The sequence below is a fragment of the Sorex fumeus genome, unplaced genomic scaffold, assembly GCF_029834395.1.
Source record: "Sorex fumeus unplaced genomic scaffold, SorFum_2.1 ptg000058l, whole genome shotgun sequence".
NCBI lineage: Eukaryota > Metazoa > Chordata > Mammalia > Eulipotyphla > Soricidae > Sorex > Sorex fumeus.
Genome location: NW_026606115.1, coordinates 18,118,648 through 18,262,826, shown reverse-complemented (window position 1 = coordinate 18,262,826; position 144,179 = coordinate 18,118,648). Strand labels below are relative to the sequence as shown.

At 45.6% G+C, this 144,179-nt stretch overlaps 2 protein-coding genes across 9 annotated transcripts; one reads left to right on the top strand and one right to left on the bottom strand.

The window, feature by feature from the left end:
* Positions 1-52,796: 52,796 nt before the first annotated feature.
* Positions 52,797-124,142, bottom strand: TSC22D3 (TSC22 domain family member 3). Of its 8 annotated transcripts, none has more exons than XM_056125739.1 (4): positions 124,046-124,142; positions 122,080-122,514; positions 55,488-55,539; positions 52,797-54,343 (listed from the first exon to the last, which is right to left on the bottom strand). In XM_056125739.1, the coding sequence occupies exons 1-4, from the start codon at positions 124,078-124,080 to the stop codon at positions 54,113-54,115; spliced, it is 753 nt and encodes a 250-aa protein (XP_055981714.1). In that variant the 5' UTR covers positions 124,081-124,142; the 3' UTR covers positions 52,797-54,112. The 8 variants fall into 8 exon arrangements, with proteins under 8 accessions (XP_055981714.1, XP_055981713.1, XP_055981715.1 ...); XM_056125738.1 differs by lacking the exon at positions 124,046-124,142 and adding an exon at positions 123,527-123,548; XM_056125740.1 differs by lacking the exon at positions 124,046-124,142 and adding an exon at positions 122,788-122,921.
* A 10,664-nt stretch (positions 124,143-134,806) lies between these two features.
* LOC130034131 (histone H3.1-like) lies at positions 134,807-135,130 on the top strand. The gene has a single exon (XM_056125687.1). It carries the CDS (start codon positions 134,807-134,809, stop codon positions 135,128-135,130), a length of 324 nt encoding a protein of 107 aa, XP_055981662.1.
* Positions 135,131-144,179: the final 9,049 nt, after the last annotated feature.

Genomic DNA, 144,179 nt, shown 5'->3' with positions numbered 1-144,179 from the left:
CTCTATTGCTACTCAGGAGACATGTAAGGCAGGGGAATATGAACCAGGGTGGGCTCCATGCAAAGCAATCTTATCTCCTAAATAATCTCTCTGGCTCTTTGGAAAATCTCTAAATTGAAACATACAGCTCTGTTTGAAGTACTGCTATTTATTCAGCCACTGATTAAGCTGATTGAATTGGGCATGAACTCCACATTACTTTTTTTAAAATCACCCTGAGATACAGTTACAAAGCTTTTATGTTCGAGATTCAGCTGTGCAATGATCAAACTCCATCCCTCTACCAGTGCACACTTTCCACCACCAATGTCCCCAGTATATAACCCCCCCCATCCCAGTCCTCACCCTGCCTCCATGGCGGGAAATTTCCCCAATACTCTCTTTCAACTTTTGGGCATTATATTTTGCTTGAATTTTCCCACCACCATTGAACACTGCCTGCCAGGGGCAGATGCTAGATCATTTATTGTCCACTGCTCACTTTGAATATCTTGGGTGCTGCGGCCACACTCTTCTGGAATCCTAGATTGTAAACGGTTGGCCATACAGAGACATTTCTGTAGGGCACTGATCTATTCAATTGGGCATCTCTCGACCAGGGCTGTTGATAGCCAGGCCAATGAGCGGGCAGGGAGGCGGGGAAGGACAGATTAGCACCTCTGCTGCTATGCAGCATGGAGATTTAATATCCATGTATACCTGGACCTTACTTGTGGAAGCTCTTGGTCACTGGGATTCCATCTGGAGTAGGCAGGGAGAGTATACCTGCTCCATCTGGGGTGTCCTAATGAAATTGGCTCGGTATGGGGCCCAGAGAGATCTCCAGCTCTGTGAAGTCTTCTAGGACTTGTTAGCAAACATTTCTTGAGTGCCCATTCTGAACCATGATCTGTTTCCTGTAAGGTTACAAAACCCTATGTCCTCAGGAATAGGTGGTCTATCTATGGCAGTCTGGTGTCTATGATTACATATAAGGCAGTATAATAGTCACATGGATGAGGTGAACAGTATTAACTGAGATGAAAATAATAAGCAGAATTTGGAAAATGGGACATTGTCGACATCATAGTATACTTGGGCGAGGGTGAGAATATTCCAGGTGGAGAAGCTGCAGACTTGAAGATAAGAGTGTGCTGTGTATAGCAAACCATAGGAAGCTGAAGAGCAAATAAAGGGACCTCAAACAGTAATTCAAATAGTGAGGTGTTTGAATGGTGTATGGTGGGGAGCTATTGGAGGATTTCTTTCTTTCAGTCTTACTGAGCATGAGACGTTGTGTAAGTTTAAGATGTACGGCATGATTTTATACAAGTATGTATTATGCAATGTTTACCACAATAAAGTTAGTTAGTACATCCATTACCATCTCATTCACAGGGGTTAAGTTAGGCAGAATTCTGTATTAAAAGAAATTACCAAAGCCAAAGACAAAAGACTGCATATTGTATGATTCCATTTATTTGAAATGCCCAGAAAAGGAAAATCCACAGGGACAGAAAGTAGATTACTGGTTGTTTGAGGCTGGGGATGGGAATGTGGAGTGACTGTTAATGGGCACAAGGGACCTATCTGGGGTGATGGAAAGGTTCTAAAATTGGATTGTGGTAATGGGTATAAGACTCTGTGAATGCACAAAAATCATCACCTAAAGCAGGTGAATATTATGGCATGTCAACTATATACCTCAACAAAGCTGGTGAGAAATAACAGATGATCAGTCTGGTCCCAGTGTGGAAAATGGATCAGAATGAGGCAATCCTGGGTGTGGAAAGAGAAGTGAAGAAACTTTTAGAAAGATTAAGGCAAGAGTCAATGAGCTGTAGCTCTGAGACAGAGGCCAAGGGACTGGGGAGGAGGAGTTGGAGTCAGCAGACATCTAAGAGGTTGCCTCAATGAGGTTGGAGACATAGATTGCCTGAAGGGGTGTGTGTGAGAGAGAGAGAGAGAGAGAGAGTGAGAAGCAGAAGGGTGACAGACACACCCTGGGTTCTGGCTGAAAAAGAGAGGTTTGCATCAGCAAACTTCACAGCACTGAGGACATGGGCTGGCACTGGGTATAGGTTTTGGAGATTAACACATGATAGAATCAATGAATGAAGGAATGAGTGAAGGACATACCCATATTACCCTCCCTTTCTGTGGCACCCTCTCACGCCATGGCTAAGCCTTCTTTCCAAGTGGTGTCTGTTTGGGGGCATGAAGCAGCCTGGGGAATCTGCTGTTCCTGGATTCACCACTGGAAAACCTATATTTTATCGCTTCCAGTTCTGATACAGTCTGGGAGGGCAAGAGATCGCTCATTTGGGACCGGGGGAAAGGGTATGGAAAAAAGACATTAGGAAGAGCCATCACAGCCCTGATGATTCTTGTCACTGGCCTCACATCTCTTCTCTTACACCAGTAACCCCCACCCTCACCTACACTCTGCTGCTCATCCACCCACAGTGCCCTCCTCCTGTCAGTGATGTGACCCAAGTCCTCAGCATCCACTGGAATCCTAGGCTTTCCCTGGAAATTTCCAGTGCATCAGTCACCTGCTTGACCACTGGATCCCTGGTCCTCTGAGCATTCTCTTTGTTTCACTTGCTTCAAAATGACACAGAGTAGGAGGTTTTCAAACACAAGGATGGCTGGAACTCATGCCTGACCCACTCCCTCAGCAACTATGGGGCTGGGTAGGAGGAAGGAAAAGGTTTTGCCTCTTTCAGAAGTTTCTTGAGTGGTCCTAATGATATGGAGCTGCTGTGGCAAAAGTGTGAGAATACAGGCTAGAGAGACAGCATGGGGGTTAGTGCTTGCTTTGCACATAGTGGATCCCAGTTCTATCCCTGGCACCACATCCAGTTCCCTGAGCACTGCCATGACTGACCCACAGTACAGAGCCAGGAATAGCTCCCAGCACTACCAGGTGTGGCCCCTGCCCCCAAATAAGACCAGCTAGAGTGGATTCAGAGTGCTTGTGGACCTGCTACCCCCACAGGCAGCCCCTGAGGGACCCAGAGCCCTCCCCAACATGCTCTCCCCGATGAGGGCATCCTTTCCCTGGCGCTCATCTTTCCGTCAGGAAATGCACTTCTGCTCTACTGCTAATCGGATTACTCTCTCTTGCTCAACCTTCTGCCCCTCCCTTTCCCCCACTATATTTCCACAGGACAATCAGCACTCAAAGGCTCTTTCCTCTGTCCTCTCAAGCACTCAGCACAGGCTGACGGCTGATGTGCAAAATCGGGTGTTTACTTGTGAGCTCTAGGAAAACTCAGAGCAAGTCTTGGCGGAGTGATACCTTTAGATTAACAACAGCTAGAACAAGGCCAGGCATCCAGCAGGTGTCCAATAAATGCTCAGGGAAATCTGATCACTAGTGAAAGTAACAAACATCAGGAATAAAGAGAACCATAGTTTTTTACAAATGGGTTTTAGGAATAATCACAACTTGGATCCTTCAAAGGACAGATTTGTCTGCTTAGCTGGCCTGACAGTGAGGTTAGTACAGCGCAGAGGCTGGGACACAGTGGTCAGGCTAAGTAACTGCATGGCTGGCACTGTGTGCTGCCCAGGCTGCCAGGCAACCACATTCAACCAACCAATTTTTAGTAAGTTCCTGCTATGTGCCAAGTTCCAGAGAGAGAAATGGGTGGCTAGAGCAAATAAGGTACCTGCCCTCACAAAGTTTACAGGTTATCGGAGGGGAGCGACATTCAATAGTTCCAGAAAGAGTGGGATCTGATGCATCTCTCTAGCTCATGACTCTTCTGAAAATCTCTAAAATTGTAAGAGATCAGTAAGCAGTCCCAAAAGATGCCTTCATGAACTTGGGGAGATGAGTGAAATGCTCAGGGAACAGAACTCTGTGGGAGGCCAAGTGGGCAGCAGACGATCCAGGCCTTCTATCTTTGTAGGCCTTCCCCCCCCCCCCCCCAAAGGCATATACCTCCTTCACTGGAGCTTGGAACAGATTTCCAGCCAGCAAAGTGAGTTCAAGTCTGGAGGTGACGTACCAGGGCAGCAGGACTCATAACTCAATTCAGATTACTCTCCCCCGTTCCCTAAAATAATAATAACAGAAATAATTAAAGTTGTGCAAGCGCCTGTGTATAACCGAATGAGGCTGGCTGGGGGGAGGTGTTAAGAGGCGGGAATCTTGCAGGGGAATTTCCCTAAGCAAATTTTTGGAGGCTGGGGTCCCATCCCTGACACTAGATGAGAGCTACCCAGAGCCTAGTACTGGGAGTAGGCACTGAACATCACTAGGTGTGGCTCAGGATTAGGAAGGTCTGGACCCCTTTCAATCCACCTTCCCAAAAGGCACACCAGTGGTTTAGGAAGCAAGACACAGCCCAAGGCACAAACCTGCCTTGAGCCAAGATCTTAAGAGCAACCAGAAATGAAACAGGTGAGAACCTGGGGAAGAGCTTCTCAGGGAAAGGGTTCCAGTTAATTAAGGTGTGGCCTCTAGGCAGAGTGGCGGCTGTGGCATGTTTGTAGAAAGGCGAGAAGGTCAGTAGGGCTGGAATGGAGGGAATCAGAGTGGGGGAGGTACATGACACTAGGAAGCTTGTGAGGGACCATTCCCATGTGCCACAGTAAAATGTTTACTTGTTATTTAATAGTGGCTTGGGAGTGTTTTAAGCTGGGGAGTGGTACCATGTAATTTGGGTTTTAAAGAGAGTCCCCAGGGGCTACGGGATCAAAGGGGAACAGGAGTGGAAGCAGAGAGCAAACTGAGGGGTTAGGAGGGTGACCTGGTCAAAGGTGGTGGCTATGGAGACCTTTGTGTAGTTCAGCCCACACCTTTTCTGAGGCCCAGAGAAGGGGAATGTTTTGCCCCAGGTCAATCTTTTAGGGTCCCACAAGAGGAAGGTTAACAAAGAACTAAGCAGAGAAAGACTCATGGATGCTAGTGGAATAAATTCCTTGGTTCTTCGTGGCAAATCTGGTTTCTGAAAGTCAGTGCAGCTGCTCCAAGTAGGAAGGAAAGGAGGTGAGACAGCTAGCAGTTATTCTGGACGCTCTGCAGTTCCCCAGGCTTCGGTTGGTTACAGATCCCAGCTCTGTTTAGTCTGGCCGTTGCTCAGCCAGGAGCTAAGTACTTACTGGCCAGTTCCTTCCTGCCTCCATAGTATAATGAAGTGCTGAGCTGGGCAGAACTCCCAGTGCTCCTCGGTCTCCCAGAAAGCAAGCAGCAACCTCATGCAAGGCCACGTGAGGTCAGGAGGGCGGGGCCTGTGACCTGAGCTCGCACAGAATTGGCTACTCGTTGACACACCACTTGCCTGGACAGCCAATCCCAAGTGCCACAGCAGCTAGGCTTCTCCGCCCCCACCCCCACCCCTACACACACACACACACACACACACACACACACACACACACACATTTTATTTTTCTCTCTCTCTGGGCTTGTCCTTGTGAAAGCCACAGAACTTCCCGCCACAAATTGAGCTGGGGAGAAAAGTTCCTTCCCCTCCTTGGCCCCAGACTCAGCTCCAAAGGTCTTGAGGAGCGGGTCCTTGCTCTGGGCCAAAAGAGGTTGGGTGTTTTGCTTCCTAAAGTGAAACATTTGCTCTCTGGGGAGAACTTGGTTGAGGACCGATTTGGGAGAAATAACACCAAGTGTATAGCTGAAATTGTCCTGTGGTGTGGACAACCATGAAAGCAATTGCAGACGGTAAAATTCCTACCAGGCTAATCAGTCTGCTAGGCAGCAGTGATGTTCACACCCACTGCACCAGACCACTTGGCATTTGACGCCCCCTCTAACTTGGCCACCAGCAAGCTGTGCCTTGCTTCCCTAGACACCGGGGCGTAACCACCCGTGTGCTCTGGGGGAGGCACCTGGAGGATTAAGAGGGATCCAGGGAGGCTGGAACTGTATTACAGCGGGTAGGGCATTTGCCTTGCACACAGCCGACCCGGGTTCAATCCCCAACATCCCATATGGTCCCCCGAGTACCGTCAGGAGTAATTCCTGAGTAAAGAGACAGGAGCAACCCCTGTACATCACTGGATGTGACCCAAAAGACAAAAATAAAATAAAAGGGGTCCAGGCACCTTTCCTAATTCTGGTCATACCTAAGGGCTACTCCTAGCTCTGTATTCTCGCAGTTCTCAGAGGTGTTGGGGATGCATGTGGTATTGGGGATGGAACCCCAGCCTCCAGAATACAAAGTATGTGCCCAGGCAGTCATTCCACTGAGCTATCACTCTGGCCCCTAACCCTGGTTCTTTCATGATAGAGTTGCATAATCCCCCTCTAGATCCATTTCTCCACCTGAACAATAAGGGAGGTTCCAAGCAAAGCTCTCTGTGGTCACTGGTGAGACAAGAGGAGTCGAATGAACTAGTAAGTACCAGGATCCAGCCAAAGCATGTTACACTCCTGATTTAATCCTCACAACAATCTATGTGAGCTAGAGATTATTATTCATGCAGCTCCCTCTTTCCAGAGGAAGGAAACGAGGCTTGGAGAGGTGAGATGGTTTACCTGAGAACACACAGCGAAGGACTGAACGAGTGATGATCTGGATTCAGGCCAGAGCCCACCTCTCATGCTTGGAACTGCTATTTCTTGTTCATTTGTTTAGGGGCCACAGTCAATAGTGCTCAGGGACCACAGCTGGCAGTGCTCAGGGGACCCTATTTCGTACAGGTATTCCATCCAAAGTCACAGTTGTATGGCAAGCTCAGTATGTTTTAACAAAGGTTAAGTCCCGTAACCTTTGTACTATCTCTCAGGTCTTGGAACTGCATTTTTAACACTGTAATTTTACAGATTCTGCCCTTGATCCCTGGCAAGCTGAGAATTCCCAAGAGGAAACATGACTTGCTTCTCCATTCAAATGCCAGCCTGACATGAGGGGAGAAGTGTTGGCTGATATGAACGTCAAGCAAAGGCCACCAGCTAGGAAAGGACCCAAAGGACTCGGGTGCCACTTTCCCTGTGGGAAACTTGGGGTTCAATTCCCTGCACCACATAAGGTCCTCTAGCACTGCTGAGAATGATCCCTGACCACAGAGGTCTGTTGCAATTAATTCCTGACTATGGAGCCTAGTGGGGGGTCCTCGGCCCCTTGGGACAGGCAAACAGGCACTGTTACCTGGGAAAGTTGGCAGGAGGATTGCCTCATGAACGCATCACTTGCTTTATAGTGTTAGGTTCCTCCCTTGAGTTCTGGGATGTCTGACAAATACTGACCGGGTTCTCAGGTCTACACTCTAATGATATGAAGGAGGGGTGGTGCAGGGGAGCCTAGTGAAAATTTAATAGACAAATATAAAAAGTTTCACAGACTCTGTCTGCAGAAGTTCTTTTGAAGGTCTGCACAAAGCCGCAAAGGGCTCCTTGGAACTCTCCTTCCAAGGAAATGAACCTTCCTCATTTCTGGAGAAGGATACAATCTGTTTCTTAACTGCCTAAATTAAAGGGAGAGGATACGGTGCTGGTGGGGGTTTTCCACCATAATTCTTCTGAGGCTCCCTGTCAGGGAAATTCGAGCCTGGGGCTGACTGGCTTCCTGACCACTTCCTGCTCCCAGGCCTCCTCCAATCCTGTGCCTCTAATAAGTTCAGGTTGTTCAGAGTTCAGCTCTAGTTAACCCTTTGAAGTTGGGGTGGATAAATCATAGTTAAAGTCCATGAACCACTTACTGTACATCAAAGATTGGCCAAACAAGCAATTGTTTCAGCGTGGATGCTTCCATTGTAAGGATCAAGTGAGATAATGTGTGTGTGTCTGAAAGCACTTTGTGATCCTTGAAGCACTGTAAATTATTTTTATTATTATTTTTCTCAATAGGCTGGCTTATTTATTTAGAGGATGGATGCCTGTCCTCATTAGGGGCCCTTAAGCAAACCAAATTGGTACTTGTAGAGCCTGGAAAAGTACTAAACTTTTCTTATACTCCCTCATGTGTTCCTCAACCTAATTGACACTGATTAAGAACCTCGGGCTAGCCTTTCAGACTTAGAAATAGTAGTGTCATTTGCTGATTGTTTCTGCTCCACAAAGAATGTGGAAGGCAGAAAGTGCAAGAGTGTTTCCAGGCTTGTGAGGCTTCATTTCATCCTGTGCTCCACCAGAATGGAAATTCTCAAAGGAAAGATGTCTACTGAGAGGCTGAGGGGACTTCACCCACATCCAGCTGGATTAGTCACAAAAACAGGTCAGCTGAGAAACACAGCTAGTCGTATCCTGAGAAAAACCTCTTCCAACGTTGCCTAAAGTAACATTCCTGGTGGGAAAAATATGTATAACCCTTTGGATGGGAACTGATCATGTCTCACACAGTTATGTATGCATTTACTTTTGAACGAATCCCATATTTAGGAATTTTCCCTGATAGACAACTCTAACACTATGGAAATGCATATATACGTAGATAAACATTGCAGAATTGTGAATAATTGAAAAACATTTTAAACCACCTTAAAGTTTACTGAAATGATTGAGTAAACTTTGATATAGCCATGGAATGGAGTAGAATAAAGCTATAAAAAAGATTGAAGTAACTCTCTAGGACCTGTTAAGGAGTCATTTCAAGGATATATTGATAAATTTAAAGAGCAAAATGTAGTGGCCAGAGTAATAGTACAATGGGTAGGGTGCTTACCTTGCACATGACCAACCCTTGCTTGATTCCCAGCACTTCATATGGTTCCCTAAGCACACCAGGTGTAATCCCTGAGTACAGAGCCAGGAGTAAGCTCTGAACACCACCAGTTATGGCACATCCCCAAATAAGAAAGTTAAAAAGAGAAAAATGCAAGGAATAGACTGATAGTTCAGTGGTTGGGGTGCATGCCTTGCATATGGATTTCTATGGATCTCAAGTGGATCTCTGGGACCATGTATTTCCTTGAGTATCACCAGCTTCAGCCCTGACGACACAGCCTCGCCTCCTCAGCACTGACAGGTATGCTGTGTAATAAAGAACATTGCAGAAGTATCCCATTGAACACTCAGATGTTAGACAGTCACTGGCAGTGGCCCCAGGTCTCCAGAACACCAACTGGAAGGTTACTCTTCTCAGAAAAAAAATGGGTGGCAAAAAGAACCAATAGCATGCTTCCTTTTGCCCTTTGCATAATGTGAAGGGAAACTAAGAAAATATGTAAGAGCAGGACACGGATGGGCTAGTGACAAAACTGCCTATCTTGCAAGCATAAAGTCATGAGTTTGATCTCCATGCACTGAGCATAGTCCTGAAATCTTTGCTATATGAAAACTCCAGCTTCATAACAATTTGAAGTCTGGAGCACCCAAGTCAGTTGTGTGTGAGCACTGACACTGAAAGTGTATGAGCACTGAAGCTAGGAATGCAAGCCGGGGTTAAGCATGTGTAGTAGGGCCACTATAGTGACCCCCAGGGAACATCAATATCCATGACCAAATAAGCATGTGACTCACTACTCCTGCACCATTTTGTTTTTAATGCCACATGCAGGGGATTTCAGGGGTTACTCCTAGCTCTGCATTCAGGAATCACTCCTGGAGGGCTCAGAAAACCATATGGGATGAACCTAGGTCAGCTACATGCAAGATAACCATCTTACCCACTGTATTATTACTCCAGCCTCCATCATTTTCACAAAAAAGGACGGAAAGGGACAGAAATACAAATATAGCTTCTTATTTTTGCAAACACAGTAAGAATCTCCAGGCAATAATTTACAGGTGCTGTAGTGGACTCAGGACAAGAAGGAATGATACATTCAGCAACAACACTCCCTCCCCCCCATCCCCATCTCGGCTACTGCCAACACACACACACACACACACACACACACACACACACACACACACACACATGCACACCACCTCCAGAAGACATAAAAGGTTTCAGTTGTGGTTCTTTTGATAATTTTTGGTTTAATGACCACATCCATCTGTGTCCCACTCCTGGCATTACTTGGGAGAGAACCTCTGCAGTGCTGGGATTCATGCAAGGGTCAGCCGCATGCAAGGTGTCTTAATCCCTGTACTATATCTCGTCTCTTACCGTCAATTGGAGTTCTTAAAAGAAGACTATTTGGTCGTGAGTTGGCAGGTGAAACAGAGGGGATTGATTGTTTCAGCAGGGAGAACAGAGAGGAGCAAAAATCCAAAAGAAGCATGATGGCTTGGCATGCAAAGAGCCTGGGGCATTAGATGGAAAGTAAAAGAAGACTGGTTAAGGCAGGCAGGAATCAGAACAAGAAGCCAGTGGAATGTTTTGGACAAATGAACGATAAAGGCCTGTTTCTGCTGCTTCTGTCCCTGTGGCTGTGAAGTAGGGGGTTGACAAAAGGGAAGGGGCCAGAGAGTGAAAGCATAGAAGCCAGTTAAGAGGCCCTAGTAGACATGAGGGCACAATAATGAATCAGAAAGATCATAATGAGAGTGGAAATGCATGGTTGCACTCTGTATCTATTTTGAATGACAGATTGATGAATGTGGGAGAGGGTAAAAGAAAAAGAGGAGTCTGGACTAAGTCTCAGATTCCCAGACTCTGACACATCACAGAATCTGGGGCTCCTACCAAGGGTTTTGGCGTCTGATGGAACTACTGGGAAAGATGGGAGAGGAATCACAGAAGATGGAACATAATTGGTCAGGCCAGGCAATGCATCCATTATGAGGTGTTAATGGGACACTGAGTGAGTGGATCAATGGTTCTGGAGCTCAGAGAGGGGTCTGGTCTATGGGCATAGCACTGTAGCACTGCAGCATTGTCCTCCCGTTGTTCGATTTGCTTGAGTGGGCACCAGTAATGTCTCCATTGTGAGACTTGTTATTTTTGGCATATCGAACACGTCACGGAAAGCTTACCAGGCTCTGCTGTACAGGTGGGATACTCTTGGTAGCTTGCCGGCCTCTCCAAGAGGGATGGAGGAATCAAACTCTGGTTGGCCGCGTGCAAGGCAAACTCCCTACCCGCTGTGCTATGGAAAAATATAAATGGCAGTTGGGAAAGCTGAGGATGAGGAGGGAGAGCATATTATTACAAAGAAAATAGGTCTGAGGACAAAGTCAAAGACTCTGTAAGGTGGCTGAAAGGAAAAGTGAGGGGCTGGAGAGATAGGACAGGTATTAAAGCATTTTTTTCATGCAGCACTAACCCTGGTTCCATCCTTGAAACTGACTGTGGTCTCTTGAACAATTCCAGGAGTGATCTATGAGCAGAGAGCCAGGAATAAGTCCTGAGTACTGCTGGGTGCTGCCCCAAAGCCTAACCAGAAATAGAAAACCCGGAAGAGGAAGAAATTAACTGGTGGAACTCTCTGGGACTGAGAGTGAAACTAGATGGGAGAGCTCAAGGAGAGGGGTTGTGGTGGATGGAATAGAGAAAGGTCATCACTTCTTGAAGGGTTGCCTCTTAGAAAGTCATATTGCTTTGTTTGGGGGCCATACTCAGTGGTGTTCAGTCCTTATTCCTAGCTCTATGTACAGGGATCACTCTTAGTGGTGCTTGGGGAACTCTATGCAGTGCCAGGAATTGAACCAGGGTTGGCTGCATGGAAAGCAAATGCATAACCTACTGCACTATCTCTCCAGCTCCTAAAAGGCATTTTAAGACAATGGAAGTAATACGGATTCAAATTATCCAAGCTTGAATTGGACCTCTTTGAAAACTTGGAGAGTAGGTGGATGTAATCACATACATAGCTGTTCAAATAGAACCTAAAACTTAGCTAGAGGCACCTGGTGTTGACAGAATTACTGGGCTTCCTTTGAACTACAAAATAGGCTGCACTTCACATGTGCTTGTTCAGACTCAATCATGGTGCAGTGTCCACAAGGAAAGTTATGATATACATTAAGGTGAAAAGTCTCCCTTAAAACAGATTATGACACTTTTAAATGAATACATAGGAGGCAGGAGAGATAGTACAGTGAGTAGTGTGCTTGCCTTGCATGAGGCCAACCCAGGTTCAATCCCTGGCTCCCCATATAGTTCATGAGAGCCGACTAGGAGTGAGCATTGAACACAGGGGTGAGAACTGAGCACAGCCAGGAGTAAGCTCTGATCACTACCATGTGTGGCCCCCAAACAGGCAAACAAAAAAGCAACCCCCCCCAAAATAAAATAAATATATAGGGCCTAATCAAAGGACTTGCCTATTGTTCTTTTTTTAGATTTAGATTTTTAAAATTTGTTTTACCAGTATTTTATAGTTTATAGCATACAAATCCTGTACACACTATGTTATATTTATATATGTCTCTTCTTTTGCTGATAAGAGGTTGAAAACTTTGACTTCATAGAGAAATCTTTGCCTAATCCTATATGCAAATTGTTCTTTATTCTTGGAGTTGGAGGAATGAGAACAAGACATGGAGAAAGGCCTCAGGCACCTTTCCTGGTTCTCACCTCAAAAATTAACTCTATAGACAAGAGCAATGGTACAATGGCTATGGGATTTGACCCGGTTTGATACTTGGGCATCTCTGGATATGGCTCAAAAACAAACATAACAAAATACAAAGCCAACCCTAGCACTGAAGGTTTGGCAGAACTTGGGGCAGAAGTGAGGCCTAGGTGTAACAATAGTACTGATCTACGGGGCTGAAAAGTGGTGCAATAGGTAAGGAGCTTGCCTTGTATAATATACTCATGTTTGATCTCAGGAATACCATATGGTCCCCCCTGAGCCTTGCCAGGAGTGATCCCTGAGCACAGAGTCAGGAGTAAGCCCTGAGCACAGCGGAATGTGACACAAAAATGCCCCAACCAACAATACTGGAAAGCAAGGTTTGCTCTCAAGGGTAAAAGATTTAGGGATAAGATGTTCTATTCCTCTGAGGACAATGCAGCCTTTAAGTGGTTTCAGAAAAGCTCCTTCAGGTCATTGTATAACTGAAAAAACTATAGTGAGCTGATCCTTACTGTGATGAATCTTGTTTTGTTTTCTTTTGTGATTTACTTTGGACAAAATAAAACACTTCATTTTGATCAAGGTGTTGCGACCCGCGTGATGCTAGCAAAGAACCTTCTGCTCTCTGAGTCTCAACTCCTCCATGTACCATATAAGTTAGTGGATAGACAGTTTATAAGGGATCTGGCACCCCCACTATTCTATGTTGGCTTGCTTTATTTTAGTTTTCACTATTAATTAAAACTTTTTGTTGAATGAGGTTCTGTGAATTACAATACTCTTAGTGTGGTTCAGTTCTCTTGTTGTGGAGCCTTTGGTCCTTTATTGCTACCTTGCTATGTATTTTTAAGTCCCACATGTGAGAGACATCATTCTGTATCTATGCCTTTCCTTATTATGGATTTCACTCAGCATGATATCTTCTATTTCCTTCCATGTTGCTGAAAATTGCATGGTTTCGTTCTTTGTTAGAGCTGCACAGTAATTCATTATGTATATACACCACAACTTCTTAAAACACTTTTTTGTTCGGTTTTGAGACACACCTTGCAGTGTACAGGGCTTACTCCTGGATTTCAGTTCAGATATCACTTCTGATAAGTCTCAGGGGAACATGTGTGGTGCCAGGAATTGAACCAGGGTTTGCTGCATACAAGGCAAGGAGCCACTGTACTACCAATTGTACTGTGCCACAACTTCTTGATACATTTAACCATAGTTGTGTATTTGGCTAGTGTATGAAAGCAATGCAGTGAGCATAGGTGTGCTTATATTCTATCAAAATAATCATTTTTCTTTTATTTCGAGGATAAATAGCTACCAAGAAATGGTATTGCAGGGTCATATGGGTATTCTTTTCCTATTTTTTGAGTGATCTCCATATTGCTTTCTATAGACCAGTGAATAAGGGTTTCTTTCTCACAACACCAACAACGCTGGTTGTTACCAGACTTTTTGATATGTGACATTCTCGCTTGTGTGAGATAATATCTCCATGTTGGTTTGATTTGTACTTCCCTAGTCATGAGTGATAATGAACACTTTTTCATATGCCTGTTGACCATCCATATGCCTTCTTGGGAAAGTCTCTGTTTATCCTCTCTCCCCATTTATAGGTGGGCTGTCTGTTTTTTGTTGTAGTTGAGAGTTATGAGTGTTTTATCATTGTTGTTTGCAAATATATTCTCACTTTCAGTATTTTTTTATTATAGATTGAGTTTCCTTTTTTAGATTGAGTTTATTTTGAAGAAAGAAACTTTTAAAAGCAATTTTAAAAGCAACAATGGCAAAAAATTTTAAGTTTCTTGTGAATAATTTTTTTATTTGTTTATCTTTGATTTTGTTGACTTTGCCTCTATGGTCATATCTTTCAAGTCACCTCTGCAGTCAATTTCCTGGAGAGATCTGCAAATGATTTATTCTATGTATTTTATGAATTCTGGTCTAAACTTGAGGTTTTTAATTCATTTTAATCCATTTTGTGAATCGTGTGAAGTACGGTTCTAAAATATTTTATTTTTTGACATGTGACTATCTAGTTTCCACAACAGCATTTGTTGAAGAGGTTTTCTTTGCTCTAATTCTTATACATAACTCACTTGTATTAGATTAGCTATCCAGAAGTCTGGTCATTTAACTCAGGACTCACAATTCTATTCCATTGGTCTTCAGGTCTATCTTTGTCCCAGTGCCATATAACTTTGGTTATTATAGCTTTGTAGTATAGTTCAAAGTTGGGAAATCAATGACCACCATCTGTTTTCCCCCTTTGGCTATTCAATAAGTCTAATAATACTAATATGTATAGTTTTCCACATTAATTTTATTAGAACTTGCTCGTGTCTTTGAAAAACTTGATCACTTGACATCCCATTACTCATCAATTTGCTCGAGCAGGCACCAATAACATCTCCATTCATTCCTGTCATATGCTAATGTAGCCCAATGGCATCTGCTCAGTCTAGGAACACGAAGGTCAGAACTCCGGATTCTTTCTCTCATTTGAGTAAAGGTAAAAAGGTAAAGGCCCTCCCGTTGATCGTCGATTTGCTCGAGCGGGCCCAGTAACGTCTCCATTGGAGACTTTGTTGTTACTGTGTCTGGCATATCGAATACTCTCGGTAGCTTGCCGGGCTCTCCGAGAGGGGCGGAGGAATCGAACTCGGGTCAGCCACGTTGGCCGCTTGTAAGGCGAACGCCCTATCGCTGTGCTATCCAAGCATAGCTCTTTCAATTTCTCTTTGGGAGACCTGAGTAGTGTTCTCATCCTGTTTTCATAGGGTCCAGGTCTCTGAGGCGTATGTTAATGCAGGAAAAACAGTGGAATCGAAGAGATGTGCCTGGAGCCGGAGGTTCTTTGTCCTTTTAGCTATTTCTTTGACATTCTTGAAGGCACTCCAATCCACTCTCTTCCTTCTGTGCGACTCAGGTGCCAGGTAGTTCTTCATGTTGACTTCTCGACCTAGGTACACATAACTGTTGCATTCAGAGATGTTCATCCTGTTGAGAGTGAATGGAACATCAGGAATGAGACTATTTCTCATAAACATTGTCTTTGTTAAATTCAGCTGTAGTCCGACCTTTTCACACTCACGGTCGAAGTCGGCCAGCATTTCTGCTGCTTGGCTGATGTTTGGTGTTATAAGAACAATGTCATCAGCGAAGTGGAGGTGATATAGTTGCCAACTGTCTATCTTCATTCCCATTCCTTCCCATTCCAGTCGTCGCATGATGTTCTCGAGGGTGGCACTGAAGAATTTTGGTGAAATGGTATCACCCTGCTGAACCACACTCTTGACGTCAATGATCACCTCCCTGTAGAATGGTGAGATCCTGGTAGTGAATCTGCAATAAAACTCACGGAGGATCCTGATATATTGACTTTGAATGCCCTGTTTGGCTAGGGCCTCGATGACCACTTCAGTCTCAACAGAATCAAAGGCCTTCTTTAAATCAATGAACGTTAGACAGAGTGGCATCTTGAACTCCTGAGAAACCTCAATGATCTTGGTTATCGTGTGGATATGGTCAATCGTGCTGAATCCTTTGCAGAACTGGGCTTGCTTGCATGGTTGTCCTTCATCTAGTGTTCTGCCAATCCTGTTCAGGATGACTCGAGTGAACAGCTTGTAGATGACAGACAATAGGCATATCGGGCGATAGTTGCCAATGTTGTGGATGTCTCCCTTCTTGTACAGTAGTACAGTCCTGCTGGTTTTCCATTGGGATGGAACCTTGCATTCAGACAGGTAGCATGTGAAGAGCCGAGCCAGTGTATTGATGAGTACTGATGGCAGGTTCTTTAGGTGTTCAGGTCTGACCTTGTCTGGGCCAGGTGCTGTTCGCTTCTTTACCGACGAAATGGCACGTCGGATTTCGGAAGGTAGAACTTTGGGAACGACATATCCATCCTGAGGAATTTAGTATGTGGGCAGGTGGATGTGGCTATTAAAGAGATCCGAGTAGAAGTCATGGATAATCTTCTCCATTGCCCTTCTGGAGGATGTGATAGATCTATCAGGATGTTGGAGAGCAGTCATCTTGGTCTTGTAGTTGGTGAAGGACAGGCAGGCGTTGCGAATCTTTTTCTCAGCTTCTGCTGCATCTGCCAGTACTGCTGCTCTTCTCTCTTTGAGGTCTTCTTTTATCACTTCTCTGCACTGCTTTGCGAGCTCGGGCGTTTGCTTGCAGTTGCCTGAGGCTTGCGCCAAGCCATGTTGGCAAATGAGCTCAAGAGTTTTCGAAGACAGTTTTTGTGGCTATCTCTCTCTCGGCGTACCATGCACAATCATGGAAGTGCTGAACCAGTCGATCATATTCCTCGTCAATGTTGTCAATGACGGCATCTTCCCATGTTGCTGCAATAGTGCCAAAGAGCTCCCAGTTGGTGGTCATTCTGGGAGTTCTCTTCTTAAACTTTGCAGCCTTTTCTCCCCGCTCTGTGAAGTAGAATTTTGCATGAAGGAGACAGTGGTCCAATTCCGTTTGGAATTTTGAGACAACAGCGACATCATTCAGGCAAGACCATCGATTGAATATGATGTGGTCAATTTCGTTGTGGAACTGTCCACCAGGAGACTCCCATGTCCAACGTTTAGATTCGGTCTTCTGGAATTGTGAGTTACCATGGATGGTCTTGGTCGACATGATGAACTCAGACAGTCTCTCACCCTGTTCGTTCCATTTTAGGCCATGAGTCCCGATGTGGAGTTCTTTGGCTGATCTTCTTGTCCTATCTTGGCATTAAAATCACCAACAATGATCTTGTAGAAGGTGTGGTCCTCTTTATAGAACTTATCCAGCTCCATGTAGAACTTCTCAATTTCTCCTTCATCATAATTGGATGTTGGTGCGTAGACAACAAAGATAGAAACTGCCAGCAGTGAGCCACATCTATTCAAGTGTAATCGTCTGATTCGGGTTGCTAGGCATTCGAACGAATCAATGTTTATGGCCAAGTTCGTGTTGACAAGGACACCGACACCACCGACACCTCTTTTGTCGCATGTTCCGAGGAATAGTTCTTCTCCAGTGTCGAAAACGGCATGATGTAATTGACATCTTCTCATCTCAGTCAGACCAATGATGTCATTCTTGATCTTTCGCGCTTGCACCATCAGGTCCTCAATGGATGCATCTGATGCCAGCGTACGTGCATTGAAAGTACAGTCATTTTTGTCCTTCGTTTTGGCAGTCTAGGTCAGCCCTGAGATTTTATGAGCCTCTCCTTTGAAAAACATTATTGGTATTTTAATAGGTATTGCATTGATTCTGTATGTACTTTGGGTAAAATTGTCATTTTGCTTGCTGCTTTGTTTTAAGTATATATTACTACAGGGTCAGAAAAATAGAACAGGAATAAGGTACGTGTTTTTCATTCTTCAGAACCAAATGGTCCATGGAGCATCAACAAGGTAGTCCTGGAGGGCCCTGAACAACCCTGGAGCCCCCACCCTGAAACACTGTAAGGTTAGCCCAGGTCATCCTCACAACCATGAGGCCTGAGCAGCACCATGGACTCTTGCATTGAACCTCAGGCCTACTTGGCCAAAAAATTATTGATGGAAACCCCAGTTCTCCTCAAATATTATTGTAATTTGGGGCTGGTGAGATAGTATAGTGACAGTTCTTTCCTTGCAAGAGACCAGCCTGGGTTTGATTCCCAGAATCACATATGGTCCTCTGATTCCTTCCAGGAGTAATTCATTAGTACAGAACCAGGAGTAAAACCTGTGCTGAGAGAGAGAGAGAGAGGGAGGGAGAAAGGGCCCAGTGATGTATCTCTGTGGTAGAGCACCTGCTTTCTATGTGTAAGATTCTGGGTTTGATCCTCAGCACTAAAAAATAGATCAATCCTTTATTTGAGCTGAGCTGCCTTTTCCTCTAGCATGTGTGGCTGGCCTCTTTTCTATGTCTGTTCCTCTCCTTCTGACTCACTCATTTCGCTTAGCATGATACTTTCCATGTAGTACCAATTGTATATAAATTTCATGACTTCATTTTTTCTAACAACTACATAGTACTCCATTGTGTAGATGTACCGAAGTTTCTTTAACCAGTCATCTGTTCTTGGGCAGTCAGGTTTTTTCCAGATTCTAGCTATTGTAAACAGTGCTGCAATGAACAAACAAGTGCAGATGTCACTTCGACTATACTTTTTTGACTCTCTGGGTTAAGGGAAGACCAAATGAAGGGTGTTGGGAGGATCTTCCCAGGATGGGAGATGCGTGCTGAGAGTAGACTTTAGACTGAACATGATAACCACTCAATGCCTCTTGCAAACCACAGCACCCAAAAGGAGAGAGAGAACAAAAGGGAATGCCGTGCCACAGAGGCATGGTGAGATGGGGGGGACGGGGGGGTGGGAGGGATACCGGGATCAGTGGTGGTGGAGAATGGGTACTGGTGGAGGGATGGGTATTCGATCATTGTATAACTGAAACCCAAGCACAAAAATTTGTAAATTTACAACTGTACCTCATGGTGTTTTACTAATAAAAAAATTTTAAATAAAAATAAAAAATTTAAAAAGTGAATAAGAAGAAAACAATAAAAACCATTTATTCTCTTGTCAAAAAAATAGATCAATCCCTAAAAATAAATTTAATGGAGTCTTTTCCCATTTCACCCCATGCCAAGACTGTTTTGTTGTTTACAATTTAATTTTAAATCCAGACTTCATAGTGACAATAGCAAAGACCTTACATTTTAGAGCAGGTTTGGGTAGATAGCAAAAATACGTGTAAAGTCACAGAGATCCACTCTATTTCAGACATATGTATGGCTCTCTCTCTACACAGTGACCTATCCTCACCAGAGTAGTGACATACTGTCACAATGGGTGGACCTACACAAGCATATTATTAGCACCCAAAGCCCATAGTAGTGGTGCACATTTTATGACTTTTGCCAAATGTAAAATGACATATATCTAACATTATATTATTAGGGTAATTTCATGGTCCTGAAAGTTCTATATTGGTTCATTCTTCCTTCTAAAGACCTAACAACCACTAATTTTGTGGGGTCAGGGGATCCCAAGCAGTTCTCAGAGGGCTTGGCTGCCACTACCAGTGGTTCTCAGCCAACTAGGCCCATAGCTTAATCCAACCAGGATGTGGTGCTGCATCAGAAACCACTAGAGCCACCCCAGTGCTAGGGGGTCCTTAGGTCCACACCTGGTCTGTGCTCAGAAGATTCAAAACCACACCTGGCAATAGTCATGGGGCCATATGGGGCTGAAGATTAAACCTCAGACATATGCATGCAAAATAAGCTTCTTAATCCTTATACTATTTCTTTGATCTCAACCACTAATAATTTTACTGTCATCATAGTTTTGCCTTTTTATGAAAATCACATCAGACTCATATCTTATGTAGTCTTTTCAGACTGACTTCATTCATTTAGTGACATGCATTTTAAAGATTCCCTCACACCATTAAAAATGTTATGACCATTCATTTAAATATTTTATAAAAATTAACTTATATTTTGACCATGCCCAGAAATATTCAGGAGTTATTCCTGGCTCTGTACTAAGGAATCACTCCTGGCGATGCTTGGGACACCATGTGGGACATTAGGGATGGAAACTAAATTGGCAGCATACAAGTCAAGTGACTTACCTGCTGTTCTCTCTCTCTGGCCCTTGCTAACTTAATTTTTATTAATTGTATTTCATTGTAGTAGATGATAGAGTTACAAGGGAGGGGAGTGTTGGCAGTAATTTTGTATACCAATACCAGAAACTTTAATACAATTTTATCCCTTCATGTCATTTTATGACTTGGAAGTTCATTTCTTTTCCTTTTCAAAACTCTCTCTCAGCACCCTACAGGGGGATGGATGAGCCAATTTGCCTGTGCAAAAAGAGCCCTGTCAGGTGAAAACCTTCACACTCCACAATTGCCACCATGCCCTTGGTCGGCTCAGACAAGCCTCATCCAGAATTTTTTTTAAATTTTATTTTTATAATCTTCTCATCCAGAACTCACGGCTGCTCCTGCCAGACAGGAGTATAAAATGAGGCCCCCCATAACCATGCCAGCAGACTCCGGCCAGGCTGTTTTCACTCAGGGTGCCCCAGAGGGGGGCGGGTGAAAGCCCTCCCTGCCCCAAGGGACCCAGCCCCGGCAGTCAACCTTCACTACCCAACCGCCATCACACTCCAGGCCATTTTCCACACGCTTGGGCCAAGCCTCACATATGAGTGAACATATTCCTGGACACATCATAAGACACTCCCTTCCCATTTTTCATAGTTACCACACCATACATGATAGAGAAATGTATATGTATGCCTCTCAGAGAACCCAGCAAGCTACCAAGAGTATCCCGCCCCCACGGCAGAGTCTGGGAAACTAGCCGTGGCGTATTCAATATGCCAAAAACAGTAATAATAATGGGTCTCATTCCCCTGACCCTGAAAGAGCCTCCTATATGTTGGAAAAGAGGAGTAAGGAGAGGCTGCTAAAATCTCAGGGCCGGGATCGTTGGAGATATTACTGGCGCCCACTCAAGTAAATCGAAGAACAATGGGATGACAGTGATACAGTGATGCAGTGATTTTTATAAAGTAGTTCACAATATTTGATTACATTTAATATTCGAACACCAATTCCACCATCATTACACCTCCCCACCACCATATTTTGGATGTTTCCATCCTGAACTCAACCCCTGCCCCCAAAGCAGAACCAAAATAATTTATTTTGTATTATTTGTTATAAATAACCTGCTAACATGATCTCCCAAAAGATTTCTTAAAGTGTGTAAAGATTGTTGTATTTCACCCAGGAGCCATTAAATCCTTCTATAAAAGCTTACTAACATGTTGTTAAGGTTGAGCCGTGTGTGTGTGTGTGTGTGTGTGTATAGCACTGTAGCACTGTCCTCCCTTTGTTCATCAATTTGCTTGAGCGGGCACCAGTAATGTCTCCATTGTGAGACTTGTTGTTACTGTTTTTGGCAAATAGAATACACCACAGGGAGCTTGCCAGGCTCTGCGTGCATATATGTATATGTATATATATATATATATATATATATATATAAAATATATATATATTTCCCCCTAAGATTGGTTGCCTCTACTTTAAACTCCATCAAATGTGGTGCACTACTCTTGGGATATTAGTGGTGTAAATTATGAAATGCGGCCACGCAATCCAGGAATAGGTTCACTCATGGGTGAGGCTCCACCAGAGCAGCCATGAGCATGGTGGTGATTTAGTTCTGGAGGTTTTCTGCTGCCGGAGCTTGCTTTTGGGGCAGGGAGGGGCCTTACACACTCCCCTCTGGGTTGCCTCAAATGAAACAGCCTGGTGTGGGGTCTGGAGGCATGGCTATAGGGTATTGTTTTGTGCTCTCTTTCAAGAGATTTATTGAGTCTCTGGACTATGGCCATTTGTGAGACTATATGGCGCCAGCCAGAGATGACTGGTGGGGGTGACTGATAAATTGCCAGAAACAGGGGAAGATGAGGGAAGGTCACTCATTCCCAGTTTTGTTGATCCTGGAGTTTTCAGTCACAAGTCCCTCCTCATCTAGAAATTAGTCTGTCGAAAATCTCAGGTATGTGATCATTGTGACTGAAATCACCAGGCTTTCACAAATTTAGGGATGGGCTACCTCCCCCCACATCTCCCTGTACACCTGGAAGCTCTGGCAGTCATTCATAAGACTTAAATCCACCATTCAGCTAAAAATTTAACTCCAGCTGTATCACCCAATTAAAAATTTTCCACTTCCTGGAGCATGCGACACCTCAAATTCTACAACACTGATAAACCAGGAGTAGAACACCAGATTGGCTGGAATATGATGAAAATTTTAATTTTAATGGTTGTTTTCAGGTAATGATATCTATAACAAAGTGGTAGGGCTTTTGACTTGCAAGCAACATTAAGTAACAAAGTGTCAACACAAAAGTGTTGACCTGTAACAACATCTTAGTAATTTCTTATCATCGAATTACAAGGCCTAATGGCTTCATGGTGAAATACAACAATTTTCACTGACTTTCTTCTGAGGGAACATTTTTGACCATTCTTTTTTCAAATTATGACAATAAATATAAAATAAATTATTGAGGAACTCCTATGGGGCAGGCTTAAGAAGTGATTGGGAAAATTGGAGACAATGGTGGTTAGAAGGTGCAATGGTGATGGGATTGGTGTTGGTATATTAAATGCCTATAATAAATCATCATAAACAACTTTGTAAACCGCAGTGTTTATATAAAGTGTAAATGGAAAATAAAATTTAAAATAAATAAAAATAAAACTTTGTCTCCCACTCTTTCCTTGTATTTTTAGGCTATGTCCAGCAGTGCTCAGTGCTTATTCTTGGATCTGAGCTCAGAGATCACTCCTGACAGGACTTGGGGACCCAGTGTGGTTCCTGGGATGGAATCGGGGCTGGCTATGTGCAAGACGAGCTTGCTCTGGCCCTTCACTTCTTTTTAGTGCTGAATTATATCCCATTGTCTGAAATCTTTAACATTTAATTATTTCACCTACCAAAGAATCCTTTGGTTACTTTCAAGTTTGACAATCATGGAAAAAAACTGCCATAAGCATTCACATGTAGAATTATGTGTACACATAGATTTTTGACACATTTGGGAAAATACCAAGGAGTCTAATTGGATCATGCAGTGAATGCATAGTTATAAGAAAGTGCCACCTTCTTCCACTGTGAGTCTATGATTTTGCATGCCTACCGGCACTGAATGAGAGTTCCTACAGTTCCACATCCTCTCCAACATTTGGTGTTTTCGATTTTGGCCTCTCTAATAGGTGAATTATGTTATCTCATTGTTGTTTTAATTTCTATTTCCCTAATGACATATGTTGTTGAGCATCTTTTCTTATGTTTACATGCCATATGTGTGGGATCGCTCGGGTGAGATATCTATTCGGATCTTTTGATTTTTAAAAATCAGGTCGTTAATTTTTAAATTTTTTTTTGGTTCTCTGTTTACTGTTAAGCATGAAAAGATGGTTACTGCCTAAGAATGACAAAACACAAGTAACACTTGTCTTACAATAGCTCTACTTTACAGAAAAAATAAGGGAAAACACAAATCTTAATTCAGGTCAAGTTTCTACTTTCAGTTCTAATTCACGTGCACTTTATTATATTTTTTCTTAAATTTTTATTAGTGAAACACCATGAGGTACAGTTGTAGACTTACAAATTTTTGTGCTTGGGTTTCAGTTATACAACGATCAAATACCCATCCCTCCACCAGTGCCCATTCTCCACCACAACTGATCCGAGTATCCCTCCCACCCCCCATCCCCCCCCCATCCCACCCTGCCTCTGTGGCAGGGCATTTCCTTTTGTTATCTCTCTCCTTTTGAGTGCTGTGGTTTGCAAAAGAGACATTGAGTGGCAATCTTGTTCGTGCTATAGTCTCTCTCATCACACATTTCCCATCCTGAGAGGAACCTCCCAACACCCTTTATTTGGTGGTCCCTTCTCTATCAGGTGACTATAGCGACAGCACAGCGGTAGGGCTTTTGACTTGCAAGTGGCCTGCCCGAGCCAGGTTCAATTCCTTCACCCCTCTTGGAGAGCCTAGAAAGCTACTGAGAGTATTTCACCCGCAGGACAAAGCCTGGCAAGCTACCTATGACATATTCGATATGCCAAACTCAGTTACAACAACTCTCACAATGGAGACATTATGGGCCCACTCGAGCAAATCAATGAACAACGGGAGGATAGTGCTATGGTGCTACATTTGTTTTCAGGTTATACCTGTGGTGTTCAAGACTTACTCATGGTTCTTCACTCAGAGGTTACTCCTGGTGGTACTTGGGAGACGATTTGCGGTGCTGAGGATTGAACCAGGCTTGGCTACATGCAAAGCAAGATACTTAATCCCTGTACTTATCTCTCCAGCCCTCTTTTTCTTAAGCTTTAAGATATATTTTCGATAATAGTGTTTTATCAGATGTACCCATTTTTTTCTTTTGGGGGGGTTACACCCAGTATTGCTCAGTGGTCCAATCTAGACCTGCCTTGTGTTGGATTATATCGAATGTTTTTTCTACATCTACTGACATGATTATATAATTTTTCTTTTTAAGTCTATTGATCCACACAATAACCAAGCTCATTGAGGTTTCTCGGGAGTTCAAGATGCTGCTCTGTTTAGCGTTCATTGATTTAAAGAATGCCTTTGATTCTGTTGAGATGGAAGCGGTCATTGAAGCCCTAGCCAATCAGGGCATTCAAGCCCAATACATCAGGATCCTCCGTGAGCTGTATTGCGGATTCACTACCAGGATCTCACCATTCTACAAAGAAGTGAGCGTTGATGTCAAGAGAGGGGTGCGGCAGGGTGATACCATTTCACCGAAGCTCTTCAGTGCCACCCTCGAGAACATCATGCGACGACTGGAATGGGAAGGAATGGGAGTGAAGATAGATGGTCGGCAACTACACCACCTCCGCTTTGCTGATGACATTGTTTTAATAACACCAAACATCAGCCAAGCGGCACAAATGCTGGCTGACTTTGACCGTGAGTGTGGAAAGGTAGGACTACAGCTGAATCTTACGAAGACAATGTTTATGAGAAACAGCCTCGTTCCTGATGCCCCATTTGCTCTCAACGGAACGACCATCTCCGAATACAACAGCTATGTGTACCTAGGTCGAGAAGTCAACATGACAAATGACCTGGCACCCGAGCTGCGCAGGAGGAAGAGAGCAGCTTGGAACGCCTTCAAGAACGTCGAAGAAATAGCTAAGAGGACGAAGAACTTCCGGCTCCGGGCACATGTCTTTGATTCCACTGTTCTTCCTGCATTAACATATGCCTCAGAGACCTGGGCCCTACGCAAACAAGATGAGAACGCTATTCAGGTCTCCCAAAGAAGAATAGAAAGAGCTATGCTTGGAATATCATGTTTCACTCAAATGAGAGAACGAATCCGGAGTTCTGACATCCGTCGACGATCAAGGATCAGGGACGCTGTCTCATTTGCCAAGGTGTCAAAAATCAGATGGGCTGGTCACGTAATGAGATTTAAAGACGACCGCTGGACTAGAGCTGTTACTGACTAGATTCCACGGGCTGTCAAAAGACCGTGTGGCCGCCCACCTACCAGATGGTCAGACTTCTTCGTCAAGATCATGAACGATCGGTTTGAGGCCCTTCATGTTCCCGGAGCGAACAGATGCCATTGGGCTACACTAGCACATGGCAGGGACAAATGGAGACGTTACTGGCGCCCGCTCGAGCAAATCGACGACTAACGGGAAGTTAAGTGATTAAGTGATTGATATAGTGAAATGCACTGATTTTGGAATGTTGAACTGGCTTTCTAAATCTTGGAAAGAGTCTCTATGATCATGATATATGATCCCTTTTATATATTACTGTAGTCTTCTCATAAAATATTTTTACTTTTTGGACCATATCCAGAAATGTTCAGGGCATCAAGTACTGCTGGGGATAGAACCTGGTACTCCCACATTAGAAACATGTGCTCAATACAGTGAGCTATCTCTTTGGATCAATAATATTTATTTTTATTTAATTCAAACATGGTAAAATTTCAAGATTTTTTTCTTTGAATTGTGTTATTTATAAGCAAGCTGTTAAATCTCTAGATCTTTTGTTTTCTGGAGATCTGTTATTGATTTCTAGTTAAGTTCCTTAGAGCAGACATTGTACAATTTATTTTGTTTTTAATTTGGTAAGGTGAGTTTTATGGTCCAGAATGTGTTTTTTTTTTCATTTAACTATAGATGTATGGATTTTTTTTTTAGTTACAAGCTTTTACGTTTGGGTTATAATCACACAATGACCAAACACCCATCCCTCCACCAATGCACATTCCCCATCACCTACGTCCCTGGTATAACCACCCATTCCCTGCCTCCATGGCAGACAATATTCCCCATACTCTCTCTCTACCTTTGGGCATTATGGTTTGCAATGAAGATACTGAGAAGTTATCATGTTTGGTCCATTATCTACTTTCAGCACACATCTCCCATCCCGACTGGTTCCTCCAGCCATCATTTTCTTTGTAATTCCTTCTCTATTTCAGCTGCCTTCTCCCCTTTGCTCATGAGGCAGGCTTCCAGCTATGAAGCAATATTCCTGTTCCGTGTATCTAGTATCCTTAGGTGTCAGCCTTATGTTATGTTGTTTTATACTCCACAAATGAGTGCAGTCCTTCTCTGTCTGTCCTTCTCTTTCTTTTTTTATGTAGGAGTACTGCTATTTATTCAGCCACTGATTAGGCTGATTGAATTGTGCATCAACTACCCCTTACTTTTTCCCCCATTTTTTATAATTTTATTTATTGAATCACCATGAGAGCAGTTACAAAGCTTTCGGGATTAAGTCTCGGTCATACAATGAAACACCCATACCTTCGCCAGTGCCCGTTATCCACCACCAAAATCCCCAGTATACCCTCATCCCATACCCTCTCCCTACCTGTGGGGCAGATGATTTCCAAATTACTCTCTCTATACTTTGATTACATTCAACATTTTGACACCACAACTACCATTATTATTTGGGATTTTACCCCAACACTCAGATCTGCTGAAAAGGCAACAGTAGACAATTTGTTTTCTATTGCTGGTTATGAATAACGTATGATGTCTCATGGCTGCAGTAGTGGCTGTGCGAGTTTGAAATTCTGAAATTTTAACAATTAAATCTGGAGGGATTTCTTGCCAAAACCTGCTGGGTTCTGAGATTTGTTCCTGAGTCTCTGGGATCAAGGCCATTAAGCAGCTTGATCAGGAGCCAGAGAGGTCGTTCGTGGCCAGTGACTCGCAGTCTCGTTGGGGTGGGGAGGAAAGGGCCGACTTCACCCCCATCCTGTGAGGCCCCGTGTGTCTTGTCACTGTGGGCCCAAACCTGACTGTCCAATGGCCTCTGTAATATGGCGGCAACCAGGTCTCCAAGGGGGATAAGACGGTTTCTCTCTCTTTCTGACTCATTTCACTTAGCATGATACTCTCCATGTCTATCCATTTATAAGCATATTTCATGACTTCATCTCTCCTAAAAGCTGCATAGTATTCCACTGTGTAGATGTACCAAAGTTTCTTTAACCAGTCATCTGTTCTAGGGCACTTGTGTTGTTTCTAGATTTTGGCTATTGTGAACAGTGCTCAGAATGTGTTCTGTCTTGGTTAAAATTTCATGTGAGCTTGACAAGAAATGATGGTCTGCTATGTGTAGGATGAAATAGCCTGCAGATGCCAATTATGTACAGTTGATTCATGGTGGTGTTGATTCAACGATGTCCTCACTAATTTTTTTGACTGCTGGATAAGTCCATTTGTCAGAGAGTTGTGTCAAAGCCTCCAACTAATATAACACCTATCCTTGCTGCTCTATTTTCATCTCACCCATTCTGTCACTATATTCTGTGGTGCGTAGTCACTGTCACTGTCCTTCCATTGTTCATCGATTTTCTCGAGCGGTCCCAGTAACTTCTCCATGGTGAGACTTGTTACTGTGTTTGGCATATCGAATACCTCACGGGGAGCTTGCCAGGCTTTGCTGTGCGGGCGAGATACTCTTGGTAGCTTGCCGGGCTCTCCAAGAGGGGCGGAGGAATCGAACTCAGGTCGACCATGTTGGCTGCATGCAAGGCAAACGCCCTACCAGCTGTGCTATCGCTCCAGCCTGGGGTGCATAGTCATTAAGGAATATCATGGCTTCCTGGAATTGACTCCTTTGTCTCTATACGATGCCATTCTTTTTTTTTTTTTTTTTTTTTTTTGCTTATTAGGTCACACCCAGCGGTGCACAGGGTTACTCCTGGCTCTGCACTGGGGAATCACTCCTGGTGGTGCTCAGGAGACCATCTGGGATGCTGGGAATCGAACCCAGGTCAGCCGCATGCAAGGCAAAGACTCTACCCGCTGTTCTATCGCTCCAGCCCATATGTACTGCCATTCTTTATTCCTGTAAATTTCTCTTTCTCTTAAGTATTCTCTGGCTGAAATTAATATTATTCATTCCTCATTGTCTCTGTTGATTGCCATTGACATGGAGTGTCTCTCCATCCTTTAACTTGTGATATATCTATGCTCTTAGATTAAGGTGGTTTCTTACATACAGCATAGAAGTGAGTCTTATTTTTATCCATTCTGACATCTGTTTCCAATTAGTATTTTGCACTTATAGTATTTTGCACTAGTATTTTGCAACTAGTTTGTAACATGTTTTTCAATTAGTATTTCATACAAGTATTTTGATCATTTATGTTTAAAGTAGGAACAACAGGTGAATTTATATGTATCATATTTCATTACTGTTTTCTGTTTTACATGTTCTTTGTTCTTATTTTGGTTTTCACACCTTTTCTACTTTTTATATTTACTGAGCATTTTACGTAACTCAATATTTTTATTTCTCTCTTTTCTTAGTAAATAAATTATACTTACTGTTGTATTTTATTTATTTGGGGGTTATAATTTTTAAATACAATTTACTGGTTTGCAACTATATTATATATTTCAGAAGTACAGTTTGGTACTTCTATATATGTATATATTTCCATACACCCACCACCAAGGTTATGTTATCACTATCAAATGGACCCTCTATCTTTCTTTCAACCAAATTCTCCTTTCTTTCTGGTGATCACCATATTTTTCAGTCTTGGCTTCATAGTTTTTGGTTATCACTTTTTTTAAAGTTTTATTGAATCAACATAAATTACAAAGTTACAGTTACAAAGTTATTCATGATTAAGTTTCAGGTGTACAATGTTATTCCTTTTTTAAAAGGTTGCCTCAGAATTTACAAAATTTATTTACAATAGATCCAAGTCTACTTTTCAATTACATTATATCATGTCATGGGTAGTTCAAATATTTTACCTTATAAGAACAGTATATTCTAATCCATCCTCCTGTTCCTTGTATCATCTCTAGCATTTCAATTAAGCAAGCATATATAGGCAAATACATTTTTGCTAGTATCCTCAGTAGTTATCTCTTAGAGTGACTCAGAGTAAAACTAGGCCAAGGAGAAGGTTCAAAGGGCAGAAGCATTGCATTTGTGAGACTAAAGTTCGATCTCTGGCATCACAGGAACCCTTTTGGAGCTGGTGTCTTAGTACAGCAGGTAGGGTGCTTGCTCTTCACATGACTAACCTAGGTTATATATCTAGCACCCCATATAATCCACTGAGCCCCACAGGCAGTGGTTCCTGAGCACAGAGCCAAAAATCAGTCCTCAACACCACCGGGTATGGCCCCAAACCAAAAGAAAGAAAGAAAGAAAGAAAGAAAGAAAGAAAGAAAGAAAGAAAGACAAAGAATTTTAAAAATAAAGGATTCCCCAATGAACACTGGTAGTGGCCACAGATTGCTGAGTAAGGAGCCGCCTCTGCATGCTGCTGGGTGCACCTCAAATGAAAAAAGCAATAAGAATGATGATGAAAAGGAAATATTTTTATTATGCCTTCATTTATACATTCTATGATATTTTTATGTTTCTGAATTTCTTTTTTTTAAATTTCAAACATTTTATAGAGTTTTTCACAATGATTACATTGTTACATTACATTGTTCACATTCAATAATGCGACACCAATTCCACCACCATTGCATCTTTCCACCATCATTAATTCCAATTTCCCCAACTGCTATCCAAGCCTGCCCCAATAGTAGACCCTAAATGATTTATTTTGTGTTGCTTGTTATAATTAATTCGCCAAAAATTATCAAAAATATTTCCTTAGAAGAAAGTGTGTGAAAATTATTGCATCTCATCTAGTTACCATAAAGTCCTTGTATAAGAGATCACTAACATGTTGCTACAGGTTAAGCCTTTTGTGCTAATATTTTCTTAATCGAGATTGATTGCCTTCTGCTTTACATCCCCTCCAGTGTGGTGTGCTATTCCTGGTATATCAGTGGTGCAGAGTATGAGATGTCGTGGCTGCTTGCTCTGAAATTCTAAAATTTGGATGGGATGATATAGCTAGAGTAAAAAATTTAACTGGATGGTGACTTTTGGGTCTGAAAACATCTCTGAAGCTTGCTGATCTCTTTCAAGATTTATTTATGATCTCTGAATCATGGCTGGTTAATGAGCTTATATGGTGCCAGAGGCAGTTCATGGGTATGATTGCTAGGCTTCTGAAAAAACTGGGGGATACAGGGAGGTTGCCCTTCCCTGACTACATGAGACCCTGGAGAGTTAGGTTACAAAACTTGCATACCTAGGTTTTTCAACAAATTAATTTTGGATGAGGCTCGTCAGAACCTGTGGAGTCTGACCCTGAGCATGGTGGTGATGATGGGTTCTGGAGGTTTCTGGCTGCTGGGGCTCTGTTTGTGGAGATGAGCCCTCCACCTACCCCCTTCTGGGAGCCTTATATATGAGACTCAGCCTGGCACGGGGTCTGGAGGCATCTCTGCTGCGTTTCTAAATTTTTGACCTCCATCATTTTCCTTGTCATTAAAGAAATTCCTTTAACAAATCTCTTTTTTGAAATGGACAGCTTTGCTTTCTGCATCTTCAAATTGTACCATAAATCTGTAGGAAAAAATAGTGTTATACTAGAATAAGAACATACTTGGACCAATGGTATACAATTGAGAATCCAGAGAGAAATCCTTGGAAGTATTTATTGTTAATCTGATATGAAGCAAAAATATGAAGTGGAGAAAGGAAATCCTCTTTTAAAAGTGGTGTTGGAAAAATGGACAGTCACATGCAAAAAAATGAATACATACCTCTTCCTAAAACCATGCACAAAAGTAAAATAAAATTGGATTAAAGATCTCTATATCAGGCCTGAATCCATAAATTATATCAAGGAAAACATAGGCAGAACACTCAATGACATTGAAGCTAGAAGCATCTTCAAAGATTCAACATAATTGACCAGGCAAAACAGAAACAAAGATAAAGAAGCAAAGATAAACAAATGGAATTACCTGAAAATTAAGAGGCATCAGCACCTCAAAGTAAATGATGACCAGAATAAAACACCCCACAGACTGGCAGATATTTTTTACCACTCACCTGATAAAGGGTTAATATCCAACCTATATAATCCACTTATAGAACTTTACAAGAAAAAAAATCCAACAATGGGGTAATGGGGTAAAGAGAGGAACAGAAACTTCCTCTAAGAAGACATACAAATGGCAAAAATGCATATGAAAAAAGCTCCTTATCACTTATCACTGGGGAAATGCAAATCAAAACAACATTGAGATATCATCTATACCAGTGAGACTGGCACACATCACAAAGAACAATGAGTGCTGGCATGGATGTTGGGAAAAGGGGACCCTGTTGACTGCTAATGAGAATTCTGTCTGGAAACAATATGAACACTTCTCAAAAACTAGGAATCCTCGGACCAGGGCGATAGTACATTGGATAGGGTGTTTGCCTTGCATACAACCAACATGAGTTTGATCTCTGGCATTCTGTATAGTCCTCCAAGCCCTGCCAGGAGTGATCCCTGAGCACAGAGCTAGGAGTAATCCCTGCTCACAGTTGGTGTGCCCCTCTGCCAATCCCAATACAAAACCAAAAAAACCAACTAGGAATCAAGCTTCCAAATGATGCAATTCCATTTCTTGGTATCTACCTCAAGTGCCATAAAACTCTAAATTGCAGCAGTATTCACAGTAGCCAAAACCTGGAAACAACCCATGTGACCAAGAAAAGATGACTGAATAAAGACACTACGGGCTGGAGTGATAGCACAGCGGTAGGGTGTTTGCCTTGCACGCAGCCAACATGGCCGACCCGAGTTCGATTCCTCCGCCCCTCTCGGAGAGCCCGGCAAGCTACCGAGAGTATCTCGCCCGCACGGCAGAACCTGGCAAGCTCCCTGTGACACATTCGATATGCCAAACACAGTAACAACAAAGTCTCCAATGGAGACGTTACTGGGCCCGCTCGAGCAAATCGATGATCAACGGGAGGGCCTTTACTTTACTTTACTTTATTTTATTTTTATTTTTTGCTTTTTGGGTCACACCCGACGATGCTCAGGGGTTACTCCTGGCTCTGCAATCAGGAATTACTCCTGGCTTTGCTCAGGGGACTATGGGGATGCTGGGAATCGAACCCAAGTCGGCCGCATGCAAGGCAAACACCCTACCCGCTGAGCCAAGCCCCAGCCCCTGACTTGGCTTTAAGAAAAGATAAAATCATGCAATTTGTTAGTATGTGGATGGATATGGAGAGTATCATGCTCAGTGAAGTTAGTCAGAAAGAGAGGGACAGATGCAGAATGACCTGATCCATAAGTGGGATATAAAGGAACAAAACAAATGCCCAAAGTCAACAGAAACTGAGAGCTGACCTTTATTACAAAGCTTAGGACAGAGGAGAGAAAAGGAATAGGAAAATAGTGGAACCCTGGGATAATTGTGGAGAAAAATGGACACTCTGGTCAAGCATGTGGTGTGAGAATGTGGTGTACATGAAATCTTTTTTTTTAAATTTTTGTTGATTCACCATGAGATATAGTTACAAACTTTCATGTTTGAGTTACAATCACACAATGATCAAACACCCATCCCTCCACCAGTGCACATTCCCCACCACCAATATCCCCACTATACCCCCCTTTTCCCTCCTTCCCCCTGCTTCCATGGCAGAAAATTTCCCCCATACTCTTTTCTACTTTTGGACGTTATGGTTTTCAATACAGATACTGAGAAGTTATCATGTTTGGTCCTTTATCTACTTTCGGCACACATCTCTCATCCCGATCGATTCCTCCAACCATCATTTTCTTAGTCATCCCTTCTCTATTTCAGCTGTCCTCTCCCCGCCTGCTCATGAGACAGGCTTCTAACTATTGAGCAATCTTCCTGACCCTTATATCTACTGTCCTTGGGTGTTGGTCTTGTGTACACGAAATCTTACATTAACAATATTAAAAATCACAGTGCTTAAAATAAAATTTTTTTAAAAATTTGGGGTAGAGTTCCCAAGTGTTGCTCCAAGTAGTGCAAAATGGATCTGGATGGCTACTCCAACTGGGATGAATGGTTCAATGCTAGGGCCCTGTGGTGTTGGACACCACCAGGACCACATCAATGGTACTTAGGGACCTCCAGGGCTGCATTCTGTGTTTGGGGAGCCATGCAATGTTAAAGATAGAACTTGGGTTAGCTACATGTAAGGCATACACTTTAACATTTGTACTATCTCTCCAACCCCCTTTTAATATTTCTTGCACTATAGTTCTACAGGGAGCAGTTTACCTTAATTTTGTTTTAGAGCCACACCCATCGGTGTTCAAGACTTACTTCTGGGTCTGTGCTCAGGGATCACTCCTGGTCTTGCTTGGGGAACCATAAGTGGTACTGGGGATTGAACCAGGCTGGGTCACTTGCAAAGCAAGTGCCTTATTCCCTGTAGTATCTCTACAGTTCTCTATTTTTTTTGTTTGTCTGAAGAAGCCCATTTCTCCTTTACCTTTTTTTGAGGGGGAGTCAACTTGGCGATGCACAGGGGTTACTCCTGGCTTTGCACTCAGGAATTACTCTTGGTGGTGCTCAGGGGACCATATGGGATGCTGGAAATTGAACCTGGGTCAGCCGTGTGCAAGGCAAACAACCGACTCGCTGTGCTATTGCTCCAGCCCCTCTACTTTACCTTTGAAGAATAATTTTACAAGATACAGAACTCTATGTTGGTATCTTTTATCCTCTTGACTATTTAAATAGTTCACGTCAATCTCTTCTTGTGCACGTGGTTTCTTAGAAGAAAATATGATAGAATCCTCACCTTTGCACCTCTTATAGGAAGGATTTTTTTCCATTGACTTCTTTCAAAATCATTTTCTTTATCTTGATTTTCTGAAGTTTTACTTTGTGTAGTGTCCTCGACATTTATTTACTTGGTGTTCTCTGAGATTCCTGGATCTGTAATTTGGTGTCTGACAATAGTTTGAGGAATTTCTAAATCATTTATCATGTATATTGCTTTCTGTTTTCTTCTGATACATATATGTTTACAAATATTTTTACACCTTTCACAGTTTCCCTATAATTCTTTACATTCTCCTGTGTTATTTTTTTCAGTCTTTGTTCTCTTTGCTTTTCAGTTTAGTTTTTTAAAAAACTTTAAAACACTGTGATTTACAAAGTTGTTCATTATACAGTTGTTTCAAGCATTTAGTGTTCCCATACCACCAGTGTGATCTTCCATCCACCAATATTCCCAGCTTCCCTCCCAATCACAACCTACCTCCTCAGGTACATGATAAGTTTACTTTAAATTGCTTATTCAAATAAAACTTTAAGAAATGATAAATAGAATGATCAGAAAATAAATCAGTAAGAGCAAATTTGTGATTACTGTATGATTTTTACCTATGTAAATAAGAAAAATAAAACCATTTAACACAATATAATAAAATGTCTATTTTTGTTTATATATAAGTTCTAAACTCTGGAATATAAAGTATTTCATATTAAAATTTATTTTATACTTCGATCTCAGTATGGTAATAATCATGTCTTTTTAGTTTTGGATGTTTATATGGTCATATTCTCAAGTTCAGAGATTCCTTAGCTTTTCCCAGTCTACTTATGAGTCCATTAAATACACTCTTCATTTCTTTTAATGTTTTGAGCTCTGAAATTTGTTTTATTATTTTTAAAACACTTTCCATCTCTCTTATTACATTGTTCATCTGTTCTTGCTTATTGTCTACTTTTTAAAAATATTTTATTTAAACACCACGTTATGTGCTTTTGATATTCTAATACCAATACCACCACCAGAGTGACCTTCTCTCAATCATTGTCCCCATTTTTGTAACCACTCCTCATAGCAGGCATACAGAAAAAATTATTTTATATTGCTTGTTACAACTAAATGGGTAAGGAATTATCAAAAAGACTCCAGTAAAAGAAAATCTGTGATCACTCTGGATGTGAGATGTGTGCTGAAAATGGGTAAAGGACCAAACATGATGGCCTCTCAGTATCTTTATTGCAAACCATAATACCCCAAAATGGAGAAACAGAGAGAGAGAAAGAAAGAAGAAAAGTGCCTGCCATATAACCAGGCTTGGGGTTGAGGGTGGCAGGAAGGATATGGGGGTTATTGGTGGTGGAAAATGTACACTGGTAGAATGGGTGTTGGAACACTATATAACTGAAACCCTATCATGAAAGCTTTTAACTGTATCTCACAGTGATTCAGTTAAAAAAACTTTTTTAGAAGAGAATTTGTGCAAATTGGTACATCTCACCACAGGGTTAAGTCCTTGTCTGATAATTTACTAAACTGTTCCTGTTGAGTCTTCTGTGCTATTGATTTGTTTGGTGAGTTTAGTTGGATTCTACGATATTTTCCCATCTAATTTGGTGTGCTCCTACTGGAATTTCAGTATTGTGGAATTTGGAAGTGTTGCACAGCCACATATATGGCTTCGAGGTCCAGAAACTTCAGGATCTGTAAAACTGGAAGGATGAGTTAACATGGCAGTGACTCTGGGAGGTAGGTGTGACTTCCGGGCTTCCAAAAGTATGTGGGGAGGCTGCTCACCTCCACTCTGAGAAGATCCCAGAATTCTCAGCCTCTATGTCAGAGTACCTGGAATTTTTGCAGTTTGGTGTCTCTGCAGAGATTATTAGTGAAGCAGTGGAGTTGAGCAGTTGCTGTGGAGGCAGCAGTGGGGTGTAGGTGTGGGTGCAGCTGCTAGGGCTTCAGCAGGGCAGGGACTCCGCCTGCTCCCCTCCTGAGGGTGTACCAGAGTCTTCAGGTGGGAAACCAATGTACCCATGACTTTTAGCAGCTTGACTTTCTTTTTTTATTGAATCACCATGAACTACAGTTACAAAACTTTCATGTTTGAGTTTCAGTCATACAACGGTCGAACACCCATCCCTCCACCAGTGCACATTTTCCACAACCAATGTCCCCAGTATCCCTGTCCCACCCCTCCCCCTGCCTCTATGACAGACAATTTCCCTCTTACTCTCTCTCTACTTATGGGCTTTGTGGCTTGCAATACAGGTAATGAGAGCCCATCATGTTTGGTCCTTTATCTACTTACAGCAGGCTTGACTTTCATAGATTTAGTTTGTGAATCTGAAGAGTAGGGCCAGTGGGTGAGTCAACATGGCAGTGGCTGTGGGAGGTGGACCCTGTTGCCCACTTGTAAAAAAATTAAAACTTTTAGCATATTATCTAATTGAATCTTCATCGGATAATTCTAACTTTCCTGTTATATCTGCTCCTGATTCTGATGCTTGTTCAGTCTCTTTATATTTGTCATAACTTTAAAAAAATTGTTCTTTCTCATTAAATTGAATCTTTTGCCACTTAGTATGCTTTGCATTTTTTCTGTTGAGAGATAGGTGAAAGAAACAGTGGTAAGTGGGCCCACAGTACTATGATGAGTACTTTTAGTGATGCTGTCATCTGGACTGGACTATGAACATCATCACTGTATCTGAGGTCCACCATCTTCCCTCCTAGGCAGGATGGCAGAAAAGGATGGTCTGGAGTCCTGTGATGTATTTCTCTTCCACCAAAAGAAGGCTAAAACTCGATGTTTCCCTTGCCCAGGCGAGCAGACTCTGATAAAACCCCAGCAAGTTAGGTCCTTGTCAATTACTTTCTTCCTGGGGTATGTCTTATTAAGAACAGAATGCTCTGATACATTTTCAGAGTGTACCTTTTCCTCTTCCTCGGGCAGAAACATAAGAGAGTTTCCCCCCTGCCTCCCCACTTCCCAATATTTACTCTAAGGACCTGTTTGAATCTGGAGATGTTGTAATGTAAGAAAAATCATGGTGGCCTTCCCTGGAGTGTCAAAATCTCCACTTTACTCTCATTCAAACACATGGAAAAAATTCTTCCATGACAACTTACCCCTCCCCCCAAAATCCACTGCTCTTGCCATGAAATTTATGCTCCCTGGGTTTTGCTCTGTGTTGCATTAATTTTGTTGTTTGCCCCTTGTCTGTCTCTCCAATTTGGTGGGCAGCAGATTTCCCTGTGATTTTGCTTAATTCTCTAAGAAGAGAGTTTTGTTTGTTTCTCTTTGTGTCACACCCAGCTTTGTTTAGGCCCTCCGGGCCATGCTTAGAGGATCCTATGAGCTTCAGGGGATTGAACCCAGGTCAGTCACATACAAGGCAAGCACCTTACCCATTGTGCTCTCTCTGGCCTAAGAAGAGTTGTTTGGTTTGGTTTTGCTTTGTTAGCTTTTTTTTTACCTGGAGTTTGGTTGTGGATGGACTGGTAGCAACTGCTCTCCTTAGAGGTTGGACTGGAAACCAGCAGACTTTGGTTTTCTGTGTATTTATTTCAACTTTTCCTTTCTGACAATACTCTAAGTTCTGGGGAACAGGAACTGCATATCTCATATTCTTTTTATACCCTTGATGCCTGACACATGAAGGTGCTGGATACAATCTGTTCAATATTGAGGCACCAACTCAAGGTTTAGGGTGTCAGAAAGACAAATCTCATTCTTTTTTTTTCTTTTTAGGTCACACCCGGTGATGCACAAGGTTCACTCCTGGCTCTGCACTCAGAAATTACCCATGGCTGTGCTCAAGGGACCAATGGGATGCTGGGAATCGAACCGGGGTTGGCCTCGTGCAAGGCAAACGCCCAACCCGTTGTGCTATGGCTCCAGTCCCAGGACAAGTCTCTGTCTTCAGCCCCAGCTTCCTTACTGCCTGTTGCTGCTCTAGTTTGCTCTTCTACTTGTATCTCTCTCCCTTCACTAGAACCTGGGGGCCATGTGATCAGTAACTTCATCCGTCAGAAAGCCCAGGACACAATAGATTCCCTGGTTCTATGTCTTGAAAGAGTATGTGGACGACTGACTGAATGTCCAAAAAGAGAGAGGTGGCTTCGGGAGATAGATGGTTGGGGTTTCTGGGAATGTTCCCTTTACCATACACGAAATGGCTGCTTGTCTGGGCTAGTTTTGTTACTACTGAAAGAGCTTAAGGTCTTCTTAGGCAAGGAACGTGAACAGATCACATGGGTTAAGATAATCAGAAGAGTATGGAAAAAACAACTTACTGAACTTTGGAACTCAGCAACTTCCTTTTGTGTCACCCAGGCGCTCACAGGCTGTGCTCCAACATGTGCCTGACAACAATGTGCTACTTGATGCTGAGTCCTTCGAACCCACATCAGCTTTGGGCAGTGTGACCCAGTTCTTTGGTTTTGCAAACAAGGGGGTGTGGGATCTGGAGAAGAGAACACAGTTATTTACCAGTTTTCTCCTAAGGGCAAAAAACAGAATGTTCAGTATTTGTGGGAGGGGCAGGAGTTATGTTCTGGCTGAGGAATTCTTGCTCACTGGATGGGTCAGATCAGCTGACAAACTTCCATAGCTCAGTCTGGCACCAGCATGGGTCCTCCGCAGGAGCAGAAAAATATTTTCTTGAAATTCTAGTTTCCCTGGAACTTGGAAACAATGCCCCAGTGGCCTTATTCACAGGCTTGAAGGGGCAGAATTAAGGCAAACAAGCTATAAGACCTTTAAACAATGGGGCAGGAGAGACAGTATGGGGGTTACATGCTTGCCTGCATACAGCTAGCCCAGTTCAGTTTCAAACACCTCCAAGCTCTGATCGCTGATCCTAGAGTCCAGAGTAGTTCCTGAGTGCATGCAGCCAGGTATGGCCCAATGCTTCCTGTATACTGCAAAGTACTGCAAAGTTAAATTTAAAAAATATTTTTGGTGTGTTTTTATGGCCATACCCGGCAATACTCATGGACTATTCCTGTCTCTCATGGACTATTCATGTCTCTCATTCCTGGCACTCATGAATCACTCCTAGCAGTGCTCAGGGAACCACATGGGATGCCACAAATTGAACCCGGATCAGACACTTGTAAGGAAAGTGCCTTACCCACTGTTCTAGCTCTGGCTCCTTATAAATAGATCTTCCAAGGAAACTGGGGTGAGTTGGAGGAGGTAGTGCAGCAGGGGAGGCACTTGCCTTGCACATAGCAAACCGTGGTTTGATGTCTAGCATTTGATTCCCACAACACTGCCAAGAGTAATCCCTGAGCAGAGAGTCAGGAGTAAGCCCTGAGCACAGCTGTGGTGTGCTCAGCCACTCACCCCTATGTCCCCAAATCCACAAAGTTAAAAGTTGTAAGGTGTGGAGCAGAGTGATAGTACAGCCAGTAGGGCACTTGCCTTGCATGCGGCCAACCTGGGTTCAATCTCTGGCATCCCGTGTGTCCCCCAAGCACCGCTAGGAGTAATTCCTGAGTGCAAAGCCAGGAGTAACCTCTGAGCATTGCTGGGTGTGACACAAAAAGCAAAAAAAAGTTGTAAGGTGTTTGACGTGCATGAAGCTAACCCTGGGTGGATCCCAGAGTTACATTTAGTACCCTGGGTTCTTCCAGGAGTGATCCCTGAGCATAGGGCTAGGAGTCAGTCCTGAGCACCACTGGGTGTGGCCCCAAAGCAGATAACAACAATAACAAGAAACTCAGGTAGAAGAGATCAGTTGGAACTCTCTTCCCAGGATAAAAGTGTCTCTTGTTTTCTATTAAAGTCAAAAGAAACCCTTTGCAAGGATGAAGTTACAGGGTTAATATGGATGCATTTGGGGTGAGAAGGAGAAGGACCTTGCAGGGAGCAATGTATCTTTAGGTAATACTTAGTTGTCAATGTCATTCTCCATAAGGTTTGCAACTTCCCTTCCTCAAGCTTGAAGACTATTAAAACAGATCCTGTATTTCAAGGTCTGGGGAACCGGGTGTTATTGGGCAATTTTAACCCACAACAGTTCTTTACATTTCTACAAAACACTTCATTCCTGTAGGAAATAATCCCTTTTCATGAACATCTTCTCAATGCAGTCTGGCTACCCCAAGCATGAAGTTGAAGGGTGGAAACCAATGACTGGGGTGTTGAGGTCGCACTGGCTAACTCACAATGACAAAGATTTGTGCCAATGTTCCCTATACAGCCACCAAAAACTAAAATGATATTTTCTGAATCTGGAAAGACAGAAAAATGGACTAAATATGATTTTTATGTAGGGCTTTATCCTTGGCACTATATGGTCCCCTAAGCACGACTGGTAGTGACCCCTGAGCACAGAGCTGGGGTAGCCCACAAGCACCACTCCTTGTGATCCTCGCTTCCCCTCCTCACAAGATATAAAAAGGGATTTTCTGGACTTTTTAGTTTGGTCCGTGATTTTTTTGAGATTCTTTGATTTACAATACTACTAATGATATTTTTCATGCACACAATTCTAACAACACACCCATTACCAGTGTGCCCACTGGCATCCCAAAATTTTCCCTGAGGCTGCATTTATTAGGGATCATGGCATCTTTTGCCCTTTACCTCCATACTGACACTGAAAAGCAAGTCTGGCTTCTAAGATTCTGGCGATATCTCCAATTGGACATCTCTTGGATAATCTTTGGTGGCTACTGACTGGGACATTCTGGAAATAGAGCTCTGCATCAGCAGGGATTTCCCAAATGTGTCTGACCTTCTGGATTAGGCAACCCCTCAACTGGGAAGTGAATGGTCACAGACCCTTTATGAAGGCTTGGTTTTTATTTGGGGATACACCGAACTGTGCACAGAGCTTATTCCTTGTTCTACACTGAGGAGATCACTCCTGGTGAGCTTGGGGAATGATATTCGGTCCTGGCAGTTGAATCAGGGTCAGCCTCACGCAGAGCAAACACTTTACCCTCTATACTATTTCTACACCTCCTTTATGAAGACTTTTGTATGTTCTGTTCTTCTTTTCTTCTCCCTCCTTCTCATATCTCAAATGCCCAAATATCTGAAGAAGAGATTTCTGGTTGATAACCCCAACCTGGATTCTTCTCTTTCATATCAGAGACAATTTTTCTGAAGATGCTAATATAATAAATTCAAGAAAAGCCCCCTCTTATAGTTAGGAGTGACCAGGCTAAGTTATTGCCCATGAAATGTAAGTACAAGTGCTGTGTAGTCGTTCGGGAAAACTTTTTCAAAAGGAAGAAGTGAAATTTCTTCCTCTCTGCTCTCTGTATTGTGGAAACAATGGCTGGGGCTTGAGCAGCCATTGTGGAATATGAGGAAACTTGACAAATATGGTGGCCCAGCAACTTGGAAGAAATTTGGGTGACTGGTGGGCAAAACATAACTAGGTTCTTCCCCCAGGGAGCTTACAGTTCAGTGAAGCAGAGGGGAAAAAAACAACAAAAATATATGCACCAATCATTACAGTCTGAAATAAATCCATCAAAAGAAACAAAATGGAAGTCTCCTTCAAAAAGGATTATGGGTGATGACATTCTTCAAAGAAATGGAGCAAACACTCCTGAAACTTATATGGAACAATAAACCCCCACGAATAGCTAAAGCAATTCTTGGGAAAAAGAAAATGGGAGGAATCAACCTCCCTAACTTCAAACTGTACTACAAAGCAGTAATAATTAAAACAGCATGGTACTGGAACAAAGGCAGAACTGCAGACCAATGGAACAGGGTTGAATACACTGACATCTCCCCTCAATCATATGATCATCTAATCTTGATAAAGGTGCAAGTAATGTGAAGTGGAGTAAGGAAAGCCTCTTTAATAAATTGTGTTGGCATCACTGGATGGCTACATGCAAAAAAATAGGCTCAGAACTCTGCCTAACACCATGTACAAAAGTAAGATCAAAATGGATTAAAGACCTCAACATCAGACCAGAAACCATAAGGTACATTGAAGATAAAGTTGGCAAAACCCTCCATGATATTGAAGCTAATAGTATCTTCAAAGATGCCACGCCACTGGCCAAGCAAGTGAAAACAGAGATAGATAAATGGGACTATCTTAAACTAAGAAGCTTCTGCACCTCCAAAGAAACAGTGACCAAAATACAAAGACAGTCTACAGAATGGGAAGGGATATTCACCGAATACACATCTGACAAGGGGTTGATATCCAGGATTTACAAAATACTGGTTAAACTCCACAAGAAGAAAACATCCAACCCCATCCAAAAATGGGGCAATGAAATGAACAGAAACTTTCTCAAAGAAGAAATCTGAATGGCAAAAAAGCACATGAGAAAATGCCCTACATCATTAATCATCAGGGAGATGCAGATCAAAACCACAATGAGATACCATCTCACACCTCAGAGACTGGCCCACATTCAAAAGAGCAAAAGCAACCGATGCTGGCGTGGATGTGGCGAGAAAGGGACACTCCTTCACTGTTGGTGGGAATGTTGACTGGTTCAGCCCTTCTGGAAAACAGTATGGACGATTCTCAAAAAATTAGAAATTGAGCTCCCATTTGACCCAGCAATAGCACTCCTGGTTATATATCCCAGAGAGGCAAAAATGTATAGTCGAAGTGACATCTGCACTTGTTTGTTCATTGCAGCACTCTTTACAATAGCCAGAAACTGGAAGAAACCTGAATGCCCAAGAACAGATGACTGGTTAAAGAAACTTTGGTACATCTACACAATGGAGTACTATGTAGCTGTTAGAAAAGATGAAGTCATGAAATTTACATACAAGTGGTACAATATGGAAAGTATCATGCTAAGCGAAATGAGTCAGAAAGAGAGGGATAGACATAGAAAGATTGCATTCATCTGGGGGATATAAAGTAACAAAATATGAGATTAATACCCAAGAATAGCTGAGATCAGCACCAGGAGGATTACTCCATAACTTAGAGGCCAGCCGGGTATCCTAGAGGAAAGGGCAGTTCAGATAGAGAAGGGAGCACCAAATAAAGGGTGTTTGGAGGATCCTCCCAGGAGGGGAGATGCATGTCGAAAGTAGACTATGGACTGAACATGTTTGCCACTCAATGCCTCTTTTGCAGACCACAACACCCAAAAGGAGAGAGAGAACACAGGGGATTGCACTGCCACAGAGGCAGGGGGGATGGGGGGATGGGGGTGGGGGGATATTATCCATGGTGGTGGAAAATGGGCACTGGTGGAGGGATGGGTATCTGATCATTGTATAATCGAAACCCAAGCACAAAAAATTGTAAATCTACAACTGTACCTCATGGTATTTCACTAATAAAAAAAATGTTTACATAAAAAAAAGGATTATGGGTGAAACTTCTCAGAAGAAGGGAACAAATAGCTCTACAAAGGATGGAGAGTCAATGTTAATGGAAGTTTTCTGGGTCAACAGTACACATACACAAAAGCTCTAAGGAACGGTAAAGAAAAATGAAGCTCAGCATTATGGGGTTGGAATTTTGTAAAGAATAGGGGAGTGAAGGCTGAGATTGAGGCTCAAGTGGTCAAGCCCATGCATTGTTATGTACAAGATTTTGGGTTGGGTCCCTGGCACTGTGTGCTGACCCTCAGCCCCAGCACCACCCTTATAGCCCCTGAGTGCTACTGAAACTAACAAACACAGTGGGGTGTGTGACTGGAAATCTTGGAGAGGTCAGCTGAGCCAAATCACGTAGACACCTGTTGACCATGGGAAGGAGTTTGGACTTTATTCTAAGTGAAATGATAAGCCATTGATAAGCTTCAAGCCAGGGAACAGCAGGAGCTGAGTTTGCAGTAAGAATGTTACTCTGGCTGCTGTGTGGAACTGCACAGGGTCAGTTATGCAAGTAGGAAGACTAACATATAAGGATTTTGCCTCCTTGTGAGAGATGAGACATAAAAGAGAGAGGCCCCTCATCCCCTTCCCCATTAGCTAGAGTTACTCACTCTGTCCCTGTCACAGACGATGGACTGCAGGAACTGAGCTGCTTCAGAGGTCTGAGAGAATTATAGGCTGGGAGCACACAAATAGTAAGGATCAAACAGGGCGATGCTCATCATGCCCTGCTTCCCCTTCCAAAACCCCCAGTCTGTCTCCTGGACAAACATTTTCCTTATGGGATAAACTCCAGAGAACAGGGTCAATGTTGAATCTGCTCTGTACCTGACCCAGAGATACCAGCTAGTGGCAATGGGACTGTGGTTATGTAGAGGGCATGAGTTGGAGGTCCAGAGGAACCCCCTTGGGGGTGGATTGGATGCAGAATCTGATAAGGGAGGTAGAACCCGAGGGTTCTCGTGTGAACAGCTGTATAGATGGTGGTGTCTTACACGGATGAGGGTGACACTGGGGGAGGTGGAAGTCAAGGCAGTGATTTGGATCACAAAGATACTGATGTACTTTGGTTTTGGTTTTGGTTGTTTGAGCATCAAAGTGGTGCGTAGGGCTTATTCCTGGCTCCACGCTCAAGGATTATTCCTGGTGGGGATCGGGGGATCATGGAGTGCCATGCATAGAAGTCAGGTCAGACATGTGCAAATCAAGTGCCTTACCTGTTGTACCATCTCTCCTGCCCCAATAGTGATATACCTGTGTATACTTCATAATGGAGCTAACCAGGAGACAGCTGAATGTTTGAGCCACGGACATTCTTAGGACTAGAGAAATAAATGTGGGAGTCATATACTTTGTTCATGTGACTTAAGACATTGAAACAGATGGAGATGATTGGGAAGAGAATCATAGAGAGGGAAGAGTACAGAGAAGCACTTTATTTTTGAAGGAGGAGGAGGTTGGGCCACACCTGTCTGTGCTCAGGGTTTACTTCTTACTGTGCTCAGGAGTTACTCCTAGTGGTGCTCAGGGGACTCCATATGTTGCTAGTAAGCATATCTGGGTTGGCCATATGCAAGACAAGCAACTTATCCCCTGTACTCTGTCTCAGGCTCCCAGAGAGGCACTGCGATAGTGAGAAGAACAAAGAAGACTGCAAAGGTGATTGAGAAAGGTCTATAGGATGATGTGTATGCTGTCTGTCATCCCCAGCAGAATATGTTAGAATATGAGACGGCTGAGAAATAGGACTTATTTCCTTGTGCCTGAAATTAGAATCAATCAAGAGAGACAGACACATGAGTCAGACAGAAGATAAGAACATTGCCTTTATTCATCATAAAGCTGGTGAGAGAAAGCAGAGTAGAGCTGCCACTGAACAGCCCTGCTCTTCCCTGATTCACTAAATGTACCCACACTGTGGACCTCCATATTGAACACACCCAGGCCTCCCCTGTAGGAAGATGAGCCTGACCCTCCTTTCTTAGCTGCCCCAGGGGTGTGGGAACATTCCAGAGCCAGCATTCCTTGCAGACTGAGAGTGAGCACACAAAGCATGGACAGAGGATGGGGCAATGGTGTTAAGTGGGCCCTGCTCCCCTATTCAAATTTTTCAGCCCATCTCCTTTACAACCTCCAAATGGGAATGTGAGTTCCAGGATCACAGAGCCAATGTTGGAACTGCTCTATGCCTGGCATGTGGTAAGGGTCATTGCTTGCTAGATGAATGAATGAATCCTGATAGCAAGAAAGCAAGGGTCCTCTCAGGTCATCCAGGAATGACCTGGCATGCTTAAACATATCTACCAGTGGTGGCAGAGAGAAGGTTCAGGGGTTAAGGCACTTGCAATACATGTAACTGACTCTGGTTTAATCATGGCACACTTTTATGGTCCCAAGAACACTACCAGGAGTGATTGCTGAGTACGGAGCCAGCAATGCCAGATGTTACCCACAAAACAAACCAAAAACCTACCAGACTCCACCTCCCCAGCCCCAGACACTGATTTAATTCACATTTCAGGGGTAGGTAGGGTTCAGGCAACAGTATTTTTTCAACTCTCCTGTGAGATTTCAATTAGCAAATACTATTAAGAACTATTGCTCTGGGGGCCTACGGTGACACCCGTAGTCAACCCGTACCTGGGAGTTGAGTTCATCAGCAGCCTTATGGGGACTTCAGGCTTCTTGATACCCTTAAATTGCCACTGTGCCTCTCTCTGGATCCCAACAATTTGGGACCAAATTTCCTGAGAAATTAAATGGCCAAAATTTAGGTATGTGGGAGTCACGCCCACAAACTGCAGCTCAGCTATACAAGCTCATTTTGGCCTTGCTTCAGAGCAATAAATAAATCTCTTTGCATGTAGGATCCCTGGGTTCCATCCCCAGCACATCTTGATCCTTGAATACCACTGGGAGTGATGCAAAAATCAAAAATACTTAGTATTTTGAGAAGTTTCTGTATTGTTTTCCAAAATGGTTGAATCAGTTTACATTTCCACCAGCAGTGGATGAGAGGTCTTTTTGAGATTGAATTTCCACATGAATCAGCAATTTCACTTTTGGCATTTATCCCCACGGCCTCAAACACTCCATTTAGAAAAGACATTTGCACTTTTATTTTTATTGGAGCACTATTCAAAATAGCCAAAATCTGAGAACAACCCAAATGTCCAGAATTGATCACTCAATGAAGAAACTATGGTTCATGTCCACAATGGAATACTACTTGGTTATAGAAAAGCTAAAATCATGCAATTTGCCACTGTGTGAATGTTTCTGGAGAGGATGAGAGGGGAGGGGAGGGACACTGGGACAATAGTGGAGGGGAGTTTACATTCTGGTGGAGGGATGGGGGTGGAATATTTTATGCGTGAAACCCTGACATTATAAATATTGTAAATTATGGTGCCTAAAATAAAAAATATTAAATGTGCTTGTTAAGGCTGTACAATGTACAGCATGTTGGGCCTTTGCCTTGCATGTGGCCAACCTAAGTTTGATCCCTAGCACCCCATACGATCACCCACACCCAATTGTAGTGATTCCTGAAATCAGAGCCAGAAGTAAGACTTGAACATCGCTGGTTGTGGCACAAAAACAAACAAAAATAAATAAATAAAATGTGCTTGTCAAGTAGGCAAGCTGATGTATGCGCAGGAGCCTGGGGACACTGATAGAAGTTGACACTGGTGGTAGGACTGGTTCTGGAACATTGTATGCTTGAAATTCAACTATGAACAAATTTGTAAACCACAGTGCCTATACAAAATAAAATAAAATAAAATAAAATAAAATACCAAAAGCTTTCATCACTTGGAACTGGGGGCTGGTGGGAATAAGGAGCTAGTGTTTCATGGAGCTATAGTTTCAGTTTGGGATGATAAAAAATAGGTCTGGATAAAGCTATCAATGAAGGTCGCACAACAACATGAAAGAATTTAAAGCTATTGAAAAGTACACTTAGAAATGGTTGCAATGGAAGTTGGAATGAGAGTACAGGGTTAGGGCACTTGTCTTGCATGTAGATCAATCCCCAGCACCGTTTTGCCTGTTGAACTTATCCAGGTGCAGTTTATTTCATTCAATTGGTTGAGAATCACCTGGAGGGTCCCCTTGATCCCCTAAGCACCACTTGGGAGATCCTCCCCAGAAAAAGGTTTCAATGGTAAATTTTATGTTTTTTGCCACAATTCAAAAACCACTTTTTAGAGATGGAGAGCTAGTACAGTATGTATGTGTGGTAGGGATGGGGTACCTCATGTTCCATGCAGCCAACCAGGGTTCCAATCCCTGTACCTCCTATGGTTCCCCCAACCCCTGCCATGAGTAACCCTTGAGCAGAGAGCCAGGAATAAGTCCTGAGCACGGCTGGGTATGACCTCTATAAACCAAACCAAACCAAATAAAACCCACTTTCTTGTCATCCTTGACTCATGGCAACCTGGCATTCCCCGACTGTGTCATGAGTCCAGCTGATCTTTTCACTTGGTGGATGTCATTCAAACTTGTCTCCAGTGCAGCATCGCCAGAGAAGAAGGATAGAAGGATCAATTCCTGAGCCTCTTTAGTCTGGGGGCAGGGCTGAGAATCTGCATTTGATACCCATTTCCTCACCAACCTAATTCAAGTGGACTGCGACTCCCACTGTGAGAAGCACAGCCTTTAGAGGGTGGGAGCCTCTTTGGACTTTGTCTCTTTGTCATTCCGGCCCCTTTCTTCCCGTGACCCCTCTCCCGACCCTAGCTGGCCCTCATCACCTCACACCTGGGCCACAGCAACAGCTGTCATGCCTTCAGCTAGCCCTTCTCTGCCCCAGCCTCTCCAGTTGCCGGAACCCATCTTTGGCAAATATCTTTGGCATCACATCACTTCCCTGTGCAAGTGCCACCCACTCTCGCAGACCTTTTAGATCCTATGTCAAGCCTTAGGCTTCGAGCTGGTCAAACTAGCCTCGTACCCCACCTCCCCCATGAAACCCTCTGTACTACTTCCCTCTTCCTCCTATGTTCCTGCACTCCTATCTTTCCAGGCTCATTGTTCATATTTAGTCTCCTGCTAGTCTCTGGACTAGTTGGGGTGGTTGTCTTTCTCTCTCCAAGGTCTCACTGGAGGGATAATAAAAATGTCTTGAGATTCTTCAGCCTGTTTCTTAATGCAGTGTCTCCCTTCCCTGACTTCTGCCTCTACCATTCATTTGCCATAGGATATCTAGAAAGTTGCTTGACCTCTCCCTGCCTCTATGCTCTCCTTTTGTCTTCATTAAAAATGGGAAACAGGAATCTGAGGCTAGAGAGATAGCACAGGGGGTAAAGCCACTTGCCTGGCGTGTGGTCGACACTGGATTCAGTCTCGAGCACCAATAGGGTCCCTTAATTATAGCCAGGAGTGACCCTTGAGTGCAGAGTCAGAAGTAAGCCCTGAGCCATAGCCAGGTGTGACCCAATTCCCCCCACAAAAAAATTAAATTAAATTTTGTAATTAAAAATGGGAATCTCTGGGGGCTGGAGTGATAGCACAGTGCGTAGGGTGTTTGCCTTGCACTCAGCCAACATGGCCAACCCAGGTTCTATTCCCAGCATCCCATATGGTCCCCCGAGCACCACCAGGAGTAATTCCTGAGTGCATGAGTCAGGAGTAACCCCTGAGCATCGCCGGGTGTGACCCAAAAAGCAAAAAAAAAAATGGGAATCTCAAGCACACTTGCCTGGCTGCCTTGTGGAGAAGACTGGGGGTACTGAGGGAGAACATTGTAGTAGAGCACCTACCCTGCAGATGGAAGGACCCAGGTTTGGATCCCTGACACCACACTCATGCAGTGGGAGATCCTGGAGGCACAGTCACTTGCCATCCCCAGCGCTGAGACTAAGTGTGTGGTCTTCAGTGGCCCTTTTTGTATCTTCAGTTGAAAACACCATAACTCAAGTTTGTGACCCCCAGGGAGCACCACAACTAAGCATTGGCCCATCGTAACCCATAACCAAGTGCACAGTCCCACTGCAAACACCATGACCAGGTATGCTAGCTTGGCGTCCCAGTGCATGGCCCCTGCTCATCACAACCACCACTACCAAAACAAAGAGCATGCAGGGAAAGATAATGAACAGTTCATATCAAATGACTCAGGAGTTGCGGAGATAACTTTGGATGCAGGAGTCCTAGGTTAGATTTCTGGCACCACATGGTTCCCCTAGCATGCCTGGAGTGCCTCCTTCTCAGCATCCCTAACTGTGACCCGAAAAGGAATCAAAGGGGACTTTAGAACAGTGTCAGGCACAGTGTTTTAGCATTAGTAATTATTGTTATCAAGGCCCCTTTCAGGCTGCTCCTTCTTGGAAACCACTTCTGTTTGGAAGTGCTAAGTGATGGGAGTTTTCTCCCCAACCTTGCTTCGCTGAGCAAAGGTGCTGAAGGATGAAGTATCTGGATTCCAGTGAACTCCTCTGCATGACAAGCTGAGGAATCTGGCTGCCAGCAAAGCTCATTATGTTCATTAATGTCTAACCAACTTCGAGAAGAGAGGGTGAGGTTTAAAAGCCAGATTTTTTTTTCTAGAATGAATAAAATGGTGTTAGGATCACTTCAGTTGCACTAAGGGACAACAGAGTGTCCTTTCCTGAGGTCTTTCTCAAGTCCTTCTCTCTCCACAGGTTCCACTTGCTCCCTGGATGCCTCCTCAGAGCTTCTCAGGAGCGCCTTCCTTCACAGTGCTTTCCAGTTCGAAGGCCTTGCACCTTGCCCCGCAGCTGTTCTGACCTGTCAATAATCTACCACCCACATTTCTTTTCTGCTTTTTCAAGCCACATGGTCACTTTGGGGGCAAATACAACAAATCCCTTTATAGGACCTGCTGACTTCACTGTCAGCAACAGCCATTCTGAGATCTGTCAATGAAGACTAAAAGGTCAACCCTTCTAAGGTTGGGGTAGGCTGAAAAATATTTTTGGCATCTGAAAGGAATCCTCCTATCTTCCACTTTCTTTTGAGGTGCAAAAGCTTCTTAGTTTAATGTAGTCCTATTTGTTTATCTTTGCTTCCACTTGCCTGATCAGTGGTGCCTCATCTTTGACGATACCTTTAACTTCAATATTGTGGAGGGTTTGCCACATTTTCTTCCATGTGCCTTATGGATCGGGTCTGATGTTGAGGTCTTTAATCCACTTTGACCTGACTTTTGTGCATTGCATTATATATACATGAAAACCTTTCAGTATCTATATTGCAGCCTACAGTGCCCAAAAAGAGAGAGAGAGCACTTGTGAGATAAAGAGAGAGAGAGAAGAAAAAGGCAGACTGGAGGAGTGATGGGAAGGAAACTGGGGACACTGATGCTGTGCAGGGATGAGTGTTTGAACACTCTATGACTGAAACCTAATCATGAACAGTTTTGTAAGGGTCTATCTCACAGTGATTCAATAAAAATATTTTAAAATATGAAAAATAAATAAAAGGAACTCTTCTGGGTCTGGGGGAAAGCATAGGGCTTAAGGTGCTTGTCTTACATTCAGATGATTCCTGACTCCATATATGGTCCCCAAAGAGTAGGGCCAGGGGTCACTCCTGAGCACAGCTGGCTATGACCCTCCCCTCCCCCAAATATAAAAGGGCCTTTCTAAGTGTTGACTTTGCATGCATGAGACCTGTGTTTAATCTCCATAAGCTCGTGAGTTTGTGGGCACTGCTAGGAGTTACCCCAAAGCACAGTGTGAGGAGTTCTCTGGCTCTGTTTTCTTCTCTATAAAATGGAGGTAGATCCTAAGGAATTCTTTTCCCAATGGAAGACTGCAGAACAGAATGCGGGGTAGCCACGAGGAGAGGTGCTCAGCATCTCGAACTCCTGCCTTCAATGCCATACTACTGATACCAGGCTAACGTGAGTCAATAGGAGGCCCCTACGTGCCCAGGCAGGAGACCTTTCCTGCCACTGCCCTTCCCTTGTCCTGGTTCTAGCTACACGAGAACTGAGCCCAGAACCCCAAATCCCCAAACCAAAGTATTTCCAGGATCACTATGTTCTTTTGCTTTCCCCACCTCCCCAGCTTGGTTGTGAATGGAACAACAAAGCTACTCCTGTCTGTGACTAACAACCAGCCACAAAGTTCCTCTTATCTTGTCAAGCAACCGCTGTGGCCTCAGAAGTTGCAGTGTTTGTCTCTGTTTGGCCTTTGTTGCCTTGGAAACCAAGTTCTCTTTCCCACTGTGAACTGTGGGCAAAGTATTTCCCCCGTTCTGGTAGGGAAGGGCCTTACAACCTAAAGGGCTGTATGTTTACTGGGCAGTCTTCTGGGAGTCCTTTGTTTTTATCCGTTGGTGGTAGTTGAGCTGGAAATTGGGTGTGGTAAGTCTCCAGAAAGTCCCTCAGCAACTCTCGGTAGTGGACACACTGCCGAGTTTTTGTGATCTGTCAAGAACCCCCTTGCCCCATGTATGCCCTTTACAGCAAAGAAGCATTTAGAGTGTGCATGTGTTAGGGCCGGCAAATGGACTCAAGGGAGGGGGCCAATAACTCTTGGTCCCAACATTTGTGGCTTGGGAAAGTCCAGGAGTTCTGTTACATTTCAAGTGTCTATGGGTGAAGTGTCTGCACAGTAGGAAGCCGAGATTGTACAGAGTCACTCCTATTGGGGTGATGGCTTCCCCTGGGAACATGGGGTGGGGCACTTAGAACACGGCTCAGGGGTTGGATAGGATGTGGTAAAGGAAAAGAACTGCTAATCGGACACAATCAGAGAAATGCCAGGATTCCAGAGGCCACCCACGTGGGACTGGAAAAAGGATGACGGGAGAGGAGGAAATGCAAAACAAGGCAGAGGAGGGGCCCTGGGCTCAGGATCCTTGGACTTAGCTCTGCCCACATAGTTTAGTGAGTTTGGAAAGTTGAACTTTCAACACTGACCAGGGAAGAAACAGGACTGAGAGCATCTGTCCTTGCGAAGTCCCAAGACAGGCTCTTCTGTGCGTTGGTCTGAGGGAGAAGGTGCACTGTGAGTACAGTGTGTTTTTACGATGCCAGAGGTCCTGCTTATGCTCATTTGGGTCTTCCCTTCATGCCCACTCACATGTTACCAGTCCCCTGCTTTAGAGCCTCCCTCCTCAATCATGCCCTTGGGCCAGGAGGAGTATAGTCACCTCAACACTACCACAAAACAGCAGGAGCAGGGACACAAAGGGGCAGATGCACAAGGCAAGTCTCTTCAATGGGTTGAATAGCACCTCCCTCATCAGGGCTGGGGGGAGAGTAAGGGCGGATGTGGCACTGAAGGAGGATGTTGCTCATGAATATTCAATGCCCCACTTCCCAACCATACCAGGGGCCCCTACCACCCAATCCACTTATAATCAACCAGACACCACTGTTATTTTTAGAAAAAAAAAAGAGCAAAGTTTTATTGAAATTTCAAGCTACATCTGAAAAATCAAAATCCAAATCCTGGACACATTTATCAGGATTAGGTGTCAGAAAGTGGAAAGTGTTCACTGCTATAGAACCCCCTCCCCTCACCTGACAAGCTCCCTGAGCACATGACCCAGGCCCCGTCAGGTCCAAAAGCTACCCCCATCCAGTCCTTGTCCACAAGAGGATGTTAGCCCACCAGTTGTTTCGTTCTCTTGAAAGTTTTTCACCAGCATTCTCCCCCCTCAGGGAAAAAAATGTGTTTCAAAGGACACTGTGAAGTCCCAGCTGATCTCCTTTCAACCCCATTCTATGTATTCAGCACCAGTGAATGGCGTTCCATACAGGACGTCACGTACGTGTCTTCTGGGGGGTAGGGAGGGGGGCACACGGGTGACAGTAGGCAAGGCATCCATGTCTGCACTCTGAGGCTGGCCCCTTCCCTAGCTTCACTCTGGCATCTCACGTAAACCTCAAGAACAAACTAGATCGACTGGAGAAATGAACACAGTCCAAAATTAGCCATAAGAGATCAGGAACCAGCTTCCAAAGCTGGTCAGGCTGTTCAACGTGTAAGTGTATGTGTGTATGGATACATCGCTACACTAAGATACAGATCTAGCCCTATGTGTATAGATACGCATGTATGGCTATATAGAAAAACTATGCCAATACTAACCAAACAGAACTTTGTAAGCGGTCATCCCAAAGCCGTAATCCCACACTGGGCTGTGCACAAAGCCATGCAGTATATCCTACGAAACAACAGAGGCTGGCTTGGCTCAATCTCTCCCATCTGGGACCCTGCCTTCACGAGACAGGGCGAGAAGAGAGAGGTTGCCTCTGCTAAAAACACAAGTGGCTTCTTCATAGGAACAGTTGTTGTCGGGTGATGTTGAAAATGTCCACGGAAATGAAAAAAAACAGACCCCTTATACTTTCTACAGCAAACTGGCATTTCTTCTCTGACTACCTCTTCTCCTCTGCCAGTTGCGTCTAAGTTACCCAGGCCCTGGGAGCCCCCAGGGCCTGGGAGCATTAGAGGCTCACTGGCTTGGGCTTATGAGTTCCCATGCAACTCAGCCTCCAGAGACCTGCTCTTGGTCAGGGGTCTGTCACTGAAGTGGACCCAGGTGGCCATGTCCTTGGGACATCTCTTGGCACCAGCTATGCTAGGTGTAAAGTTCTCCACGTGAGATGACGCTTAGGGAGCCAAAAACAAACTGGAAAGAACTAGGTAGAACAGGTTTTGTGGCTCTGCCCACCAGAAGGACAGAGCCACTTACACCGCAGAGCCACCAGGGGCCTCAGGTGCTGGCGGGGCCTCGGGCGCTGGCTCTTCAGGGCTCAAGCGGGACTGGAACTTCTCCAGCTGTTCTGGGCTTGCCAGGGTCTTCAGGAGGGTGTTCTCACGCTCCAGCTGGGAATTCTTCTCCACCAGCTCTCGGATCTGCTCCTTCAGGATCTCCACCTCCTCTCTCACAGCATACATAAGATGATTCTTCACCAGATCCTGCAGGGAGGGAATCCCCAGAGTGGTGCATTAGTCATTTGCAGTGCCGGCCACGGAGTGGGAGGGAGGTGTGGGGGAGAGGGACTGACTCTTTACTCCTCCAGTGTGTGCCAGCATATTTCTGTGAAGTGCCCCCACCTTGGTTAAGGACAGTGGCGGGCTTGGGGGAGGGGTCACGTCTGGGAGTAGGGGGAAGCCCAGCTCTGAGTCAAAGGATTCCTGTGGCAAGTTTTGAATGATTCTCCAAGATGCCCACTGCCAAGTCCCTTTGGGGGCAGGGGAGATGTCTGAGTGGTTGGCTGGCCATGTCCTCATTTTCAAGGTACTGATGCTGCTGACAGCCTGGCTTCCAGGGATGACCAACAAGGCACCTAAGTCTTCTTTTGTAAGAAATAAACATTATTTATTTTTGCTCTTTTGAATATATTTTGCACCAAGAGGAGAAAACAGGTTGTATTTGCTCATCTCTGCCTGGTTTACCTGACCCAGCCCATAGAGGCACAGCTGCTGCCAGACAGGACACCAGCGCTGAGGGAAGATACCAGTGTTGCTGCATGCACAAGCAACTATGCTAGTAGGCTTGGGGCTCAACTAAGTGTGTGCTAACTGCTAGATGCCCTAACCCCGGCAGCCATGTCTCTTTCTCCCTCTTTCCCTCCCTCTCCCCCTGTGTGTGTATGTGTGTGTATGCGTGTTGTGTGACCTCTACCTGGAAAGGTGAGGAAGAAGGGGTGGGGTGCCCTCCTTGTTTCCACCCAACTCCTGACCCCCAGCCCAAGCTCTGCAGAGGTACTGCAGTGTATCTGCATCCAATGAGCTCTGGCCCCTGCCAACTGCAGGAGGCAGATACATGCAAATGTCTGAACACTCTGCCCTGCAGTGAGTGGCCCAGGAGGGGGCCTGCGGCTGCTGTGGGGAGAAGCCCACTCAGGGACCAGAGAGACAGGTCTGGAAATGCCCTCAAACATGCTATTCTGCTGGGACACTACTCAGGGTCTCTGCAGGCATAGGAAGCAGGCTGCAGGTCCCTCCTCGGCTCTCTCCCCAGGCTTTTGCACACACCTCCCCAGTCCTGCCTTCCCTGGTACATTTTTACATAAGCAACTGCTCGATCTGGGAATGAGAACGAAGTGATGCCACTCACCATGGCCTGCTCAATCTTGTTGTCTATGGCCACAACGCTAGCTCCAGAGGCACTGCCAAGACACAAAAAAGCAAAGGGTGTGCATTAGCCACTCGGTTCCACTCTGAAGGACCTGGCGGCGGGCAGGGGCGAAAGTCCTCCGTCAGTCCGGGCTTTCTATGGCCCAGAGTTCGGGGCAGTGTGCCCCCACCTCCAGATTTCTCGATAGCCCCCGCAGGAAGCTGCTTCCCCTCCGCCACCCAGAGCTTTGCAGGGAGCAGCAGCTCACGCGGGGAGGGACCCTAGGCACACGGCCCAGCTGGGCCTGCTTGGGACGCCCGGCGAAAGGCAAACAATGGGGGGCCTCCCCGCAGCCCTGGGAGTCGCCCGCCAGCCTCCCAGGTGCTCCCAGGGCTAACCTACCGGGCACCGAAGCGAGCTGGGAATTCCTGCCTGGCTCGGAAGCGTCCGGCCTGCTCCCCAGCGGTGCACCGCACTCGGCCGGCCCCCAGCCCAGCCCGGCCCCACCCGGCCCCGCCGCCCCTCTGCCTCCGGCCGTCTCCGCCTTGGGCTGCAGCAGCTCGTTCTCAGGGCGCAGCGGCCGCAGGGACGCTCCAACCGGCGGATCCCGGCGCGGCGACGATCTCCCCCCCACCCCCCCACCACCTCCCAGCGATCCCTCCCTCCGCCCCTTCCCAGGATGCTGCACCGCGGGGATCCGGGACGGCGGCGCGCCCTGCTCGCTCCGAGGTCCCGCCCGAGCCCGCTCTCAGCCCAGCCCCAGCGGGCGCCCCCGGCTCGGCAGCTGGGCCAGTGGTTACCTGTTATCCAGCTTAACGGAAACTACATCCCCTCCAAGCAGGGAAGAGAAGAAGGAGATGTTGAAATTGTGTAGCTGATAGACCGCCACCTCCATAGGGGTCTGATACATGTCGGTGTTCATGGCTCGGGCTGCCAGGGAGCTCTGAGCGGGCCGGGGCGGGCGGCTGGCGCGGGGCGCGGGGCTGGGCTCTGGGCGTCCGACACTTGGGGCTGCGAGCGGGGAGAAGTCTGCCGAGTGGACTCACAGCCAGGCAGAGTTTAAGGGAAGTGACTAGAGGGGGTGTCGCCTAGTGTGTCACAAACTCCACAGCCGCCAGTCCAACCCAGAGTCGGAGATATTTCGGCTCCTGCTTCTTTATATAGGAGGAGCCTGCTGCGTCACATGGCGTCAGGGGCCATGCAAATGAGTCCTGTACCGGGCTATGGGGCCAGCTAAACCACATCCCCTCCCTGAATCTTAGCTGGGACTGTAAACAGTTCAGCACTTTCTGTGCCAACTGGCATCTCCACAGAGAGCTCAGGAGGATGGGTAAAAACCAAACTGAAGCGGATTTCGAGAGAAAGGAGTCCAAATGCCATAACAAGAGGTCAAAACCATTCAGTAGCAAGGAGGGCTGGTTTGGAGAGCTTTCCTTTATGTGATAGCCAGCATATGACCCTCACCCCCAGGGTTTTGTGTTACCCCATATCACACTCCCTGATCTCCCACCCTCCCCTTCGACAGGCCCACCTTTCTTCCCACCGTCTGCCTTCTCAGCCTCTGTCCTATTCACCTATGTTGTTCCTAGCATGTCACCTCATGTCACCAGCTGACCAAACAGGCCTGCTCACCCCCCAACACCCCGCCTCCCAGGACTGCTTTCTTATATACTAACACATGCACGGACCCAAGTTGTGTACTGACGCTGCACATAGGTGAGCTAATCTGTGCTGTCCATTGTGCACATATGGTGAAGAGCATGTCCAGGAAGTTCAAAAAGTGGGGAAGCTTGCATTGGGGAGAAGCTCCAGTCAGTTGAGCGACAAGAGACTGGGAGGAGGGTGGCCAGAAGGAAAGCGAGAGCAAAGTGACCATATAATGAAAGCCCCTTTCGCTTTGGCCTCCACACCCCACTCTGCAAAGAAAATACATTCACTATTCTCCAGCATCGCACGTACCCCCTTTTTACAAACAATACAAAACAGGATTTCGAGACTTTCTGAGAAACAACAAATGGTAAACTACAAATGCAGGCTGTGAATCAACCATCTCCATGAAATGCTTGCCCTGTGCTGGGCTCAGCCATAGAGGGCAAAAGGCTACTTTAGGAACAAAAAGATTGGAGATCACAAGGAAAATAGGCGGTCGGTGCCTACTAAACATTATATGTTTCTGTCATAATAGAGTTATACTTTTCAGTCTCAAGCTTAAAGAGGTGAAAAAAAGCACCCAAAACTTGAGGTCCTTTCTATGGGCTCTTCCCTACGTGAGTCCACCTGGTGGGCAGAAGCAGAATTGCAGCCAGCAAGAGCAACCGGGACAGAAGAAGGGATAGGTGATGCAACTTGGGAGTGTTATTTACAACTTAGTGCCCTAAGGAGAACATTGGGTTCCACCACATAGATAGAGTGTGGATGGAGCTAGGACCAGTGCCCATGAATCAGTTTGTGATTCAGGCTGTGGTCCAAAGGAATACCCTAATGCAATCATGCTATTGGAAAAGTACTGGAACCTCTTATCAGCAAAAGAAGGTAATTATTATTTGCTGCAGGATATTTCTCCTAACCAGGTGCCTGGCACCGACACTCTGGCCATAGTCCCAGTTATGCCCAATCTGAAGACCTTGATTTTCCAGTAGGCTGCCAATGCAACTATACCACTGAACGGCCAGTAGTTTTCATGATGATGGGAGGTCCCCACTGGATCATATGAATAATAATAATATATGAACATGGGACATGCTATTGGCAAAGGGTCCACATGTAGAACTATCCAAGCAGACAAACTTCACTAGCTCAGGTGGATTTTTTTCCACCCCAGACTAAATGGGAGGGCACACCAATTCTAGGATATTCAGTTAACTTAAGATCAAGCTTTTCTGAACACCATGTTTGCACCAAGTGCTGCGGAGCAGACAGAAAAAAATACTTCTAAGTTTATATGTCATCAAGATCATTAGCTGGGGGGTAAAATCTTCCATAAGTTATGAGCTTAAGAGATGCTTGAATTCCCTGATAGGAATCTGCATTCTGTGCCATGAGGAGCTTTCTGGGTGCAGGAAGTCTAACTGACCACTGGCTTGTAAATCTTTCCTAAACTACTGCTCTTCATCTCACACCAAGATTCCAAAGGAGATGATGAAAAGAAAAGGGGAGAAATAAATAAGCTGGGTTGGCAGGGGGGAAAAATTACTAGGAAGTCAGGGCATAGGGCAGAAGAGAAAAAAAATTCCTCAATATGGATTCCCTTATATGGAGACAGAGACAGAAAACTCCAGGTGGTTGGGACAAGAAAGGCAAAGAGATTGCCTTTGAATTGCTTGATAATTATACTTCAATTTAAAGGGCTGAGAAATGAACACAAAGGGGCGGTGATGAACACATACTTTGCCTGCAGGAGCCCCTGGGTTTCATCCCTCCCTGAAACCCCTCCTCCCTGCCCAACACCATGGTGGGGGTGACCCCCCAACACTAGTAAGGTGTTGCCCACAAACCAAACAAAACCCAGCTGAGTTTGTAAGCCCCTAACAGCAGCTACCTTAGCTTAACATCAGCCACTGTCCAGAGCCTAACTGGCTAAGCCATAAACTCTGAGATGGAGATGTCACCATCACCATCATCATCATCATCATCATCATCATCATCATCATCATCTTATATGGTCTCTGTGGCTTACCTAATTAACTGTGGAGCTGGATTTCCAGCCCAGGCTTCCTGGCCTAAAGACCAGGTATGTGCCCATGATAAGTTAGGTGAAGAAACGGTCTGGGGACAACAGCAGGGCTACTGTTGGACAGAGGGTCCAAAGGTTGACTTTGAGCTGGAGGCAGAGGCACCTTTGCCAACACTCATGGCCCCAGGGTCCTGGAATAATGGCCAAGTTGGTCTATATGAGGTCTGGAAGGAGGCTGTGTTCACTGAGTTCATTTCAAAAAGAAGCCATGCAAGCATCCAAGACATTTTTTCAAGGAACTGTTCAACTATACCCGTGGTGCCCAGAATGGAGCCTGTCATCCTGGATGTATGATCTCCCAAATAAGGTATGGAGTCTTGGCATCATTACAGTTTAATCATACCTCCAGTTCCTAGGGTCCCACCAACTGGCACCCAAGTGACCCCCCTGATTCCTGCTATGCTTTGCTTTTAGGACAATGAAGATAATAACTGCCTCTCACTCCTCCCCCCAAAAAAGGCTCCTGTCAGGGATTTTGTTTTTAAAAAAACAACTCTGAAAATATATCTGAGGTTAGGCTCAATCTTATCCAACAGCCAGGGAGCTGGTCCCCTTGACACCTCCAGCCCATAAATCTAGAGAAAAGTACACCCCATTAGCAAACAATGGGTCTATCTCACTCAGCACAGAGCTGGCAGAAGGGAGACAATGGAAGTAAGTGTCCTCATGGAAAGATTCTCAAACTAGTGAGGAAAGATGGGGGGTGGGAAGGAGGAGGAGAGGAGGGGAGTAGGAGGAATTCACCAGGGCTTTCTGTTTAACCCTGGGCACACCAGAGAATTTCTTGACCCAGAATAGCTGCACCAAACCTTGCCATGAATGGAAGCATCTTCTGGGTGAGCATCAGAAATCTTATCTAAGTTTTCTGAGCAAAGTGCTGATCCACGACGCTCTCCTAAGAAATGGGCCACAGTGACTTAGGGAGTCTATAGTTCAGCAGCCCCCAAACGCACAAAAGATTCCAGATGCCCCCCTTTTGCCCCAGCATATCCCCAGCACCTAGCTTCTCTGTGGGATTCTGCAAGAAGACAGAGGTAGCCCCTTCCTGTTCCTTAGGGGTGACATTCTAGATGGAAGAAGGTGGAATGAGGACCCCAGGGGCCAACGCTGTCTATTTCAGGAGGTCCTGAGTTTACTCGTTCCCTTTTATTGTTTTAATGTTGTTTGGGGGGAAACACCTAGATGAGCTCAGAGCTCACTCCTGGCGGGTTGGCGAACCATACAGGGTGCCAGGGATCACTTCTGGGTCAACTGCATGTATGGCAAGCACCTTATCCACTATAGTATTGCTCTGCCCCTCACCCCCACACACTGATTCGCTTTGAAATGAGTCCATTTGGAATGTGTTACAGGCAAAGTGCACAGCTTACTCTAGCCGGGCAGTCCAGGCCACCATGCTGCGAGGAGTGGTGAGAACACTAGGGTGGGTGCAGGAGGATGGGGAGTGGCAACAAGGGGGAACATCTCACTTCCCTTTTGGTCACACTCGAAGCATTGTGTGTGCCACACAGCGCAAAGGAAACTATTTATAGGCAGGCCTTCATTCTTTTTTTTCCCCCAGGGAATGTTCCACCCCAAGTTTCGGCCCCCACCACCAGGAACCCATGGGGCTTGTGTCAGGAGAAGCAGAAAAAGACCCTATGTAAGAGGTGCAGGAGAAGCCACAAAGCAAACACTGGGTTAGGAGCTGGAAAAGGAAATCAAAAGGATATTGAGCACTGCAGAGTTAGAACGGCTTTGGGGATGCCTGAAAACCAGCTCCCCCCACTTATTCCTCCACTGTCGGGAGTGGGGGTGGTGAGGAGGCCCGCTGAAATCTCTGTTTACCCCTAATGACTTACTTGTCCCTTTTTTTGAAGAGGCTGGGGGAAAAAGGAGGCCGAAGGGCCATCACTGATGGCATGGGCCTTGCTTCTCTCTTCTCTTCTCTCTTCCCCGCGGGTCCCACACTCCAGCGAGGAAGACACGAGATGGGGAAGGCTGCTGCCACTTACTTGATAACTTTGGCTTCGTGGAAAATCCCCAAAGTGCAGAAGGAAGCAAGCAAGAAAGACGGCGGCTTGGTGGTAGAGCCTATGTCTCGCATATATGAAGCCTTGGGTCTGATCCCCGGCATCCACCCAAAGGGGGCTGCGGGGGGCGGGGAGAATGACAGAGAGAGAAAGAGCCTTGTCTCTGTGGGTCATGTGAATTGTCCTGCGTGGCCAGGAGCCAGAACCCAGACTGTTGGGATTAGGGGGTAGGACAGCACTGGGAGGACAACACAGATGTCAAAGGTGCTGGTAGATGGGAGTGGGGGCATGGAGACCCCATGGTAGGATGGACTGCTTTGGAAAAGCAGCCCGAGCTACTGATTTGGGCTCAATCCTGGCACTGAGCAACAATCGGAACAATGAATTGTGCCTTTCAGCTCCTTCCCCAACAGAGCCCCATGTGAGTATGACAAACAATCTCTGAGTGACACGAGGGGTGACAGGCAGAACCAAACGCCACTGGACAAGGCATTATTCCCACTCTCCCTCATTCCCATCACCTCCAACTTTGGTAGCTAACTCTAGGGAAGAAGCATCTCTGCAGGACTGAACCATCTGCCATATTATCCAAGAAGGAAGTTTAGCTCAGTGGGTCTTCAAGTTCATGAACATTGTGTCATTATTTATGCCTGTCTCCTTTCCTCTTATCCTTGTAGTGAAAAATTTTACCCCTTTGATTTTTCCAGGCTCTCTGTTTCTTTTCCATGCCTCCTCACTGCCTATCTAACAAGGATGGAATGGATATTCCTGACACAGTGATATGTACAATGAACCTTGGTAAATAGGATCCTATGCCTTCATGCCCCTCACCACCCACACTACTGGCATTCAGTTCAAGGCAACTGAATTGAATGTTAACTGAAGGCCTATTCAAGATACAAGACATATTTCTGAGAAAATTTAGCAAACTAACGAGGAGAAGTTCAAAATGGCACTTCTTTGCTGAATGTCCCAGGCTTTTCTAGAATGGTTGATCTGGATGTCTCCCTACTGGCTAGATCTCTCTGAAATGGTAACTTTAGGGAAAAAGGTCTAGGGCTTAAGTTGATAGGCCATGTGGCCCAGAGGTGGCACAACAGTTTTATAAGACCCTGGGTTTGAGTCTCCTCCCTGCCACTCCCACCTCAAAAAGTAGTCTGGGGTGGGTTGGAGGCCCAGCACTGCCATTCTCAGGGCCTCACTTCATTTCTCAGAACGCAGTGTGATTTTTCTCTCTACGCCCTGCCCTTTGGCCCATCCCCATCTAGATGAAGATAACGCAGCAGCCGCCCAGCTTGAATGTCTGTGGGACCTCTGGCTCCTGACATCGTGGCCTATTGTGCCAGGGTCCCTCACTCAGAAATTCCTTCCTTAACACCCTGGGTTTGTAACCCAAGAGAACAAAACACAGGTCTGTGCTCTCTGAATTGCCAGCCATTTCCTTCTGAAAAGAGGATCTATAACTTATCACATTTGGGGGTTGAGGGGTCTCACATCTACCCACTAAACTCTTGACCTCATTTCCTTCTCAGGGTCCTTCTGTTTTGTCTTGGTATTGGACAGTAGCTTCAGAATAAAAGCCCACCCCTGCTCACAGCCCACCTTCTGGAAATTTGAGCCCATGGCAGACTTCCTAGGGGTTTAGGAGAGAGAGCAGCAAGAACAAGGTTATTCTCCATGTTTGTTTGTCTGAAGCAGCCTCTCTGAGGATCGGAGACACTGGGGGTTGGGGGGGGGGGGCGCCGTCTCCGTCCCTTCCGCTCTGTGGAGCAGTCCCAAGAGCTGAAAATCACAAGGCTATTTCCCCCCCTGGCAGTTGCCAGGGTAACCTTGAGTGGTATGTGAAGGGCTGAGAAGGGAGGAGGTGGGGGTGGGCATTGGTACTGCTGGGAGGACAAGAACCAGGAAGATCTTGTGTGGGCTGCAGAGCCAGGGCCTGTGAAGAAGTTAGGGGCTCTGGGGTGAAGCACCTGGCTCCATAGTGGGCCCCACTAGAGAATGAGGTGACCTTTGAAGTGGTACACGTTCCCAGGGAAACAAAATGATGGCAATAATGCTGGCCTCTTCAGGCGCTTAGGTTCTTAGGCGATGATGGGTAAGCATTATGAGCCACCCACCCAGGGCCCTCACATTGTATTCTAGAGGCCCCCTCTTACCTCACAGCAGAGCTATTCACTAGGGGCTCACTTGAGGTAGCTCCTTGATCTTCTGTTGTGGGACTCTATGTCTTGTGAAGAGGGGCTCTTCACAAGATTGCAGACGGGGACAGCTGGCTCTCCACACCCCCCCCCCCCCCGCCACCCCTCACACACAAACCCCTTCCACACCTGGAGCTTCCTGAATGAAAGAAGGAAGTTCAGCTGGGGTGGGGGCAGGGCCAAGAGTTGCGGGGGGGGGCAGGGTCACGCTGCTTGAAGAACAGAAAAAAGAACTTCGAGAAACCAGACAAGCTCCTCCCTGGGCAGGGCCCCCCAGCCATGGGAACAGTGCCAAGGGACTCAAAGGAGGGCTGGGAGGAGTGAGGGAAGGCCTCCCAGCCAGGTTTGAGAATTGCTGACAAGGAATACTTACACACCTTATCAGGAAGAAAGTGAAGCAGCAAGGCACACACGTTTATGCAAACACTTAGAGCCTTTTCCGAAGTCCAATTCACAGAGGTAGGCAGGCAGAGGGCTTGGTTCTTTTCTTTCCCTGTCTCTCTCTCCCCCTCCACTCCCCCTCTGGCTCTGGCTCTGGCTCTGGCTCTGACTCTGCTCTGACACCTTCCCCACCAGGAGCTTGCTCGGACTGACTACAAAGACTCTGCCTGTCAGAAGTCCTGGGCTCTGAGCAAGGCCTCACATTCCCAACGCCAACCATCTTCACCCCAATTCTTTTCTCTGCTGCTCACTGACATCCCTCTAAGGGGGAAGCAGACAGGGAATCTGCTGCTCTCTGTGGTACGCATCTGGCCTGTGTTTGGGTATTTTATTTTATTTTTATGTTTATGTTTCATGTACACTGCTTGTTAAGTTTGGGGCTTAAATAAACAAAGGCTATGCTTACCCCAAGGCCTGGACTTCCTGGTTGCCTGTCAGTGACAGACTGACCCTTTTAACCTTTTCTCTTGCTCCTTGAGACAGGCAGTGTTGGGAGGCGGGTGATGGAAGAGAAAAGATATTTTGGATCAAAAGCCTGGAAATTCTTTTGTACCAGCCTAACATACCATCTCCAGCACTTCTTGACAACATGAAAATTATGTCCAAAAGCCAAAGGGCCAAGAGCACAGACTTCTTGTAAAGACCACAGTAAGGCTATAGGCAGAGCAAAAAAACTGGAAAATTTTAAGTATTTGAGGTAAAAAAATAGACAACCCAATTATTTATAGGACTTGGAGAGAGATCAGTTAGGGCACAAGCCTAGCACATGCACCAGACCTGGGTTTTGTTCTGGCACCACACGGGTCCTCAAGCATCTCCAGGTACAGCACTGGCTTCCCCCCACCTTCAGCACCATGGGGTGAGTCCCTGGAGGCCCTTAGCACCACAGGCGTGGCCTGGGTAATCTCCTTTACCTCAGGGCCGGAGCAGCTTCTTGTCCTTGGGTCCTTATTGAATTAATTAACAGTCTACTTGGGCAAAAATCACCTGAACACTGAGAGGGAGGGAGGGAAGGAGGTGAGAGAAAAGAAAGGAGGGAGGAATGAAGGAAAAAAGGAAGAAAGTGATGAGGAAGGAGGTAGGGTGGGAAGGAGGAAGGGAGGAGAAAAGAAAGAAACATCTACTTCCATGCATCTTTCTACCACTGAGCCCTAAGACAGCAGTGCCCAAGTCCCTGGGAGCTCAGGAACCTTAAAGATGTCTAAAGCAGGCTAGCGTGGTGGGCCTGCCTTGGAAAGGCTTCCTGCCAAAACTCATACACCTTCAAAAATAAGGGAAACACTGGCTCCTATGTCCTGGGATAGAGCTTTAACAGCAAGGTAACGAATCCTGGTCAACAGTTCTGACATCCTGTTATTTGCTAAAACTAATAATACCATGGAGCTTGTTGACAGAGTTGCAGAAGAGCAAAAGTAAATATGGAAACTGAGGAACAGCCAAGTATAGACAGTTTCTAACTCAGCAGTTGAGAAGACGTTTCACAGATACCTCCTTGGACATGGGGAACTGAGGCCTGAGCTTGTTTGAGGGAGAATCTAGTGGCGTTGGCCATGTCAAGGGAGGGGATGAAGGAGTTTTCTCTCTATGAAGCTGCTGCAATGACGTTGGCCCCAGAGCTGGTCCCAAGCATTCAGACAGAGACTGAAGAGACCTGAGCCAAGATAATGTACGGGCTAAGGCACTTGCCTTGCATGTGGCCAATACTGGTTCAATCCCAGGCACTTTACAGTCCCTCAAGCATGTACGGGAATGACCCCCAAACACAAAGTCAGGAATAGCCCCTGAGTACCACAAGGTGTGGCCCCAAAGACTCCCTCAAAACAAAAGAGGAATAAAGAAGTCCCCTAGTACAGTAAGTTGGGGAGGTGCTCCTTGGAAATATGGCAATAATACCATGCTAACTAAATATGGCCAATATGTCAGGACACCAGAGTTCTTTATCCATCTTGGTCACTCATCAGCTGAAAGTCTGCTCAGAAGGAATACAAACCCCCTCTCATCCATGAAATGGGAACGATTCTTCCTTTGCCAACATATATATGACATAAGGTGTTCATATGTATTTAGGTGGGTTTTTCAGGAGGAGGAGTAGTCCCAGAGGTGATCAAGCCATCATCTGTAGTGCCAAGGATTGAGCCAGGATCAGCTGCATATTTATATCAAGTGTCTTGTCCCTTGTACTATCTTTCCACCCCCAGAGTGTCTATTTTTGTGAATACTCTCAAGCACAGAAGCAAGAGATATCACTGCGTTTTTGTTTTAGAATGAAATCATTCTTGACATATGTGTCTGTACACATACATACACTCATCTGAATGTATGTATTTGCAGATGGAGGACATCTTGTAGGCAGCATCATTGAGTTCTTTCCAAGAATAAGAAGAGTAATATGATCTGATCCGGATGAGTTCAGGTCCCTGATTCCCAAATACTGCTAACAAAATGGCTGACAAAGAGTAGTCCTGTTGATACTTTTTTAAAGCCTAGTGTTTCTAGTCCTCTGTACAGTTTTAATTTTGTTGCTTCTGTTTATGGGTAGCTTGAAGAATTGAGCTTGAAATGGAAGCAGCTTTTACATTTATTTTATGAATTAATTAATTCAGGGAGTAGGGACATATCCGGTTGTACTTAGCACTTATCCCTGTCTCAGTGCTTAGGGATCATTCCTGGTGGGGTTCTGGAGACCATATGAGATGCTGGGGATCAAACCCTGGTAGGTTCCATGAAAAGCAAGCTACTTTCTCTCTTGCCCTTTAGGTAGGATTTGTAACTTGCCTAACTTGTGTGCTCGAAGAGACTTTATAACAGTACCAGTAGTCAGCAATAATCGGGGCAAAAGGCACAACCAGATGAGACCATAGCAATAATGAGAAGTGCTCAGGGTCTTGAGGGTGTATAGATTGACTTTCTATATTGAAATATAACCTTTGCAGTTGGAGAGATAGTATAAAAGGTAAGGCACTTGCCTTGTACACGGCAGACCCAAACTTGATCCCCGGCACCCCAGAGGGTCTGCTAAACCCTGCCAGAAGTGATTCCTGAGCACAGAGTCAGGAGTAAGTCTTGAGCACCGCTAAATGTAGCCCCAAAACAAACAGAATTAAAAGGAACACAAGCTTTGTGAGGACAGGAGTATCTTGTTCTGTGTTATTCACCATAGTTCCCCTAGGGTAGGGACCAGTGCCTGCAAACATTCTAAATGCAATAAATATGTGCTTAAAGTAACTAAAAGCTTTAGATGAGTGTTAGAGCATTGCTAATGGCCCCAATGGAGAAGAACTATGAGCAAATTACTGATTTTGCCATCTGTTAGTACTTTACCTTGGGGACAAGCATTGTCTGACAACAATCCTGCAGTTAAAAACGTTAGAACAGGTGAAAATCAAACATACTCAGGGAACCCAACTCAAACACATTTTAACTGATTAAGTGACCTCTAATGATCTGGGACCAAGGCCCAACATCTCCATGGGCTAACTCACCCCTGAGTGTACTCCTGGCTCCCCACTGATGCTGGGGCTTTGGTCATTTTCCACCTGAGCTGACCTAAGTCAGTTGGGAACAGGGTACCCACAGGGAGCAGGAGAGGGTGATGAAGACAAATCTCAGCTGGCAGCAACATCAAAGAGGGATTTCAGAGCAGCAGGCCTGATTTTGAGCAAGTGACAGCCACAGAACTGGAATGATGGGGCGTGGGGAGGGGAGAACAGAAAACCCATCCTGACTAAAAATACCCCAATACATTCAAGGTAAAGGAAATTCTCACCAAGAAAGTCCCCCTTGAATTTTTGAAGTCTGGATTTCTGGTCAGGGATTGGAGACATAGTTTAGAGGTTAAGACACTTCTCTTGCATGTAGCCTACCCAGGTTCAATGGTACCATATAGGGTGTCTTGTGAGTCCCACCAGGAGTTGTCCTAAGCACTGCTGTGTGTGGTTCCATAACAAAAAAAATAAAATATATAGAGTTCCAGGGACCACAATGATAATACAGTGGGAGGGTACTTTGTGTGCACACGGCACTTGAGTTTGACTGTTGGGACCCAATATAATAATCATCAAAGCCCTGCCAGGAGTGATCCCAGAGCACAGAGTCAGGAATAAGCCCTGAACACAGCTGGGTGTGGCCCAAAACCAACCAAACAAAAAACACAATTCCTGTTCAGATGAATTTTTCTTTTGACTCTTCAGATGAAAATTTTTTAAAGGAATGCTTTCGCTTTGCTTAGGAAAGGAACAATGTGGCCTCAAGAGTGAGGTGCTCCTGGGAGAAGTAATTATAGTTGGGGGCTACTCAAGGAAGGACATGACGATGTGTTCTGGATAATCATGTTCTTGGGCTTTTGTAGGACAGGTCAATGTGCCCCAATATGTCTGGACTCACTGAAAAGACAGTGAAGTGGCTCAGTGGGTGGCTTACAGTGGGGGTTGATGATGAAGGAAATGGTTTTCTCCTTCCTTCTTGGTAAACACAAGCAAGCTGTTTGAGATGCTGTAAGGAGCAGCAAAATGCCCCCACTTTCTCAGTGGTATTTCAGTTCCATACTCCCTGCCCAAGGCATGCTATCTGCCTGGTGATCAAAGCATCTCTCTAGACCAAACTGTCTCAAACTCCACTTATTTCTAAGCTGTGCACAGACGAGATGTTGCCCACCCACTCCCCAGGAAGCCTATAGGGTTGGTAAGGGGTTCTCTTCCCTTTGTTTCCTTTAGGGGTCATTTCTTTTGACCATGAACTTTCTAATGGGCTAGGCAGATAGTCCAGTGGGAATGGTGTTTGTTTTGCACAAAGTGGGCCAGGTTAGATCACCCCATCAGAGCCACATGGAGTGTTCCCTGAGCACAGAGTCAGGAGCAAGCCCTGAGAATAACTGGGTACAGTCCAATCCTCCCTGTCCAATCCCCCCTGCGCTCTGCTAAAAAGGGAGCCTCTTCCTCTAGCCCAAAATAATGAATCTAGGGGCTGGAGAGATAGTACAGTAGGTTGGGCGATTGCTCTATATGCAGCCAATCCAGGTTTGATCCCCAGCAACTCATATGGTCTCCCAAGCCCCACCAGGAAGGATCCCTGAGCTCAGAGTCAGTAGTAAGCCCTGAGCACTACCAGGTGCGGACTTCCCCCAAAGAACTTTTTTAGGACACTGTATGACTAAAAGGCAATGATGAACAACTTTATAACTGTGTATCCCAAGGTGTTTCAATTGCAACAACGTTCAAAAGTAATTTTTAAAAAAAGAATGAAGTTAGTGGGGTGGGGAAAATAATTGTAGAAAGACAGCATGCCGAGGAGTTTTCTTTGGACACTTTTCCTCACTCTCTGCTGGCAATTACCCATTCTGCCTGTACACCAGACAGCCTGGCAGCACATACACATACTCACACCAGAGCTGGCCAGGGGAGTCCTCGCCCCTCACAGCCCCTCCTTCTTGCTCTTATAAAACTGGATAGAACCTCAGCGCCAGAGCTCCCTCCTGTTCGACGCCCGAGAATGGTCAATGGTTGATGTAGGAACAGAGGAGTAGGGCAGCCCCACCCCCCTCCCGTGGCCCTATTGAGGTGCTGACAGCTGGGAGAGGACCTAAAACCAGTTAGCCAGGGCGCTCAGCCAGCAGTGTATTTTCATCTTGTTTTGACTGGGACTGTCCTCCCCTGTGTAAACACGTCCGTGTCAGGGGGGAAGAAAATGTAGAACAGCTTAAAATAGGTGAGTGGAATGCATCCCACCCATGAATCACCAGTTCAGGGAATGCCCTGCAGGTGGGCCTCACTTTAGGCAACTCTGACATATGAAAACTGAAATTCAACAAGAGAGCCTGCCTGGGCAATTGTTAGGTCTTGACCTATCACTAGGAGATCTCAAAGCCACATCTGGTCCAAATAATAACATCAGCGGCTTCCATGTACTGATTGTTTAGCAGGCGCTGTGCTACAAGCCTTAGAGATTAGCCTTTTGAATCTGCTCAACAGGTGGAGAGTTGACAGCTGGAAACTGGTGCCTTGCTACCAATTGGATCCATTTTGCAGATGAGGAAAGTGAGGTGTCGAGACGTGAAATGACTGCTTAGGGACAATCAGCTGGTAACTGAATAATTAGGTAAAGCCCAATGTGAACACCTGAAATTTGAAAGTTGTGGAGTGTCTCTAGTTGGGTGTTTTGCTTAGTTTCAAGAAAAGCAGGCAAGAATGCACCTGGTGTAAGCACCAATATACCATCCCACCGAAACCTCTTCCTGATAACTACCAGAGGAATCAGAAGTAGGCCTACATGGGGTGGCTAGGGAGAAGCCCTTTTGTGTGTGTGTGGGCGGGGGGGGGGGGGTAATCTTTTCCCACTAACAAAAAATTTCTATACCAAGTCCATGTAAGAGCAGAGTGGAGAAACCTGCCAGTATGGGGTGGATGTGTATTTCAATTCAGCCTCTGTTGATGTTTTGGTGGTTTTTTTTTTTCAGCTTTCTGGGTCACACCCTGTGGTGCTCAGGGATTACTTGTGGAACTGCACTCAGGAATTACTCCTGGTTGTCCTCGGGGAACCATATGGGATGCCAGGGATTGAATCTGGTTGCCTTGTGCAAGGCAAACATCCTAGCCACTGTCCTGCTGCTCCAGCTCCTAGCCACTGGCTGATTGACCTTCAGTCACCAGTAATGGCAAGTTTGTACAAACTACTCAAGACACCAGGCTATGGGACTCACAAAGACTCAGTAAGATACAGTATAAGGAAATAAGGAATGCAAACATGGATTTTGAAACAAAAATGTCAGCCATCATCCTGCTGGTGCAGGGCTGGCCCCCAGGCTAAACAGTGAAATCAGAGTCTGTCTTCAGAACCTTCCTCCTTCCTTTTCAGGTGCCTCCTCCAGCCTATCCCTTCAGGCTCTCCCACTGTCGCTGTCTGGAGTTTCAAGAGGCCCCTAACTGCCTTTAGGGGCATACTGACCTCCTTAACAATTGTTCCCTTTAAGAAAACCTTCCAATACCCCCTGCCGCCATCAAATACATTTGCAGTCCACTTATAAAGAACAAAATAGACAAATATGTTTGTAAAAATGGTCTGCAATGTCTTTTAAAGAGGTTTTCCACAGATCACAGGGACTTTCATTTAAAGAGTTCAGTCAGTGGCAGAATTTGAGGCATGGGTGGGGACTGTGGGGAGGGACCCAGTGGACAGACAGAAAGAAGGTGACTGCTCAGTCCTAATCCTTAAATCATGTCAAGCTGTCCACATGTTACATAGGGATGAATACTATGGCCTTACAAACTCACACTATGTTCTTACAGAGCCTGGTGGAAAAGTCATCAGAACACCTGGGTTCTGGCCTGGTTTTGCTCCCTGACTACCAGACAAAATAATCATGGCAAATTCCATAGCCACTCTGAGCTGCAAATGCAAAAGAAGATGTCCAGGGTCACTGTCTATGCTTACTTGGGTGCTTATTTGCTGAGTTCTACCCTTAATGGGATCCATGAAGCAAGGAGCTCTAAACCAATGCCTATAACAGTGCCCGGTAAATAAGTGCTCAAGAAATATCATCAGGGTCAGAGAGATAGCAGAGTGAGGAGGGTACCTGCCTTACATGGGCAGACCTGGGTTAGATCCCTGGTGCTGTGTATAATCCCCCGATCCCCACTGGGAGTGATTTCTGAGAGGAAAGCCATCAGTGAGCCCTGAGTACCACCATGTGCGGCCCCAATTTTTTTTCATGGAATACGTAAATGAATGAATGAATGAATGAATAGCAACAATGACAGTCTAATCTGTCAAAGGGGCCAGTTCAAATGGTGCCTGCCTTACTTCCATCCATGGAGCTATTTACAGCGGTGCCTCAGAGTGGCGAGTCCTAGGCCAAGTCCTGGGTGATGTTTTCAGGCCCTTCTAACTGGGAAGTGTTGGGGGGGGGGGGAGGGCAGGGAAAGCCAGCCAGCAGGAAGGGGCAGCCTCTGGGCCAAAGACAGCAGGCAAGCAAGAGCTACCATAATGCCTTGGAGGCTTGCAAGAGGCTTGCTAGTGGGACGGTGAGCGTTGTTGGAAGGGCAGGATAGGTTAGGAGGAGGCAGAGAGCAACTTTTACACAGTTTTCTGTAAAAAACGGGAAGCCGAGATAACAGAGACCTGATGGGTGTCTGGGCTTAGGAGGAAAAGTGCAGAGTTGCATGGTGACTCAAGGTCAGGAGCTGGACTGGGGCCCAGAGCTCTCCAGCCTCTGCTCACCCCCTTGGGACTGGCCCCTGGCTCCAGGCCAGCTCCCTGAATAGCTCCCCCACCCCCACTGGCTGCTGAACAATTCCAGCTTCTAAGGCCAACCTGTTTCCTGGTGCAGCAGCCACCTACTTCACCCTCCTCCCCACCCCTCCCCCACCCTGCCTCCAAGGAGTCCTTTCAGTCATTAGTGCTCCCTGAGGCCATTAGTGCTCCCTGAGGCCAGCTTCTGCGCCAACAGCACCCCCTCCCAGAGTTGTCTGAATTCGAACACTGATGCAACTAGGCCCTTACGCAAAAGGAGGAGGTTTGCCAGTGCTGCTTCCCAATCCCTGTCCTCCTAATCCCCCTGCTCTCCCCTCCCTCTCACACCCTGCTCTGTGGCCCAAGTTCTATCCTAGGAACACTCTCCTGCATGACTGGGAAGTGCTGCCACTCTTTCCTTCTGCACCTTTCCAACCCTGAAGAGGCACCAGAGCTTTAGTGTAAAAGAATGAATCTCTAAGGAAGGAAGTGTCAGGTATTAGTGAGTAAGCAGAGAGATATTTATGGGGACTGGACAATCCTTTGTAGAATTCTTGAGATAACATTATGAAGGTGGTAACCTTAATACTCTGGATGATCATTGGACCTATGCTAGCCCTTGCTATCCCGGGAGTCAGAAGATCAAAGTACTGGGTCCATTTCTGCTAATAAAACTATCGATGTGACCCTGGGCAAGTCACTCAATGTCTCAATAGTCTTCATCTGTTGTCTGTCAAAAGCAAGTAATGACCTCCTGCTCTATGCAACTTGAGAGAGTTGTTATGAAAATAAAAGGTGAAGGGGAGAGTGTTGGAACAATGTAAGACTGAAACCCAATCATAAACAACTTTGTAAACTGTGTATCTCATGGTGTATCTTAATAAAAAAGGAGAGAACATTGATTGTGTATCTGTATGTGTGTGGGAGACTCATTGTAATTACTGGTTTTGGCATATCGAACACACAACGAATAGCTTGCCAGGCTCTGCCGTGCAGGCGGAATACTCTCGGTAGCTTGCCAGGCTCTCTGAGAGGGATAGAGGCTTTTGGGGCAGCCTCTAATCGCCCTTGTAGGTGTTCTCATGATTCAAACCATATTTGAACCCTATCAAATATGGTGCGGCAATCCTGGAAGATGGGTATTAAGTGTGTTATAATGTGTGGCTACACTAGCACATGACAGGGACAAATGGAGACGTTACTGGCGCCTGCTCGAGCAAATCAATGATTAACGGGAAGTCAATTGATCAAGTGATCAAGTGATGTGTGTGGAGAGAGAGTGTGTGCATGTGTGTGACACACACACATCGAGAGAGAGAGAGGGAGAGAGAGAGAGAGAGAGAGAGAGGTTTGTGAAAAGTGTGTGGATATCGTGGTAGCAAAGATCTGACAAATATCTGGGATGTCAAGGCCTCTGCCATGCCTGTATGATTCCTTCAGGTTCCATGGTAGAGCCTTTTTATCCACATGCTAGCATGCTTTCAATCTTCCCCTTTGCTTGTTGCCATCTTCTCTTTCTCCAGGGCTTGGCCCTAGCCAGATAGATCTCCTGTGCACCTTCCTCCGCCCTGCTTGAAAGCACATCTCTCTCTGCCCTACCCCAGTCCCTCTCACCACCCATTCTGTTCCCTTCAGGCCCTCCTTCACCATCCTCTGGCCTTTTGCCACCATCGCTCATTTCCCAGGGCCATCCATATACTAGTGTGCCCAGCCCCTGTTCTCCCAGTACTGACCTCTGTCCTTCACTGTCAAAGTTTTTGAGAAGGACTCTGGAGCAGGGGGTAGTGACTAAAGTTGACCATTTACAACTGAAATCAAGAACAATGCACAGCACATCTAGTCTTTGCTCAAGAAACACCGTTATTTGCTTGTCTGTATGACAAGAGATATTTGGGGGTGCAATTTGTACTGGAGCCACTGAAATGGTGCCAGAGAGACAACTGTCTACTCTGCCTCTACACTGGATGGGTCTGTCCCACCTGCTCTTCTCATTCATCTTCCCCTTCACTTCTCAACCCAGAAAATGGGCTGGGCTCTTTCTCCAGGACTTGCACGCTAGAATGTGATTTCCTGGCCTAATGTCACTGAATTTCTCTGGGGTTGTCACCATCCCCCCAAGGATAAGAGGGTGGGAGCTGTTTGGGGCATCCTTTGCATTTGTCAGCACAATCAGCAAGCTTTGAAGGGCCACACCCTAGAGACTTCTTACCTGAGGAAACCTGAGTTTCCTTCCCTTCAGTGCATTAGAAGTTCCTGGGCTTTTCCTAGGGGCTAGACAATGACCTCAGCACAGTTCAATACAGATCTAACCGTTCTGCTCCTGTACTGGGACATGAGGTCCCCTTCACTGGAATTTCTCTAGATCAGGCAAATATCATAGAATGGGTTTCTTCCAAATGGTGGAAGTGCAGACTTTATCTCATCTAAGCCTCCATCAAGGCTTCATTTCAAGAAAGAAATCCCTAAAAGAAGAAATTAGAAGCAAAAGGTGACCTTGCCACGCCTTGCCAGAGAACTGGGTGGCAACACACCACTTCATTTTGTTGGCCACTGCCACCTGTCTCCCTCCCTGCTGGGGCCTCATGTTGGCAGGCATGTCAGCAGGAGGTAGGACTCTCTATAAAGGCCATGGGGAAAGTCAGCCTCATCCTGGAGGTGATAAAGGTGGTCTCCAAGGTGCAAGACTCCAAAACAGAAGTGGAAGTGGGGCAGGATTCAGAGGCAAGAGAGGAAAGAGGGAAACTGTGTCATACACCTGATTAGGTCTCGGGTGTGGGGTGGAAAGTTGGTAAAAAAGATCACAAAAGCTCTAATCTGGGAGAGCAGTAATGGCATGCCAGGCCAATAAGAGTAGTTAGTATTTATTGAGAGTTTATTATCTATTTGGTTACCAGGCATGGTGCCAAGCATTTATTTTGTGTGTGACTTAATTTTTCTCCTACAACAAACTTACATAAAACATGATTTTAAAAACAAAATAGAGAACAGATGAGGAAACAGAAGCCCAGAGAGGTGGTAAAACTACTGGAGCTTGCACCACTACACTCGATATCTGCTTTGAGACCCATTGATGACCTCTCTGTCCAGAGTTGGGGTAGGGGGGGTGGTCCTTACTGTCCAACCAAACTGTCTCTCACTTCACACGCATTAGTGTTGGTTTTGATCACGCCCATGAATGATATTGCCTTGTCCTTGTCCTTTACCTCCCTGAATGATCTCTCTGCTTGGGGACTCTGGGAGCACCATTCTTCTTTCCCCCTGACATAGCTGTCAGACCTACACTGGCTGGCTTTCTCCTTGGATGAGCAATTCTCTCCTTTGGCCTACTTGGCATCTCCTATCCTCTCCATCATTGCCCTTTCCTTCCCATATTCAGACACATGGAAAGAGCCTTGAGGCTCAAGGAGTTTAATCCCTTCTGTTCGTGGGTGAGAAAACAGAAATTTGCACAGAGCAAATGACTTGCTTAGGGTCACAGAGCCAGAGAGGGGCTTAAAGAAAGCTGTCCATCCAGGTCTATCTTATCCAGGAGCCTTCACTCTTTTACATGACCTTGCCCTTCAGGTACAGTCTTAGTCCATCAGCGATCATCACCCTCCCCACTTCTTCCAATGTACAAACTGTCCCTGTTATAAACCTGGACACTGATTCTAATCCACGATTATTTCCTATGTGTAATTCTAGATTTCTCAATAACAATCCTCACACTTGGATGAGATATAAAGAAGAGAAAGTGACTTATCTAAGGCCTTTAGTGCGAGAAGGGGGAACAGGATCTGGGGTTCCGTGTCTGTACTCTCTTTCCTGTTTCCCCTCTATTCTGTACTGCAATATTTCCTTCTTGTTTGTTTTGTTTTGTTGGTTTATTAATCACACCTGGTGGTGCCAGGGCTTACTCCTGGCTCTGTGATCAGGGACCATTCCTGGCAGAAATCGGGAGACCCTATGATGTGCGAGAGATTGAACCAGGGTTGGCTACATGCAAGACAAGCACTTAAGTCCTGTAACCCCTGGTATGTTTCCTTCTTTCTCCTCCTCTCATCTATATTTTCCTCCTTGATAACGTCTGCATTTTCCACAAAGCTGCAAGATTTTTTAATTGTAATGCCTTTTCATTCCCCCTTCTCCCTGCTGTTGTTGTTTTTTATGACAGGAGGGAGGGTTGCATGTGTGTTCCCTATGGGTGACACTCCTAGTGTAGGCACACATAACTTGTATGCAGTGCTCACCAAGGTTTGTTGTGATGGTCACACATGTGCTCACCAGGGGCCACGTTTCCTGGCTATAGTACACACATCTCTTCAGTTGTGGGGCTCATAGGCGGAGAGAAGTCGTACCCCATTTTGTGTGATTACACACACCTGGGTGCAGTGAGGTCAGAAATCACTTGCACTGATGGGGGAATTATAGACAGTGGAGCTGTCAAGATCACTTTCCATGTATGTGGGATGCTAGGGATTTAAACCCATGATCTGCAACTCTGGCATTCTAAGCCATAGCATCAAGTATGATACTTCTGGGTCTGCAGGGTTGTAAAACTGGAAGGGAACCCAAACACCATTTATTCCACTCTCACTTAATATGAGAAAACTGAGAGCAGGAGAGAAAAAGTCATTTGCTTGAAATCAGACCACTAATTAGTGGGGCAGCCAGCCTAAGTCACACATTCCTACTTCAGTGCACTTTGCTTTTTTTCCTTTCATTTCTTCTCTTTTCCCCCTTTGGTTTCTGGGCCACACTCAGTTATTTTCAGGGGATATTTCTGGCTTTATGCTCAGGGATTACACCTGGCAGTGCTTGGAGGACCATCTGGTGCCGGGAATCAAACTCAGGTATTCTATAAGGGAATACACATGTGCAAAAAAACCTCACAGGGCCTCTCAGTTCTCTTTTCATCACCCTCTTCCTGCCTAAGCTTTAAGTATAGAGTTCTTGTTGGAACATCTCTGTTTCCCTGCAAGATCTGAGAGTGCTTGGGCCCAGGGTCATCCAGTGTCCCTGGGGGAAAGGTGGAAAGAGCAGAAAGGCATGTAACCACCCACATCCACCCGCATCCTCCCTCATCCCACCCTGGAGGCCCCAACTTGGCCTCACCAAGAGTGGTGACTATCAAGTATGTGTTGAGATAAAGCCACAGCCTCAGATTCTCGGTTCACAGCCGAGACAGTGGCGTCAAAGCCCGAGCCGGCTGCAAAAGGAGGTCAGTTCACTGTCCTCCCAATGGAAAAATCTTGTAAAATCAATAGCACTTAGAACGTCAACACACCCAGAGACCTTTCCTCTGTTTGTTTTTCCCTCCTGGGCCGCTCTTTCTCACCCACCCTGCTGCGAAGGCACAGACAACACAGGAATCTGGCAGGAGAAGCGCCAAAGGCCAGACCACAGTTCCCAGAGCCCCTGGATAGGTGGGGGAGATGAGGCATGTTAGGGAATCAGTGACTTAGGAAGACCCCAGCGAGGGCCCTCTGGGCTCCTTGAGCCAATACTAATCACATCCAAAGCTCTCCCCGCCAACTGTTTCTGCTTGAGAAACATCAGGAGCTGCCCATAGCTCAAGTACAAAGGTTCTGGAAGCTCAGCCCTATCCCAACTTGGCCACCTTCGGCTTTCCCTAAGGAAGAGAGCGACGCAGCAAGACAATCAGACAACACCATGGGGCCTTCCTGCACTGGAAAGTGTCTGCGGCCCTCAGACTGAAGTGGATTTTGGCTCTCTTCCCAGACATCCTTCCCCCCCTGCCTCCAGAGGGTGTAGCCTACCTTTCCTCCATGGATACAGAGGGTGGCTGCCCCCATGCTGTTAAGTATATGGCTCCAAACAGGCTTCGTCCTCTTGCCCCCAAATTAGTTCTACTGTGGAGGCTGCAAAGTCCACCATGAAACACAACCCTTTGTACACAAGTACTGTGAGGTTACTCCTTGGACAAATTGAGCACCTACTCTGTAACACTGGTACCTTCCATCAACTAGGTTGCATGCTGGCATAGGCTACTATAACTCTTGAGTTCCCCAGTGTGTGGGGGTGTGAGGTCAGATGAAATAAAGATGTGTTGTGCTGGAGAGAATGTACAGGGCTTGCTACGGTGCTTGCCTTGCATGCAAATGACCATCATTCGATCCCTGCACCACATATGGTCCCTCCAAGCACTGCCAAGGATGTGATCCCTGAGCACAGAGCCAAGAGTAAGCCCTGAACCTACTAGGTGTGGCCTCCAAACGAAAACAAAACAAGCAAACAAGAAATAGCAGACATGTTGCTATGAGGCAGTGGAAGCAAGGAGAGGAGATAGGAAGGCAAGTCCTGAAAGTGAAGTTCAGGCCACAGAAGTATGGCTCTCTGAAATTTGGAGAGACTGATTCACAGGCACTTAGCTTGGGGACATAGGAAATGTGTCTCCTACACAAACTCCTAGGCTGTGAAACAAACACTGTACTCCTTGAACTGATATGGGTGGCCAGATGAAGGGGAAGGGAGGACAATTACTGGTATTCTACACTCAGGAACAACTGTGCCCTCTGCCCTCTGTGTCTGCAGCAGGGTTCCTTGCCACCTGACCTCCCAAGCAAGGCAAAGGACAGGACATTTTGGAATGAGCAATTCATTCTTTTCTGATGTGTCCTCTGGGCACCTGTTTGATCACTTTTGCTGGTGTGTGCGAAACTCTTAAAGGCAACTTGTCAGTGAAAAGTTCTGGTTCTGCATGCCACCTCCGCCTCCTCAAGGCAACATCTAGATTTCCCAGTGCCTCTTCTCCGAGGCAATGCCTTGGCCCTGTGCCTGCACCCCCAACCCTTCCCTAGGGGCAGTCTTGCTCAAGGACACCCAGGGAGTTGGTGGCAGGGGCTGGGAGCAGAGCCCAGCTTTCCTGGATCCTGGCCGGGCTCTCCTGCCACTAGACCCTGCTGCTGTTCCCTCTCCTCTCCTGCCCTTTGTGTGCTCTCTGTAGCCTCTGGTGCCTGTTCCATACCCAGCTAGCTGTTTCTGTCTTGCACCAAGCAGCAGGGTAGCCATGTAGGTTAGAAGGAGTCTGACTCTCTGAAATTTAAGGGCTCAGGCCCCAGCCTGAGAAGCTAAGAGGAAGTAAGTGACTCTGCTGATCTTAGTCTGGCACAGTCTCTAAGGCACTTCTTAAAATTAAAAAAAATATATATTTAAAACAATTTTGATTACTGGGCCATGCTCACCAGTGCTCAAAGTTTATCCATACTTTTGTGTTCAGGGCTCACTCTTGGCACGGTTCAGGGAGGTCCTATATGGTGCTGGAGATGAAACCTGGATCTGCTGTATGCAAAGCAAGTGCTTTACATGCTGTATGTACTCTTTCTCTGGTCCCAGCACTTACTTTTTCTTTAAATCAAGGTCCCTAAGTGTGCCTTTCTGCTTTGCATCACAGAGGTACGGCCAGGTCACCAAGGGGCCCCATACTCCCAGGCTTGTTGCTATGACACATGGTTCTACAAAGACCGAATGGCATTGTCAGAGCCGGATGTAAGCAGCACACAGCAGTGTCTCGCTGTGAGCCAGTTGGCCAGCTGACATTTCAGGGTCCAAAGAGCTTGTGTGTACTGGACAAGCTGTTTATTGTGGTCTTGGCACTGCCCGACCCTTCAGACAGCAAGAAATGCTCCCAAACTGGGAAAGGAGAGGGAAAATGGGATTGGCCATAGCCAAAGAAGACCTGCAATCTCTTTCTTCCTACCATTGCATGCTGCAGCTTACAGGCCTCTATTGCCAACCATTGGATGTGCTCTGGTGAGGAGAAGGCGCCACAAACCTCTATTTGTGAAGACATGTATCACAAATCATGGCCTTCAGAGACCACTGCTGCTGGAAAGCTTAGTGTTTGGATTAGACATGAGAAATCTTGAGACTGTCACAAGGTCTAAACATGAAGATGAACCAATACCCAAAGGTTACACATGCACATACTACCCCACCCCCAAAAGATGGTCATGAACAGGCCATGGTAGAAATGGTCCATTTGAATGCGGAAAGATAGCTGACTGGGTTTAGCACATACTTTGTGTGTGGGAAGCCAGAGTTCCATCCCTGCATTGTGTGGTACCCAAGCACCAGAAGAACAAATACTCAAGCACAACTAATTGACCAAAAAGTCAAACAAGGAGAAAGAATAGAATGGTCCTGCTCATCTGGTCCTTCCAGAGACATTTAAGGCTGACAACATGCTATAGAACACACGGTAAATGTGAATCACAGCAAAGAGTGCAGTGGACAGGTGAGTCAAAGAAAACCCTGAATGTGGACAATTGGGATGACAGAGTCCAAACTAATCATGAGGAAGAAGGAACTTCCCAAAAACCATTTGATTTTATCCATTCCCTAGAGCCAGTCTGGTCTGGGGGATGGGGTGGGGGAGAAGTCCTACTTGGGTGGGACTCAATCAGGACTAAGGACTTGAACTTTTGTCTATACCTTTCTCTACCCAAAACTGGGATTACCAGAGCTGGACTCAAGGAAGTTCTGAGTGTCTTTTGAGAGTCTGAGGTCTAAATCTGAGTCTCTGGTTTATCAATGGCCTAGTATGTAGTCAAACCAACTTTGCAGGAAAGACAACCCAAACCCACTTCCATACACAAGGTGGAGGTGACAAATCCCAGATGCTAATATTCACGGAGTTCCCAGAGCTCCAAATACATTTTGTATAATACAAGTGTACTCTCACAACCTATCCTACATTCAATAATGTCAGTCATATATATCACGAATCACGACCATCCTGTTATTCGTCGATTGCCTCGAGCAGGCCCCAGTAACGTCTCCTTCATCCTAGCCCTGAGATTTTTAAGAATGTGCTATATTCAAGGCTCTTTAGGAGAATGAGACCCATCATTGTTACTGGTATTTGGCATATTGGGTATGCCACGGGGAGTTTGCCAGACTCTGCCGTGTGGGCAGGTTACATTCGGTAGCCTGCCAGTTTGTCCAAAGTAGGAATGAGATAATAAGATGTTATAATAAGATGTCGCACGGCCGCATTTGCGGCCGCGCGGCTCCGGGAGCTGGTTTTTTATAGTCATATCTATCTATCTATCTATCTATCTATCTATCTATCTATCTATAGATAGATATCTGTTAACAGAAGGGAAATCAAGATAGAATACTTCAAGCTGTATTATTCCAAGTTCAATTAGTCTAGTGAATGACTAATCGGTGATTTAAATCAAGATCTGTCTGGATCCAAAGCCTATTCTCACTACAGTTAGGGACTCTGTGACTATGTGCATGAACACCATCAGTTGTACAAAACACTGTAAAAAAAAGATAAGAAGGGGAGATGCATGCTGAAAGTAGACTATAGACCGAACATGATTGCCACTCAATGCCTCTTTTGCAAACCACAGCACCCAAAAGGAGAGAGAGAACAAAAGGGAATGCCCTGCCACAGAGGCAGGGGGATAGGGGAATGGGGGGGGTGGGAGGGTTACTGGGATCAGTAGTGGTGGAGAATAGGCACTGGTGGAGGGATGGGTACTTTATCACTGTATAACTGAAACCCAAGAACAAAAATTTGTAAATCTACAACTGTACCTCATGGTGTTTCATTAATAAAAATTATTTTTAAAAAAGAAGGAAAAATCCAAGAATTGGGATTTGGGAAAATAATGGAGGAAGAAGAGATGTACAAGAGGGAAAGAGGAAGGATAGAAGAATGCCAACAAGAAACCAGGGGCTAAGATGATTTAAATTTTTGCCTCCTGTCTTTTCTGAGGGGGGGGAGGGGATCCCAGCTATGTTACGGGAATACTCCTGACTCTGTGCTCAGATATCATTCCTGGAGGGCTTGTGGAATCCAATGGGGTGCCAGGATTTGAACATGGGTCATCCTCGTGCATAGCAAGCACCCTATGAGCTGTACTATCTCTTTGGTCCTGGCCTTGTACCTTTTTGGTAACCTCCAGAACCCATCCATTCAGTGCCCGCCATTGCAATTCTACAGTCATTAAAACTGCTCAAGAACTGCCAAGTCTAGCAGCCAAGGCGAGACAACCTTGGGGAATTCACACAAGGAACAGCTCCCATTTGGTAAGAAGACCCAAGCTTTTAAGTGGTTTCCCCAGAGGCCAAGTCACCAGACATGACTTAAGCCCTCAGCACGACACACGCTTTGGGGTAATAGAACACAACAGGGACCCTGCCCTTGGGATGTAGCCAGGCTAGCTGGTAGGGAAGAACTGTTTGATTTGTCTTGAGCCAGCTCCAAGAGTCAAGTGAGACAAAGGGTGCAAGCTGTATACAGTTAAAAAACAATGAGCCCCCCGGGATTCTCCAATGATGAGGCTGCTGTCTTTAGCTCCCAGTCCTGCAGGCCCATTTACAGAGCTAGGCCACCCTGGCCAGCTTGCTTCTCCATGTCTCCATTTCTCCAAGCATACCTCTGGGCAGTCTTTCAGGATCTAGCAGACTACCTTAGCTGGTAATCAAGGACCCTGCAATGAGGCAATGGGTGAGGGCTGGGAGAAGGGGTGAAGGCTACTGAAAGTTATTCCGGCATTTCCTTCCTAAGATTCTGACAAGGGTCCCTCCCAACCCCAAGAAGAGGGAATACTACCCCCCCTTTTTTTAGCAAATTCCTGTGCGCCCCCCATGTCTTATCCCTTCCTGGGAAGCCCAAGGCTTAGAGAAATGCATCCAAGTCATTAACTAATGAATGAATATGGATGGCAAAGTTGCTGAGGTTGCTGGAAAACACCTCATTGCCGCCAACACACATGGCCGAGCCAAGCGCTGGCCTCCCACGGTGGGTATAAAGGAACCTCCAGAGTCACTACCCCATCATGTTGCTCCACACCTCCTCCTTCAGCCCAAGTGCCCACCACCCTGCCTCCCCTGGCCCGCAGCCAGAATGGCTGCTTCTGGGCGGAGCATTTCCCCTCTCAAGACCAGAACCTCCCTCTCCAGCAATGGACTGTGACTCTATCAAGGGTATTCTCTGTGATACAAGGACTGCATCTGTGGGTTCTTGTGGGCTAAGTATGAGGCTGCAGGGGATGGAGAGATGGAGATAGGAGATGGGAAAGCAAAGGAGAAGGAGAGACGGAGAGGCATACACAGCTGGCAGGAGCCCATCTCCAGCTGTTGGGCGGGCTGTTTCCTTTGATAAAGCACTTGGCAGTACTCCCAGTTCTGTAGTTTCTGGCCTGCAAAAAGCACACCCAGAGCACGAGTCTGCCTGTGGGAGGACTTCAGCCTTGCTTTGTTTTCTCTCTCTCTCTCTCTCTCTCTCTCTCTCTCTCTCTCTCTCTCTCTCTCTCTCTCTCTCCTCTTTAACAAATGTCCCTCCCCTCCCAAGGAAACTTGGCCCTCATCCACACCTGGGCAAAGCAAAGTTGTACCAACTGGTGATGTAGGGCTGGGTCATGCTCCCCCAACTCTTTGCCCCTTCCCTCCCCCCCTTGCCACAGAGCCCTCCTTGAGGGCCAGGACAGGGTGTGCAGTGAGGCCTCAGCATGTGTGTGTGCTGGCTGGAAGGGAGGGAGGAGAGAGTGTGTGTGGCGTGTGTTTGTGTCTGTCTGAGAGGCTGCGCTTGTTTGTTGTGGCTGACACTGCCTTTGTGTGTGCCACGTCATCACTGCCTGGACTCCTGCAAGCTCACTAATGTTTCCCTGGAAAGGCCTGGGGAAACAGGGGGAGTCCCAGGATCACTATATCACAGGGATCAACAAACCCTCTCTCCCTTCAACCCCTGATCCTCTGTGGTTTCGGGGAAACAAGGCTCTGCCCTCTCTCGGGACAAGAGAAGCTGAGCTTGAAGGGCTCCAAACCGAGCCCCGAGCCCCTCTGCCCCCTGCCTACCAGGGTCCAGTGTGGATGTTGCAGAGACCCTGCCCTCCTCCACTGCCCCCCACCCCAGGCCCATTTTTAGGCTAATCACAAAACAGCCCTAGTTCTCCTCGGATCAGCTCCATGGGCATGTGTGTGTGAAGCCTCCTGTAGTCTGTTTCCCCCAGAAGTCCCTGATGCTCAGGAGCCCCAAAGGAGAGACAGAGTCCACTCCATAACCATCCCAGGCGTTAGCAGCAGGGATATCCCAGAGTTCTCTGGGGCTATCACCAAGGTCAGGGGCCTGGCCCAGGGGCAAATGGTCGGGTGGAACTGTGGGAGTAAGTGCTCAGCAAGAGCACACAGCTTTCTCTGCAGCCCCAGGGAAGGAGGCTCTGCCCCCGCATAAGCAGCTAGGGTGGCAGGCAGCCTGCAGGATCTATGATCTGAACCAGAACCACTGCCGTTGGCTCTTAGCTAAGGGAGAAACCAGTAGGGAAGAGGCAAACACAATACAGAAATCAACCCAGCCTGGGAACTGTGGATCAGCTTCTAAACAGGAAGTCCTCAACTTTAAGTTGCTTGTCCTGCCCCTCATAAAAAAAGCACTTACAAAAAAGGCTGCAGTGGAGGCAACGGGCTGGCTGGGGAGGGAGGGGTGGGAGAGGTGGCTTCTGGACAGATTGAAAGGGCAATAAGTAGTAGCTTCTGGTGCAATTGGGAGCACTTTGGCACTTTCCATTTGTTACCTTAAAGATCTGGGAATGGGGAGCACTGCTTTTTTCCCCCCTGAAAAGGGAGCGAAAGGCTAAACCAGCTTAGGAACTTGTGATTTAGTGCAGCTATTTACAGATGAGGAAACTGAGTCACAGAATGAGCGGATACTTTGTTTTTTTTTTTTTTAGTAGAACTGGCACTGGAAGTCAGGATGCTATGCGGGTCTTGATCATTGTTGGAAGAAGACATTCCCACCCTGAAGTCAAGCAGGCACTTTGGGACCCAAAAACTATAGCTCCAGCTTCCTAACTGAGTGGGTAGTGCAGCCTGAAAAGCTGAGGGTGGCAAGGAGGACAGGGAATGTCAACGTTCTAGACCCCTTTGGCCTGTCAACATATGTGCTTGCTGACACCGATGGGCCAGATAAACATTATACCTGGGGGTGCAATGTCAAGCTTGAGTTGGGTTCAACCCCACTATTCTCCCCCTTCCCTTCACTCTTTCTAAGGGATTCATCTTACTGAAGGTTGAATGTCAAGGGTAAAAGTCTTGTCATACTTTTTATCACTAGTTGGAGGTGGGTAATGAGGGGGCCAAACCTAGGCATGTAGCCTTGGCTACTGTTCTGGGATTAAGAGCCCCCTTTAGTCTTTCCTGTTCTAGCATGTGGGGCCCTGCCCTTTCTGACATGGCCAACATTTTGCCGTGGGCAGTGTGGAAATAGTACATGCTGTTTTCTGAGACAGGGTGACCTGGATATCTGGGAGAGGCGCCATTAAAATAAAGAGCTCAGCATGCAAGACAATCCTGCTCACTACTTTCACTACAGAAGCACTGGCTTTTGAACAGATTCTCGCCAGTGCCATTTCTCTGGAGGGCTGTAGTTACAGGTTATAGAGGGAATAAGATCATTCTTTACCTTCTACTCAGGAATCTACTAAAATTCCAGACAGTTGCAAGACAATTATCTTTAAAATTGTTCTGAAAGTATTTCACTGCCTGTGTTATATTGTCAAATGCTTTAACGCTGAACTGTATACCACCAGTGCTTTGCACATGAATTGTGTCCCTAACTTGAGCCATAGCTCCTTCAGGGTGGAACACAGGCCTGTGGTAGCTCAATTATTCCTCCCCTGCCCCCGCTCCACCTGTAGCACTAGGACTATGGCGTGGTCCCAAGGATGGCCTCAATAGTGCTTGTTCAACTCAGTAACAACAATTGGAGAGGCTAGTATAATTTCTGAATTCATCTGCAAGTGAATCCAGTGATGACAGAAATCTGCAGCTGGATTTATCCCTTGTAGCAAAGAAAGAGCCATTCTTGAAGGGAGGGCTGCCCAAAGCCAGCAAATCAGTTGACTTAACCACTCGTTCCTGCTCCCATTTTGATGAAATAACATGCAAGTGTTTGGGACACAAGCAGGCAGCCATTAAGTTCAGGAACTCAAGCTCAACATCCCGTTGCCCAACATCCTCTACTCTTTCAACCATCTTTTGGGGGAGTGGAATATGAGACTGCCTTTCAGCTTCCTTTCCAGAATAGTAATATCCTTGAAGCCTTTTACTCAGAAGCCAGAATGAGTTACTGCTCAGAAATTATTTGAAATCAGAGTTCCTGTTTGTTCAATAATGAGCATTAATTAATGCAGACCTTGTTGATGGGTTGAGACAGTAGAAGGGGACTGGTTTTAATGGTGTACTAACATTTATTGATGAAAATCCTGAATATTTAGGAAAAATTTTCATAACACATTAACTCCAATCAGCCTCTAGGTTTCCCTTCAAACCAGCTTCATGGGAAGCTTCACAGACTTCAGTCGCTAGAAAGCTAGAAGCGTTTCCAACAGGAAAGAGACAAAGGTATCTTAGAGCCTAAGTTATAGCCAAGACAGAGAATTTTGCTAATATCACTAAAGAGTGAACAACTTACTATTAACCAAACCATTAATTAAGGTCATGTTTGCACTTCAATTGTCAGCCCCAAACATCTGTTTGTTTAAACTGAGGTCACTTTAGTTTATTACAGTTATAGCCACTGGTGAGATAATCTGCTTAGATTTCACAAGTATGTGTGAATTGCCTACCTCAGCCTTTATTTTCACAGAATAATAGTTCTCTTGAAGGCACAGGGTCAGGCTAAAGATAATACATGATTTTCCTCTCAACAGAAATAAAAACAAGGCTTTAATTAATTCACCACAATTCTAGGATCGAGTATCTATATTACATTTCTTAATGATGTTAATCTGTCCAAGAGTGACCCACAGGATTCCTATTGATCCAAGAATAATCTCTAGGCAGACATTTCATTGGCTTGGGAATTGTTTCCCAATCACTGAACACTGTCTTTCTCAATTGAAGAGTCAACCGCTAACCCTTTGTTGGTATAGACAGCAGGTGGTTTGGGAGAGGGGACAATGATAAGAGAGCATGAAACAAATAAAGAAGCTTACGGGATAAAAATAAAATAGCACCCAAAGGAAGAGAAAGCAAAGTTAGATTTTTTGGAGGCCTGGGAGTGGAGAACAAAAAAAAAAAGCCAAAATGGTTCTTCCAAGCTAGCTTAACATTAGGAAAAGTTCAGGCATATACAACCCAATGACCTGCAACATTCCTCTTCACACACACACACACACACACACACACACACACACACTTATTCACATCTTCCTTCCTCAGGTCTGATACAAAAGCATAGATTCTAATGGGGTTAAGCACACATGTCACACACAACAACATCAACTCTCCCAGATGCTATCTTTCCACCTGTCCCATCACAAAAAAAGTTTCCCCCTCCCACCAAAAATATATTTACTAGGCTGGAGATACATTATAGGAGGTAAGGCAATTGCATTGCATGCAGTTGTGGCCTGGTTGGACCTCTGGTACCAAATTTGGTCCCCTAAGCACTTCCAGGGTCCACTCCTGAGCACACAGCTAGGAACAGTCCGTGTTGCCCAACCCACCACACAAATATATACATATATATATATTTACCATGCATTTCACAGTTTTTTCATATACACTTTAAACTAGTGCTTTTGTGTACATCTACATCATTATTCAAATCCTTTTCATATACCCGAGTTTTGACATATGTACAAAGCCACACACATGCATACATGTCCTTTCCAACAAGGAAAAAAGGACTCTGTACCTAATTAATTCTAGAACTTTCATCCTTGGCTGATGGGATTTGAAGGAGTGACTGATAGCTAGATGAATTAGAAAAATGTTTTTCTTTTTAAATGGTTAGCTTGATGGGAAAGTCCACCACGAACATTCAAAATCCTTCACAGCGTTTACTCCCTTGGCCTATAGACAAGACACCAGTGGTAACCTTTAGTGACTGCCAAAAGTGACTCTCTTAGTCCTGCTATGCTATCTGATCTTCGCGAGGAATCCTGGGTATTTTGAACCAAGGACGTTTAGTATAAGAAACCAAACCAAACCAAACCAAAAATTGCTCATCTTTAAGAATAATACTAAAGGGTCTTTCCAAATTTACCTTGAAGGCTTGGGTGGTGGCAAGATGGTAAAGAAGGAAAAAAATTGATTTTAAATCCCACCTCCTGGATGTATTCGTACTTCCTGCCCCTACCCCCTCTCCACCTCAACTCAACACATGTCCCCTTCTTTTGTCATTCCTCCAGCTTACTTGGTTTTAACCAAAGGATATGAGAATGGGGAAAAGACTTTTGCACCAGACTAGGAAGAAATTATGGACAAACACAGAGGCAGCAATGAGTCTATTAGATCTAAGATCCAAGTGGTGAATGCTGTGATCTACCCGGTGCCATCTGTATAGGAAAATCTCGGGTTCTGAGTGTTTTTATCCAGGTCCCGCCAGTCTGCCCATTAACCATTTTAAATGGGGCTCGGCTGAAAAGCAATCAGATCTGTTATTGACACTGTTTCATTCTGAATAGCACAGAGTACTAAAGGCTTTCTTTACTTAGTTCATTAGTTAGCTAACAAGCATTTTCCAAGCACCTACTGTGCATGGGGCACTGTCCCAGGCACTCAGCTCTTGCCGTCTCTGCTCCTGCTATTGAATTTCTGAATACAGGCTGTTGCCAGACATCCAATTTTCTGAGTGCTTGCTCTGACAGGGAACAATGACTAATGAACCAAACATCAGGGAGGGCCCTCTGATCTCCAGCACAGAACATGCCCATAAAGGCAGAGTCTAATTTGTTCAGCAAGCAGCTGCCAATTCTTCTGGGATCTTAATTACCTGGAGCAGTTTATATGGGTGAATCCCCTTGGGAGAGAAACCCTGAACCCTGTCTTTCTCACACCCTATCCTACCCTAGGCCCTATAAATGGCCTTAACCTCCAGTCACTGCACAAGGGTACAAAGTCCAGGCCACAGCAGTTCAGTAGACAGGTATTTGGGCAATACACACAGCTCCCCTTCACCACCTCTCTTTCCACACATGCACACACACTTATAGCTGTGAGCTAGCATGGAAAGCACTATACACTGCAAGTTGGGCGAGCTTGTGATGATCCCACCTCTGCCTCTGCTTCTTGATGACAAACAATGAGAAAATTGAGAAATGAGAAACTCTGCCTTTGTTTTCTCCCCTACAAAACTGAAGGTAGAGAGTGGACTAGGCCATTCTAGATGCACCTGCACCTCTTGGACTTTGCATTCTGGTTCCAGAATATCCACAAAGTTGCATGGGCAGGTTAGGTTGGTAAGAGGAGGAAGTGACTATGAGGATACAAGAGCAGTCACAGCAGCTGTTCTCCTTGCCTTCCTTGAGACTCCCCTTTGGGAGTGGAGAACAAAAAGAAACAAGCCAAAATGGTTCATACAAGCTAGCTTAATATCAGGAAAAGTTCAGGCATATACAACCTCAACATTCCCCTTCCTCAACATTCCCCTTCCTCAAATTCTATTTCCTGAATGTTTCCCCAACTGAATTGGTGTATGGGCAGCTCTGTGGGACCTGTTGCTCCCTTCTGCCTCATCAACCTCTGTGGTATTTTTTGCATTTTTTCTGGGGAGGATAGGTTGGGCGCTGAGGGGAATATACTGTGACCACGGTAAAAGGCAAGCACCGTCTCCACTGTACTAGCTCTCTGGCCCATGGTCTTTCCTTTAATAACCCTCATTCCAACATGTGATCCTTTCAACAAGTCCTTTAGAGCAGACTGACTCTTCCCTTTAGCAAGCTCGTCAGAAAGGCCAATGATGAAACAGCCTCCCGAGTCAGTAAAATGTAAGTAACAGCTTTTGCCCCGACAACCTGCATAGTCCTTCCAGAAGATCAAATAAGAGGATGTCTGTGAAAGTGCTTTGGAAATTATTGAGTGCTATGTAAATGTAAGTGATTATTTTTCGTGATTGGTGGAGAGGCAGCCGTTTGGATGTCTGGAGCAGGGTTCCACCAACTCACCTGCTTTCCTTACACCCTCTTCTAGGTAAAGGCACTGGCATTGCCAGCCAGCTTGGAGCCTTCTAAACACCTCCTCTCATTCTGGAGCAGAGATCAGACACAAAGGAAAGCTGACAAAGTAATCTGATATGGGTATGTGAAGAGAAAGGTTCAAAATAGCCATATAAAAATGTTTTTAAAGAGGGTAAAAGATGGTACAATAGGTAAGGTGTTTGCCTTCCATGTGGCCAGTTTTGTGTTTGACCCCTGGAAACCCATAAGGTCCCTTGAACCCCACCAGGAGAGAGTTCTGAGTACAGAGTCAGGAGTAGGTCCTTGAGCACCACTGGATGTGGACCAAACTGCATACCTTCCCCCAAGAATTACCCCCCAATTTTTTTCGCTTTTTGGGTCACACCCAGGGATGCATAGGGGTTACTCCTGGCTCTGCACTCAGGAATTACTCCTGGCGGTGCTCAGGAGACCATATAGGATGCTGGGAATCGAACCCAGGTCAGCTGTGTACAAGGCAAATGCCCTACCTGCTGTGCTATCGCTCCAGCCCCTCCCTCCCCAATTTTTAAAGAGAGCTTGTTTCTGAGTGATTCTAATTGAAGTTCAGGTTAGGAGCCTCACTGGTAATTTCCTTTACTTTCCAGCACCTTTCCAACCCTGTCCATCACTACATCATCCTTCTGGTGGATACTGCAGATCCCAAGCAGTTCCCTGGAAACTGATAGCACGGAACAGGAACTCCTGCCTGGCACTCAGGGCTCCTGGATATTAGTCACAGCCTGAACTCTGAGAGATCAGGATATACACCCTAGCTAGTTTTCGTGAGGGGAAAGCCAGAGAGGGGACGTAAACTGCCACTACTTGTCTACTCAACATACTGGTCTAGGCAGAGGTTCCCAAACTCATTAGCCTACTGTCCCATTTACAGAAAAAATATCACTTAGCACTCCCCCCACCACTGCCAAATTTACACTCTTTAAGTCAACAAATAGAATGCACCCCCCAATGGCACCCAAAACTACCGTGTTCCACCATAAATTCAAGCAATCCCTCTATTACCTGGATATGGGGAAAGGAACACCCACTTTGGGGAAACACCAGCCTAGGGACTCAGTGCTGTATTCTTGGTTGCCTCTAGAATGAAATTGCAGCTTTGGCAACCAATGTTCACAATTTTGTGTGTATTGTGGGAATAGAAATCGCTCACACAGGGCCTAAGAGATACTACAATGGGTAAGGCACTTGCCTAGAATGCTGCCAAACTGGGTTTGATCCCTGGCACCACACAGGGTCCCCTAAGCCCTGCCAGGAGTGATCCCTGAGCACCAAGCCAGGATTAATCCCTGAGTACCACCAAGTGTGGTCCTAAAACTAAAAAACAAAAAAGAAGGAAGGGAGGGAGGGAGGGAGGGGGGGAGGGAGGGAGGGAGGGAGGGAGGGAGGGAGGGAGAGGAAGGAAAGAAGGAAGGAAGGAAGGAAGGAAGGAAGGAAGGAAGGAAGGAAGGAAGGAAGGGCTGAAACAAAAACCAGGAGCAAGAAACCTATGCAGTGCTCCTGCTGTTTCACTGAGTTTTGAGGAAGAAGTTACTTCCTTGGGGTATTGTACTGAGGCAGCAACTTCTCATTGGGGTCACATCCCTGGATGCATGTCTCTGATATGGTAAAGAGAAAAAGGTTGTACGAATTGACCAGATTTGTTAGTGACTGGAGAGAAAGCAGCTCAGGAGTTGAACAGAGCAAAGTGGAAACACCCAGTGGGTGTTTCGCTTGGCCAAGACGGAAGCCTGAAAATATTGACATGGAACCACTCACTCCTTTTTCCCATCTCCCCACCCAAACAGGCTCAGCGACAGCACAGAGGCCACAACTAATAAGATATTGTGGGTCCAAGTGCAAGTACCCCAGGATGGGTCGGGGCAAACCTGACTATCATACAGCCAAACCTTGGGTGGGGGTGTCTGCTGACAGATGGGTCCATTTTGGGCCTTTGTGTTAAGAGTTGCTGTAACAGGAAGGATATAATAATGATAATAAAATCACCTTCAAGTAAATGAGATTGGCACCCTAAAAATATCCGGTGCTGGTATTTTTATATCATTCAGGCTCTTAACAAAAAAAAAACAAAACAAAAAAAAAAAAACAAGCCCAGCATCTTTCTCTAGGAGATTCTTATTCCACATGTGTCTTGCCCTGATTCCTTTTCCACATGTGGTGGCCCAAAGCTCCTTCTCAAATTACCCTGAGGTAGCGGCTATGGAGACCTGTTTGCTGTGCCAGGGCTGAGCAGGAAATGGGTAACCCAGAGCAGAGGCTCAGCAGCAAAAGCCATTTGTGCTAGAAGGAAACAAGAGCGTTTGGAATTCCGGTGTGCTTGGGCGGAGGGGAAGAGGTCGTTGCATTGGCCCAAACAGTCTTTGTCCTTGCTCTTTGGGAAGGGAGCAGTGGGATCATCTCAGAAAATGTGTTGGATGAGAGAATCCCTTGGCTAGAGGTTACTTCCCCTGCTTAAGCCTGTGAGAGCACAGACACTGGAAGGAGATGCTGAGGGGGACTCCTGAGGGGTCTGGAGAGGAATAGAACTGGAGGAGGAAAGAAGAGCAAATGAGCCAAAAATAGCTTTGCGGCAGGCCCATCGTCTTCGGAAGGGCTGTAACCCTCGCTCTGTAAGTGCTTAAAGCTCCTCCCTTCACACGAGAATGGTTTTGCTATTACAAGTCATTGCTTTATACTTGCATTCTCTGAGTTTTTCCAAAGTCAACCCAGTCGGGGATGTGGGAGGCTGGAGTCTCCCTTGCATCTTCTTCAAGTGGCTGCCTGGTGTGTGTGTGTGGGGGGGGGGAAGATGGGGAGCAGGGCAAATGTCTGGGAATCTTTGGGAGTAGGAGAGGCATGGTCAGAAAAGTCAAGGTCCCCTCAGCTAAATTTAATCACCTTTTCAAGGATGAACTTGAATGGAGTTGGAGACGGTGGTGCTTGTCTGGTAGGACTTAAGGGGTTCAAGGTTGGAGAAGCCTTGCCTACAAAACTTAGCTCCTCTAGCTCATACTTGAGCTTCACTTCTTTCTGCTTGTTTGCTCTTTGGTTTTGGAGCCACATCTGGCAGTGCACACTTCTGGATCTATGATCAGGGATCACTCCTGGTGAGATTTGGGGGACCCTATGTGGTGCTGGGAATCAGATCTAGATCGGGCATGTGTCTTTCTGGCTCTTATGCTTCACTTCTGACTTCGCTTGACTATTTCTGAAATGCTGTTTGGTTTTTATTTTGTTTCATAGGGGGTCCCACCCAGCGGTGCTCAGGGCTTACTTCTGACTCTGTGCTCAGGGATCACTCCTTACTCCTGGCTCTGCAGATTTTTGTTTTCTTTTTAGGTCACACCCGGCGATGCTCAGGGCTTACTCCTGGCTCTGCACTCAGGAATTACTCCTGGTGGTACTCGGGGGACCATATGGGATGCTGGGAATTGAATCTGGGTCGGTTGTGTGCAAGATAAACGCCTTACCCGCTGTACTATCATTCTGGCCCCTCAGGGATCATTCCTAACAGAGCTTAGGGGACCCTATGTGGTTCCGGGGATTAAACCTGTGTTGGCCACCTGCAAAGCAAGCACCTTAATCACTGTACTAGCTCTGCTGCCTACTCTTTTTTGTTTTTGGGTCACACCCAGCAGTTGGGGGTGAGGGTGGGGTTTCACCATGTTTCGTGCTCAGATTTTGTTCCTGGTGGTGCTCAGGAATTGAACCCGCTTCAGCCTGTCAAGTTCCATCCCTGAGTTATATACCTCCACCCTCTGCATTTCCATGTTTAAAAAAAAAAAGAAGAGTAAATGGCGAGAAGAAACCACATTCGGCTACTATCAGCTGTTTACATATAGCTGAATTTCATGATACTGCTCAGACGTAGTAGCGGAAAGTGAAAGTCCCAGAGAGAGGGGGGAGTGGTTAAAGGCCAGGAGAATCCGGAAAAGTCTATGCTTTTGTGAGCCCGAAAAAAGAGCTGGCCTATTTTGAGGGAGCTTATGCAAGAAGAATGGGGATGCAAAAAACAGTGCCCAAAGTGAACCTTACCCTCTTTACCATTTTGTTCTTCCTCTAGCCTTGTCGAACTGTGTTGCAGGTTTGGCCATGAGCTTTACAATGAGGCATTACTCCCACATTTATACTCATTTCTGCCTCCTGAATGTGAGAATCACATGCTGGTGAGGAGGGACCAAGGTCTGTCATGTGCAGGCCATCACCTTTCCTACTGAATTCCAAGACTTGACCAGTCCCTGCTTCCCAAAAAGAGGAGCCGTGAAGAGTCTTCAGTTCTTGGCCATAGACAGGGGAGTACGGAATTTGCTCCCATGGCCAAGTCACCGCCCTGGAGACAAAGAACTGAGAGGAAAGGCACGAAGATCTGGACCTAGAGGCCAGGAGTCCATCGGTGCCGGGCACAGCTCTGAGCAAAAGAAAGGGCGTCCGAGGACAGCTGGATTGGACTTTGCAGCTGGGGTCCCTCTACCCTGGAGAGGTTAGAAGCCATCTGGATAAGCGGAGCCTTAAAGATGGAGCACTGCTGCCCAGCTGAGATTCCCCAGAGACACCATGGGAGCCTAATGAGGTTGCCAAGAGAGCAGCCCTGGCAGCCTTGCAAACCAAGGAAGGGACGTGGAACAAAGATACGGTTCCTGGCTCAGCAAAGGGCCCCTCGCCAAGATCTGCACAGCAGGCAAAAAGGCAGCAATCAGTTCACCAAGGTGGCAACAATTAAGTCTAATCGATCCCAAGTGAGGACTCCCTTGGCCTTCGGGGTTGCTGGGACAGAAAATTACTTACCCAAGTGGGCGCAGTGCCAGCTATGGTGGCTTGGCCTCAGTAGCAAGCCTTCTGCGGCTGGCTTCAGGGACTTGGCCTCCTGGCCTCCAACTGCCAGGTAAAAAGCACCACAGGCCTGTATGCTCCTTCCTTCACCTACAGCTTGGCCCCTGGCAGGGAGCACTTGGCCAGCAGCTCTGCTCTATTTTTTAAGTGTGTGCGGAGCCAAAGAGAACCAAGGGAGGGGGGAAGGGAGGAGCAGGGAGGATGGACTAGAGGAAGGGAGGAAAGCAGGAAGGGCTGGGCTGAGGGCCTCCGGAGGCAGCAGGGATTCAGAATGAATACACTACTGACTGTGAAAGGTAGTAGCGCTGCCTTGTCCAATTCTAGCGCTTCTGGGAGTCATTTCTCAGCTCACACTTCCCTCTTGTGACAGAGACATAAATCCTGGGCCGAAGAGGCTGCCGTGCCCCTTCCTGTCTCAGAACGTGATTTTCTTCAGAAAAATCACATCCCCTCCTTCTGACTTGCTTAGGTAAGAGGACCGGATCAGGCATAGGGACACAGCACTCAGGCCATAGTGAAGAGGGAGAGGAGAACTATGATTTCCTCTCAACTTCCCAAGTTAAACTGGGTCCCAGTGGTCAGGTCCTTCAGACCTGCCTAGACAGATCCACGGTCTAAATGACCATATGACACATTCCAAAGATACATGGAAATGACCTTTGTATGTCTAAAAGCTGACTCTCAAGCCATTCTGGTGGCTTTGCCACTTTGTGAAACAACTGCAGCAAGACATATTCTCAGCTAAGTCTTTCCTTAGGGCCTGGTTTTGCCTCCTAGTTTCTGTATACTCCAGGGATGGGAGATCATTTTCCTATCAGCCCAAATGATTAAGAAGGCAGAACTGCTCAAAACAAAAATCAGAGGCAGATTAGATCCATAATGCAATTTTAAAGCTGGTTGTGCAAGAATCTTTTGTGTACCATGTCTTGTCTGTGTACGATCTTTTCTGGTTTTCATTGCTGTTGTTCTGCCATGCTGGGATCGAACCCACGGACTCACACCTGCAAACAAAACCTGTGCCATAAACAAAACAAAAGCCACCTCCCCAGCCCCTTGATCTCTCATTTTAGATCACCCATGCCAGACTTCTAATGTGATCCCAGCTGGGCAGCACTCAACCGTGCTAAGATATGGAACTCAGGTGTAACTGGGTCATTTGTTTTTAATAACAACATTTATTTTTAGTAACAAAGAACCTTTGTTATTACTGCTTGACTTGGAGTCATATCAAAGCGACCCTGCATGCCTGAGGACCCTAGTTAGTTAGAAAGAAGGGGGCAATTTAAGATTTAGCGACTGCTATGGCTCATTCCCCAAATGGACACTGAAGCCTTGGGAAAACGCAAATGTGGACTGCCTGGATACAAGGGGCATGTGAGTAGAGACAGCTAAAGGCAGAGGCTGCAATGAATTTCTAGCATACACTTTACTGTCATTAAGGAAAGAGCATGATCTTAGATGCTGTAAATAGGAAAGAAGCATGTAGGAACTATGAGGTCATCTTCCTTCTCGATTCCAGGGCCATGGGCCACTCATGAAACCCTATACTGCTCAGTTAGCAGAGGGAGATGAGGGCAGGCAACTGGGTCTTCTTCGGCCCAGTTTATTTTGCTCCCTTCATAACCTGCCATCTTGCAAATGTGTGTCACTGCTTAGAGGAGAGATTGGGGTGACTGGCCAAAGGCAAATGTGTGCCTACCACCACTACCTTAGCTGTCCTAGAGGGCAGAATGAACATCTCTGATGGAGGAGAATTTAGAGACTGTTTGAAGTATAGAGCAACACAGCGGGATTCAAAATCTTTTTAAAAAGTAATACAGTAGCAACTAGCCTTTAAGCCTATCATGTGCTGTAGAGGAAAGGTAGAGGACAATATTTTAGGAGGCACCATCTCGGAAAACAGAGACAGTTCAACTCTTTGGATGGATGACTAAAGAATACCATGGAACGCTTCACGAATTTGAAACCCAAGCACGAAAGTTTGTAAGTCTACAACTATACCTCATGGTGTTTCACTACTCGATCATTGTATAACTGAAAGCCAAGCACAAAAATTTGTAAGTCTACAACTGTACCTCATGGTGTTTCACTAATATATTTTTTTAATTTTTTAAAAAAGTAACAACATAAAAAAAGAACACCAAGAGAGTTCCTTACTTAGAGATGTCTGAAGCTCCATTTGTCCCTGCTTGAGTTATCTGTTAAAGACAGAACCCCCGAAACACATGAAAGAAACATGAGTAACCTGAGGTACAACCTAGACAGGAGGGAGGAGACCAAATCCCTAGCTCCATCAGTAACCTTTCCATTTACTTCCAGAGCTCATGCTCAGAATCCACATGAGGAGAAGTGGAACAGAGCAGGACGAACCCTCTTGCTGTCCAGTGCAGGCCACAGAAGGAGGAAGTGGATCGAGAGTGTGTTTATAGAGAACGCACCACAAACTCCTGGCAGAAGTGGGAAACCCACTTGACCAGTTCGATTCTGCACAAATTTCCCGATCTGAATCTGTCCGGAAATCACAAGTCCCTGCGAAATTGCCTCAGTGACATATTTCCTGTCCTGCTAGGGCTTTGTGCATTCAGAGAAAGATTATAACCCCTTTGACTGGCTTCCCGGAAACACCTCCTTACTCTCAGTTGAATATGCCCAGGAACAATGCTGAGAAGAAACCAGTGAGAGCTAGTGAGGACAAGCCCCACCAACTTTCCAGCGGCAGTTTCCCCATGTGTGTGAGGACCAGGAACAAGGCAGAGACATCACTCTGGAGCCAGGGGAAGGTCTGCTGCTAATCTGGAGTGTTGAGTGTCGCAGGGCAGAGAAGGACACCAGAGATATAAAAATAGCAGGGTGTTCTTACACTGGAATAAGGCTGTCATGTCAGAGAGGACCTTCAAGCTAGGTGTACATGGAAAAGACCATCTCCAGCCATCTGGCATGGTTCCAATTAGCTACTGGCTGCATCTGTTACCACAATGTGGAAGCAACAACCCCCCCAGTGAGTTCCATCCCACAGTCCTGTCCCCCTGGTCAAGCTTCTGGTCATCTCTAAGGTCTGGCAGCCAGTATTGTCACTTACTTCATCGTGTCTCAAAAAGTAACTTTCAGCAGATTCCCAGTTTTTTGTTTTTGTTTTCTGGGTGACACTTGGCGGTACTTAGTGCTTAGTTCTCAACTCTGTACTCAGGGATCAACCCTGGTAGGGCTCAGGGGACCATAGGGGGAGCTAGGGATCAAACTTGGTCACCCGCATGCAAAGAAAGGGCCTTAACCGTTATAATACCTCTCCAGCCCCTGCAAAATCCACGTTAAAAACAAATCTCTGCAGGAGACATGTTTTTGCCTTATGCTACTACACACTCAATAAAGAATGCATTATAAAGATGGAAGAAACAACATGACTTCGTATGCCACCTAAAATCACCCTGCATGCCATCCTGCACGGAGAGTGTATTTACTATGCTGGGGAAAATAGTGTTCTCTGTCTAGGGTGCGTGCAGATGCTTTTCAAGTACCAACAAGCCTGGCTTTATTTCCTCCTGCGATGTAAAGCCGGCAGGGTTGCAGACCACCACGATGGCTGGGACAACCGTCTTTTGCCTGGCTCCCTCACGCCTTTCTCAGGCTGCTGTCCCCTCCCTCTGCCCACCCCCTCCACTACTCCCCCCACCCCGTCGTCCTTCTTCTCTTCCCTCAGGTGCCAGTCCCAGCCAAGGCAACAGAACACTGGACCCTTATTCTCGGTCAAGTGCTCCTTCCCTCAAGCTATTTCCCCTGCTGAGAATTCCACACTAGACCTCACTTCACGGGGACAGTGGCCTCTGTGGAGTGGACTAGGTCCTCAGCCTTGGCCCCAGGGGCTGCTTGGGCTAGAGTGTCCCCAGTCCACATCAGTAGCCTGCCTGTCTGCCCTGGAGCTCACGTGGGCTCCAGTCACTGGCTCAGGATTGACGAGCACGTGGTGCTTCAGCCAGTAAGGGTGGTGGGGGTTAGGCAGTCTTGCCTGGGAAATCAGTGCCTCCTTCCCTTTCTAAGTCTGCTGCTGCCCGGGTGGTCGAGAGACAAAGGCAGCCCCAGGCAAGAACCCGAAAGGAGGGGCCCAAGTGCATGCTTTCAGCCAGAACGATGTGTTTGGGCAGTTGCCTCCACAGGAGGATTCACCAGCATGGCTGGCTGACCAACAAGGCAACCAGTCTGTTTGTGTGGATGCCTTCAAGTTGAGGTGGCGTGTCCAGTCCCTGGACAGCCACCCTGAGGGAGAGTTACGGTCCCAAGGGGCTTGTGACTTTGAAGGTTGGTGGTGTAGAACACATAAATCATGACCCATCCCCAACTCAACCTCACTCCCTCCCAGTCTAACCCATATGCTCTCAGGTCTCTGGACACAGAGTCCTTAGGAGAAGCAGAGCGAGACTGGGGCAAAAGAGAGGAGTTCCAACCCCTTGGCTCTTAAACTTCAGGGGATCCCAAATTTCAACTACTCAAAGGGACCCTGTTTCTAGAGCAGAGCACCCCCACTTAGAAGTGCTTTGGAGTGGATAAGGAACAGAGGAGGGCCCCCAAGCCTACGAACTGCTTGCTAAAGCATTGGAAAACTTGCAAAGACAATGCATAGCTTCTTCTAGGTTACCGCATTTGTTTCAAAATGCTATCTCTAATGGGTAGAAGATGCCTACCTCCCTCCTTTGTTCTCCCCTTGCCTGCCACCCCTCCGTCCTTCGAATAAGCCTCCTTCTGTCCACTCCTTCCCTCCCATCCCCCTCTCCTCCCTTTCTGGCTTCTCACATCTAACATTCACAAAGGACCACAGAGACATATAGCAACACTGTTCCCTGTGGGGAACTCCACGATCCTTCCCTCGCAACCTTGAAGGAATGTAGGGTTGATAACCAGAGCCTAGAAATGATTCTCCCATGAGCTAAGCCAAGAACAAGGAGGATGAGCCCGGCAGGGGTGGGGGTGGGGCGGTGGCAGCCTAGCATGGGGTGAGGGTGCAGGCGCTAAGGCACTGGCAGGTGCTTAAGAGATGGGGGGATCATTTCTCTCCTGCTCACTCTCTACATTCACTACCCCTACAGTGGGGGAGCTGGGGAGGACACGGCTGGCACACGCAATGGAGAGGCCACAGCGGGAATCCCAATAGTTCATGCCCAGTGGAGATGGAGATACAATTCTCTAGTTAGCTAAGTGTCACCTATACAACTTACCACTTTTAGAATCTTACCTCCCACCCTATCGGAGGTGTAGCTTTGGGTGGGGAGTGGATTGTACTGCATACCACCACTCACTAGGAGATTGGTTTTTGATAGCTTATCTGTGCATTTGTCGGTGGAAGAGGTGGGAAATGTATATACGAAGCTGTGTTAAGTGTCAGGCCCTGAATTGAATTGTGCAGCAGTGCATGTGAGTGGGAGTGGGAATTTACCAAGAAAGTAGGTGTTTAAGAAAATCTAGGCCATCTTCTTGAAGCCCATATATATATGTATATGTATCCCAGGTCTGAAAATCTCCCCCACCTCCATTCAATTAACCATACCCACCAAGATACACATAAAGAACTCAAGAAACACATTCTGGATTGAGTATCTGCGTTTGGGAGCAGAAAAAGATGCTGTGAGATATTTGGTCAAGCTACTCATTAAGTTGTGCATGCTACCCACACCCGTAAACATCCTGGTTGTCTAACGAACCCACTTCAAGCATATCACTGGAGTTTTGAAAAGACACCCTACTGTTCCACTCATCCTGGATCCCCTTCAGTTATTCAAGGAAACTACCCTCCCATCGTTCCCACATTCTGGGGACTTACCCAATTGTCCACATCTCCACCCAAGCCTTTAAAAGGTAGAGCCTTCTTGAACATCCGAATTGGAAGAGACGCTATCCACCATCATGTCTCTTCCCATTACCCCAGATTTGTAGGTAAAAAAAAGAGGCCCAGAGACGGGATTACTTACTCAAGCTCCAGCATCAGAGTGGTGGCAAAGTCAGGACTCGAACCCAGATCTTCTGGATCCGTATCCGTCCCACTTTCAGCCACATCAAGATGCAGTTCCTCCAGGAACTGTGCTTCTTCCATAAGCTCAGGATTCTCCCCCATCTGGGGTTCCTCCACAAGCTGGGGCTCCTCCAGCCTTTCCCCCTTCATCTCGCTGCTGCCTGCTGCTCAGAGAAGACTTGCTTGTGATGGCCAGGCAACGATTGGGTCCCTCCTCCTCTCTCTCCCTCTCTCCGCCCTCCTAGCTCGCTCTCTCACTAGCTGCCGGACTAGGGCGGGAACAACTGGCAAGTCTTTCCCAGGCTCGAAAGAAAAAGTGCTCTGAGAGCCTCAAGGCCAGCCCGGGCTGGCTCAGCAGAGGAGATAGGAGGAAGTTCCCAAGTTCCCGGCCTTGAGTGCCTTGGGGGCTCCCAGGCTCTAAGAGAAGGCTGAAGCTCCCGGGGAAAGTGCTGCCCTCCGGATCTTCTGCCGTGGCTGGCTGGCCAGCCGGGCCAGCTTCCTAAACTAACTCCCAGACTGAAGGGGAGGGCCGGATCCTCCAGGGGAGCCCAGACGGCGGCTCTGCCAGCCAGCCCCTGTGGTTGGAACTTTCAAAAAGACCAATGTTTCAGCAACTGATTTCTTTTCCAACCCGAACAGCAGGCCCTTCTGTCCCCCTTGCATGACTGTGGCTGTGGCAGGCAGCCCCAGCCTGTGCAGAAGCAAGATTCCAGGGCTGGGACTCCATAACACCCAAACCACCGGTCAATTCCATTAAAGAAAATCAAACTCCCCCACAAAACACCATTTTTTTGGGCAGCAGGGGGACCCAAAGCCGTGCTCCTGGCATGGAGCTGTTGTGTACCTACTGGGTTGGGATGGACACAGCAGTCTAGAGACTGAGAGGTTGGACACCATTGGATCAGAGAATCAGGAGACTTGGCTTCTCTTTTCAGAGGCTTCCTAATTGGCTGCTTGGTTTTGAGTAGAAAGCCACCTCACCCTGGGCCTCAGTTTCCTTGTCTGTAATGGGAAGGGATCTCACCAAAACGGCTGTGGTAGCCCCTCCCCTGCAGAGCTTCAGCACTGCATGGCTAAGATGCTGGTGCAAGCAAAGGGTATGGGCCACCTACCCAAGGAAAAGGTGGCTCAGAGTCCCCAAGAGCTGTCCCCAGACCCACCACCTTCTGATATTTTTCCTCATCTGCTACCCAACAAGCCCTCTGGCATCTCTGGATTTCGGTCTCTGATCAAAACTGAGCCTAGTCAGCAGGAATATAAGGCAAAAGGTTCTCCCTCAGTCATTCACACCTGAATGCAAAGGAAGAAGTGTCCCCCGCAAGCTAAGACAGGGAGAGGCCCCACTAGGCTGGGCTGCAGATATCAGCCAGCTCCAGGGCAGCACAAGGCTGACTGTGTGTTTGATGGATCAAGGGGAGAGATGGAAGGGAGGTTTGGTGAAATATGGGGAGGTGCAGGAGAAGAAAGCAAGTCCAAGGTCAGAGTTGAGTTTTCTGTTGTTTTTGACCCACATCAGGCAGTTGCGTAGGGTTTACTTCTGGTGCTGTGCTCAGGAATCACTCTTGGTGGGCGTCAGGAGACCCTATGAGGTGCTAGTACCAGGGACTTAACTAAGATCAGCTGCTCACTGCAAATCAAATACCTTAACCTTTGCTCTATCTCTCTAGTCCCTTATGTGGTGGTAGGGATTGAACTCAGGGCCTCATGTATGCAAAGCAATTGCTCTACCACCAAACCACCTCCCTGGCCCCACATCAAGCTCTTTTTTGGTGTTGTTGTTCTGGTTTCACATCTGACTTGCCTCATGATACACATTAAGGGCTTCCCTTTTCATCTCGCCACTTAATCTTCCCAATCACACTTCCACCACTTTCTAGGGGAGGAAACTGAGGTCCAAAGAAGCTGTCACTGGCTGAAGTCACTGAGCCTGTCTGTGACAGTCTGACATAAACCCCTGCTTCTGCCTTCTAATCTTTTGAGAGCTAAGTTCATCCCAGCTTCCCACTATTATGGGGAGAGGGGAAGGATAGGATAAGGTCCTCCCTTTCTGGGGCAAAAGTCTAGCTCAAAAGCCTTTAGTACCCCTTGCTGTTAATAAGAGAATAAGATTAGCAAAGCCTCCTACTTGAAAAGCAGATGGAGAACACAACATTTTAGAGGCCTGGACATTTTGGGGTGGGGTTCAATTTTGAGCCTCATCTTTCCATGCTGTAGTTCTTTATTTTCTTCACTGACCTTCACCCTGTTCAACTGGGACATGACAAGTTCTTCAAAGTCTCTCTGATCCTGATTTTCAACACTTCATTTTAGGCCTTTGTTAGGCCGGTAGCACTGTAGCACTGTCCTCCTGCTGTTCACCGATTTGCTCGAGCGGGCACCAGTAATGTCTCCATTGTGAGACTTGTTGTTACTGTTCTTGGCATATCAAATACGCCACAGGGAGCTTGCCAGGCTCTGCCATGCGGGTGATGTACTCTCAGTAGCTTTCCGGGCTCTCCGAGAGGGACAGAGGATTCAAACCTGTGTTGGCCGCGTGCAAGGCAAACGCCCTACCCGCTGTGTTATCGCTCCAGCCCTGTTAGGCCGGTATGGACCTTATAAGAGAAACACTCTCCCTAAATCAAGGCTGCATGGCCTTGGCAATGAGAAAATGTGCTTCTGTGGTTTTGCTTCTCTCTGAGGGTCCTAGTAAGCTGGAGACACTTCCATCTCCATATCATAAGGCACTGGCAGTGACTGAAGTCACTTTGCCTTTCCTCATGACAGATCTGGGGCAAAAATTCCTCTCACAGGGGCACAAACAGTGCCCAAGGGGATAACAAGATGACTTTTGTTTTTGCTGATTTCCTAATTCTGGGGAAAGCCTCTTTGGCCTGTGTTCTTGCAGCTTCCTGCACCTTTCTTCCATTATGATCAACTGCAATGACGGAGATTTTTGTGTAATTATTATTCGAGTTCTGTCTGTACCACTAGAGTTAAGTTTACTGCCAAAGATCTCCTGCCTGCATCTCTTCATTTTGTATTCTTCCCAAGTGTGTGCGGGTGGGCATCTTACATCACTGCACAGGGGTGTTCCCCAAATTGTCTGACTGTGGTGGCTGGGAGGCAGATTTGGTCATGAGACACAAAGACTGAAAAAATGTGGGAAAGGGCTCTTGACAGCTCCTGAGTCTATTCCCCACACATTTCTAGGCCCGGAAGAGAAAAGCGAGTTAACGAGCAGAAATTTCACCGATGTGTTTATTGTAGAAGTATTTTCCTGAAAACACTCTCACGTGACCCGTACGTGAGCTCCTTTTCCTTATATAAGAAACTGTTTAGAAGTCCTTTGCTTTCCCCACTTGTCTGCCCCTTTCTTGATTGCTGCCAGCACCTCCCCACATATTCATAAGTTATATACAATCTCCCTTGGTAACTTTGACTATTTTGTCTGAATGCTTGCAGTCAGGAAGTTCTCCCTACTATCTAATCTTAGTTTTTCATGGTACAGTATAGGCCTGTTTCCTCTTGCTCTGTTCTGAGGAAAGCTGGGAAACAGCTAGTCACCCTTTCTGAGTTTTGACTTTGTAATTCTTCTATTGGTAAATGGATCTCTGTTCTCTCACTCCACCACCCTCCGCCCTTGAACTTCTTTAAGATCAATCATCTGAATTCCTTTAGCATGGGCCCCACAACTCCAAGTCCCAGGTTCCCCTCATGTTGACTGAACAAGTTTTGTGGGCTCAAATCCTTTGCCATCAAATTCCCCTGGATCACATGGAGCCTTCAGCAACCATCATGTCGGGGGCTACATGGTGCCCTGCTATCAAGTTCTTTGCCATTCTCAGGGCGCCTCCCTTCCTTTGTGCATTCAGGCTGGGTTTTTTTGGTCAGCCTCGATAAAGATTTGACATTGACATCCAGAAAATATATCCCCCAGACCTTAGAAAGAAATGCAGCCTAAAGCCCCATGCCCCACTGATGCCCCAATTAAAAAACCCAGAATCTCCCCTTTCTTTCTTTTTTTCTTTATATTTTGATTTTTGGGCCATACATGGCGGTACTCAGGGCTTACTCAGTGATCACTCCTGGCTCTGCTGCTCAAGTATCACTACCAGTGGGGCTCAGAGGGCCACAAGGGGTGCCAGAAATGGAACCAGGTTGGCAGCAAGCCAGGCAAGTGCCCTACCTGCTGTACTATCTCTTTGACCCCCCCTTTAATTTTTTTCTTTACAACAAATTGCTTACAGAAACAAATTTTCCTCCCCACAGTCTAGCTCTACTTTATCACTGGTCCCCGGGGCCAGCCGTTACACATTTCCATACTGTCACCAACTATTTTTAGCAAAGGATGACATTCAGTATTAGTTGTCCTGCAGGCCTCAAATTCATCTTTTCCTCTTGTCAAAATGTCAGTTCTCTTGTTTGAGACCTGCTAGCCACATGTGGCTTGAAGAGATTTCCAAAGGTGTGAGCAGCAACCTCCATGGTATGCCTTCTGGTTTCCTTAGAAAGTGCTCCCTCTAAAGTGGTCTCCTTTGGGAACTGAGAGATAGTTCAGTAGGTAGGATGCTTGTCTTGCATATGGCTGACCTGAATACTATCTCCAATATCCCATTGAGTCATTGAGTCCCTGAGTCCTGCTAGGAGTGATCCCTGAACACACAGCAAGGAGTAAGACTTGAGCACTGCTGGCCATGAACCCCAAAAAGTCAAAAGCCAAACAAACAAAAATGGTCTCCTTTGGCCAGGATCTGAAGAAACAAGTTTTAGCATTAGAGATTAATTTCTTTCGCTCAAGTATCACTTCCTCCGGGAGGCTTGTCTGATCCTTTGCTATCCTCTCTCCTAGAAAAGGAATACAGGTTGATTCCTTTTCCTTCCTGACACTTGGACTCAGTCCATAGTTGGACTCTCACGGCCATGACTACTGGGATACTGTCATCTCCACAACACGCCCCCCCTCAATTGCTTCATGATAGCTGTGATACTAACTTGAATGCATTCCCATTTGTATGTCCAGTGCCTAAGGTTAAACCTAGAGAATACAAAGTGCTCAAGGAATATTGGCTTTGACACATCCTATTCATAAACTACCATGCAAATTCTCCAGGTGGAAATGGATAGAGGGGTGAAAATGCTAGGTGAGTGAAAGGATCCTAGAAAACCAGGCTGGAGCACTGACCATCACTGACCCTCCAACCCTGTGGAACCTCACTGGTTTCTTTGACCACCCCTCTCCTTTCCTATCAGCTTGAGGTTTCCATGCATCCTTAGCCCTGACTCTTGACCTGCATTTATAGAACATCTAGGAAAAATGTCTTTGAAGCTGGAGCAATAGTTCAGTGGGCAGGCACTTGTCTTGCACGTGGCTCACCCAAGTTCTATCCCTGGTACCTTAGATGGTCACCTGGGACTAATCCCTGGAGCCCCACCAGGAGTAATCCCTGAGTACAGAGCCAGGCGTAAGCCCTGCACAACACTGGATGTGGCCCTGAATCAAAAAAGAAAGAGAGAAAGAGAAGAGAGAGAGAGGGAGGGAAATAAGTCTTTGAGTAAGGCATAAGTACAGTGAAAACAACACTACAGACAGAAGCTTGGATATGGCAACACCTCGACCGCCCCCCGTTTCTGGTATACCCACCACAGAAGGGTCCTTGCGGAAACCCAGTCCAGAGATGCAAAGATGTGAAGCATGACCCCGATGCCCCACGCCAGCTTTTCTTGAATGCCTATATTCTTGGCTTCACTCCCAAGCTCATCCCTCCTGGCTCAGTTTAGTGGGCTTTTCTTTAGGCACCCAAGGGAGGTTTCTTTTTGCTCCTGGCCCTTAAGGTACCCACCTAACTTAAGGTAAAGCCAGATCCCTGAAGAGAGTGAAGTGGGGATCTGGGGACATGACTCAAAGGGCTACAGGTGATCTGGAAAGATAGTACAGGACCTTAAGGTGCTTGTCTTGAACATGGCTAGCCCCTGGTTTGCAACCCCCAGCATCACATAGGGATCCCTGAACCTCGCCGGGAATGATCCTTAAGCACAGATCTAGAAGTAAATCCTGAGCACGTCTGGGTGTGGCCTCAAGCCAAAACAAACAAAAAAGGGTTAAGTGCATGCTTTGTAAATGGGAGGCCCAGGTTTGTCTCCTGGAACCCCCTGGTTCCCCTGACCAGCACCTGGAATGGCTCCTCCCTAAACAAAAATTTTTAAATGAGAGGGAATTGGGGTCAACTGGCCCCAAATCAGAAAGAGGCAACAAGAGAAAGGGCAAGAGTAGGCCCTTCTTTCTTACTGTTGAATCCTGGTGACCCTGGCTCCCAGCCCAGCTCCAAAAGAATAGAAAGTATTCCTCTCTGTTCCCACCCCAAGGCCTGCCCCTGCCTACCCATGAGCCCCACTCAGCTGGCAAGGTTCCCCTCCGGTCTTCCAACCAGGCAGCCTGTTGCTGATTCCATCTTGCCAAAGCTGACCCATCTTCAACGCCCTACTGGAAGCCACTGCCATAAAGGGACTCTCCCTTCCTTGTTGGCATGAAGCAGTGCCCAAGTTCTGGACAGGCGGACACAGGGAGTAGTGAGCAGTAACCTTGGGGCCTTTCTGTCAAGGGTCTGCTTTGTTCCCCCGCCTCGCATTTAGCATCTCTACTTCCCCAGCTACATGCCGGGTGACCCACAGTCTTGGCTTCTGCCCCTTCCACCTCCATGTCTTCCTTCTACAGTGTTCAGCAGGGCAGGTGTTCAACAAAATGTGCTGTGGGCATTTGATCAGCTGCAGGCCCCGGTCAATAACTGATGGGATGATTAACTGCCATGCTAGGTTGCTCATTACAAGGCCAAATGGAGTGCTGCCCTCATTCATTTCTCTGGGCACCTGGGAAGGAAGGCTATGTTGCATTATGACTAAGCAGGGTTTTCCTTTATTTTACCTAACGACTGAACTGAAAGGAGGGGGGTGGAGATAGGGAGAAGCAAGGGGGCTTGAAGACTGCCTGGGGGAGGTCTCATGAAAGTACAATTCTGCACCTCCTCTTCACCTCCTCCTCCCCAGTTTTCACTGGGTTCTGGTTGTGATCCAGAAGAAATGAGAGGTATCAAGCAACTTTGAGCGCTGAGTTGGTGATGGTGTTGAGCTTATCTAAGAATATAGGGTGTCTAATCTTAGGATAAAAATCGGGCCTGTTCCCATGCCTCCTCCTTAGCCTTGATGTCCCAAGTCCTCTTTTTCTCAGACCAGAGAACAGTGTTCTTAACTATAAACTGTCCACCTGATTGATGGACACAGGCTGGGCAAAGAGAAAGAAAGAGAAACTGACCTATTGGTATAGGTATAAGCTTTGAGGGAACAGAATATGAGTTGAATCGGGCCACTCTGTATTGAATGGAGCCAAATGAGTTTAACAGAGAAATATATCACACAATCCAGCCTATCACAACTATGCTGTGGGCTCAGATGCACAATATAAATTTCTGAATATATTGGAAAAACAGATAAAGCTTACTTTGAGTTCAGGCCAGACTTAATCTTTTGAAACTTCAGAGACAATATGCTTAGAATGGGTTTTTTAAGCGCCTTCCTTGAAACAGCTCCCCCAGGGGCTGAAGAGACAGTACAGCAGGTAAAGTGCCTGCCTTGCATGCAGCTTTTCTGCGTTCAATCCCCAGTACTCCACATGATCTCCTAAACCCAGCCGGAAGCGATCCCTGAACACAGAGTCAAAAGTAAGCCCTAGGAACAAAATAAATATATACATAAATACTCCCCCAAGCTTCCAGTAAACCTTTCTGCCTGGGCCAATCAAAACATTAGAGGGAATTCTGATCCTCTTCCCTCCCCCACCCCATTCCCAAATCACATTGAAGTCCAAGGCAGCTCAAGGTCCTGCTTACATTTGCTGCTGAGCATAGGGCTTCAGAGGATCACCTCTGTGGACTGGCACATGCCCCTGAGCAGACCAGGCTTTTCCAAATATGAGGAGCTGTCCTTAGACCCCCCTCCCACCTCCTTAGACACTCCCCCCCCCCAGCAGACTTCTGAATACTTGGCCCCAGGGAAGTCTGCCTCAAAGCAAGCAGCAGCTTGATGCCTTAGAAATCTGGCTGTTACATAAGGGGACTATAGGAAATATGAGTCAGGGCCATCAGGCTGGCCTAGGCCCAGCCTAGTCTAGAGGGAGACTAGAGGGAGGTGTGTGTGTGTGTGTGTGTGTGTGTGTGTGTGTGTGTGTGTGTGTGTTTGGGACAGGGGTTAAACCAAGAAGGAGATACTGTGTGTGTAGGAGACTGTGTGTGAGAGGAGTAGGGGTTAAGCCAGGAAGGAGATATTGTGTATAGATTATGTGTTGTATGGGGGGTTAGGGGTTAAGCCAGGAAGGAGACACTGTGTGTGGGGGTAAGGATTAAGCCAGGAAGCACTGTGTGTAGGAGAAGTGTGTGTAGGACACTGTGTGGCAGTGGATAGGGGTTAAGCCAGGAAGGAAACACTGTGGTTTGTGTGTGTTAGGGCATAGGGGTTAAACCAGGAAAGAGACACCGTGTTTGGGAGACTGTGAGCATGTATGTGTTAAGTGCAGTACTGTATGTAAGAACATTGTGTGAGGAGTGGGTAGGGGTTAAGCCAGAAGGGAGATACTATGTGTGTGTTTGGGGGTAGGCGTCAGGAAAGGAAGGGTAAACTCTACATGTGTGTGTGAGTGTGTATTTGAGGTCAGATGTTAAGTCAGAAAGGAGAAACTGCGTGTGTGTGTGTGTGCTTCAGGAAGGTTAAACTGTGTGTGTGTTTGGGGGTAGAGGTTAAGTCAGGAAGGGAAACTGTGTGCATGTGTGTGTGTGTGTGTGTGTGTGTGTGTTTGGGCATAGAGGTTAAATCAGGAAGGGGAAATTGTGTGTGTGTGTATTTTGGGTTAGAGGTTAAGTTAGGAAGAATGGGAAACCATGTGTTTGTGTGTGTGTGTGTGAGTGTGTGTGTGTGTGTGTGTTTGGGGGTAGGAGTTAAATCACGAAGGGGAAACTGTGTGTGTATATTTGGGGTTAAAAGTTAAGTCAGGAAGGGGAAACTGTGTGAGAGTGTTTGTGTGTGTGTGTTTGTAGGGGTTGTCAGGAAAGGACACTGTGTGTATGTGTGTAGGGGTTAAGTCAGGAAGGGGAAACTCTGTGTGTTTGGGGTAAGGGGTTAAGTCAGGAAGGAGACACTGTGTGTGTATATATATTTGGGGTTAGGGGTTAAATCAGGAAGGGGGAAACTGTGTTGTGTTTGTGTGTATATGTGTGTGCGAGTGTGCGTGTGACTTTGGGGTAGAGGTTAAGCCAGGAAGAAGACATGGAACCACTTTTCTGCCTTTTGCTTCTCACCCAGTTCTTTCCCAGGATAGCTAAAACTAGTCTAGATCACTGGAGCGGAGCAGGAATCCCAGCCAGACTCCTAAGCAGCTGCTCTCCATCTCCCCTGAAGAAAAGACAAGAGGAAGTGGGTTGAACACCCCAGGCTATTTTGTAGTGAATTTTTCTTTCAAAGAAGGATGGGGGAAGGTGGGAGGTAGGGTCTGATTTCAGGCTAGGCCTATTAGAGAAAAGTGGCTCCCAGGGAATAATTGTTGAGTGCATGCCTGGGCCATCGTTGACCAAACTTGATTCCTGCCCTTGCTTCTTGCTTCCCTTTGGGTTAGTGTCTGCATCATGGGATGCTTCCTGTTCAGCGCCACACTTGCTGACCTGCTCGCCTTCCCAGGGGTCGCATTAACCCTCAGAGTTCTGTGAAAGGCTTGCTCTGCCAAAGCTGTGACCCCACAGTGAAACCCTAACCCTTGACCCATTGTCGTAGGTACTGAACAGTACAACATGTCCTGAACCTTCATTACTGTCTTTATCTAAAAGGAGTTTTTCATAATTGTGGTAAATGCTCTCCCCTGTGTGCACTGAGTCCCTACCAAATGGTTCTGTCCAGAGCTTCCATCTCACTCTCCCCTTTAGCTTCTGTAAGGTTCAAGAGGCTACCAAATTCCTTCATCCAATTGGTTATGTAAACGCAGCCAGTCACAGCAGATTATGGCTTTGTAGTTATCTTGAGGGATACCTTACATAAGAGGAGAAAGTTCAGGTAGGAGCAGAGTCATGATGAGCAAACAGTGCAATGGCCACCACCAAGTGCAGACAAGGCTGACCTCACGACTCTAAACCAGCCCACAGGCTGTGGGTAAAGGCTTTTCTGGGCACCATCACTCTTGAGACCCAGAGAATCTAGAAGTCTTGACTTGACACATCCATCTCCATTTATCCATACGCCCTGGCCTTCAGGTCCTGTTTTGGGAAGAAGTCAACACTCTACCTGGAGTAGCAAGCTTGTTCATTTATCAGGAGGGAAAACATAAGCAGAGTGTTAAACTTTTCTTCTAGCAGGAAGAGAAATAAGGTCACCCTGGAAGAGTTGGGTTTTTTTTCCCTGATGCCTGGGCCCTAGGGCCTGACTCGTAATATCAAGGGGAAAAGGTAATTCCTGCTCTGGTCTTGTTAACTTTGAGACCAAGAACCTTACACACAGATGCTGGCGCTCTCATCCTTCAAGTGCCATTCCAGGACAGTCTTTGCAAGAACCCCAGCTTCACCTCAATGAACACTATGCACAATGGGGAAGTGGGGAAACGGTGACCCTAAAAGAAGATTCAGTGAGCAGCACACAGAGTGAGCTTTCTTCAAAGGTTTTAGATTTCTTTTCCTTATAAAGACTAGCACTGCAACTGATAGGATAGGATGTTTACCCAAGTAAACAGACAAGCTTATTTATTTCATGAGTTTTGTGCATATTCACCGAAGGTGAGTAGAGGACCACACACCTGGGTTGAAAGACAGATGCACAGCGGAAGGGCGTTTGCCTTGCACGCAGCCAACATGGCCGACCCGAGTTCGATTCCTCCGCCCCTCTCGGAGAGCCCCGAGAGCCCGGCAAGCTACTGAGAGTATCTCGCCCGCACGGCAGAGCCTGACAAGCTCCCCGTGACGTATTCGATATGCCAAACACAGTAACAACAAAGTCTCCAATGGAGACGTTACTGGGCCCGCTCGAGCTAGAACTTATGAATTAAAAATTCAAGTAAGGGGCTGGAGCAATAGCACAGCGGGTAGGGCGTTTGCCTTGCACTCAGCTGACCCGCGTTCGATTCCCAGCATCCCTGAGCACCGCCAGGGTTAATTCCTGAGTGCAAAGCCAGGAGTCCCAAAAAGCAAAAACAAAGGGGGGGGGGGCTGGAATGATAGCACAGCGGGTAGGGTTTGCCTTGCACCCGGCCCTACCCGGGTTCTGGGTTTGATTCCCAGCATCCCATATGGTCCCCCGAGCACGGCCAGAGGTAATTCCTGAGTGCATGAATTAAGTAAGCCCTGTGCATTGCTGGGTGTGACCCAAAAAGCAAAAAATAAATAAATAAATAAAGCCAGGAGTAACCCCTGTGCATCGCCGGGTGTGATCCAAAAAGCAAATAATTAAATAAAAACTCAAGTAAGAAGAGAAGGAACATCCCTCAGTGTAGTAAAGACTATAAAATTCATGGCTCGTATTATATTCAGAGGTAAGAAATGGAAAGCTCTGTCTTTAAAATCAAGAACAAGACAAGGCTTCCCACACTAATCAGTTCTTTTTAACTTAGTATTAAAGGTCTTAGTGAAAGCAATTAGACAACAAGAAGAAAGGAAAGGAATCCATACTGAAAACGAAGCAAAGCTATAATTATTTACAAATTATCTGATAACATATATAGAAAACTCTAACAACACCATTAAAAGACAGTAAGATAATGAGTATAAGTAAATGGCCAGTTACAAAATCAATATACAAAAATCTGTTGCATTCCAATGCAAACAGAAAAGTTGTGGAACAAAGACCAGAGAGATGACTCAAAGAACTGAGCACACACCTTGCATGCAGGAGACCCAGAGTGACTGAGCTGGGTATAGCTTAAAATACCTCTGACCCCTTCCCCCAAATACACAGAACAAGACACTGAGACATAGGACTGGAGAGATAGTACAAGGGTTCAGGTGTTTGCCTTCAATATGGCTGACTCTGGGGCCAGAGGTTGGGTATAGAGGTAGGGTACTTGCTTTGTAAGTGACCAACCAGATTTCAGTCCCTGGCATCCATATCCCCTCAAGCCCACCAGAAGTAATCCCTGAGTACATATCCATGAGTAACCCCTGAGCACCACTGGATGTAGCCCCAAGACAAACAAAAAATGGCTGACCCTGGTTCAATACACAGCACGGCAAGGTCCCTCCTGAGCAACCTTCAAGCACTGCTGGGTATGGCCCAACCTACCCTCCCCCCAAAGAAGATGGAAAGACATTCCAGGTACATGAATAAGGGAGGAGTAACAAAGTAAAAATATAGTCACTTTCCTAAAAGAAACATACAGATTTAGTGCAATGCTAAACAAAAATTCCAATATTTTTCAAGTAAAAATGACAACAAAACAAGGGTTGTATGAACTTATACAAACCTCAAAAAGCTAAAATAATTCCGAGGGAAGATAAGAAATGAAGTAATAGTCTTAACTTTAAACTAAAGTTTAAAGTGATAGTGATGAAAACCTACTAGTAGTAAAAAAATAGTCTCATGGATCAAAGGAATAGAATCTCAAGTCCAGAAAGAAATAAACCCACACATTAACTGACATTTCATCTAAGACAAAGAAGCACATTCTATACGATGAAGGAAGGAAAATCTCTTTCAACAAATAGTGCTGGGAAAACTGGACGGCCAAAAAGACTGAAACTAGATTTCTTTCTAACCCCCTACACAAAAATAAATTTATAATATGCAAGACCTGGATGTAAGACCTGAACATACATAGATGTTAACAGGTGAAACGTTTCAAGATATCACCATTAGAAATGTCTTTGAAGAGCTAGGGAGTAGCTCAGAGGGCTGAACTGCATGCCTCCAGGTTCATTTAGTGTTGTTGTTTTTTTTTTTTTGGTTTTAGGGCCACACTCAGTAGTGAGCACTCAGGGACCACTCCTGGTGGTGCTCAGTGGCCCCTATGTGGTGCTGGAGATCAAGCTTGGGCCAGTTGCACACAAGGCAAGTGCTTTCCCTGCTGTACTATTTTCTCTAACTCCACAGAAGCCCCAGGTTTAATCCTCATCACCCTGTCGCTATCTAGTCTCTGGAGCACCAAAAAAGGGGGGAGTGCTTGGAGTGGCTTTGGAAATGTGATCCCAATGGGGCAAGAGAAACAAAAATAAAGAAAAACCATTAGATCTACATTAACTTGAAAAACTTTTGTGTAAGAAAGTAAAGTACAATCATAATGAAAAGACAGCCTACTGCTAGGGAGAATAAGGACTGTCAGACAAAGGTAACAGAGTGAGGGGCTATTACATCCAACAACATGGATGAAACTTGAAAACATTATTGTCAGTGAAAGAGGATAGACATAAAAGGCTCTATATTGCACAATTCCACATCCATAAATTATCTAGAATAGAAATATTCATAAAGACAGAGAGCAGACAAGATGTTACCAGAGACTGTGGGAAAGGAGAATGGGGAGTTATTGTTGAATAGGTACAGAGTTTTTGTTTGGGATAATGGCAAAGTTGTGGAAATGGATAGTGGTGGTAATGCACAACACTGTATGGCCCTAATGCCACTGAACTGTACACTTAAAGTGATCAAAATGGTTAAATTTTATGTTACATATTTTACTGCTATATGTTCTATATATGTACATGTATGTAGTACGTATCATACTCACATAAATGCTAATAGAGCACTAGAAAAAGTCTCCTAGTATATGGAATTCACATTTGTTCCTCAGCAAAAAAGACAATTTCTTCCATGCTGGGGTTTTCATGAGAGATATCCAAACCATGAATGTTAAGTTGGCAAATGCATTTGTGCTTTTAACAGAGAATGTGCTTTAATTCCAGAGTACCTATTCTTTGTCAGACCACTAGGCGCTCAGGAAATAGTTATTTTAAATTACCTTGGGCTAGGTAGGGAAGGACTTTCGAAGCTCAATACCAAAAGCAAAATTCACAAAGGCAAAGAATGACACGCTTAACCACACAGAAACCTAAAACCGCTGGACAGCAAAGAATTCCATCCTCAAAATCAAACGGCAAATTCGTTGACAAAAGGTTTGCAGGCTCTTAATTCAGGGTTTCTCACAGTGTGGTCTGCATACCTTACCGCTTGAGCTATGGAAGAGGGATGTTAGGTGCTGTGCATATAGAGAACTGAGTCTTCGAATATGAATTTTAGGACTACCGCATATGTAGGCTGGCAGGAGAATAGTTTTGCCACTGAAACCATACTGTGTAAGTGATTACATCCTTACAAGTCAGCTCCAGGAATATACATTTATGAAATCACTAGTTCTAAGACTCAGAGAAGCACAAGAAATGTTTTTATGCAAAATTTCCTTGAAAACACCCCCCATCTCAATCTATACTCTTCCTTCTGCTAGTCTATATTAGCTTAATAAGGCAGGTGAAATTAATTAGCACACATAAATCAATGAAATGAGAGATATTTAATATTGTTTCTTGAGCATTTAAGTTTGGGAATCAGATTAGAAGCTTAAAGGCAGATTTTTAAGGCTTTCTAGAGAGGAATTCAGAGTATCTCAGACTATACTGAGCTGGTATGCTCAGGAACTTAAGGCAGAAGAGGGCTCATTAGAAATTTCTGAAGCAGAGTTGGGAAATAGCACAGCAGCACCACCCTGGTTCAATTCCTGGCACCACACAGGCCCCCACAAATTGCCAGGTACAGTCCCAGAAGTCTCCCAAGTATTACTGGGTGGCACAGGTATCCTCAGCACTGAACATTCCAAGCAATATGTCAGCCTTGGATGCTTGTATTGAACCACCAACCGGGTTAGCTAAGAATATCTGGTGCAGCCCTGGACCTCCTGAGCACCAATTGGGACAAAAACCCCTCCCGACCTCACCAAAAGAAGTAATTCTGTAGGGGGCTGTGGGATAGCCTGAAGTAATGGAGCAATGCTTTGCATTCAGAAGCCCCAAGATTGACCCCTAGCACCACATGATTCCACAAGCACTAATAGAATTGAACACCTCCATTCAGAGCACTGAGCTAGGAGTACCCACTGAGCACCCTGGGTATTGGTGCTTGGGGGACAATATGCAGTGCTTGGAACTGAATTGTTGTCAGCAGAGTACAAGGAAATTGCTTAAGTACCTGTGCTCCTATCCCGTTTTTTTCCCCAGTTTTAGAAGCCTATGTAAACGGCAAGAAAGAATCCTATAAGAATGTCCAATAAGAATGAGGTGACCAACCATTACAGTTTTCTTGAGAATGTGCCAGTTTGAGCATTATAAGTTTATGTTCCAACCACAAAAGTTGTTCATCTTACCTAAGAAGGACATAGTGACCATTTGGTTAGTGTCTGAGCTAATATTGACCCCTGCTTAGCAATTCTTTTTTTGGGGGGGTCACACCTGGCAATGCACAGGGGTTACTCCTGACTATGCACTCAGGAATTATTCCTGGAGGTGCTCAGGGGATGTTGGGAATTGAACCTGGGTCAGCAGCATGCAAGGCAAATGCCCTACCCACTGTGCTATCACTCCAGCTCCTGCTTAGCAATTCTTTCTTCACAGATAGTTTTCAGTATTTCACTGATCTTGGGTGGAATTTTGGATTTGTTTTTCATTTTGAGGTCTGGGGAAAGTTACTTTATTTTCCTGAGAACTCAGTTTCCTTCATTATAAGATGAAGAAAGGCCATAATAGTACTTCATTGCTTTGGTGTAAACATTAAATGAGATTATGCAGACAGAATGTTTAGTACATGTTCTAAACACCCAATAAATGTTAGCCATTAATCTGTTATAGTTATTAGTTACCTAACATGATAGAAGCAGTCGTGGGCTGGAGAGATAGGACAGTGTTTAAGGTGCTCGCCTTATAGACAGCCGACCCAGAGTTTGATCCCTGGCACTATATACAGTCTCCTGAGCCCAACCGGGAGTGATTGGTGAACACAGATCCCAAGCACAGCTAGGTGTGGCAACTCAAAAAGACAACAAAAAAGAAAGATAGAAGGAGTAGTGTCTAAAACATATCTTGTGGGCCAAGACAACTCTCATGCACTCGGCTGACCTCAGTTTGATCCCCAACACCACACATAGTGCCCCAAGCACCACCAGGAGTAATCCCTGATCACAGAGCCAGGAATAAGTTTTGAGAACTTCTGGGTATGGCTCCAAAAACCACTTGGGTCTAGAAAGATAGTACAGCAGGGCGCTTTACTTGCATGCAGCCGACCCAGGTTTGATCCCCAGCATCCCATATGGTATTCCAAGTTTGCCAGAAGTGATCTCTGAACACAGAGTGAAGAGTAAGTAAGCCCTGAACACTGATTGTGGCCCCCCCAACACATATCGTATTGTCACTCATAGTTGAAGCTCCAAACTACTGGAAGTATCATTTAAATATCAATAAACTATGGTTCTTTACAACTGATATGCAAATACATATACCCATCTAATGTTTATTAGATTACTGGCGCTATTGCACATGGTTAAAACAAAATAAAATCACAATTAAACCTCAATAGGTAATTTCCCATAGCTAAAAAATTGTAAAATCTCTACACAGAACCACATCAACAAAGAGTTGTCAGTTTAATTGTGAATTTTACTATTTTGGTGGGAGGAGGCCACATCCTGCTCTGTTCTGGGCTTTCTCCTGGCTCTGTGCTCATGCATCACTCCTGGAAATGCTTGGAGGTGGACCACACATAGTTCCTAACAATTGAACTGGGGCTAGCTATGCAAAGAGCAAGTATCTACTATCCACATACTCTCTCCAGCCCATCGTTATTGATTTTAAACTTTTTTTTGGTTTGGGGACTAAACCCAGAGGTGCTTAAGGCTTACTCCTTGCTCTATGCTCAGGGATCATTCCTGGTATACTCAAGGAACCCTGTGGGGTATCTGGGATTAAATCTGGATCAGTCTCATACAAGGTAAGCACTCTACCTACTGTCCTCTCTCACCAGTCAGGTTTTAAACAATTTTTCAAATCCCTTTACCTCTGAAAATACTTTCCATGTTAACTACAAGCCAAAGGAAAACCAAACAGTTGTATAAAACACACCCCTACGCTCAAATTTCTTACACTCTTGTTTCAAGGAAACCAAGAGCAAAGCTGGGAGGCTGGAACAGGTCAAAGCAGACAAAGCAGATAGAAATCAAGAATGTACCCCACCAAAGAATATAGGCGCCCATAGACACATAGACAGGGGGACAAATGGCAGAAAAGTTACAGACGGAAGGGCAAGGGGACTCTCCAGAAGTAGTCTTCCAGGCAGACAAATTTAAGAGAAAACATCCCTAGGCAGGACTTCGAAATCCTAAATCATGAAACAGAACAAGGAGTGAAAATGGTGGCTGAGATACGAAGCTAAGAGCACAGATCACACATCAAGTCAAAAATAAAATATTTTTGGTGCCTGGGAGAGCTTAGTGATAGAATGCCTTGCAAGCATGAAGCCCCAAGTTGGATCCCCAGCACTGCCGCAAAACACCAAGTCCCAGTGGAGTTCATGCCCAATTCAATCAGCCTAATCAATGGCTGAATAAATAGCAGTACTCCTACACTTAAAAAAAAAACACCAAGTCCCATCAGGAAGCCCATTAGGTGGAACCTACTGCTTGGGATCTCCAGCACCAAAACGAAGTATGCAATCACAGGGCACACCACAACCAGGCTTGTGCACACATCTCAACTAAGTTTGCAAGCACTATAATTAAGTGTGCTGGGGCACGACAGCACAGTTAATGCCAGTACTAAAACCAAACTTGTGACCCTTGTCATCACCATAACAGAAGAGGGAAGGAAATTTTGGGGGGGGCACTGTGTTTTACAAACAGTTGTAGGATTTCATACATGAACTATTCCAGCACCACAACCTCTACCCCTGTGTCTATTACTCTACACCTTTGTCACAGGGTCCCTCTTCCACGCTCCCCAACCCAGTGGTAAGCTTCCTACTAAAGACAAGTTCTCAGGGCTGGAGAGATAGTACAGGCAGTAGGGTAATTGCTTTGCACACTGCCTAACCAGGTTTAATCCCCAAAATCCTATCTGGTCCCCTGAGCACTGCCACGAATGATTCCTGAATACAGAGTCCAGCCGTGGTCTGATAAAAAAGACAAGTTCTCAGTTTCTTTTGCTTTGGGGCATCATTATTGGTCTATTCTGTTTTTTTCATGTCCCACACTAAGAGAGATCATTGTGCGTCTATTCCTCTTGGGAAGAGTAAGATCTTGAAAACAAAATTTGGTAGAGTCAGGCATCCAACCCAGGACTTCACACATGCAAGCAAGGCAAGTGCTCAACCCCTGAGCCACATTCCCTAGCCCCAAATTTTAAGAAATTAAAAAATAAATACGGCCTGGAATGTGACTTGGTGGCAAAGCCTTGAATACATGAGACTTGGATTTATTTCCAGAAAAATGTATGCGTGCACGCGCACACACACACACAGACACACACACTCGCACACATTCAGAAGGAGCAGCAGCAGCTAAAATACATTAAAGAAGGAAAATTTTCACTTCGGAGAAGCCCTGCAACTAGTAAAAACAGTCTCCTTCATGCTAATGAGCTTTTCATTCTGTGGAAAATCTAAACTAAATTCAGAATCTCAAATCTCTGAAGTCCCAGTAGCCAAGGGAAAGTGCAGAAGCTGAATGTTGGATCCTGCTACAACTTTAAGAGCCACAGCATCCTATCACTCCCTAGCCTAGCAGAATTCTGGGGACTTGTTGCTCAGCATTTGGGGATGCAAAGCATACCTTCCCACACATTCACCAATCTCCTGGCACCAATGCCCCAGGACACGTGTCCTCCCAACATCACCATCACCCACAACAGCCGTTTCCAGGCCTTGCCAACAACCAAGCACCCAGAGACAGGTGTCAACAGAGAACCTGCCAGAGGTGGTCTTTATTCAGGCAACCCAGCCAGGAAGCCTCAGCCAGTATGCGGAGTGCAGCACACGGGAATACTTTCATCTTCATGTTTTCAGTTTCCCAGGGCCCACCATCCTAGGTCTTGAATCTAGGAACCTCAACCCACTCTTGCAATTCATCAAAATCATTTAGAGAGAGGTTTTCTCCCAGGTGTCTAGTACCACTCCCTCCAATGCCATTGTCTAAGCAATCCAGCAGGATCCTTAGGGCTTTAACTTGGCATGGTTTCCAGCTACTAGGGGCTGGAGTCAAACACACTTGCAAGTGATCTTACACCCGAAATGAAGATTCCCTGAAAACCTGCTCAGGATACCGCCAATTTGAGACAATGAGGTCATTTGCTTCATCAAGTGAAATCATAGATGGGAAAGGGTTTTGACAACTTGGAAAAGCCTGAGACATATAACTTGTTACAATCATGCTAAAGGAATCGACAGCTTGGCCAATCCCCTCTCCAGGAACTCATGGGGCTGAAGCTATGGGAAGAGATATGTGCCTGGATGAGGGAGGAAATGTTGCCCTGGGGAAAGAGGGAGCAAACCTGGTTTTCTGAGTGTGAGGGTAGTGCTCCCGCTCTCCTTGATAGCTTTTTTCAGTTGGATTTTTTTTTGGAGGGGAGGAGGACACACCTAGTAGTCCTCAGGGCTTATTCCTGCTTCTGTGCTCAGAGATCACTCCTGGCCCCCTTCAGGGGGCCATACAGGGTGTTGAGATGGAACCTAGGGAACCTGGATCTGTCTCAAACAAGACAAACACCCTACCCTTTGCACTATGGCTCCAGTCCCTCTCGATGGCTTCTAAACGTTTCTATTTGTGCCACCCAATTTTTCCGCTAGTCTATGAGTGCTCGGAATCTTTTCAGTGCTTTGTCTGAGCACACCATCTGCTCAGGAGATCTGCAATCTCAGAACTCAAAAGAAAACTTAGAGACAAGTGAGCAATACGCTCAAGCTTACACCGTGGTAAGGCAGAGACACAACCTGAACTATAACACCAGCCTCCCAGAGCAGAATTCTCCTTCTCTTACATAACCTTCATTGTTGAGAAAGAATCAAATCTCACACACACACACACACACACACACACACACACACACACACACACGATGGTCCTAAGAGCAGCAAATACATGATGTTTCCCGTACATTTGACCGCTGGCACTAAATTACCTCAGTTGATACCTCTCCCTACCCCACTCTCCCAAAGACAGACCCTTACCAGAGGGTATGGAGGCCTGGACGCCAGTAGTCAATTTGCATCTCCCTATTGTATTTCTTTACTCCTTATTCCTTTCCTCTCTCTCCTGTGGGCTTTCCAGAAAGTCTGACCTGCACTCAGCAGCCCTTGAGGTGACATGGATTCATTCTCCACCCTACCCTAGGACGGTCTCTGGGGCAGCTTTTACTTTTTAAGGAGTCTATAGTAAGGTGTTTTTATTTATTTTGGTTTTGAGGTCACACCCGGCTGTGCTCAGGGCTTATTCCTGGCTCTATGCTCAGGGATCACTCCTGTCAGTTCTTGAGGTACCGGACAGGGTGCTAGAACCAAACCCGGGTTGGGCATGTATATGGCAAATGCCTTACTCTCTGTATTCTCCCCGGGCCTGCCCCCAGGGGCGGCTTTTTAAACTCTCATTCTAAATAAAGAGGACTGTAATCTATGAAAAAAGTCACAAGTCCCATAAACACAGGGTCTTTGGAAATCCTCATAGATTTCTAAGTTTTCTTTCTCCCCACCCTACCCCATAGTAGCAGCCAGCCAAGGAACAGCAACAGCGTTTTGTTGTTGTTCACTCTAAGTCAGGGCCATTCAGTAATTTAAAAGTCCTTGCAGTTTCCACCTGGGTTCGGATATTCGAGGCTGGGCTTTGGAGAAGAGGGAACTCAGGTCCCAAGAGCATCGCAAGGCAGAATCGCATCTCCACAATAAGTGTGAAAACGTGCACATTTGAGAAAGGGATGCTGTGAGCTACCCTGTCCCAAGCCAGTTAGGGCTGTACACTTTCTAACATCTCCCTTTGGAAAGCCTCTGCAGTCCCCCGCCCCTGTAAAAACAGGGCTCTGCATTGCCAGATCATCACCATCCTCCCCCCACCCCACACATACACAGTCAACCTCTCCAGGGCCTTAAGTGACTTTTCCGTGCTCTCCCACTTTGTGTAACGGTGGGGGATCCAGTAGAAGCCGAGAGGCCGCCCGCGCCAGCCAGTCTGCATATTCCCCCTTGAGCGAGCAGCCCGGCCGGCCACCCACCTGTGGAAGAAGAGCAGAATGGAGAGCATAGTCTGGTCGATGTTGCGGTTGCAGATGCCCTCGTTGATCAGGTAGCAGGGGTCTCGCAGCACTGGCTCCAGCGAATCCTGCCGCATTATGCTGTTGAGCTTGTCGGTATTGAGATTCTCAAAGATCAGCTTCTCCTGCAGCTGCCGAAAGTTGCTCACGGTGGGGCTGCCAGGGTTGTTGTTGTTCCCGCTGCTGTCCTGCTGGAGGCCGCTGCGGTGGGCCAGGTCGAGACAGCAGTTACAGCAGTCGAGGCCGACAGGTGAGCGGCAGTCGCTCTTCTTCGGCTGGGCCATCTTCTCAGGCTCGGGCTCAAGGGCCGCCTGGCCAGAGAGGTCGGGGTCGGCGGGCAGGTGCGCGCCCGCCGGGCTAGCCTGAGGGGACTCCAGGGTGTCTGAAGTCGACTCGCTGCGAAGGGGGAGAAGAGTTGGAAATGAGCGCCCCAACGCTAGTCACCCTCGTCTCAACAGCCCACTTCTGGCTCCGCTGCCCACAGCTCGCTGCTCGGGGTGCGAATAGAAACAGCTGGACAAACAGCTCTGAGCAGATCCTTCGGGCGCACTTCCTCCTCCTCCACCCCTCCTCCCCCTCCTCTAGAAGCCGAGGCCGCCCCCAACCCCCACCACGAGGTGCCCCACGCGCTCCCAAGTTTCCCAAGTGGGAGCGGGGCTCCGGGCGGACCTGTGGCGGCAGGAAGGGCGGGCGACTGGGCAGAGGGAGAGCCGGGGCGCGCCCTCTCCCTCCCTCCTTCACTCCCTCCCCGGCTCGCCGGCTCTCCCGCTCTCGCGCTCCCCGGGGCCGTGCCGGCGGAGCGCTGGCAGGAGCCGAGAGCGAGCGAGCGAGCGAGCGAGCAGCACGCCCCGGAGTCAGCCCAGGGCTGTGACAGCATGTAAATGACCCCAGAGGGGCCGGCGTTCAACGCCCGGCGCCCGACGCGTCCCCTGCGGCCACTGGCCCGCTCGCGGGCTCCGTCCCACGCCCCTACCCGGGCCCCACCCCGCCCGCGCACCCGCGTGGTCACCGATCGCGCTCGCACCCCTGACGTTTCTGTCGGGACTCCGGGGTTCGTTGGGAGCGGGGAGAGGTCGGGGGGAACTGCCTCCCAGCGCCCCGCGCCTTAAGCTCCAGCTCTCTCCCCTCTCTAGTCGAGGTGCATCCTCGGCCAGGAATCGACACCCAACCACTTGGGACCGCCACGCCACCCTGAGATCGAGCTGTGTGAACGGGCCGGTCGCGCCTGTCCCACCGCGAATGGGTCCCCCTGCAGGAGACACGGTGCGCCTCCTCAGCGTCTTCAACCAGCTCCCTCCGCTAGGCAGTTCGGGTGGGGGCGGCGGGGGCGCAAAGGAGCGTTAGCTAGTTCCTCGCGTCTGAAAGGGCACGTCCAAAGTACCCAAGAAACGTCTTAAACAAAACTCACAGGGGCACGCTCACACTCTGCTGGGTTTGGGTCTCTTTCGGCTCGCGGCTCTGGTCTTCTGTACTTCCCTCCCACATGTTTTCTGAGCCCCTACAGAAGAGATCCTGGCTTCCGGGAATGCCAGTTCCCCGGCTGCCTTCCCACGCCCCTTAAGTTTCTTCTCGATCCCCCCACCCCCACCCCACTCACCTTCCAGAAACGCCGCGCTTTTTCGCCGTCGTTTACTCTATTTGCTCGTTTATAGTTTCCTAACCGATTTCTGCTCTCCCACTTTTCCTTCTTGCCCCGTTCTTGTCTCGTTTTTCTTCCTTATTTCCTATTTTCCCCTTTCCTCCTTACTTCCCCCTTTCATTTCTCATTTTATCCCTCCACGACCTGCTCCCCTAACTTCAGCACTCCCTTTCTTCGTGGTTGCGTTCCCTTCTCCTCAGTTTACTTGTTTTTCCAAAATTGCTTGTTTTTCCTTTTATGTTCCCCCTCCTGATTCCTCCAGTCTCTTCAATAAACCAAGGTTCTTACCCTCCTTTTAAGGGACTTGTGGGTTGACTGCTCATGTTCTAAAAGTGTGGCGTCTGAAGGGTGGGGTGCTTGGCTCTAAGGAGAATGGTGCTTCTAGAGTTGAAGTAAAGTGAAAGGGCAGATCTGCGGAGAGCGCGACAGGCTAATGCCCTGGGTCATAGCCCAACTTTCTGATTACGTAGGGATGTGCTGAGTGGGCAAGGGATAGACTTCCACGACTTCGCGGCTTGGAATAGGTTGCGCATGTACAGTTCAATACATTTTTGGTTCCCGAGGAAAATAAAATCAGAACCGTGCTGATCTTCCGTTTTCACATAAAACTCAAGTAGATTTCAGTTTCAATCAGCGCACCCCCCCCCCCCCAACTCAGCTCGCTTCACTAAGTCCCATTGCCCTCCCAAACGCGCGGTATATACTGCCATCTTGTGTCTCAATCCTCATACTTTTCTTGATGGCTTCAGGAACCTCACACTGCCTTGATGATGAGAAGAGGGTGAGAGAGAGAGAGAGAGAGAGAGAGAGAGAGAGAGAGAGAGAGAGAGACAGAGACAGACAGACACAGAGACACAGAGACACAAACTACCATGGGCTTGGCGGGAGGGAAACTGGGGACACTGGAGGTGGGAATGTACACTGATATAGGGACGGGTGTTGGAACATTATATGACTGAAACCCAATCATGAACAGCTTTGTAAATCCGTATCTCACTGTGATTCAATTAAAAAAATAAATAAAAATATTTTTAAAAAGGCAGAGCAGAGCCTTTCCAAGAAGGGGAACCGCAAAGCCATGCTGTTGCCTGGACAACAGTCTGGGACAAAGCCACCCTCTTTCTCAGGGAGCTTCACTTGCTGAGTTTCCTATATGCTGGATCTCCATAGATCTGAAATATGTTGCACATGCAAAGGGCAATAAATCAATTCCTGTTTTCAAGACCCAGGTGTGAGGCGGATTGGAGTGGTGTGAGATAAGGCTTTGCAATTTATGGAAATGGAAGGAGAACAGTATTTTTTTTTGCTTTTTGGGTCACACCTGGAGATGCTCAGGGGTTAATCCTGGCTCTGCACTCAGGAATTACCCCTGGCGGTGCTCAGGGGACCATATGGGATGCTGGGAATCAAACCCTGGTAGCAGGGTGCAAGACAAACACCCTACCTGCTGTGCTGTTGCTCCAGCCCTGAGAGCAGTACTTTCTGTGGCAGGGGCAGACAACCAGAATCAACCATCCCTTGCTCCTGACAAGGTCCTAATATCAAAGGTGAAAGACATATAGAGGTCACAAACTACCTTCAAAGCTGAGAATATGGTACCTATTGTTCTCCCAGACTGCTGAGGATTCTGTTTGTTCTTTATAGCTAATCTTTAGATGAGTTAATTTTTCCTTTTCTACTTCTTCTGTTATCTTTTTTATGTTCTTGGGTAAAAGCCAGAGGAGGTAATAGAATATGAGATTTCTTGTGCATTGTCTAGACTTATAGCTTACTGAATTGTTTTTTAATTACAGTGCTTATGATTTTCATTCTTATTTATAATTATTTTATGTTAAACATTCTGACAATATATATTAGCTTCATAAATGTTTATTTAAGTTGTGTTTTGAGAACTGCTGGGGCCTTTTGCTTTCATTCTTGCTCGAGACTTCTTATCTTTGCGCATAACCTTGGGCCAAGGCCCTGGTGGAAGTACTTCCTTCTTGGTAGTTGGCACCATTAAGCTCAAGATTTTGTCCCCTTGATATTTCCCTTGTTGTAGTCGTTGCTCTCGAGCAGTCTTGTTAATAATTCAGTACAACTTTGCATACTTGATTCAGGCTGGTCAAGAGCAAATATAACTTAGATATAGAAAAATCGAAATAGTTCTGAGATAGAGTTCAGAAAGCTGTCATGTGTTTGCATGCAAGTCCAATTTTCTTTGACATGGAGCACACTTCCCACGGAAGGCTGACTGGAAGAGCCTCCTTGGCTCTGGGAAGCTGTGCTTTGCTTTAGATTTGCCCTGCTTTGCTTTATATGGAGAGACTCCAGTAGCAAGCGTTCCTGCATGAAATAGAGTAGAGGGGCCCCCACTTCCACATAGAGTTGGTAGCTTTCTGCAGGAAAGCCACAGAAAGAGAATATAAGGGGTGGCCTTTGGCAGATGCAGTAATCACTTATTCTGCAGTTGTCCTATGTGAGGTAAAGTGCTAGTGGTGATTAAGAGACAAGGCAGAACCAGGGCCACCATTGCCATCAAAAAACCTAAGGTCTAGCTGGCAGAACAAATACATAATGACAACTTAAAAGACAACCAAAAAGTCCAGAATGCTGACCAGGGAGGTAACTCGAAGAGCTGGTGTCTATAATTTACATGTAAGACATTTGGGTTTGATTCCTGGCACTGTATGGTCCCCTGAACATTGGCGGGTGTGGCTCCAAAACTAAAAAAAAAAACAATAGGGTTGGAGTGATAGTACAGCAGATAGTACAGTTGACTTGCATGTAGCCAACACGTGTTTGATCTCAAGTACCACCTATCATTCCCCAAGTCCCACAAAGAATGATCCCTGAGCACAGAGCTAGGAGTAAACCATGAGCAGAAAGAAGAAAAACATAAAAAACAGTATTAAAACCGTTCAGCTAGGAAGTGATAATGGGGTTTTAGTATGCATGGGAGCCCTCTTGTGGGAATGCGGACCATGGGTTATTTCCGGAAAGAGGAAGGCCCATCTGAGTGGAAAGACTAAGAACCACAGGTCTGAGGAGAGAAGTGTTTGTGCTGGATGTGCCTCACAAAGCAGGTAAGTGTTACTGGAGAATTAAATGTGAGCCATGGAAGGGTAAGAGTTAAGAATAGAAAAGAATTCAGGGATCAGGTCTCCAGGACATCATGTGAAAAAATTCCCCGGAGTCTTCATATACATGTAGCTCAGTGGTAAAGCATGTAGCTCTGGGTTCCATCCCCAGGACAATCCCCTACCTACCTCCAAGGAAAATCTTCCTTCTTTACAAGTTTTCCATACATTTAGCAATTATGAAGATAAAGACATCAATATCATTTATTGCCAGATGCTTTATATATTATAATATTAATATATTATTTCATTAATTTTCCACAATAATGCAATATATTATCTAATTTCATAATCACAATAATGCAATGGGTTCTGAAGCTCCCAGGTTATATTAGTAGTCAGTAGTCATTGTTTAACTTTGAACCTTTCTAATTTCAAAGTTCTTTCCTTCAACCAGTAGGTGACTTTCTCGCCCTTTGTTGTCATGATGTCCAGAGATCATGTACTTTGGTTGCATGCTGACACACCTGGTGCTGTGCATGCTGGGAATCTCAATGACTGGGCTATCACACATAGCCATGCCTGTCAAATCAGCCTCTCAAGCTCATGCTTGCAAAGCTGGACCTCTACTACTGAGCCAGTTCCCCAGGTCCTCAGTGACTTTTTAATAATGAGTTTATTAAACATTTACAAAGCCTAATATTTGTTTGTTTAGTTGGTTGTTGGATTTGGGACCATATCCAGCTCTGCTCATCAGGGCTTACTCCTGGCTGCCTTGGCAGGGCTCAGGGTGTTATATGTACTGTTGGAGACTGAAACAGAGCCAGCCTCATGCAACACAAGGACCTTAAGTTCTGTACTATCTCTTTGACCCCAACATTTGTTTTTATTATTTTTAAAATTTTTGTTTTGGGGTCACACTTGGAAGTGCTCAGGGCCTACCCCTGTGCTCAGGGATCACTAATAGCAGAGCTTGGGGGACCATTTGGGTTGCTGGGGATCTAACACAGTTGGCTTCTTGCAAAGGTCAAAGGGCCTTAATTTCTCTCTCTCTCTCTCTCTCTCTCTCTCTCTCTCTCTCTCTCTCTCTCTCTCTCTCTCTCTCTCTCCCTCTAGTCCCAGTCAACATTTGTTTTATATTGCATGCTCAGACTGGGACTAGAGGCTTAGGACAGTAGAGAACATGCTTGGCCTAAGTGAGACACTGAGTTTGATCCCTGGCATCATATAACACTCTCCCCCAAGAACTTCTGGGTATAGCCCTGGTGACTCCCAGCACTATGAGGCCCTGAGTAGTGCATTGCCAGGCCAAGCACTGTATCAAGTCTGTACTGCAGGTCCAAGTGCCACCATCAGTGGCTTCCAAAGTCATTAGTACCCCTGGATATAGCCCCTATTAAAAAATGAAGAAACCAAAATAATTACAGGAACCACAATGCCCAAAAGGAGAGAGAGAAATAAGAAAGGTGCTTGCCTCTTCCTCCTCTCTTCCTCCTCTCTTCCACATCTTCCTCTTCCTCCTCCTCCTCCTACCTCTTCCTCCTACCTCTTCCTCCTCCTCCTCCTCCTCCCCCTCGTCCTCCTCCTCCTCCTCCTCCTCCTCCTCCTCCTCCTCCTCCTCCTCCTCCTCCTCCTCCTCCTCCTCTTCTTCTTCTTCTTCTTCTTCTTCTTCTTCTTCTTCTTCTTCTTCTTCTTCTTCTTCTTCTTCTTCTTCTTCTTCTTCTTCTTCTTCTTCTTCTCCTCCTCCTCCTCCTCCTCCTCCTCCTCCTCCTCCTCCTCCTCCTCCTCCTCCTACCCTCCTCTTTCTCTCTCTCCTTTTGACATTATGGTTTGCACTGCAGGTACTAAAAGGTTATTATGTTTGTCCCTTTCCCTACTTTCAAGCTGGTGACTATTTAAAACCCTAAGAGTTCCTCATCCTTTTTGTTTCAAGGGTGTCTTTGGCAGTGTAGAAAAACCTGTGAATCCATATTCAGAAATGCTTTTGGGTATACAAAAACATCTCAGATTATAAAGCAAATAAATTACATTTAAACACAGATATCAAAATATTTGAAACCGAATGTTGTGATATACTTATGAAAATGTTGGTTTTTAGGGAAGTAAATAACAAGATCTAGATGCACCTTTGGTGACCATCATAACTGTAAAATATTGATGAGTATAAAAATAAAGACACCTATAATAAAAGTAGTGTAACATAAAAATGCAACATAATGTAACACAAAGATTTCTGCAGGTGGCAAGGCCACAGGTACTGCTAATACTATTGTAATCTGTTCTCTGCACTTGTAATCTAAGAAAATCTAAGCTTCAGAGGTTGGTGAAAATAAAGATGTAGAATTTTTACCTGAAGTTTTCTAATTCCATAATTGTTACAAATTCCTTTTCTAAACCTACCACCTCATAATTCCAATAACAGCAACTAGAATAAATGTGCCCTTACTATATCCAAGGTACTCTTCTGGGCAGAGGAACTTTACCACTTTCCATTTGTTTGTGACAGCTTATGAGAGAATATAGTTTTATAGTTCTCTGTGAAATGTAACTATTTTGTAAGGTAGCATAGTTTGCGATTGAAAAAGATCCACAGAGATTAATTTTCTTTCAGTTCTAGGGCTTACAAATTTGACATCTAGCTGTTAGCTGAGTTGGTTGCTTCCGAGGCCTCTTTCCTTAACTTGTGGAAGATCATATTTTTTAGGAGGGAGCTCTTTGGGCCACATCTAGCAGTATTTGGGGTCTATTTCTGGCTCTGTGCTCAGGTAACCATATGCAGTGACAGGAATTGAACTGCAAAAAATGTGCTCCAGCCCTTTGAGGTATTTCCATGGCCCAAGAAGATCATCTTGATTTTCTCCCAGTATATTCATGTGGTCTTCCCTCTATATAGGATTGTAAATGAGGTAATGAAGGAGAGGGAGTTTTTGTTTAGGTGTGCGTGTGTGTGCGTGTGTGCGTGTGTGTGTGTGTGTGTGTGTGTGTGTGTGTGTGTGTGTGTATGTGGTGCTGGGGATTGAACCATGTATGGTTTTTACATGCAAGTCAAGTGATCAGGTAAGCTATGTTTTTCATCTTAGATATTTTTAGTCTTATTACTTGCCAAGAATTAGTATGCTTTTTACAGAAAATAAAGACGTTTATTTTAAGAGATGATTTTTAAAAATCAATGGCACAAAGTAGCTTGAAGGACCCTTAAGAGTCACCCCGCACCCCACTGGTGGAGGGATTGGTCTTGGAATACTGTATGACTGAGACCCAATCATGAACAGTTTCATAAGAGTCTATCTCACAGCGATTGAATAAACAGTTAAAATGAATAGACGTGACCATAAGTATAGTGACTGTAGCCTCTCCTCCCATTGTTCATCGATTTGCTCGAGCGGGTACCAATAATGTCTCCATCATGAGACTTCTAGTTACTGTTTTTGGCATATCGAATACACCACGGGGAGCTTGCCAGGCTCTGCTGTGTGGGCGAGATACTCTCGGTAGCTTGCCAGGCTCTCTGAGAGGGACGGAAGAATCGAACTCGGGTCAGCTGCATGTAAGTCAAACGCCCTACCCGCTGTGCTATCACTATACCAGATACTTTAAACAATTCCACAAGAATACAAAGTGAATATAGAGTGCAAAAAAAAAATTCATCCCTAATTATGCAACTTTGTCTCTTCTGCTCTCTCTTTTTGGGGGAGGGGGCTTTGGTATTTGGGCCAGACCTAAAAGTGCTCAGGGCCATTCATTTCTAGCTCTCTGCTCAGGGACTCACTCCTCATGGTGCTCAGGGGGTGATGAATTGCTGGGGATCAACGGGGCCTTCAGCATGCAAAGCATGTGCTCAGAACTTTGAGATCTCCCTCCAGACCTTCAACTATTCTCTTTTTAGAACTGTTTCATGGAGGTATGTATTGCTTGCAAGTATCATTGATCTAATATCTACATGTTTTCTTCTGGCCTCATTGTCTGGTGTTTGCATGTGTTCCTGTGTGTACATGTATGTGCATATGTGTGTTAAAACTTGTAGTAAAAGGGCTGGAGAGACTTTATAGCAGGTAAGGAGCTTACCTAGCACACACTAAACCAAAGTTCGATCTCTGATGCAACATATGGTTCCCTGAGCATTTTCAGTAGTGACCCCTGAGTGCAGATCCAGGATTAAGTTCCAAGCACTGCTGGGTGTGACTCCAAAACCAAAAAAATGTATTAGAGAACTAGGGAGATAGCTCAAAGGATTGAGCACATGCTTTGCATTGGGGAGGCTGGATTCTTCCATAACAGCATGTTCTCTTGAGCACTGCCAGGATCAACCTTTGTGCAGAGAACTGAGAGTGGGCAACCCCAGCACTACCAGATATGGCCTATCCCAAAGAAAACCAATAAAAGCAGCAGGAACAACAACAACAAAAGTTGTGCAGGAAATACATCTTGGTGGTGGGTGGAACATAGAGTAATCATACTTATCTCTGAGTTGAAGTGTCAAGGAGGGCTTCCTGGAGTAGTTGTTGCTGCCTGAACAGAACCAAAAAGAATGAACTAGGAAGCAAAGATCATTTTCTACTCTCTAGTAGGAATAAATGAAATATTTGATATTAAGCACTTAGTGTCTAGCACATAGTAAAAGATCAATAAATAATAGAGATTATTATTGTTCTTATCCTTATTATTATTGTTATTGTTATTGTTCTGGGTATCAAACCCGAGTCTTACACATGTGAGTTATATACTTTCCACTGAGCCACATCCCTCGTCCAATGGTAGAGATATTTTCCGGAGCCAGAGAGATAGCATAGTGGGCAGGGAAATTGACTTCTATACAGCTGACCTGTGTTCAATCCGCAGCACTTCAGCACTCCAATTGATCCCCAGGCAGCATCATTCTGAGTGCAGAGCCAGAACTGGGCCCTGAGCAGCACTGGGTGTGTGGTTTCAAAACAACGACAAAATATGTCATTATCTGACATTTTCTTTTCTTTCCTTTTTGTCCCCCTCCCCTTCTCTTTTTTGTTTTTTGGGCTATCCCTGACAGTACTCCGGACTACCTCCTGTTTGATGCTTAGGGGTCACTCCCAGTGTTCTCATGAGATTGGACCCAGCCCTCTTACATATAAAGAATATGCTCCAATACATTGAGCGCGCTCTCTCTCTGACCCTTTTTTTTTTTTTGGTGTTTTCTTTGAGGGGGACAGGAGGGACCTCCAAAGTGATTGTAGGTGACAGTGTTCGGGGAATCATGCAGTGCAGGTGATTGAACCCAAACCTCCCATGTGCAAAGCACGCCCATTAGTCCTCTGAGCTATCTCTCAGGCCCTATTACCTAACATTTTCAAATGAATTTGAATGGCAGTTCGTGTTACGAGTAATAAATGAGATCATGCATGTTAAGTACTTAGTGCCCAGCAGATAAATACACAGTAAATGGTAGTATTTGATAGTATTGTGATGATAGGTTTATTTTTAAGGTTCTACTGAACCGAAATGGAATATTGTGTCTCTGATTACTGAGTTGTTCTACTCCATAGATTTTCCTATAGTTTTACTTCATAGATCGTGCCTCCAAGTCTGCTCCTAGCAGGAAATTTTTCTCCTCACAAAATAAAAACTTCTGGCCCAAATACTACTACCACCCATAGGTAGGGGAAGGATGAGGGATGGGGGTAGGTATACTGAGGTTTGGGGGCGTGGAGAATGGGCACTAGTGAAGGTATGGGTGTTTCATTGTATGACCGAGACTTAGACCCAAAAGCTTTGTAGCTGTTCTCACCGTGATTCAATAAATAAAATTATAAAAAATGGAAAAAATATAACAAATACTACTACCACATCTACAGCAGTGTGGACTGCTCAGCTTGTACTCTCTAAAAGCATGTAGCAAATTCTGGCAATAGAAGAAGTGCAGCAGAACCCTGGCTGCCTTATAAAGTATTTCATACTATATTTTATTGCATAATCATTAATTTTTTTGGTTTTTAGGCCACAGCCAATTGTGCTCAGGATTACTCGTGGCTCTGATTTCAGTGATCACTCTCAACACTACCCAGAGGGCCACATACAGTGCTGAGGAGTTGAACTGGGGTCATCTGCATGTAAGGCAAGTGGTTTAAACCTTGTACCAGCTCTAGCTCTCCGACTCCCATCATTCCAGATTTTATACCAAATATATTTTGGTGGGGAAAGGTGGGCTGTAACCATTATGTGAAACTTTTTAAAACAGTGTTTCAGGGCCAGGAGCAATAGTACAGCGGGTAGGGCATTTGACTTGCATGCGGCCGACGTGGGTTCAATCCCCGGCATCCCATATGGTCCCTCAAGCACCGCCAGGGGTAATTCCTGCATGCAAATCCAGGAGTAACCCCTGAGCATCGCTGGGTATGACCCAAAAAGCAAATAAAACAAAACAAACAAAAAACCCCCAGTATTTAATATTGCTAAAAAGAAAAAAAAATAAACAAGGGGTGGGAGGATTACACAATGAAATATGGTATGGAATAAAGAGATCATCTTTGGATTTCTGATCATTATACCCCTGTGTTGCTAACATGAACATCATTGATCAAAAGCTTTCCCTATATTCCTGGAGTACATTGTTCTGCAACTCCTGTAGAATTCTCGGGAGAGCAGACGTATAGACTAGACTTTGTGTAGCCAACAAGGCGTCTCCTGTGAGAATCCTACAGGAGCTAGAAAAATTCCCTTTCCACTAGCAGTAGACAGTCATCACTGCCCCTAATGCCACTCCCACAATTTCCCTAGCTATGCAGCTCAAGTGTTTACAGTATTAGGTATCAGACACTGCTTACTTGCTCCCCTAGCTAATTCAGAGTCTCTGGACTATAATCCATTTTATTGCTGAAGACTTCATTGAGAAAGCACAAAAGTCCTTTGCATTTTTACAGTTCTTTGTAACTGTCTCTCTATCCTTGATCAAGGGACCCAGTTTTCATATAGACATCCTCTTCTTTGTAAGAAAAATCTTCACTATACTTTCTAAAGGCATCTTAAAGAAGGTAAAATCCAGAAAGAAAAGATCCTGGAGATTGGCTATAAGAGTGTGGGGGCAAGGGACTGGGGAGACAGTTTTCTATCTTATCAGAAAATTATAGAAAGTAGGATGAGAGGAGGGCAACCATCTTGGAAAGATAGTTTATAGGACTTTCACATTGTTTGTAGATCCTAAGCTGCTGATTAAGGGACCCTGACTTAATATAGTAGAAAAGTGGATTGTGGTGGTGGTAGTTTTGTGTTTAGTTTTGTTTTAATATCTTCTAGATGTGTGTCGCCCTTATTGTATTAACTTTCTAGGTCTTGATAGAGGGCACTTAGATTGATCTATTTGTCCTATTTCCCACTCCTTATGGAATTTTCATTTACCTTACAGTCACCTCTGAATTTCTGAACTTGGTTGATCGAACTCTTTGTCATCCCTCCTCCATATGTTGACATATAATCAGCCTCCAACTTGTACACAGGCTGAGTGAGATTTCAAAATTCAGTTTGAAGTCAATAGTGTGCAGTTTTACATAGAAGAAAAATGTTATTAATGGTGATGCAATGTAATGTAATGCTTTGCATGTAGGAAATCAAGGTTGTATCTTTGACACCGCATGGTCCCTGGAGCACTGCCAAGAGTGACCTCTAATTACTGAGCCAGAAGTAGCCCCTGAGCACCACTGGGTGTCTGACAACAAAAATATATAGTTATGTTTTGGGGCCATTCCATGGTATATATACTTATCAGACACTTATATAACACATACATTATTCGTATACAAATATGTTTTATCATATGTGCTTATATTTTGAGTTTGGTGACATACCCAGCAGTGTGGGGATCTACTCCTGGTTTGGTGCTTGAGGGTTGCTCCCCAAGGTGCTAAGATGAGGAACAAACTATAGTTGACCTCATTTAAGGAAAATCTTAAGCCTATACTATCTTTCTGGCCACCCACAAAACATATATTGAATCTTTAATGTACTTAAAGATTTAAGCACAATGGGCGGGAAGGCACCCCGCAAGCAGCTGGCCACCAAGGTGGCCCGCAAAGAGCATGCCAGGCATGGTGGCGTGAAGAAGCCGCGCCGCTACCATCCTGACACCGTGGCACTACTGCTGTTCCAGCAGCTGGTGCTCAAGATCTCACAGGACTTCAAGACCAACCTGCGCTCCCAGAGCTCAGCCGTTATGGCACTGCAGGAGGCATGCGAGGCCTACTTGGTGGTGCTCTTTGAGGACACCAACCTCTGCGCATTCCCCGCCAAACACATCACCATTATGCCCAAGGACATCCAGCTGGTGTGCCGCATCCGCAGAGAGTGAGCATAAAGTTTACGATGCTAAAAACTCAGGGCTGGGACAAATGGAGATGCTACTGGCGCCTGCTCGAGTAATCAATAATTAATGGGATGACAGTGACAGTGACAGTGAATGTACTTAGAAATGTGGGACACTTGCAATTAAAATGTAGAAAATCCAGGTGGGGGTGGGAGAGATGGCACAGCAGACAGGACACTGATCTTACATGTGACCCACCCAAGTTTGATACCTGGAATCCCATATGATACTCCAAGAACTGCCAGGAGTGATTCCTGAGTATAGAGCCAGGTGTAAGCCCTGAGCATCACTGGGTGTGTCCTAAAAGTAAAAAAAAAGTAAAAATATCTTTGTAATTCAGTAAAAACTTAAGGAAGTCAACCCAATGGAATAAGAAATGCTTTAACTTAACTGCTGTCTGAGACTGGAGTCAAGGAGGATGAACTGAATGAGGTCGTTGGGGCTTCTAGGGAGTTCAGAAAGGAAGCTAGGTAGATCAGTGCTTCTTAAAATGCACTGTGCATATAAATGGCCACTGCTTATTAAAACGACATTATTATGTATCAGATGTAAGGTGGGATCTGAGAGTAGACACTTCTAACAAGTTCCAAGGGGGTACTGCTTCTATTATGGGAAGCACTCTGAATAACAATGTATTGTAAGAGAAAATGATCAAGAGAGACATTTATTTTATTTATTTATTTTGGTTTGGGCGGTACACCCTATAGTGCTCAGGGGATATTCCTGGCTCTTCACTCAAGAATTACTCCTTGCAATGCTCAGAGTGCCATAAGGGATGTCAGAGATCAAACCTGGGTCAGCTCCATGCAAGGCAAACACCCTATTTGCTGTACTAAGACATTTAAACAGAGTTGAAGACCTCCTTCTTGGTTTATTTGGAACTAGATCCTACATTCTCCAAATCACGTATAAGACTGGAGAGCTATCTCAAAGGACTAGCTTGCATGCTTTTCACACAGGAGGCCTGAGTTTGATCTCTGGCACCACACGATCTCCTGTGCACTGGAGGCAACTCATGAGCACTGCACCAGATGTAGTACCCGAGCATTGGCAAGTGTAACCTCTGAGCCAAAGCAAACAAAATCACCTGTTATTTTTTTCTACTATATGATTCAGGTCACCATCTGTACTTTATGCTTTTCTGCTTTTTTCCCCTTTTTTGGGTCACACTCAGTGATACACAGGGTTTACTTCTGGCTTATGCACTCAGGAATTACTCCTGGCGGTGCCTGGGTCACCATATGGGTTGCTGGAAATTGAACCTGAGTCGGCAGCATCCAAGGCAAAAGCCCTATCCACTGTGCTATCACTCCAGCCCCTTTCCTGCTGTTTTTCCTGATGCTTGGCTGCTCTTTGTTATACAGATTTTAAAGAAACATAATCATCTTCTACCATTCTGTTCTCTAAGCAACCTCTGTCATGAGTTTCTCTTGGGACAAGCCAGATCTCTGGCTATGGAGTCTCAGGCCTCAACAGCCTGAGTTCTCAGCTCTCTCTACCAAGAGGTAAAGTCTTAAAAGGTAAGATTTGTAACACCACTTCCCTAGTCCTTACTAATTTTCTTTTACAGATCTACTGCTTTCATCCGGAGCAGAAAACACCTTGGTTATTTTTTTAAAGAGTTCAGTCTTTATTTCTGGGAGCAGAAAGATAGTACAAGAGAAGGGAGCAACAAATAAAGGGTGTTGGGAGGACCCTCCCAGGATGGTAGAAGCATGATGAAAGTAGACTATAGACCAAACATGATTGCCACTCAATGCCTCTTTTGCAAACCACAACACCCAAAAGGAGAGAGAGAACAAAAGAGAATGCCCTGCCACAGAGGCAGGATGGGATGGGGGGGAATGGGGGGTGGGAGGGATACTGGGACCAGTGGTGGTGGAAAATGGGCACTGGTAGAGGGATGGGCACTTGATCATTATATAACTGAAACCCAAGCACAAAAATTTGTAAGTCTACAACTGTACCTCATGATGTTTCACTAATAAAAATTAAAAAAATAATAACGAAAGTACAGCAGGTAAGGCACTCGCCTTGCATGCAGCTGAATAGGGTTTGATCCCCAGCACCCCATATGGTCCCCTGAGTCTGCCAGGAGTGATCCCTGAGAGCAAAGTTAGGTATAAGCCTGAACACAGCTGAGTATTGTCCCCAAACAACATTTTTTCACATATATAAAATAATACCAAGCATTAATTTTTTGGGCTTGTTTTGATTTTGAATCCATACCAAACGATGCTTCAGGAACTGTGTGTGCTGGGAGCCAAACCTGTGCTTCTTCCTTACAAAGCAGAAAGCATTAATTTAAGGCAACCCTTGGAACGGTCCTTTGCAGAGTACTTCATCCAATTCCATAAGGCCAGTAAAATTGTTTCCTGGAAGGGTATTTGCTTTATCATGCCACCTTCACGCCTTCCTCCTCTTAGGATTTTGATTATTTGGAGCCATTCAGCCTGTTGTTCTATTTTTAGATTCTCTGACTCACTCTTCCCCAATAGCAAGAGTCAAGGAGCACCTTCTACTCTAGCCAAATTCTACTTTTTAAAGGAGGAAACAGTCTCTTAGAGTGTCTACAAATCAACTTGATGATCTGTGACCCACAACAACTCAATTGTTTTTCCATCTTCTACCTTTCTCACTGTGGTCTTTCTGACTCCCTTCTCAGGTAAGTGCCCATCTGCCTCCACTTGAATACACTAGGTAAGTTCAAATTTCATCACTGGATAAATGAAAAACTGCTGAGACAGAATACAATCACAATCTCCTCTTTTTACTGTCTAAGCATTAATCTCACTCTTACCATAAGGAACAAAAATAGTTCCTCTGGGTCAGGGAGATGGCTCAGTTGGATGGAGCACGTACTTTACATGTGGAAGGCCTAAGTTCCATCCCTGGCAGTGTGTCTTCTCCCAAGCGCCACATACAATGACCCCTGAGCACTGAGTCACATGTTTTTTATAACAATTGTAGTCCGTGAGCATTGCTAGGTGTGGCTCTCAAACAAAACAAAAAAGGCAACAAGGAAATTTCTACTTGAACGTATTTAGTCTAGCAAACAGGTGGTTAAAATGGGCACTGGTGGACGGATGGGTATTTGATTATTGTATAATTGCCTTACACGCGGCCAACATGGCCGACCCGAGTTCGATTCCTCCGCCCCTCTCGGAGAGCCCGGCAAGCTACCTAGAGTATTCGATATGCCAGACACAGTAACAGTCTCCAGCCCCTAAAATGTTTAACTTTTATTGCTGAATTATAAGAGTTCTTATGTATCAGGATAAAAGTAAAGTAAAAGTAAAGGCCCTCCCGTTGATCATCGATTTGCTCGAGCGGGCCCAGTAATGTCTCCATTGGAGACTTATGTTGTTTTATAATTGAAACCCAAGCACAAAATTTATACGTCTACAACTGTACCTTATGGTGTCTCACTAATAAAAATTGAAAAAAAGAAGAAGAATATGAAAGCCATCATGAGACATTTAATGGCTATTTTTTATTTGTTTTTAGTCCACACTAGCGGTGCTCATGGTCTACTCCTATCTCAGTGTTTGGGGGCCATTCCTAATGAACTCGTGAGACCATGTTGTCATAGGGATCTAATCCAGGCCTCTGCATGTAAATCTTGTGCTTCAACCATTGAGTTATTTCCCTGCCTCTCAGTGAATTTTTGACCTTATCTAGATATACTAGAGTTTGCAAATGTTCACTTTAAAATGTGGCACTTGGGAAGTGGATATACTGCTTCATGTGTGGTTTGACCAGTGCTCAGTATACGGAGACTGTTAATTCCATGATCTTTGAATGCAATTTTGTAATCCTGTTGACTTAAAAAAGGTGTCAGAAAAATGTGTCACCATCACAAAAAATAACTCAAAATGGATTACCCAAATGACTGAACCATGTTATTTGCATGAGGGAGTCCCTGAGTTCAACATTTTTTCAATGCTTTATGATCTGAAGACAGGGAGTTCCCCCAGAGCACCAAGCCAGAAGTAACCCTCAAGACCAAAATATCCACAAAAGATTTACCTATTAGTCAAAAATCATACATAGAAGGAAACACAGATGATAGGTTCCAAGGTTTCAAGTTCAGAGATGTATTTGGAGACTCAATTACTCCACAGCCAAAGAATTCAGCAGCAATAAAACAAAAACCAAAAAACTCAAAACCCAAATTGTATTACATAGAATTAAAAAGTTTTCATATAATGAAAGCAACTACCACAAAAGCCAAAAAATTCAACCAAACAATTGGAAGGAAGCTTTTTGCACATCAGACTTTATACAGGGGTCTGACATCCAAAAAATATGGAGAACTTACGCAAATCAACAACAAAAAGCAAGTAAACCAGTTAAAAAACATAGGCATACGATGTGAATAAACACATCATCAAAGAAGCCATGCCATGCTGGGACTGACTCCAAGGATTTGCACATGTAAGTCACATGCTCCCTGATTTAAGCCACATCTCTAGCCCCATTATACAAACAAAAAAGTATGAATCATTACTCCCTGAAATTTTCTAGTATGTTTTTAAATGATTAAATATATTTTTATGGGCTGGAGCAATAGCGGCCAATCCAGGCTTAGTCCTCGGAATCCCGTATGGTTCCCTGAGCCCATCCAGGAGTGATCCCTGAACACTACTGGCTATGGTGCCAAAATAACAACAAAAATATTTCTATTGGTTGAAGTTCTGTGGTTTACAATATTGTTACTGGTGGTGATGCACATAATTCCAACACCCATCTCCAGTATACCCCAACTCCTTCCCCCAAGGACTTCCTTTCAACTAGCTCCACCCCCCCCCCCCCAACTTAATTGTCTGGATCAGTTCTTCAGTTCTTCATTGTGTTGCCTTTGGCCTTTTGTTGTTACCTCATTGTATATCTTTAGGTCCCATGCATGAGTGAGATCAATGAATGATATTTTCTTTTTTGCTTTTGGGTCACACCCGGCGATGAACAGGAGTTACTCCTGCTTCATGCACTCAGGAATTACTCCTGGTGGTGCTCGGGAAACCATATGGGATGCAGAGAATCAAACCTAGGTCGGCTGCGTGTAAGGCAAATGCCCTACCCACTTTGCTATTGCTCCAGCCCCCAATGAATGATATTTTTAAGTTAGGCAGTTCTTCTAAATTATTGAGCAATTAATTTAGGTCAGATACATAACAGCTACTCTGCCCCCTCTCCAAAATTTCAATGATAAGGACTCTTGATTATCTCTGGGACAAAGAGCTGGTATAGCTGTCCTTTTTTCAACCCTCCAACTCTTATCTACAGTACTTGGGTCTATTATTAAGGACCTTGCACCTCTCCTAGAGTCTTCTGGCCACCATCCTGAAAACTTTAATGTACTTATAAATGACCCATCTACAGGCTTCATTCTTTCCATAATTTTCACCTCTACTCTACTTCACAAGCCTGTTACCATAGCCCACATTATTCTCAGCAGATGACCACAACTCCCATTATGCAACTCTTGGCTATCAGATACTAGCTTTCATTTTCTTGCCTTCACCCCACACTGCACGTACAAACCTTTCTATTTTTCCTTGAAGAAATAGACCAAGATGCTCCAGTTCAAGACTAATCCATCTACTTATGTTTAACAACAATATTTTTCTTTCCTCTTTGGGGACCTTTCTTTGTTAGATATCCCCACCATTATCTATATTCCAACCTTTTTTCTCTTTTGAGAGGCCTCCCATGCATGTTCAGGAGACCTGAAGGCCCGTCTGGTTTATTCTCAGTTAAATATGTTCCTTAAGGGACCATGTGGAGCAGGTAGTCAAATCAGGTGGTCAGCATGAAAGACATGTGCCTTAGCACATACAATATCTCTACAGTCCTTATTTTTCCTTTTTATTGACTGTTTTCCATTGTAATTTCGATATGCTCCCCTTTCTTTCTCCCACTGAAGAAAAAAAAAACAAGACTCAATCAACTCTATTCTCAACTTGTACTCACCCCATTTCTCTCTATATATTATCATGAATACTTTTCAAAAGAGTAGTCTGCATTCACTGTATCCCTTTCAAAACTTAGCTCTTATCCCTTACCTTCCTTTCAAAACTTGGCTTTTGTCTCTCCAGTCAAGTTCTTTTGAGCCCAGAACTCGACAGTTCCTGCTTTTATTAAGGAAACCAATGACGTGCTGATTGCCAAATATAATGAACACTTATAAGTCTCTCTATTATTGGATCTCTTGCTGCTGCACTTCATATGATTGGTTGTTTGTCATCCACTTCTATCCTCGTGCTACTTTTGAACGTGCCCGCTTCTCACCCTTTTTATGACTGTTACTCCCCTGATTTTCCTGATTATTTTCTGGCTATCTTTTTCTTGTTTCTTGGTGGACTCTCCCTCTGTAACACTAAATACTAGTCTTTCCCATATTTTTCTCATTTTATACCATTCCATTGGATCAGTGCTGGAGAATACTTGGCCTGTGGGTTATATAAGGCCCACACAAACCCATGGTCTGGCTCTACATGATGGAGAGGTGGATAGATATGTGCACCTCTCGTCAGCTACCTGGACATGTTTGCCTGTATTGTATGACCCAAAAATTATGTTATAAATATTCAAATTGTGGCTGGAGCAATAGCACAGTGGGTAGGGCATTTACTTTCCTTGTGGTCAACCTGACCGACTCAAGTTCAATTCCTCTGCCCCTCTCGGAGAGCCTGGCAAGCTTCTGAGAGTATCTTGCCTGCACGGCAAAGCCTAGGAAGCTCCCCGTGATGTATTTGATATGCCAAACACAGTAACAAGTCTCACAATGTTACTGGGCCCACTCGAGCAAATCGATGAACAATGGGAGGACAGTAACAGTATACATTCCCATGAGCCGCACATTTTATTGATTCAGAATCCTAGCCACACTGTTGACTATGTTTAAAGCTTGGGGGCCATCCTATATTCTTCATTAACCCTGTTGTCAAGATCTGTTAATCTCTCTTCTGAGTCTTTATCTGGGTTGTCTTTATGTTTGTGCACTATGTTAGGGCCAGAAAGATAGGACTCACCTTGTATACAGCTTAGTTCAGTCTCCAGCACCACATGTAGTCCCCAGAACACCATAAGAGTAAGCAAACAAACAGGAATTAGTCCTGGGCAATGCAGGATATAGCCCAAAAGCCAAAGGGAAATATTATTAAGTGTTAGTCCAGATTATCATCATCTCTTTGGGGAGAAATGGTTTGAACCACATCTGGCAGTGTCCAGGCTTTACTCCTGGATCTGTGGTCAGGATTCCTAGCAATACTAAGGGAGCCATATGTAGTGCTAGAGATTGGACTGGTGGGCCTCATTCAGTGCAAGCACTTTATCCCTTGCATTATTTCTTCAGCCCAATCTCTACCATCTTATTTTCTAGCTAATTAACTACTCAACTGGGTTCCTTTCCTCTTGGCCTACTCCTCTTTCATCTGTTCCCTATATTGATGCTAGAATGAGTATTAATAAGGAAAGTCAGAATATCCGCCCACGTTTCAAGTCCTCTCCTGATTTCTCACTGTTTCCTGGAAGAGTTCAAGCTGCTCCACTTGACTTCCCAGGCCTCTCATGACCTGGCTCAGCTTACCATTTCGTTCTTCACTCCACTAAGACTCTCCTGATCCTCCAGCCCAAATTATGTCAAACTGAAATCCCTTTCTACCTCCATGCTTGGAACTTACCATTTTCTCTGCCTAGAACGATCTCTCTGCTTCCAGCCAAACCCTTATTCTGTTTTCCAAAGTAGACTCTGAGTATGTCTGGAGAGGTAATACAAGATACTGGTGATAGTGATTTATGTCTATAGAAAACTGGATGGCCGGGATACAAGGTGGGTGGGAAGATTTACTTAGTTCATTTCTACATTTTGTCTTTTATATTGTATATCTGGATTGGTTAATCAAAAATCAATAAATACCCTGTACCCATATTTCACGGCAGAATCTCGCAAACTTCCCATGTCGTACTCAATATGCCAAATACCAGTAACAATGATGGGTCTCATTCTCTTAACCCTGAAAGGGCATTGAATATGGCTCTTTTAAAATCTCAGGGCTAGAAAGAAGGAGATGTTACTGGTGCCTGCTTGAGGCAATCGACGAACAACAGGATGATCGTGATCGTGACCCATATTTCAAAAGGTTTGGGGATCAGAAACTCTAAAATGTCAGCTCTCCTTCATTTTACCCTCTATAGTTTCCCTCCCTTTTCTGTGCTGCTTCTGGACCTAGTACATGCTTTTGTGAGTAGGAGAATTACATGTTATAATTGATTATTTACATTTTCTGTCATCTCAGATTGTGAATTTCTTGACAGTAGGGGCTGCATCTTCTCTTCGTTTGTTTCCTCAGAATTTGGCACAGTATTCTTTTCATGTTTAGTGAATGGGTGAGGCAATGAGTGAAGAAATAAATGAAATATGAAGTTTTTCTATTACAAAACATGGCTCCCAAATCTGTGCTCTTTCCAGATCACTAACTCAGTGCCTTTGCCATGTGCTGAATCTAAAATTTATGAAGTATTATTCATCACCTTGTCAGTTTGGATTCAACAGCGTCCAAGCCTAGCCAGAGCATTTCAAAGTCTCTCTGACCTTTTGTGTCACCTGCAGATTTTATACGAATTTACATGTCTCATCCCGAGTCACAGAATCTCCCAAAATGGAATGATCTGTTTGTTACCTGCTGTTCATTGTACACCTATGGTGTGCCAAGCACTGTGGCAGTTGCTTTTTACGTAGGACATCACTGCATTTTTTGAAAGGTAATTATTTTAACATGGGGAAATGGAAATCAGCATGGTTAAACAATGATGAGGTTGAGATTTGAACTGAGGTCTTTTTATTTTTAAATTCATGCTTTACTCAGATCAGTGCATGTACTAAAAGGGGCCTCACCACTGCTTGACTCCGATGCAAGGGGTTCTCCAAGACTGGCTTGAATTCCTCAGTCCCTACTGCTCAATACGCCCCAAGGCAGCCCATTCCATCATTGGACTGTTCTGGCCATTTTAAAAGATCTTATTTGTAGTT

Bases quoted from the DNA above. Each gene is read 5' to 3' on its own strand.
- TSC22D3 (XM_056125739.1), bottom strand. From the start codon at position 124,080: ATGAGCAGTCAACCCACAAGTCCCTTAAAAGGAGG. The intron at 55,540-122,079 runs GTGGGTGGCCGG...GTGTCTTGGCAG, and splicing joins ATTCTGCTCTTCTTCCACAG to TGCCTCTGGAGCTAGCGTTG. The intron at 54,344-55,487 runs GTGAGTGGCATC...CCCTCCCTGCAG, and splicing joins ACAAGATTGAGCAGGCCATG to GATCTGGTGAAGAATCATCT.
- LOC130034131 (XM_056125687.1), top strand. From the start codon at position 134,807: ATGGGCGGGAAGGCACCCCGCAAGCAGCTGGCCACCAAGGTGGCCCGC.